Source organism: Vipera berus, assembly GCF_964194415.1.
Source record: "Vipera berus genome assembly, chromosome: 4".
NCBI classification, from domain to species: domain Eukaryota; kingdom Metazoa; phylum Chordata; class Lepidosauria; order Squamata; family Viperidae; genus Vipera; species Vipera berus.
In genome coordinates this window covers 97,065,393-97,187,288 of record NC_138206.1, presented here as the reverse complement: position 1 = coordinate 97,187,288, position 121,896 = coordinate 97,065,393, and the positions used below count along the sequence as shown (strand labels likewise).

General features: G+C 39.4%; 3 protein-coding genes across 6 annotated transcripts; 2 read left to right on the top strand and 1 right to left on the bottom strand.

Moving 5' to 3' along the window:
• Positions 1–669: 669 nt before the first annotated feature.
• Positions 670–35,482, bottom strand: IPO5 (importin 5). 2 transcript variants are annotated; one of them, XM_081327640.1, is made up of 26 exons: positions 35,296–35,482; positions 29,972–30,052; positions 27,867–28,059; positions 26,814–26,916; positions 26,057–26,153; positions 25,543–25,647; positions 23,680–23,802; positions 23,464–23,584; positions 19,550–19,637; positions 18,119–18,225; positions 17,292–17,416; positions 17,105–17,194; positions 16,852–17,025; positions 16,522–16,740; positions 16,213–16,296; positions 14,943–15,075; positions 14,705–14,826; positions 14,223–14,319; positions 13,388–13,560; positions 10,927–11,038; positions 9,296–9,351; positions 8,231–8,353; positions 6,418–6,637; positions 3,787–4,015; positions 2,438–2,579; positions 670–1,515 (listed from the first exon to the last, which is right to left on the bottom strand). In XM_081327640.1, the coding sequence occupies exons 1-26, from the start codon at positions 35,386–35,388 to the stop codon at positions 1,429–1,431; spliced, it is 3,297 nt and encodes a 1,098-aa protein (XP_081183766.1). In that variant the 5' UTR covers positions 35,389–35,482; the 3' UTR covers positions 670–1,428. The 2 variants fall into 2 exon arrangements, with proteins under 2 accessions (XP_081183766.1, XP_081183767.1); XM_081327641.1 differs by lacking the exons at positions 27,867–28,059; positions 29,972–30,052; positions 35,296–35,482 and adding an exon at positions 27,399–27,453.
• Positions 35,483–39,534: 4,052 nt separating this feature from the next.
• Positions 39,535–62,799, top strand: ERCC5 (ERCC excision repair 5, endonuclease). Its single transcript, XM_081327519.1, has 16 exons — positions 39,535–39,621; positions 40,650–40,768; positions 41,222–41,397; positions 42,289–42,404; positions 42,502–42,594; positions 42,725–42,785; positions 45,144–45,287; positions 47,480–47,687; positions 47,826–48,704; positions 49,237–49,484; positions 49,864–49,983; positions 56,230–56,443; positions 57,595–57,739; positions 57,837–58,039; positions 58,539–58,621; positions 60,081–62,799. Exons 2-16 carry the CDS (start codon positions 40,681–40,683, stop codon positions 60,621–60,623), a joined length of 3,321 nt encoding a protein of 1,106 aa, XP_081183645.1. The 5' UTR covers positions 39,535–39,621; positions 40,650–40,680; the 3' UTR covers positions 60,624–62,799.
• LOC308667919 (protein-lysine methyltransferase METTL21E-like) lies at positions 60,318–95,896 on the top strand. 3 transcript variants are annotated; one of them, XM_081327520.1, is made up of 5 exons: positions 60,318–60,455; positions 69,691–69,798; positions 77,490–77,647; positions 89,652–89,769; positions 93,705–95,896. In XM_081327520.1, exons 2-5 carry the CDS (start codon positions 69,726–69,728, stop codon positions 94,106–94,108), a joined length of 753 nt encoding a protein of 250 aa, XP_081183646.1. In that variant the 5' UTR covers positions 60,318–60,455; positions 69,691–69,725; the 3' UTR covers positions 94,109–95,896. The 3 variants fall into 3 exon arrangements, with proteins under 3 accessions (XP_081183646.1, XP_081183647.1, XP_081183648.1); XM_081327521.1 differs by lacking the exon at positions 60,318–60,455 and adding an exon at positions 75,629–75,724 and having other exon boundaries at positions 69,695–69,798; XM_081327522.1 differs by lacking the exon at positions 60,318–60,455 and adding an exon at positions 75,629–75,757 and having other exon boundaries at positions 69,695–69,798.
• Positions 95,897–121,896: the final 26,000 nt, after the last annotated feature.

The window sequence follows — 121,896 nt, the reverse complement described above, 5'->3', positions numbered from 1 at the left end:
ATGAACCGATTGGTAGGCAACATTGTTCTGGGCCACATCTCCTTTCCACAATAAGTTATTAACTCCTAGAGATGAAGTACTGCATGCTCGTCAGTTTTAAATACTGACAAACCATATATACTAAATCTGAACCATTTGTTTGGTGAACTATATTACTTTTGAAGTCAAATATATGTGTCCCAGGATAATGATGCAAATCGTACCACCAGGACCAGAGATTTACTCTACCGAGCTTTAGTACTCATGCTGGAGCCCATCTTCAGGGAACTCTATTGGAATACATGCTTTGGGCTATTTTGTGTGTCGTGTTTATGTGATGCCTTCCATGGCTGATTGGTGTGTGGATGGCTGGCTGTTGGCTGTTTCCTTGTGCTGTCAAGTCTTCTGCTCCTAAGTACTTGATAAGCTGGTGGTAAATCAGCGCTCCTGTTAACCGACAAGGAACTCATTGTAGGAAGGCACCACATAAACACGACTCACAGAATAGCCCAAAGCACGTATTCCAGTAGACAGAAGTTTCCCTAAGATGCGCTCCAGCACGAGTCAAAGCGCAGAAGATCTTTGGTCCTGGTAACCAAAGATCTGATCTTATATCACTTTTAGAAGGCATATGAAATTAAGGCAACACAAAAAGTTAAGTACAAAAACAAATACAATCATAAATGGACTTTTGAGTGTATTAGGAAGGGTAAAAACACAAATGATTGAAGAGTAACCATCTGGGATATGGATAATACATGTATTTGGAAACAATCTGTTTTTTACGGAAAGCAAACAAAAAACCACACAGCACTGGGCTTTTACACAAGCTCTGATTGTAGTCATTGTCATTTATTGAGGGAGTGGATGAGATATTGTCAGACATGCCAAACACTTTTCATTCAAGGCTGGGAACTCAATGGTTTTCTTGAGCCACTATACAAGCCTGCTTCAGGAAACTGAATGCAATATCGATGAAGTCTTCGTGCTTGATGATGCCTTCAATTTATAGATCCTTAATCTATTGGATTGGTGGGCAGAAGATTTTCTACCCTACAAAAATACTCACACTCCAACACTAGAGGCTAAAAATGCATGTAATCTGTTTTATAATGGGTGCCTACGAAATACCTGCTTTAAAGCTGTCTTAAATCAGTTTATGCTTAAAGAAATTTCAACTTGTTTCCCTTTCATTTCCATATAGTTGGTTCATACCATTAGAAAAATACTCTTCAGTGATATTGTAGGATTTATAGGGAACTGCGTCTGTGCTGATGGGGTAGAAATTCTTAGCAACACCATTTGTAACTGTTTCTTCTTGCTGCTACTGCATGTAGGTTGCAGAATGACTTACATGCACTGCAGTTTTCTCTTAGAAACAAAACAAAGAAACCTAAACCGAAGGGTAAATGTTTATTTGGAGTTTTTGTGGATGATAATTAAGGCCCTTTATGGAGAGTTCAGGAGCTCCTGTATGGCTGCCTGCTGGTCTGCATTTAGCTGAGATATGCATTCTGTCCACAAGCCTCCAGAAGTCTAGAGAAGAAAAGAGAGATACCGTAACAGATAAATTAAGTATGAACATGTACACACTTTGCACACGGGCTAAACCTTCTGACCAACTCCAAATCAACTGTGGGTGGCTCATCAGGTAAAAAGAATTAAATAACAATATATAAGATAGAAACTAAAGAACAGAATGGAAAATTCATTCACACAACACCAAGAATATATCCAAAACGTATTTCAAACGGAGTAACATGGAAATGGCAGTCCAACACCAAGAATATATCCAAAACGTATTTCAATCGGAGTAACATGGAAATGGCAGTCTTTAAATTTTTTCCAGTATATCAAGTATTAACTCCAAAAATATATCCAAAATGTATTTCAAACAGGATAAATGGAATGACATTTTCTTTTAAAATTTTTCAGTGTTTAAGATATCCATCTTATTTTTATATATGATCCAAAACAGATTTATATAATTTTATATGACTGATGAAAGAAATAATAAAATCAAATATAATCAACAGTGCTATTATTCCTTTTCAAAATGCAGTATGACACTAAGTGAGATGATCAAAACTGGTTTTCACATCACATTCTCTTCCTTATTCCTAATTTAGCAAAGCTTTTCTTTTTTGCCTTTAGCCAAATCTGAAAATAGCAAGATCTGGAATCTCTGTTGTGTTGCCTATAATCCCTCAGCCAGGCTGCTTATCGTTGATGAAATCCAATCTCATCCCATTCAGTCTTTTCTTTCTACTATCCGCTACTTCTAAAATGCAATTATATGCTGATTTGAGCACAAAAGCACTGGATCTGCTATTTGAAATGAAATTTGAAAACACTGTATCTATAGACCCCATCCACTGATTGAGGAGTGTGAAAATGAAGGTACAATTGTACCAAACAATACAACAAACACTCTATCAATATATTAATTTGCATTTACCTGTACTTGTCGAACTACATTTGCCAGTCGCTTGGTACATGGATCTCCTTGCTTGATTGCTTCATTAATTTTACCGTCCGCAATTATACCAAATATTTTGGGCAGATTAGTGTTGTTAGGACCCAGGACAATGGGGTTATTACTGTTGAGAATACAAGAAATGTTTACTGTTAATGCAAACAGAATAACCATCAGCAGTAACAATAATTTTAAGTCCACCTAACCTTCTGACCCATGTACCCGGGAGAAAAGCCAGTTCTCAAGGAAAATGTACATCTGATTATTATCAGCATATTGATAATAATTCACCCTGTGCTGTTGAATGGCCTTGCCCAGTGCTTTGTCTACATTTTAATAAAGAGTGTAGAGAGCCCTGAGCCTTGACTCATCCTGCAAAGAAATGGGTATGGGGTCAACCTCTGCCTTCTATCAACACTAAGTGGAACTGACCATGAGGAAAGGAGGAGAATGAGCACAAGATTGTGCCCCCAACTTCCAACCTCTGGAGCTGTGGCAGAAGAATCGGCTGTAATGAACGCTGATAGGTCAAGAGCAAGGATGGACACACTATTCTCTTGCTTCACCCATCAGAAGTCATCTGAAACCTGATCAATACTATTCTTTTTTTCTTGTTGTCATTAGATTGATAAAAAGTAGATAATGGTGTACAAGAAGAAGATAAGCCAATATAAACCAGATTTTACTAGGTCTGTCAAAACAACAGTACTAAATGCTCAATAAACATTGGACACAATTTCCATCTCTTGATCTAATAGGCATACATTTCTTATGTTACAAGTATTTTATCATTGACTGAGACCCTGAAAATATCCATCAAACAGCTTTACCGAAACAAATGTAGCAATAAGAATTCAAAATCAGTTCATTAGATTCTTCGGTTTCTAAAACATATAAGGACAATTTAGCATAACATTGTATTTGCTAAACAATATTTGATTCATTAAAATGAAATCAGTAATCCTGCCTAGGAGATATGGATATATTATTTTGTTCAGTAATTAATGGTGTGAATCAGTGGTTCTCAACTTGTGGCCCAAAGAACCCTGGGAGGATGCAAAGTCATCACAGGAGGTCCGTGAAGGCTTGAAGAAATTTTATGATTTAAATCTTGAGTTAAGTCTTGGTGGTCCTGGCCACAAAAGGTATTTAAAGGGGGACTAGAGTGAAGAAAAGCTTGAGAACCACTAGTGTAAATTATCCCTAATTATTTTTTCAAAAAGGAAAAAAAGCTTTAAAATTCCCAACATTCAAATATGCCATCAAATTAGATGAGACAATAAACAAATTGTTATGTCTACTTTATGTCTACCTATGTATTTTCTTCTTACCTCTCTATTAAGTCACACAAGTAATTGAATGTATGGACAGCTTCCTCTTTGTCTTCATGAAGAGGAAGCCATGATAACCAGTGAGGCAGAACTTCTTCAACATTTATACAGTCAGGTTTGAACTTCATGATTTTCCCTACTGCTGAAATGCAGTTTTCTGTTGCGTTGATATTTTCTTTGGTTTTGGCATCTGCTGATTGAATTACTTGCACCAATAATGGAAGCGCCTCTGATAAGGTAAAATTTGAAAATATATATTGAGTAATAATATAGCATTGTAAAGCACTCTTGATTATTTGGGCTTGTAAGAGAATACTAGAGAATAAAAAGTGCACTTTTCCAGCCAGAATATGGCTTCCAATCATGGTACTGCACAACATAATTAAAAGATAGCCACATACATTCTTCTCAATAATCTTTTATAAAAAGTGAAAAAGGAGCAGTCAAGGGTGCCATCAATAAATGAAGATAATATTAAGTGAGGACCTCATGACTGCAACTTTGACCTCCTGCTTGATTCCCCATAGAATTTGCTTGGGGAAATCAGCAAGGGATTTTGAAAATTGTGATTATATGACCACGGCTCACTGCGATAGGCAGAACTCCAAGAACCTGTCATAGGTTCCCCTCATTTGACATCCCTGCAAGTTTGAACAGTTGAATAAGTGGTTGTAACCTGTACACAAATTTAAGCACATTTAGCTGTGTTTATCACTGACTGAATTACAGACATTCTAGCACAGGGCTTTTCAACCGGTGGTACATTGGCACCTGGCAGGTGGTACGCGGCCATGCCCAGCCCAGCCCAGCATAGCAGGGGAGGGAACAAGCCAAAGCGGCGCAGCGCAGGACTTGCCATGAGGGAATCTTCAGGAGCTACAGGGTGGCTGGGGTGAGGCGAAGGCCCCAGGATTGGCACTTCCAGCTCACCCGGAAGAGAAAGGTGGAGGAGGGGGCGGAGACAGGAGAGGCTATAAAAGGAGTCAGTTTGGGAAGGAGGAGAAAAAAAAAAGACACAGCCTTGGGAAGAGGGGTCAGCTGGAGCTGCACTGAAAGGAAAAGGAGTGGGGAGGAGACAGAGGAGAGGAGATCTAGCAGGCTGGCTAGGAGCTGATCTACAACTTCTGTGGCAGGCATCTGTGCTGGGCGTGCACACAGGTGGCAGCAACAAACAGGCAAGAAAGGCAGCTGGGGAGGGGTCGCCCTCCATGAGGAGTGAAGAAAAGCAGTATTGGCTGGAGGTGAGGCACGGAGAGAGGAAGGAAGGAAATAGCAATGAGAAAGGGAGGTAGAGAGCAGGAGGGAGGGAAACGGAAAGGAAGAAGTAAGTGTTGGAAGAAAAAGCTGGGGGCTTGCTTTCTAGCTGGGAGGCTATACCTTTAAGAGAAAATAAAAAAAATAAAAAGCTTCTGTTTGAAATAGACGAGAGGAAGCCGGTTGCTCCAGCTGCTCGAGATGTTTATGGGCAGAAGCGAACTTCTGTTTGAGCAGTTCGGTTCTGGGTCAGCTGAATCCTTCAGTGGAAGGATTCTTATGTGATTTTGGAACTTTGAAGTTCTGGGATTTGTGCAATGTGGGCTTTGTGTTCTTAAGGAGTGTTTGGCAATTTATATTGTGGCTGATGTCCCATGTTGGATTTTGGGTTCGAATTCTATTGCTCTGCTATTGTTAGCTGTAAGTTTTGCTGCAAGGGATTTTAAAGTATTTTTGTCCTGAAGGGATTTTGCCTGCAGCATTCCTTTACTTATGAATGAAGACATTTGGGGAGGTTGCCTTAACTTTCCTTTCTAGCCAGTAGCTAATTCTTAAAGGGGAATGTGCTTTTTAAGCTAGTTCCCTCAGCTGCTTGTCTTTTCTGTCTCTGGAGGCTTTTCCTTGTTTGATAAAATATATGGAAGAGGGAAAATATGGGTTTTTTTCTCCAAATTCTTCCTTCAGAAGGAAGGAGACGGGAATGAGAAAGACGGAGGGAAACAGGAGGAAGGAAGAGAGGAGGGAGATTGGAATGAAAGGGAGGGAGTCTGAAGGAAGTCCCGCCTTAGCATTGGCCACCAGCAGTCCTGCCAGACTTTGCTTGTCAAAAGGTTGCAAAAGGGGATTACACGACCCTGGGACACTGTGAGCATTATAAATATGAATCAGTTGCCAAGCATCCAAACTCACATGACCCTGAGCATGCTGCAACGACTATAAGTGTGAAAAGCGGCCATTGTAACTTTGAATGGTCACTAAGCAAATTGTTGTAAGTTGAGGATTACCTGTAGTTTAACACTTTCCTTTTTTTTGGGTCATCAAGTTTTTGACACCTTGCTAGGTGGTACTCGAATATTGCCATATCCTAAAAGTGGTACAATCGGTGAAACGTTGAAAAGCCCTGTTCTAGCAAGCATGTTTAAGATTAGAAATATCCCCCATGCCTGTTACATGGTGCCAGGGATGGCACACAAACTTTAAAGTTAGAGACAGATTCTATATTCAGGTACCTATGCCTGGATATAGACAATGAATCTTAAGCCTGAAGCAATGCATCATTCTACGTGCTAAAGATGATAAAGTGCCACTTTTTAAAGAAATACATTGGTCAATAATGGTTATATTTAGATCATGCTGAGAAATATCTTGAGTGCATACCTGTGCAGAAAGGCCGATAGTTGTCCCCACCAAACTGTGCCATAACTCCAATACCATATGCAGCTGCTTGCCTAACTTCTGGACTGTTATCGCACACAGATTGTAGCATAGGTCTCAAGAAGTATTCTGCGTATTTGAATGAGGTTGGACTGCAATGTTCTATGACATCATCAAAAATGCACAAACCCCACTGTCTGTCAGGCCATGGCCTATGTGGACACTATGAAGAAAAATGTCCAAGCAAAAAAATAAAATAAATATCCAGCATTTTTGTTTATCCAAAGTGTAACTCTTACCACCCTACCTCACCCTATATGAACAGTAGGCTGCCTGCTATTTGAAATGCCTTTCATAGCTTTGAATATTTTTGTGATAAGTCAGAGCATAGCCATTTTAACAGCTTTATTGCTTATTCAGCTGTACATATTCTGAATGCAGCACACACACAAACTTTTCCTGAGTGGTTTTGCGAACATATGACAAAAAACCACATTGCAATAAACGCGTTAAAAACATGTTTACAAACAAAACAAAACTTGACTTCTTTGCCTTTTTCAATATCATTCTATAGGTTTCTAAATCCTTATGGATGAACATATTATTTTGAAGTCAATATGGGAAATCATTCCAGACCAAAGGAAATGCTAGGGATGGATAAAACCCACTGATCCAGTAAAGAACAGTTCACAATATTTCAGAATGTTCCATTTTTCCATGTTGATCTAAGTTTGGGTGTGTATCAGTTGTTTCCCCCAAGTTAGTCCTGGACCAGAAATTCATAGGGTTCTGGGAATATGCTGTCTAAAACAGCATGAAATGCTTCCATTTCAAAAGAGTACATACATTCTGCTGTACTTTTTCTTTCAGATTAAGTACTGTTATGTAAAGTACAGAAAAATAGTGAAAAGTATTGGACAAAACAAATTAATGGCACAAAATAAGAAAAAGAAATCTAAATCTAGTTCATCAGTAGCACTCACAAATCCTTTCCACCCATTTTTGTTTGTACAAACCATTTCTTACTTTCACCATGTTTTCTGCATGAAGCTCCATTTGTGCGAGTGGTGAGTGTGCATCACTCACACAGAACCATCTCCTCCTCCCCCCCCCCGGCTGATCCCCCAAGCCTGAAAGGTTGGGACTACTGTCTTAGTATATTTGACAACTAACCTTCAACTACAATTACAATTTGTGCAACATACTCCATAATTCAAGCATTCATTTTCTCATAAACTTTTTCTACTCAAAACATCCAGTAAAAACTCTTTGTTACTTTTATACCTTTCTCGATGACCTGACAAAATGGTTTGCATATCCTGATAGCATAAAGACATACTGGAATTTTGAAATTTTAATCACTCTTATGTTTCATACTTTCAATCAGAATTCTGAGAAACATTTTAAGTAATACCTCAGTCTATTTATTATTATTTCGCTTGTAGAAGAAGAAAACAACAGTACTCTCCTAACAATGAAGAATGGATGCAGTTTTTATATATACATATTAAAACAAGTCACACAGCCATGCCATAAATAATTTCTGACCCAACAAAAGCTGTACCTGTATCATTTTTTAACATTCTCACAGCATTTATTATTTTCTTTTTATCGTTCTTTCTTGGACATTTATAGCAATCAATCTTACTGGCATGGTAGATATTGCACATGTCTAAACTTTGCATAGATGGTATCAGTACCAGATAAAAATAAATGGGCAAGCCAACATAAACAAACAAATATCATCCCCATGCACTCTCTCTCTTTTGTTATTGGTCTTAAAGTGATACGTTACTGCTCAATTCAGGCTACTTACAATTAAGTTGACAATTTGTGGCAACAGCTGTTCAAACCATGGTAGCACGTTTGCTTTGTAGCTACTGAATATTGAGTGCAAAATATCTGAAACTTTAGTCAAAATGTAGACATCACTGTCATGCTAATAGAGAAAAAAAGTAGAATTTGATTAGTACTAAATAATTGTGTCCTAGAGTTGTATAACTCTCTTAAACTTCACAAACTGTGTTTAAAGCAATTTCTGTGTCTCTTAAGAGGAAGAACTGACAAATGGGCTAGTTTTCACTGAGTAAGCACTTAGGTGAGCTCAAAATACAGAATGTATAACACAGCTGTCAGCAAGGATTTAGCGACTTATGGAAAATCTCAAAAATATATTAGCTTCGCAGAAAATAGAGGACTAAATTGTACTCCAGTTTCCAGTTGTGGTTATGTTAATTGGTCCATGGGATAAAAAAAAAGGCAAGTATGGTTCTGAAGTACTCATTTCTATTGATTATCCCAACATTTGGGGATGAGATTCCTCATTGCCTGCACTATATTCAACGTTCTAATATAAATTTATTTCATGACTTGCTTGGAAAGAAAGATTTTTACAGCAAGTAAAGTGCTACTAGGATTATCTAGTTTTATTGGATGTTAAGGCAGTATGGTGGCGATAATGAAGAATGCCTTAAATTTTTTCTGCCAACATTTTTTTATTGATTTGCCCAAGTAGCCCCTGTAGGCTATATATTTTATGTTCTGCTGTTTCTGCATGCAAATGATTTTTTAGATATAAATAAAATTGTGTGCAGGTCAAAGCAAGGGTGAATAAACTGACATTCCAGATATTGTTAGTGACCTCTGTCACCATACTGAACCTAATGACATGAGAAGAAAAGTTTTAATTACTGTATATGTGAGAAAACCTGGACAATCTTTTCCTTTTTTTGGATAAACAGCTGATTTTGACCACATGAAGAAATTTTCGTAGATGCAATACATGAGCGAAACTTTCCAAAGTCGTATTTCCTTTTCAAATTCTCAAGTTTGTAACATGTAATTATACATTTCAACAATGAACAAATAATAAGAGCCTTACTTCATCTTGCAAGGACTCCTCAACTTGTTCATCATAGTCTTCGTCTTGCCTTTTCACTAATTCAAAAATAAATTGATAATGTATCAGCATGGCCTATTTTCATAAACATTCCAGCTTGCTTATAAGAAAGGTATACAAAAGGAACACAAGGTGAATTATCTGATATTATCATCCTGCCTAACATGGATAAATTGTGACCAAGCTATCATGGTAGGCTCAGATTTGTAGGACCTCCTCAACTTTTGAAACTACAGTAGTGGCCAAAATTGTGGAAACCTTTTGGGAAAAGTATACAGTAGAAATGCCACCTTTGGTTAAGTTTCCACCAATTTTCCTTCTAATTTCTTTATAACTGTAGCCTTGTTCACTTAATAATACTATTTTACATTGCTTTCTGGGCAACCAGTCAACTCTTTGCACCATTACTTTAATTTTATTATGTTTTACAAGCTCACTAAAAGAAAGAACACAAAAAAACCCAACCAACTTGATAGCGATCATGTAATGCACTGACAAATGTCCTCCTCTCAGCTTCAATACATGACATCAATAACTGAATCCTACTGTGATCTCATTGGCTCATTGCCAAAACAAGATGACACCTGATTGGCTCTCTAAACACTCATGCTCATTGGCTACAATCAGATGAAGGAAAGCTACCTGATAACCTAAGCAAGTTGTGCTTCCTTTTTCTGGTTATTTGGCTATCTTTTCAGAGAATACAGTACAGATAATTGAACAAACTTTGTTGCATTACATTCTTGATTAAAGTATCTTTCCACTGATATATAATTTTATGGTACTACTCAAAAAAAAAGGTGGTGTTATTAGCCATCAAACCTCAAAAATACACTTTTCCCAAAAGGCTTCCACAATTTTGGCCACTACTGTAATTTGGTTCAAAATATATTTATTTTTATTATTTTTTATTTTAATCCCATTTATAGCCCGCCCTTCTCCGAAGACTCAGGGCGGCTTACAATCTAAGCACAAATCAAATGTGCTTAGCAATAGCCTTCATTCTATGTATATGCCTGCTTATTAGGGCTTTCACACACACACCCCAGCGGCATTATTACGAAGTCAGCTTATTGCCCCCAACAATATAGCCAAGGAAGATAATACCTACATATAAAATCAGGAAATAAAAATATCCAAAAAGTTATTTTAAGTACTAAAATTGAAATGGGTTCCCCCACTCCTGATAACCTACTCATAATTTTCCTTTATAACAGTAACACAATAGGAGAGTGCTATGGAAAGAGATTTTTAAAAGCGTATGATACCTTGTTGTTCTACTGAAAAATCACAAAGTTATCAGTTAATTAATAATCACTTTCTGCCTAGCAATAGTGTAAATAAGGAGGAACTTTTATCTTGCAATTTACTCCTAATTTCTTTGTAGTTTTGTGGTACATTCAGACTAAGAACGTCAAAGTATATTTGGAAGAACTTCTGAATTGCCCACAGATTGCTATTTTAACGTTAGGCATGATCATCATTTTTAAGTATTTACATTTTAATTTCCATAAAACACTGGAATTTGGTAGGATAAATACTTGCTTACATTTTGGAACTCTTGCCCTGACATTCATATTTATTTAATATCAACCAATGTTTAATTGATTTACCTTGTCTTAATTCTTGATTCTTAAAGTGCTCTTCTAATTTTCCTTTCAATATTCCTCCAAGTTCTTCAAAATGTTCATTGTTTAGGCAGCCATCTCCCATTACTTCAATACACTAAAGAAATAACAATTTGAAAACATGTTTAACAATAACTATTGCTATCTCAGTAATTTCTTGCATCTCATATAACAGTACTATAAAAAGGCAGCTTGATCTTGCAAGACTGAACTTTTTTTTGTACAACACATAGAACTCCTGATACTGGGTGGGAAATAATTAAATAATCAAAAGGAAAATAGCTCCCTTCTTACATGTTGCAGTGAAACATGTTTTGGGTAATAAAAGTACACGGGTTTTGATTAAGTAAGGAAATATTTGCCCCTTTTTCAATGAATACACATACTGTAGAACTACTGATCACATTTGTCTGGAGTAGAATTACAAGCACAGATCTAGTTCTTTGCATTGACAAACACTGTCCTGTCTGCATGTAGAAATTCCAAGATAAAAACTATATTAAAGATATAGAAGATATAGAAACAGCAGTTATTTCATGTTTCCTTCTCCCTTTCTTTACATTGTAAGGGGAGAAGATTAGAAATTGGTAAAAGGCATTCAGATTCAAAAGCAAAGAGAAGTTTTAATGGAGTGAAGCACGGGAGAGGAAACGTTTGGATAAGTTGCTTATTTATAAAGATAGTTCTTCAAGAATCAATTTATGCATTCATGTATATTTTTGAAATGTTCCAAATCTGAAATTTTTGGTAGGAACCTGCCTCTATCTTTACACCTATGTGTGCATATATGTCTCATGTGCATCCTGCTCAAAATTGTACACACTATCCTAACAGCATTACAAAACACCTTTAACAATCAAATGTGAATTAATAGAACTATAGATAATAATTTCATGTATAAAGGTAAAGGTTCCCCCGCACATGCGTGCTAGTCGTTTCCAACTCTAGGGGCCGGTGCTCATCTCCGTTTCAAAGCCAAAGAGCCAGCGCTTGTCCGAGGACGACTCCGTGGTCATGTGGCTGGCATGACTAGACACAAAAGGCGCACGGAACGCTGTTACCTTCCCACCATAGTGGTCCCTATTTTTCTACTTGCATTTTTACATGCTTTCGAACTGCTAGGTTGGCAGAAGCTGGGACGAGTAACAGGAGCTCACTCTGTTACACGGCACTCGGGATTCGACCCACCAAACTGCCGACCATCTGATCGACAAGCTCAGTGTCCTAACCCACTGAGCCACCGTGTCCCTTAATTTCATGTATAGGTGGTCCTTAACTTGTGACTGGTTGATTAGTGACTGTTCAAAGTTATGATGGACTTTCCCAGGGCTACTTACGACCTGCATTCAAAATTCCACCAGCCCCCCCCCACCAAAAAAAAAAGAGTTGTGAGGAGGTAGATGTCAACGCTGCTAACATCAAATGTTATTGCTTGACAAGAGATGAAGAAGTAGCTGTTTCATATATTAAACTTGTGTATTGCTTTAAGACTTCTGTATGGTTTTAAGGTTAGGAGGGGAGATGAGTAGGATTGCACTTTTCAAGGCCATTTCTCTCACTAAAGAAGGCTTTGGCTGGTCTTCTAACGGAAGGGAAACTGATTCTTTAAATTAATTGGGGAATATGATTAATGACAAAATTAGAAAGGTGGAGAATTGTGTTTTAATATATTGTGCAAGGGGCGGAGATTTCAGATTCCAGCTTCCTTCGAGCAAGCATTTGCCGGTGTATTAGGCTAATAAAGGACTTTTAAGGTAAACAATGCCTCAGAGTCACTTGAAAAGCCCATACGTCAGAAACCTGACAGTAACTTCAGCAACTTGTATGAGACAATAATTAAGGTAGTCATCCTTTCAGAAAAAAATATTGGGTGGAAAAAGAAAAGCACCTTCATAAAATGGAAACATTTAACAATAGCTATTCTGAATGTAAGCCAATGTTCAACAACTACTTAAAAAATAAGAATGCTATTTTTAACTTATTTGATGGATGAAAAATCAAAAGAACGATATCCTGCTGATGATGAAAGGGGAATTAAGTTATTTTGAGTCACAGCATAAATAGGTGTTACGCCATACCACATTAAGTTGGATAGAGTCAGAGTTCATTAAAAGAGTTCTATAAGGAAGCTTTCCCCCACCCAAAAAAGTTAGAAAATGAAATGGCAAAAAAAGTTTTATGTCAAATTCAATGAAACAGTGGACTGAACTACTGTGATACTACAAAAGTAAATGGCAGAACAATTCTGCAAACTGGAAAATTAAAATTATCCAGGTATTTAATGAATATTTGAATAATAGGATAGAAAAAGTCAGCCAATAAACATAAGTTAAATTATTCTGAGTAATTATCTATATGCTACTTTATTTTGTATTTAATAAAGACCTTAGGAGATCAGCTATTATTTACAGAAGCAAAATGCTACCCATATAAAATTAAAATTTACCTTGGCAAAAGAATGCATTATTTCTGATAGAACATCTGAGTCAGGTTCTGTTCCTATGGCCTTGATAAGAGCATCACACATAAAATGCCACATCTGGGTGAGATACTCTGGGCCACGAACTCTTGCGCACTCCAGAAGTAAAGGCATTGATTCTGCAGCTGCCACACGAACACGTTAAATTCATTAAGGGAAACTGTTACACTTTTCTAGCAATATAAAGATTAGTTCAGAAAATGTGATCAATGTACCACCCCACTTTTCTAGTTTAAAACTCAAGGCATGTCACACCATATTCCTTCCTCTTCCTATTTTCCCCAACAACCTTGAGAGGTGGGTTGGGCTGTGTGTGTGAGATGGGTCCAAAGTCACCCAGCTGGTTTTCATGCCTGAGGCAGGACTAGAACTCATAGCCTCCTGGCTTTTTAGTCTGATACTTCAATCACTAGACCAAACTAGTAGTCATCAATATTAAATAACTATTAAGGATTAAACAGCATAACTGTTACAATTTAATTTTGCTTAACCAACCCAGATTTAAATCCAGTGAAACTTAGAATGCTTTTCTTTAAAAAAAGCTATATTAACTCTATTTTAGGTCTCATATTACATTTTAAAAATATTTGCACCATAATAAAATGGTGGGAATTGTATAATTGATCTGGGTTGGCAACAAAATGATTTACTTGGATTAATATAAAGGATGGAATATTGCCCTCTTCCTCAACAAGCTATATATAGAATGGCAGCAAAGAATTTGATAACAAAACCTAAAAACGGTCACATTAACAGTCCATAGGACTCTCAGGGAAAATGGAACAGACATAAAAAAAGATATCATCATGGAAGTAGAACTTCAGCAAAGGAACCATTAGTTTCACAACTTGTTCGGTGTACTCCACAAATCCTTCTTTCAATTCTTTGGCATAACAAACCTAAAATCCAAACATAAATTTCTTCAGCAAAGGAAGCTGGATCATGAATAAACAAATTACTAGTGGTAGACTTAAAACCGGTAAAATGTATAAAAGACAAGTAAATGCATTTCCCCAAATTTTTAAATTCTATTTCAACGTGAATAGACTATACATTTAAAAGTAAATGAATAGTGGAAGAATGTATTTCTTTTATACAAAAATATGTTTTCTTGCAAATAGTGGTTTAACAGATATTTTTAAGACTAGTGGGTGTTTTAATAACTTCCCTTCAAAGAGTTCCATCTTGATTTCAATTCCTCAAGTTTAAGGAGTCTCATTCCCAAACATTTTGGGCATCAGGAGCCAAATTTTTATTTAAAAATGTAATTAAAATAGTACCTACCAACATCTGACATGCAGTTGCTTTTTCTTCAAGACCTGCCGTCTTAATACCAAAACTCTGCTGATCCCCTAAATTGACAAATTCCCAGCCATCGTCATCACTCATATTTTCCATATCTTGAGCTAGTGACAAAAAAGGTTAATTTTAGTAGAGTTGTATTATTCCTTACTGGTCAATTTTAGTAGAGTTGTATTATTCTTTACTAACTAAAAATATAAATTAAAATATCAGAACCTACTGTCAAGAAGGGCCACTTCAGGTTTAATTGATGCAGTTTTCATTAAAGGACCCATAACAACAGGAAGATATTGTTGGAATTCCTTTCCAAGAATTTTGCACATTCTAGCCCATGCAGAAATCATATATGATATCTGTAAATTAATAAAATGAGGTTTCATTTTCTTCAAGAATAATGACTATACAGCTATATTATGGCTGGGATTGTATAAAAATCAATCCCTAACAAACCTGCTTTAAAAGTTAATTATACAGATTTGTGTAGTACTAAGTGCCTTTCAAAAATACTATGTTTACAAGGCCATTAGAAAATATTAGTGTCCTCCCAAAATTAATTGGGCTAGAATTAACAAATTCATGGCATAAATGAGAAGAGAAAAAGAAACTTTCATAGGTCAGTTTTAATCACTGTGGAATATGAAGTCTCCATTACAGAGGCTTTGCGTAAGCATTGCAACAGCACTTTGCTAAAAGATATCCAATTAAATTTTATCACATCAAAACTGTAAAGCGCATTTACAGTGAACGTTTCCTAGGTATCTATGGCAACTGGGACTGGAATTGCCATTGCTAAGGGATGCAGTAATAAGGTGTGACGTTGTGAGAACACCTTGCTTAGTGACAGTAGTTCCACCAATTGCTGCCACTAAGGAAAATCACAAGGTAGTTAAGTGAGAACCCTACATGACTGTAACTTATGACTTCTTCCTGACTTTCCACAAACAAGGTGGATGGGGAAGCCATTTGAAGTTTCAAGTCCTGGGTGGCTTGCCAGCAATTTGGAGGGTAGGTGAGCACTATGGAAGGAGCTAGGGAAGTGCTGTGAGAGATGGAACTTTGAGGACTGGTTTTAAGTACCATTTGTTCAGTGCCACTGCAACTTTCAATGCTTGCTGAACGAGTAGTAGTTACCTAAGGACAACCTGCATGAGTAAAAAGGGCAAACTAAAAATATTTTGAAATTGCAGAAGTTGCAAAAGCCTGGAAGATGTTGAGCGTGCATTTGGAGAAAAGCCTCAAAATTTCAAGCGTATCCTGATTATGCTTAGTAAGCTTTTACGTGGTTTGGTAGCTAAAATTCTTCCTTATCCCTACTGTGGCATGTCAATGAAAAATGTAGATTTCTATCATGTATTTCTAACACGTATTGCAAAATCTTGAATTAACTGAAATGTGATAAGCAGATTATTATAACCTCATTTAGGAATTCTGTTCCAAATATATGCAGTTATAGAAATGTGGACCAAAGCAAGATCTGCTCGCTAACATACCTGAGGATCATCGTCTTCCAAGTCGTTAAAATCAGTCTGTGTTTTTAGCAAGAGTTGCATCACATCAGATGCATCCTGCATAAACTAGAAACGAATAAGAGAACCCAAATCAAGCTGTGGCAGTTTTTAAACAGGCACATAAAACCCTTACAATAATGTATTGAAGAGCGCAAGTTAAAAATACATATTGAAATTACTTCAGCTTTAAAGCTGAAGCTAAAAATCAAGAATGGTTTCAATTTAAGAATACAGAAGCAATTCAATGTACCTACAAAGCTGAAGACAGTACAGAATTAAATTGATACCTACCTTCTCTTTGCCTACTGCAAGGCCTATTAAGCTGATACATTCTATAGTTTTGCCTCTTAAGAGTCTGAGTTCCTTTTGCACAGCATTTTCAACTATGTGTTTCAGGGAAGGCATAAACAAATCGTAGTATGGAACAAACTTTTCTTCTGCTGTATCAGCAACTGAGGCAATGGATGTAACAACTTGTTCCAAAACAAGCTTGGTGCCTTTTTCTATCAACTATGAAAAAAGCAGCAAATAAATAAAAATAAAATTGCACTCTTGCTGAAATAATGTATATTTAATAACTTAAATATAACTATATTCAATTTTATCTTACAACGTCCTTACCTCCTGTAGTTTTAATACCATAGTGGAATGAAGGTGCTTCACTAAGTTATCTAAATATGGAATAAGCAGTGATTTTGGACAGTCTTCAGTAAAGTTGATCAGAGCAGCAGCTGCATGAGCCTGAACACGTTGGTTGCCTTGGTCTTCCATTGTCTGCAGAAGAGCTGCAATTACCTATAACAAAGATGGCAACCATGAGTGACAGATCCCTAAATAAGCTTTGTTAATGAGCAACACAAAGCTTTATACTTGCCTTCTCATGGAATTTTTTCTGGAAGCTTGGTGCAAAGTCTGTAGCCATTTGACCAATCGCATTGCAAGCTGCATATCTTACCCGTGGATGCTGAAATATTCACACGTAATTAGCAATATCATAAAATAAAGCACAGAAATCAACATTTGGAGGAAGAAAAGTGCATAATAATAATAATTCAACTTACAGGATCCTGAAGGAAAAGCAATACCAAGTTAACTATTTCATTCAAAATTGCCTCCATTTGTTGGTGGCAGCCTTCGCCAATAGCTGATAGAGCCATCAAGCCAGCATGCCTGCACTTCCAGTCGGCTGTAATTAAATAAAAGAATTCAAAGCCAGGGAAAAAAGGCATACAGAAGATATGTTTTTATTGACAACATGAATCTGTTCAAATTAATTTCTTTTCCATTCCAGACTCCAGGATGGCTATTCTCTCCTCTCTTGCACCCCAGTTGGCAATTTGGTAAAATTGGCTCAGAGGAACGCAGTGTGTGTTCATGGGTACCTATTTCAATGAATTGGAAGAAACCTTCATGATACAGGCAGTTCTCAATTGCAACTATTTGCTTAGTGGCTATTTCAAATTATGATGGTGCAGAAAAAAATGATTTATGATTGGTCCATGCACTGCCCCCATGCTTGTGATTTGGACACTCTGCAACCATTATACGTGTCTTCAAGTCAGTAATTGACTCCTGAGGACTATTTGGAGTAATCTCTGCAGTTTTCTTGGCACAATTTTTGGTAGGGGTTTGTTCTTGCTTTCTTTCTAAGTCTGAGAGTGAATGATTGGCCAAATGATTGACCCAGTCACTTTGGCTGGCTTTGTGCTTAAGGCAGGACTAGAACTCTAGTCTTCTCCCAGTTTCTAGCCTGGTGCCCTAACCACAATACCAAACTAGTTTTCATGTAAGGGTTACTTGGCTATAAATTCATTTAAACTCCCTTTTTAACTGCTCAGTTCCTACATCCTTTAATCAGCAGCTCAAAATCCAAAATAAAATTACTTACGATTCTGAAGCATTTGCATAATATGCTCTTTAATCATAGGCAAGACAAGTTTTCCACCGAGGCCACATGCCATTCTATCCAGTGCACTCTCACCAGCAACAGCATTGCTAAAATAAGAACAATATTTAGGACATCAACTGATGTTCCTATTCTTTAGACTTTTGTTTCAAAGAAAATTCTGCTTAATATAGTTTCAAATACAAACTTTTAATATCAAAATACTGCAAATATTTTGTTTGCTTATCCTTCACATTTTCCTAAGTGAAAACTGAACCTGTAGAAGGTCTTACACTGCATAGTATATACAGCTTATCTACTACTGCTTTCCTGGTGCTAATATAGAGTTGCTTCAACTGCATTCCTGTTATGACAGAGAGCTTTCAAACCACATGGGGTCAGCTCCATACCAATTTATTATACATATTATCTGTTCCTGGGGCTTCATCTGATTTAGTTTTGACTCTGCTTTGGAATGCTATGAACTCCAGCAAACTTTGCATTTTCCTTTTAAATCATTGCAGTACAGAGCCATCTGATGTTCACTTTCTATCTCTCATCTCAACTTCAGCATTCAGTCCCTGGACTTTGTTTCCTACTGTATATATTGTGCAGATTTCAATTCACTCTCCCCAATTCAGTGAGTACTGTGGCATAAAATCATGGTCACAATTATTCTGAAAAACCCTCCATTATAAAATTGTCAACCTACTGCTATACTACTTCACAAATAACAAAGAGTTTTTAAATGCAATGAATTAATTGTGACCAAGAATTTTGGGAGTGAACTAGAAGGAAACTTTAAGAAGAACTTCATACAATAGTAATAGCACTTATATACCACTTCACAGTGCTTTACAGCCCACTAAGCAGTTTTTACAGAGTCAGCATATTGCCCCCAACATTCTGGATCCTCATTTTACCGACCTCAGAAGGATGGAAGGCTGAATCAACCTTGAACTGCTTAGGATCAAACTTTTGGAGAGCAGTGTTAGCCTGCAGTACTGCATTCTAACCACTGTGCCACCACGGATAAAGAATAGGTCATGTGATGTTTAATTTCTAGAGTAGATTTGTTCTTTGTATGGATTCTTTTTTGTACCACATTGGAAATTATTATTTTTTCTTTCTGTGAGCATGTTTTCTCACTTTTGATTCACTTTATACTTTATTAAACAAATGTATTAAATTTTTACTTTTCTGTACAAACAATGGCTCCTCTCAATATAATTTCTTAAATACTGTACATCTTTTTAATGAGAAAGAAAATGTGTACCAATACTATTGATCCTTAACCAGTTAAAATGGATGGTACAGCCATATGTCTAGGGCTGGGACTTGACATGAATTAAATGTCAAAACAGATTAAAGTACAAAATAATCCTGGGAAAAATCAAGCAGCCTAAATTGAATTTCGAAAATAAGCATCTTTACCTGTCAAAGTCATCATCTTCTAATTCATCAGAATTTGCCCAATCTTCATCTTCTTCTAGATCAACCATCATTGCTAACATCTGAGGGACTAAAACAAATTTAACAGTGCTTATTAACAAATTTCTAACAATGCATTGGATGCTAACAATCCCAAAAGGAATGTGGGATTTTCACTCACTGCATTATATACTGACACAATTTGTGAAAAATTGCTGATCAATTTGGTATTTGGAATAATTATAGCTAAGTAAGGTAAAATAAGGGTATGCAATATGTTCTGAGTGCTTTGTAGTTGGAACAAAACATACACGTTCTCAACATTTGTCAAGACTCAAAAGAAGACATATTGACTTTATCCCATCCTCAGCACAAAATACATTTGTTCTGAACCTGAAACAAAATATTGATATTTTAAATGGCTTGGTCCAAGCTCTTGAGAATCTCATTGTTCTGTTAATTTATAAAGACTCTCTTTATACATAGTGTACAGTATATATTTGCAGATGCTGGTCAGCCATACTCATTTAATTAATTGGTAACTAAAAGATTATGCTAAAAAGTGTTAATGAGCAACCATTGTTTGAAGTTGGTTAAAGCAAAATGGTTTGCAAATGTCAGAATTTTATAAAGTATAGGTAGTCCTTGACTTACAACCACAACTGAGCCCAGGATTCATGTTGCTACGTGAGAAATTTGTTAAGTGAATTTTGCTCCATTTTATGACTTTTCTTGCCACATTTGTTAAGTGAATCACTGTAGTTGATACAATAGTAACATAGTTGTTAAGTGGATCTGGGTTCCCTATTGACTTTGCTTATCAGAAAGTTGCAAAAGGGGATCACAGGACCCTGGGACAGGGCAGCCATCATAAATATGAACCATTTGTCAAGCATCCGAATGTAAATCAGGTGACCGTGGAGATGCTGCAATGGTGTTAAGTGTGAAAATGGTCATAAGTCACTTTTTTCAGTGCCGCTGTAACTCTGAATAGTCACTAAATGAACTGTTTTAAGTTGAGGACTACCTATAATTACTTCTTTCTGTTCTTAATTACAACCATTAATCTATGCCTTACTCATGAAGATGTTTGGTATATAGGATTTGTCTAAGTCTATACATACTGATTGCTATTAATCTAAAATGTTTTTTCATCCATTTCCCTTTGCTTTTTGTAGCTTATATTTTGAGAAGAAAAGTTGGGAGGCTAGGCTAGAATATAATTTGACCTCATTTAAAATTACAGAGCTGAAAAGAGCCACATATTGAATAAATAAAAGGAGATTGAAAATTCTTTATGAAAGTAGCAACAAACAGTAGCAAAAGCATTAATATGCGACAAAAGCCCTACTGAAACAAACACTAGGTTTCTGGATATGCACTAATTCCTTGAACTGTACAATGAATGAAGGCTACTGCTAAGCTTGTAAGCCGCCCTGAGTCTTCAGAGAAGGGCGGGATATAAATGGAATTAAAATAAATAAATAAATAAATAAAATAAATAAATAAATTTCCAGGAAGCTAAATGAAGGAAACATTGAGAACAGGTCATAACCCTGATTAAAAAGCAGGACGATCCTGTCTGGACAACATATGATCACTATAATCTAAACAAAGATACTACTTTCAGAATACTCTAGAACAGACATGTCAAACCTGCGACATCACGTGACATCGCACAACGTATCGGAGCCTTTTTGCCATTGCCGGCAATGGGGTGGGCGCGGCTTCCAGATGACGTATCCGGCCCGCGGGCCGGCAGTTTGACACCCCTGCTCTAGAAAGAAGGAAGTGGGAAATTCTTAAAATAACCTGCAGGAAGCAAGAAATTAGGCTGCAGTGTCTCTAACCCAAGTATGCTAACAGTTGTAAACTCAGATTTAGGATTTAATTCAATAGTCTGAGTGACATTTGAATAATAAGGATCAAATAGGGAATTGCTAATATTATATTTCATACTTAATCATTTTTCCTTTATTAATTTGCAGGCAATGAAACAAGGTCTCCAAGAATTTTCTACATAGAACCTACATATTTTAATAATCCTTAGACATTGTCCTAACCAGTATTTTTTTTAAAAAAAAATTAAAATCAGCAATAACATAGCCAAGCCCAACTAGACTTAATAGTATCATGAGTGTATGATGGCACAGTGGTTAAAAAAAGCTGACAGCCCAGGTTTGATACCTGAGAGCTGCGCAATGGGGTGAGTTTCCGTTACTATGCAAATACAAGTAGATAAATAAGGTACCATTTCAGTGGGAAGGTAGCAGCGTTCTGCGAGCCTTGGCATAGAGTCATGCTGGCCACATGACCACAGAAATGTCTTTGGACAACACTGGCTCCCTCGGCTAAGAAATGGAGATCAGCACCATCTCCTAAAGTCAGACTTGACTGGACAGAGGAAACCTTTTATCTTTACCTCTATAGGCTTACATATTTCTATACACTACACATTTTATGCTTTCTCTGCTTCAGTACTGCAATCCGGTGTATGCCTGATTCTGGATAGCTTTAAATAGCAAGCTTAGCTTTAACATTAAACTATGAACTTAATTAGCCTCTGTGTAAATAAAATAGTGGTAACAATCAGAATTATGCAGTAAGAAACTCTTAAAAGCCTTGACTTTGGGTATACCCTTGAGGACCACGCGGAGGCTTCAACTGGTGCAGAATGCAGCCGCGCAAGTTGTTATGGGAGTTTCCCGATACTCCTGTGTAACACCTCTTCTCCGTGAGCTGCATTGGCTTCCGGTTGCCCTCCGGGTGAGATTCAAGGTGCTGGTAATGACCTATAAAGCTCTGAATGGCTTGGGTCCGGATTATCTAAGGGAACACCTGCTGCCGGCATCAACTTCCCATCGTCCTGTGCGCTCCCACAGGGAGGGCCTTCTCAGGGTGCCGACGGTTAAGGAGTGCCGGCAGGTGATCCCCAGGGGGAGGGCATTCTCTGTGGGTGCCCCTGCCCTTTGGAATGATTTACCGGTGGAACTTCGGACCGCCCCCGATCTGCGTACATTTCGCCGGGATCTGAAAACTTGGTTTTTTGATCTATCAGGCCTGGACTGAAGGGGTTTTAGCTTTTAATATTGTTTTAATTGTTGGGCTTATGTAATTTAATCTATTTTAATTTATACTATTTTTATATCATATTTTATGTTGCCCTGTAAACCGCCCTGAGTCCTTCAGGAATAGGGCGGTATAAAAATTTAATTAAATAAATAAAAATAAATAAATATATGTCTCCACAGGAGACACTCCAGACAATTTCTGGAGTGCTGGTGGTCATGGGGGGGGGGCAATTAAGATATGATTATAATTTGTACATTACTATTACATGAATGAAGGCAAATATATGTGTCTCAGGATAATGTTGCAGGATGTAATCTGGGTCGGTCACCGGAACCAGAGGTTTACTCTTCCAAGCCTTCTGACTTGTGCTGAAACCCATCCTCAGGGAACTTCTCTTTACCGGTGACCGAGCCAGATCGGATTGCCATGATCCTTCTCATTTTTCTCCTACTGGTATCTTATGATATTACTTTATTGTTATATGTATTCTGAGAGTTTATGCACCGGAGACAAATTCCTTGTGTGTCCAATCACACTTTGCCAATAAAGTATTCTATTCTATACCTCAGGGGTCCCCAACCCCCGGTCTGTGGACCAGTACTGGTCTACAGCCCATTAGGAACTGGGCTGTGCAAGTGGTGGGAAAGTGAGTGAAGCTTCATTTGTGCATGTGCGACAGCTAGGTTGTGCACGTGGAACCATTCCCTCTCATGCTGCTGCTGGTCTGTCGAGCCAAAAAGGTTGGGAACCACTGCTATACCTGACCATCAAGATTTTGGCTTTTAAAATCCAAAGTAAGACTTTCTTTAAAAAAACCCCTCATTTTATATATTTTAAATACTTACTAGCTTGTGCAACAATGTTGATATGCCTTCTCAGCATAGCAGCAGCAGTCTCTGATAATGTAACTATTACTTCAAGGGCCAGTTGACGTTGCATATTATTGAGATTTGTGTCTGCACATAGCTGAAATTGAAAAATATTTCAGGAAAACTCTAAAATCAAGGCCAGCATTCTAACGACTAAAATTTTTAAATTGAACTGCTAGAATAAAAACTTACTTTCAAACTCAGTTGTAATGTAGGTTCTAAGTGCGGACGTAAATATTTTGGAACTGTATCTGCAATCTCTACAAGAGACTTTAGGACCGAATCATCATTTTGATAACACGAGTCATTGACTGCCTGAAGAAAAACAGTAATTAATATATTTTCCTTGTAATTTGCATTCAAAAGCATTAAAGGAAACCACTCAACATTTTGCAAGTTTCTACAACAGAGACATTTCACCTTAGCATCAAAAGTTCACCTTACTATGGGCAATGTAATTTTAGCACAGTGCTTCCCAAACTTTTTCTTTCAATACCCAAAACTGTTTTATCAGAAAGTCCTTTTTATTCAGTGCAGGTAAAATGCTTTAACTGTCCCTTTTGTGGTTTGGCAATGAGTTCACATGTTGCTACCCCCAAAAAACCCCAAAACATTTTTACCAAATTTTGGGTAATTTTAGCTAGGTTTGGGAAGCACTATTAAAGCACATGCTAACCAAGTGAGACTTATTAATGTTCACCTCTTCTATAATTCATCTGATGCAATAATTGTTCGATGATTTTTTTCTTGTTGCATATCATTACTTTTCTGGAGAAACCATCATCTATTTTAATTATGCCCTAGTTTTTCAGAATTATGTAGTTACAACTACAGGCAACAAACAGCATCTGTGTAAATTAAAAACAAATATATTCTTCAAAAAACAAGAGGTTTTAGTTTTGCTTAGAATTTCAGAATTTTTTCTACCTGTTAAGTTGCTGTTTGTATATGATAATAAACTGCAATAATTTCACTTGAGTATCTGACAGAATAAACTAGCTATATGCAAACTTGGAAACTGTCACCAAGAATAGGATAAATCAGGGCTCCCCAACCCATAGGCCATGGCCTGTTCGGAACTGGGCCGCGCAAATGACAGGTGAGCATGAGCGTGAAACTCCACTTGCATTGAGTGGCGAGCACTTGCGCATGAAGTTCCATTTGTGCAAGCAGTGAGTGCATGCCAGTCACAGACAATCATCCCCTTCTCATCCCCGCCACCTCCACCGGTTTGCTAAGCTGGAAAGGTTGGGGACTGCTGGGATAAATGATACATCTGTGCTGGATATATCATGTTATTTATCAATATAGCTCATGCTTTTAATTTTCTCAACAGACACTTTAAGTTTGTTTACAAGTTTCAAAAGGATTTACTGTAATTAAACATTATAAAAACAATAAATGCATTTATGTGTGTACTTCAGGTCTTTCTGACCACAATTTTTGCACTGCATATTGTGCTATGCAGTTAGGAACTAAAGGGTTAGATTTTTAGATCAACAAAAATAATATCTTGATTTCTAAAACTTTATTTCTTGCAGCATTTGTATATAGTAGTTGCTCTTGTATAAGTCCCATTTATTGTTTAATCAAGCTGCATGAGTTATATATTTAAAAACAACTATGCTGTTATGTTGAGTGACATCCACTATACCAGGGGTCAGCAACCTGAAACAGTGAAAGAGCCACTCGGAACCAATTCCCTCACAAAAGGAAAAACTGGGAGCCGCAAAAAATATGTGTGCATGCGCGTACATGCGCGCATGTGCAGAACAGGGTTTGACTGAAGAGTGGAGCCAAGGCGATATATGCACCTACCCTGTATATTTGAATTGATTGGTTGAACTTTTTTAGTCCCACTTTTTTTTTTGGACTGCACGTGGCAGAGGACCAGGAGCCACAAGAGATGGCTGAAAGAGCCGCATGCGGCTCCGGAGCCACGGGTTGCAGACCTGTGCACTATACTAACAGATACACTGGAAATACATGTATTATCAACAAAAATAACAGCAACAGACTTAGCATTTCAGTCACCATAATTTTCTGACATTTTACCTGCAAAATTCCAGGAAGTAAGTCTGCAAAATGTTTAAGAAGGGGCACATTTTGCTCATTAGCAAGAACAAATGCAGCTGCAGCCCTGGCAGACAGCGTCTTGATCTGGAAAGAAAATCAACTGTCAGTACAGGTTGGGGCTTAATTCTATTCAATCTCTATCAGCATTAGGATGAGCACAAACTCAAGCAGGGAGGGGGGTATATATAGCTGTCCAAATCCAATGAAAGTCAACAAGGGACTTAAGTGAAGCATACTGCCATCACCCAGATTTCCATTAATTTGGCAAAGAAAATACTGCTCTCTATGGGATTCAAAGGTCAGTCTTCTGAACTGACAATCTCTTAAACATCAGCTCCATGAAGAACAGATCACAATAATTCCCCAAAAGCATTTATCTAAAATAATCCCAATAGTTATTTCATGTAAATTCCTAAATCTGTCTTGAACAAGACTGATTTTTTTTTGCAACAGCATTAAAATAAAAGACAAAATTAAATAAATGTAGAATTACTGTTGGATTCTCCTGATCTTGCATACACTGCACCAACATTCGTTTGATGACCTCCAAATAATGTTGCTGTTGATTTCCAAAAATACCAGGAAAGTTCCTAAACAGAAAATTAAATAAACATACTTACTAATTTATTAAAGTATACTAAAAATTCACTAGTGGCCATTTCTTTGTCATTACTTATTTCACTGAGGAAGACCCAATAATAGCACAAGCAATCTACATGAATTTCAGTGCCCATCTAAACAAAATTGCAACTATTCTACACGGAAAATGCAAGAAAATAAGTCTATCACCACTATTTTGTCATGGGACATGTAGTACATTTAGTGCTTTTTTTAAAAAAAATGGACTAAAATATATTAATAAAAAATTCTAAACTACAACATCCTGCAGTTCCATGACCTGAAGTGCATCCCTGCTGGGAGGCAATGTACATAAAAGACTAATCAAGATGAAGATATAAATTTTGCACTAATTATTCAACAATAGCAGAGAGGCATTTCCCAACTAGGCAAGCAATGTGGCACAGATGACTCCTGACAGCCCCCTCCCATTTTACTCATTAATTTTTCATTCTGAACATTCTGTGAAATAATGGTCAGGAATGATGGTCTTGAAACAGAAGAAACTTTGTCCAGATGTATAATGTGTGTGAGCCAGATACAACAAGCTCCTTAAACAGATAACCTCCTGTTTCACAATTTATATCAGAATATATAAAAGTGTCATGAAGTATTTAAGAGTGATCGTATACCAAAAGATATGTAGAGCAGCTTCACGCAGTCCCACATTTTGAGAGCTGACTGAGTCAAACAAAAATTTCAGACCTTCTGGCCACTGGTTGTTGCCATCTTCATCTATGTGAGAGAGAAAATTAACATTTAAGGTGTACAATTTTAAAAATTAAATAAAAATAAAATGGAAATCATAGCAGTTAACCAAATTAGATCAATGAAGTCTGATGCATATTCTTCTGTTTCAATGTCTTGTTAGCTCTGAATTCTGATGAACACAGTGAATTTTCCTTCCTAAGACTTTTATCACATCCTACCTAGCCTGGTTGACTAAAGTAATTTCACAATGCTTAGAAAATCTGCAGCTTTTGCTTTTTAACCTCCACCATTATACTCAGGATTCCAACTGAACTTATACTGACTGTTGAAAAAGCAAATGGAAAAGAGTAAGTAAAGCACCCATGAAGCATAATAGTGAAAGTACAGTGGCTGCATACTATTTCGCTAAATCAAAATGCTAAATTAAAAAGTAATCTGTGAATGCCCGATTATTTCAGATCATTACACCAATGCAGAAAAGTCACGTGCAGAGATGCCATACTCACTAATGTCAAACAGAAAAGGCTGCACAGAGATCACATAAGGTTGTGGATTGCTATATTCCTCAAGGCTTGCGCAGCATATCTAAAGATAATATTTCTAAATATAAAAATGCATATTTAAAGTGGTAGATGTTTAATCATTTTTTAAAGTTTTATCTTCATTTCAAAGCCAATTAACGGAGCCAAAGCATGAGAGTACAAGGAAAATATACATCCCAGATTCAGACAGATACTATGTCATGGCTTAACCATGCTTATATTATGTCATGGGCTAACTTTAAAGAGTAAACCACAACTGACTTGGTTTACACAACATGCTAAAGACAAATGAACCCTATTATGACTTAGCACAATCTATGAACACAGCTGCAGACATAGAAAAGAACTGTTTTTTACATAATGTTTTTTGAACTATCATGTCAGCCAAAATACTCTTCCTTTATGCATCTGTACTAAAATAAGATTTTATACCTATTAGATTCCTGGCCAGTTCAGCTACAATATCACAGATTTTTCTCCTCATACTGGATTGTGTTTCCAATTGAATAATCACAAGCAGTTCACTTTTGATGGCAGTTTGGACTTCAGAGGGTAATGTTGGATAAACTTCCTCAAAAGAAGCTGACAAAAGTCTCCGTAGAAGGACAGCAGCCATTTGTCTAGCCTGTTAAGACAAATACATGGTAAACTATTTCCTTTTTTATTTTTTTAAAAACCCAATACTGATTTTGTAAAGACATTTTTCTTGCATGTATAAAAATCTAGAAGCTGAGCCAAAATGCGGACTTAGCTGATCTATTTTTGGTATCTTTAGTTATTCCATCCCCCTCAAGTATTTCACTCCATAGCTAATATAAGAACTAAATAAGACATCTGACTCTATAGCAAAAGCACTATGAACTAAGAAGCATGTAGTAATAAATTAAAGAATGAAAAATGTAAACATGACTTCTAGACAATCTAAAAACTATTAATATAGAGGAATAAGGTGTGTTATTTTAAAATAGCTGAATGACTTAGTATGTGAAGAAATGCAAAGGAAGTAAAATTCAAACTCCAGGACTAAAATCTAACTTTTTTTTATTATATATAGTGTTGTCCAGTACAAATGATAGAAGAAATTGTCACTTTGGATAGCGAGATGAGCATCATATAAATTTAATAATAAAATAAAAATTTGAGCAAGGATCAATCCCGTTGTCTATACCAACTGCAGCTGTAACAATATAAATATCAGCTATTTTAATTCAATGTTAAGTCTTCACTTGTTATAATCACTAAATAATAAATAAATCTCTGTACAAGGTGCACAATTAGATAACAGTATCTCAATTAATCTTAAAACATTGCAGTAAGTTATAGGGACAGGGAAAGAAGTCAGTTAATTAAATGTAAACATAACGATTATTGCATTAAAAATCACATACATGGAAACTTTGGAGAACTGATTTAACAATCTCCACTTGTAGTATATATAAATTATCGTAATATCATGTATTCTTGTGTTCTTCCAAAGACAAGATTAGACAACCTATTCACTATACTATTGACTATATATCAACATATGCTTCATTTCATTTACATGCACCTCACTTAAAACACTATTATTTTCTTGTTTCTCTTTAGTATTAGTTGCTTAATAAGGAAAAACCACAATACAATCCATGACAAACAATGAAAAAGGTATGGTAGGAAACTCCTTTATTATATCTGGTCCATTTCCATATTACATTTATTAACTTATTTTTCTGATCAAATTTTCTAAGATTCTTATGTGTGTTAATGGACAACACTTTCTTATAATAAATTTATATGTGTAATTTGTAGTAATGCACTTTTTAAATGAACCCTCACCAAATGGATTTCTTGTATTTCCTAAATGAACAGTTTAGCATCAAATGATGAGACTAAAAAAATTCACCCCTTGCTGCCACTCACACCAGAAGATCATGTTCTCTGAACGAAATCTATAAATTTTATACCCCAAATTTCATTCCAGCCTTCAAAGATGCTCATGAATTTTAAATTGCTTTCTATCTGCATCTCAAATGCTACTTCCCCTCCTCTCTGCATGTTTAATCTTTGCTAATCGGGATTATCAAAATAAATACTTAAGATTGAAATTTAGTTTAATCATAGAATTATAGCTCAAGGTACTTCTCCATTCAAGTAAAGAATGTAGCATATATTGCCTCCTTTATCTCAAAGCGCTTGAATCTAGCTGAAATGGGTTTTGTGGAAGTAGAAAGGGCCATAGAGAGAAAAAAGAAAAGCCATGTTCTGTTCATGAAAAGAAAATTGAAATCAAGAGTATTTATCAACTTTGTAATTATAAACTCAAAATATTAAACATTGGTTTGTCACAAAACCACTGTAGGAATGAAAGCTTCCATATATATGATGAGTTAAGGTTTAGCAATACAGGAGGAGCAAATACTAATGATGTAATTTCCTGACCATTTGTTCTTTAACAAAATTGTAGGGTTAATAATATATTCCATCATAGATGGTATGACCATATGAGTCACAATCACAAAATCATATTTTACAACATAAAACCTGAGGGTGAAAAATACCTCTTCGGCAACCGTAGTATTTCTGACAGCTTGTAGAAGGAAGGTAATCTTAGACTGGCCTGGTATGTTCTCGTATGTTTCCTAAAAAGAAAAGACCAGAAACAGGTTAGCATTAAAAAATACGAGGCATGAAAACTTAACAGCCACTTAATACGCTTTAAGTAGACAATTAATGTTTACAAAAAAATCTATTACAGAAGTAATTTTACTCAAAACAGGAATATGAAGTTCTATACTGTGCAAGATACAGTACCTCAAATATCAAACAGCAGAGAAATTATAATATGAAAGTAAACTTTAATTCACAAAAAATAATATTTCAGCCTTTTTCCCCCCTCTCAAATATTATCCTGCTAATGAAGGACATGAAAATATATAGCAGCTAATTAAAAGAAATTATAACTTTGTTTTCTTTTCTTTAATCCTATTTTTTTCTTTCTAGGACAGGTTAAAACAAAATTTACCTTTTTAAATACATGAATACCACATTATCAACATTATTAGCTATGTCACAATGGTGACAACCTGGTGATCTTCAGATGACTTCAATAAAAAATCTGTATGCTATATTCATCAGGGTGAATTGTTACAAATTTTGGAAAATAGTCCTAGTTATCTGGAAAGCGTCAGGTTGCCAAATGTTCTAGCACTTAGAATAACAGAGTTGGGACTTTGTAGGTCAACTAGTCAACCCCCTGCTCAGGCAGGAGACCATTTCTGACAAGTGGCTGTCCAGTCTCTTCTTGAAAGCCTCCAGTGATGAAGCACCCATAACTTCTGAAGGAAAACTGTTCCATTGGTTGATTGTTCTGTCAGAAAATTTCTGACAAGAAACAAGGGGCTTATTACTATTTCTCACAATTGCAACCATTGCAGCATCCTCATGGTCACATGATCAAAATTTCTCTTTAGTTCTAGGTTGCTTCTCTCCTCAGTTAATTTCAATCCATTTTTTCTTGTCTTGCCTTTTGGAACTTTGGAAAATAGCTTGAACCCCCCTTTTCTTTGTAGGGGCCCCTCAAATATTGGAACACTGCTATCATGTCTCCCCTACTCCTCCTTTTCAGTAACTATATGTACACAGTTCCTTTAACCTTTCTTTATATGTTTTAGCCTCCAGCCTCCTAATCATTCTTGTTGCTCCTAGTCTCAACATCTTTATAATGTGGTGACCAAAACTGGATGCAGTATTCCAAGTGCGACCTTACTAAGCTTTATAGAGTGGTACTATTACCTCTGTACTTGTACTTCTGGTTTTTCTTGCCTGAAACTTTACTTTTCTCTATGTTGAATTTCATTTTGTTAGATAGGGCCCAATGTTCACGTCTGTCAATATCCATCTGGATCTAGTATGTTGGCTATTCCTACCAGCTTAGTGTCATCTGCAAAGTTGATTAGTTCCCCCTTCTATTCCCTCATCTAAGTTATTTATGAAGATATTGAAGAGTACTGGGCCTAAGACAGAACCTTGTGGTACCCCACTGCTTACTTCCCTCCACGTAGATGTAGTACCATTAAGGACTACTCACTGAGTATGGTTTGTCAGCCAGTTACAAATCCATCTGATGATAATGCTATGTATCCCAGTTTTTTCTAGCTTAGCAAGAAGTAGGTTGTGGTCTACTTTGTTGAATGCCTTACTGAAGTCTAAGTATACTATGTTCATAGCATTTTGCTTGTCTTCTAATTTAGTTTGTCAAAAAATGAAATGAAATTGGCTTGGCATGATGATCTGTTTTTAACAAACTTGTGCTGGCTTCTAGTTATAACTTTGTTTCTAGATTTTCACAGATCTGTTTTTTCATTATCTTTTCCAGTATCTGCCCAGGTATTGATGTTAGGCTGATTGGTCTGTAGTTTCCTGGGTCTGATTTCCCCCCCCCCCCACTTCTTTGAAGGAATACTCTTCCAGCTACTTGAAGCATGAGTGGGCAACATTTGCCATCCAAGGGCTGCAGTTTATATTTTTCAGCCACTGAAAGCCACATTCAATACATCAGTAATAGAACATTTATGGGATGTATAGGTCACCTCAATCTGTTACAACTCTGGATAACTTACAAGTTGCAACATTTATTTTTAAAAATGAAAATATATAATGAAAACCAGAAAATTCAGAAAATAAGCAACAAACATTAAAAAAAAAATCAAAACATCACATCAGGTTCATCATCTACTCTTACTCAGGTCTTATGGATTATATTTTTAAGGGCTGATTTAAGGAGGATCAGGGTGAATAAGGTCCAATTAAACTGATCTATTGCTAAACAACCTTTGCACAGGAATCTTTCCAATTAATGGTTAACACCTGCTTGTAGTTAGATAAGGATCTACATAATTGGGGGGCCGGTGGGTGGACTTAGTTTATTTATGGCTATGTAGGGATTCTAGGGTGATACCTCTTTTAACTACAATTGTCATTCCTCCCATAATATCAGGAGGAATGGTATTCCAGAGGGTAGATGCCATGAGAGAAAAGACTAGTACTAGAGTCCTGCTGGGTGACACTGTTTAAAAGTGAGATTTCAAGCATGGTGAAAGATCACATGGGTCAAGCAGAAAACTATGGGGCACAGGTGGCTCCTCAAAAACCAGGTCTTTTGCCTTGAAGGGATAGACAGAACTCTGAGCATCATCAGACTGTAGCAGAGTCTTTATTTGATTACAGTTCAACACAGCTATTTCTTTCTGCCCAAGAGCTAATTAAAAAAATCATACTGCTTTTATTAGGGAGGTAGGATCTTGTGGATTTTTTTGGCAACCACAGCTTAAAACAGTGGTCCCTAACCTATCTGGCTTTGGGGACCTGTGTGTGTGGGGGGGAACGAGCAAGCGACAGGTGCACACATGTTGGCCTGCTGCTTCTACAGCCCAGTTCTAAATGGGCCGTGGCCCATGAGCTGAGGATCCCTGGCTTAAAAGTCATCATTAAATTACCCAAGAAATTATTATAATGGTTAAAAATGGTTAGAAATGAGATTAAAGATTCCAGACATGCCAGATTAGTTCTTCTCAACTGGTTTCTTTATCAAATTTTAAAGCTCCTGAGACTTATAAATACAGTAGCTTTTACTTTTAGTTGTTATATAAATGCAATCAAAATCTCGTTTCTTATACATGTGCTTTAAACAAAGTCTGTGAATATCTGTCATTCAGCTACATGAAATAAAATGCAAATCCTGGTGGATTGTATGTCTCATACAAGCATCATTGTTGTGTGGAATCTATGATGTCAGTAACCTGCACAAACAGTCATAACCTTGCACTGATGGTATTAATGAAGCAGCTGTCACTACTAAAAAAACAAAACTCTCCCTTCTCTTAACATGCACATGGATGGTCATCATAGTAGCTCATAAACCTCTTCAGATGATACTGCTATTCATATAACCTGAATGTTTTTATCGATCTGGGCTTTTAGGATTTCACTACAGCGATGTCCTCCACTGTGGTTCAGAATTATATGGTAATGAATAGGATTTACATAGCCAATGATTCTGGAAACTCCCAAGACCTTTCAGGCAACAATCCCCTACTTTTGTATCTAACATTTAAATATTCAGATATGGAAGTTTTGTATAGGTTGCCACAGTAAAATTGGGGTATTATCACAATTAGGCAATATTTATCTATCAAATGTCATCTTATTCAAATATAAGTAATATGCCTTTTTCTGCACCTTATTTCACAGAACTCTTTAGAATCTGGCCACACTAACTGTAACACAAAGAATGTTTTTCCCCATTTGCCTCTTCTAATTTTCAGCAGATTTGATACCCATAGTACTTAAACGCTGGCACTGATATACAGAATTTTAACCCTGAATGATGAATGCCTATTTCAGATCCAAAAAGAAAATCAGACCATATTGTTTTACATTTGGGTACTGAGAATAGGTTTTTGTACAACTATTCACAACGAAAGAATGTGCTGAACTCTGCTGATCACTGAAGTGATGTAAATGATAAAAGCCCAGCCAAAGCCACACAATGAGAAAACTCTAACCCAGACACTGGCATTCATTTCAACAGACAAAGATTCTGCACTATTTTTTTTAATAGCAAAGAATGAAGAGCAGTCCTACAGAAGGGAAAAAGTATTATCCCTTTATACTAATGATAGAGAAATCCTGTAGTTTGGAATTTTAACTTATAATAAAAAAGTCTATTCAGAGCAAGAGTAATAAAGCAATTAGGTATAGCATGTTCCTGCACTATGAAAAGAAAGCCTGGTTTCAAATCCAATTCGTGGGAAACAGCAACCCTTTTACCCTTCTATATAATTTCCAGTTCAGGTAGTTTCTGGATGAAATCCATCTCCATAAATCCTTTATTCAAGGCCAGCATCCTGAGCTCAGAATATTCTGGGAAGCTGAAATACTTCTCTGCTTTTTCTACTGGAAACTTCTACAGCAAACGAACCTTAGTCACAATGCTCACTCTACTGTGAGTATGGTACCAGAAAACCGAGCCAACAGATCAGTTCTCACTCCTCGCTTCCTTGTTTCCAAGCCCAGCATACAAATAATACAGTATGAAACACGGTTAGAAACAGAGATCAATTGTGAGGCCTACCAGCCGAGGAGTTTCCCTTTTGTAAGCATTACTTAACTTACTGTCCCTATTTAATTAGTCACCAACTGCAACCCTAGCTCTTCCACGTACAGTATCATTCTCATTCATCCCAAACCAGGAAGGGGTGGCGGGAACAGAGACACTTTAAGAAGAAGCGAGACTCTTTAAGGGTCCCCTCCTGCATTTGTGAAAGAGTTGGTGAAGGTTGTCGTTGTCCGAATCAGAAGGGCCAGGTCTGAGAGCGAAGCAGCAGACGGGGGAAGAGAAAAGGGGCCGCGACGCTAACAATAGGTGGGGAAAAGCAGAGAAAATGGGGACCGAACAGGAGAGAAGCCGGCTCCGGGGCAAGAGAGAGAGAGGCGAGCGGACCAACGGAGACCCCATCGCCTAGGGAGAGAAAGCCTCCACGTGATGGGACGGTGGGAGAAGGGAGCGTTTGAACCCGGGATCGGAGCCGAGGATGGGCGAAAGAGAACAGCAGGGGCGCCGCCGACGGCGCAGGAGACTCGGCCGGAGTTTCGCGAAGAGGAGGGAAGAGCAATTGGCCTCTCTCCCCCGAGCGGTGTTCTAGTTCCCGGCCAACGGCTGTTAACGGCCGCCGGCTTGGCCGGAGCACGTGGGCCCGGCGGAGGGCCTGCGCAACGCGGAGGGCGGCCACTGCTGACAGGCAAAGGCCAGGAGCGAAACCTCGTGCGCGGCGGGGCTGGAGGAGAGGACGGGACAGAGAGCCCGCGCGAGGACGCCAGTCACCTCGGCTTGTTTGCGGACGACGTTATCCGGACTGAGCAGGTTGCCGAGAAGGAGGTAGAACTGCTGCTGTTCCTGCTCCGCTGCCACCGCCATGGCTGCCGAAGAGAGAGGGGCCAGCCGGGCGGGGAGGAGGAGGAGGAAGGAGGGGACGCGCACCGACCACAGGAAGGCGGAGCCGCCGCCGCTGCCGAGCTCTTGGGAACCTCTCCCCCTCCCTCTTGGCCGGACAAACCCCTCCTGCCGGCGCCGGAATGCCGCGCGCTCATTGGCTGCGGTCTGGCGGGCATGTGCGTGGATTGGGCGGCGAAAGCAAGGGCTTTATGATTGGGCGGGAAAGACCCATTGTGAGGTCACTTCCCTTTCTCTTCTGGTTACTCCGGCGCTTTTTTTCCAGGGGTAACCTCGGCCGGGGTTGATGTTGGTATGGGGGGGGGGGCTGGAATAGCCGCGCTCTTGGTGGCGGGAAAAACGCCGGCTGGGAAGGGAGACTGTTCGGCGAAAGGAGGGAGCGCCGGGGCAGACGGGACCCGTGCCCGCTCCCCAAGGGGAGCCAGAAGGCTCCTTGGCGTAATTCTGGTACTATTTTGGTACTTTTCTCCCGGGACCGTGATAAAGGGGGAGCTCGACCCGTTTGCTGAAATGGTGACCCGGGTTGCCGCTTCCCATGTTGCATGTTGTTGTGTGTGTGTGTGGGAGTGCGAGTCCTTTGAAAGGATGAAGTGCTGGGCGCCTCTTTGCAATGGGGATTCTGTGCCAAGGTTGATCTCTCCCAGCCAGCCCTGCCCCAGATGAGTTGAGCGACCGTATCGGGCAGGACCCGCGTGGCCTCGTCATTGCTTCTCATATCTCCACGCATCCGGACGATTCCAAGTCTAGACTGAAATTCCCTGGAACGTTTTCATGGATTTAAACGGATGCTGTACTTTCGAGTAGAAATGTGTGCAGTAAAATATTTAAGTCTGTTTACCTGTCTCGTGACTTGAGTCTCAAGAGTGTGTAGGTATGCAAAAGAGGTTTTCCTTTCCCATAATTATCTCTCCGGATAGTTTCTGCCTTGGCACAATAAACAGTGAAACGAAAAGTAATACATAGCAATGATAGCCAGCTGCATTATGGGCATAGCTGAGGTTGTAACCATGTTTAAAATAAGGTTCCTAATTTTAAGGAATTTTTACCGTCAATGAAAGTTGTTTCCAATACTGTATGAACAGTTGAATGATTACAAAACAGGTGCAGAGTGTGAGAAAGGAAAAATAAAGGTTTCAGTAAGGATCTTTGAAGATTAACAAACATATCGGGCACAAATTCAGAAAACCTGCTATGGAAGCCTTACGTTTATAAGCTTTGAAGAAAACAGCTTATTAAAAGAATAAAATATGTCAGAGCTATCATTGCTTTCTATTGTTTGTTATTTGCTCATGAGATTTATGGGTGTTAACACATTTTTGGAATTCTGGAAGCAGGGAATTACTTTGCTATTTGTATATGTTATTGAATGAAAAATTAAACTTCAGTTAACAGTTGGTGAAAATGTGGTTGTAATCTTTTCCCATGGACAAAAATTCAGGTACCCCTCCCCAAGGGATCTGTGGACACCAGGTTAATAATACCTGTTGAATAAAGTGACAGCTGTTAAAGCCCAAGACAAGAGCATTTGGGAAACATATAATAGCAACACCTTGTCTCTGGAAAAAGCTTAACCTTAGCTGTTCTAAACTTTATATTACAGTCATAGCAATGACAAAGTTGTTAGTTACAAAAATCTTAATAGTCTAACAACTTGTAATATAAACAATTATTAAGGGGAATGAGCAATTCTTGGCCCATCTTTGCCCTTGTATAGTATTTGCTTTAAAACAATGATTATGATTCCAAGGCTACAGAAAAATAGCAAAAGATGGAAGCGTATCTGGCAAATAAGAGATTAAGGGAATTTTGCAGGAATAGCTTTTGTAGGTATTAGGCTACTTAACAGATCTCGCTGCAATAGTTAGCTATTCATTGATAATCAGATGTTATTTTATGGCTACTTGTGATGCCTAAACTTTAGTGATTAAGCCCCCTTCTGTTTAAGATCACTAACTGTTTGAATTAATAAGTAACCTTTTAAATCAGGGGTGTCAAACTGCCAGGGAGGGCTGGTTGCATCATGTGGAGACTGCACCCACTCCAGCTCCAGCAAAGTGAAAAAGGTCGCAATACATCACGACACATCACATGACACAGTGAGTTTGACACCTGTGTTCTAAATGGTACCCACAACTTTGTTTTTAAACAAAGTCTTTAAACTGTAAGTTTGATTGTTACAAAGTCTAAGTTTATAACCTATTTTGACATGTAATGATATAGAAATGAAATTGCATTTAAAAGTAGGGTTTATTTGCAAAAGATTAAATGTAATATCTGATAGTTTCTAAAGTTTTTCAATGCAAACTTTCTAGCTCAACTATTATTAACTATGGAAAATTGTTAGTAAATCTTTTAAAGAACAAAATGTGAACATTGTATACCAGAATAGGTTTACAGATGTGGATGATTCAAAATATTGGGAATAAGTAATGGGTTGATACTAGTTGCTCACATTCCAAAAGAGTTTAAACTCTTATTTTCAGTAATTATATAGATGAATGATAATAACTTCATCTAATGATAATGATAATAAGTCCATATAAACCTAAACAATTTCTTCAAGATTCTTGACATATTTTTCTCTACAACTAATGCAATGACTGGTATATACACTTATCCAAGATCTTTCAAAATATAATGAAGAAAAACTACAAATTCATATTTTAATACATGTATTTGATTTTAGTAGTTTCCCCCAAGCATTTATAGAATTGCGGCTACATTTAATTCAGTAGTTGCCTCAATAAAGTTTTTCCAACTCCCTACTGCCATCTGTTGGTAAAGGTCAACATTGCTTAGGAACATGATTGATTTCAAGTAGTCCTTAATTTAAATATATTTGTTTAGCAACTGTTTCAAGTTACAGCAGCACTGAAAAATGTAACTTATGACCTGTTTTCACACTTACGACTGGTTCTTACATTTTAAGGATCATTGCAGCACCCCCATGGCCATGTGATCAGAATTCAGGCACTTGGCAACCAGTATGTATTTACATTGGTTGCAATGTCCTGGGCACATACTATTTTACCATTTGCAACCTTCTCAGCTAGCTCTGACAAGCAAAGTCAGCGGTGGAAGTCAGATTTGCTTAATCACCATGTGATTCACTTAACAACATTGATTCATTTAAAAGTAAAAAAAGTAGAATTGGGCAAACCAAACTTAATAACTATTGGTTAGGAACAGAAATTCTGGTCCCTATTGTGGTTATAAGTTTATTTTAATAAAACCTTGTGAGCCACCCTGAGTCCTACGGGAGAAGGGCGGTATATAAGTCTAATAAAGATAAAGATAAGTTGAGGACTACCTATATCAAGGTTAGGCAACCTTGGCTCTTTTATGACTTGTGGACTTCAACTCCCAGAATTCCTGAGTCAGCATGGCTGTTTGAGGTATTCTGGGTGTTGACGTCCACAATTCATAAAAGAGCCAAGGTTGCCTACCCCTGACCTATATGGAAGATTGTTGACATTTCAATTCTAAATAAGGCAATAAAATGAAAGACTTGGAAAAAAAAACCCCTACTCTGAGCTGATTTTAGTTTTTGTTTAGCCTTAGCATCCCACTCTCCCACGGTAAAGGAAGGGGATGCACCTTTACTGGAAATAAATCAGGTGTTCGTAACAGCTTGCTAGCCTGATCTTAACTAAGCAGAGCAAAGCTGGTAACATTTGAATGGGAAAGTCAGAAAACGCTATGGTCGGAATAGAAACGGGGGGGGGGGAGCTGGAAAAGGAAGCAACAAATTATATTACTTAGTGTTTCTGCTTAAAAAAACCCTGCCTGGACCTTTACCCTTATTTCTAGGTAACTGCAAGTGTCTGTGTACATGTGTAGACAGGCACACGAATTTATGCCAGCTGCTTTTTGATCCTAGTTTGTCATAGCAAAATTCTTCCTTCGATGTTAAGGAACAGCAGAAGAAAGGACAATTCTGTTGAGGTTGCAAAACTGATATAAATATTACTTGAATGTTTCCCGTCCTGATACACTCACAGTCTCTGTGTAAGAACTACATTTCCCAGCGGGAAGCCGTTTCTATTTGTGACGTAATAACATGGCGCCGGCTGGCTGAGCGGCGCTTTGTTTTCCAATGCTTTTCCCTGTATTTTCTAGTTTCCTGGGTGGATTCGTCCTCCGTTTTCCACATATTTTACTCAGGAATCCCATCATCTTCGCTTTGCACAAACTAAGGTTCGTTGGTCTTTTCGCCCTCCGTTGCAGCAATTCTCTTTATTGTAAGTTTCGCCCATGTGAATCTGGTTTCGGTGTCGGAAGTCGATGTTGAGGAAGGCAGCAGGAGCGATTACACAACGACCATAATGCTAATTTAGGTCAGGAATTATAGGAAAAAGTAAAAAGAAAATCCCTGTGTCCCGAAGAAGATTGCAGTGGGAATTTGTCTTAGGAGGCCTAATACAGAGGAGAAATGCAAAATACGCAAGCCGGTTTAGTTAGGGGTCGGTATCTTCTCTGTTAAGGCAAAGCACTTAAAAAAATTGGAGTTGGGATTGACGAAGGTTGGATTTCCTCTTCAAAACGAAGACATTTGACAGCGTTTCCAAGACTACTGATAACATTACCTTACCAGCGCGTTAATGGCACGAAATGTCTTATCTGCCCGTAGGAAAAAAAATCATCCTCTTAATAATTCAGACCACTGCTAATTCAGGATTAATTAAAAAATACACTTCAAACCCTTACACAATCTTGTAATTTGATTAGAACTCTTTCTGCTTGTCAGGTGCCATCTTGTTGAGGAAATGGAGCTAGAGTGAATTATTACATTAAAACTGCAGGATAATTTTATTTTACACAGTTGTTTATAATAATTTTACACGGTGTTACCTGTGAATACTAATGCTGATTAGCTAATGAGGCTGTAACTGCCATCCTGAGGTGGAAACATATTTTAGAGATTATTTCTATTTTTTTAAAAAAACTATGCTCATTTAAAACTATTCATAATTGGTTTGATTAAATCAAAATATATATGAAGAAAGTAATACTTCATACGTATTCTTTTTCTGGTAAGGTTTAACAATTAGTTAATGGTTATAGGTAATGATGTGAGGTGTGTGTGATTCTTCATCAGAGTTAAATATTTGTAAATTGTCTAGCAAGATTGCAATTCTACAGTAAGCTAATAGATACAGTAAGATGTTATGATTGTCATATTTAACATATAAGCAATTGACCAATATTTTTATTGCTTTCAACAGATTTAACTTTCATTATATCACCTAACGAACAATGGGAGTTCATGGGCTTTGGAAGTTACTGGAATGCTCAGGAAGACCAATAAACCCAGAAACATTGGAAGGAAAAATTCTTGCTGTTGGTATCCTTAAAAAATGAGCTTTCTTAAGACAATTGCTGATTTTGTCCAGTCAATAAAAATTGAAAAGCAATATTTAATTTTCAGTCTTCTTGTTAATTTTATTTGGTGTGCTGGTTTTACAGTCTTAGGAAAATTAGTACATCAGCTAAAATTAACAGCAATGCAGTATTTTTTTCCTAGCTGCTTGGACACAACATGATTCATAGCAGTTGTGTTAATCTCATTGTGTCAGATAACTACCGGCTTTTCTGAGAGATGCAGCCTCACATATGCAGAAGTGGCAAAATAAGGAAAAACATCTCATTATTATACTATTATAGTATTAGCTTTTTGTAATAAAGTGTGCTTTGTAAAATGCTGGTTATGTAAGCATGAATGACTAATATGCTTAAACAGATCAATGCTTTGTATATGTCATTTTTTCTGTTGTCTTCCTTTAAATGGTTTCTTAAGATATTAGTATTTGGTTAAATCAAGCTATTAAAGGAGCAAGAGACCGCCATGGGAATACCATCCATAACGCGCATCTTTTGACATTATTTCGACGACTTTGCAAACTGCTCTTCTTTCGGATCCACCCCATTTTTGTTTTTGATGGAGAAGCTCCTCTATTGAAGAGGCAAACTTTGGTATGTAAGCCATACCTATCCCGTACATAATTCCATTGAAGTATGATTACTAAGTTCAGTGCATGTTGCTTTCAGTTAAGCAAATTTAGGGAAACCAAGGATTAGAGAATTTACCAACTTTGGAATTAAAATCTCCTTGCCAATGACTGAGAATGGCAAGCCACTTATTTATTTATTAAATTTATATGCTGCTCATCTAGAAAGAACATTCTTAAATTAGGCTACATCAGAAGATGTAGGGTGGGGCAGAGGGAGAATGAAGTTCTCAAAGGCTTTCTTTTAGAAATCTAAGGCCTTACTTGGCCAGGTTGTGTAAGAGGATACAGAAGAAAAGCCATTTGATGCAGGGACCCATAGAAAGATCAGTAATTTCAATCTCCAGACCAGCACAATTGTCTTTCCCAGTCAGCAGTCAAAGAAATAGTTTAAAAAGAAAGGCTTTTGTCAATCTACTGTCTTCACTGAAATACGAATTATATTTAGGAAAATAACCACAGCGAAGTTAGCTTCATTGGGCTTTGCTGCTTCTTCCAACAGCGATTATATTAGCATTCCAGTATGGAATAGGGTCATGCCCTCATTCAGATGAGCCACCACTAATTGGGGCTTTTCCTCTGAGCAATTTCCACTCCAGTGGGGTATGCACTAATCCCAGTAATTACAAGATTTGTTTATCATTAAAAATTGGTAGCTGAATATCCTTTTTTCCTTAGACTCTTCCCAATCCTTTTCCTTTTTGTGTGTTTTTAAAGTGTTAATTCCAAGGACAAGAATTACCTTTTCTTGATTTCCAAGTTGCTGGGGCAGCCTTGCTAGCAACAAGATGAGAGACAAAAGCTTTAATAAAATTAATGACTACGAAGCATTTTACTCAATCGTACTTTATTGCAGGCTAAACGAAAGCAGCAAAAAGAAACTGCAGCCACAGATTCAAAGAAAACTAAGGAGAAGCTTTTGAAAACTTTCCTGAAACGACAAGTGATCAAGACTGCTTTAGCAGGCAAGAGGCAAGAACAACCTTAGTCTGTTTATAAATGTCCATGGGAACTTTCAGTTTTTTAAGTATTTTGGTTTCCATAACATGAAATATCCTTATATTCCCAGCAATGCTGAATTTCCTAGTCTTGCAGAAGTAAGAAGAGAAGAGGTGGATGACATTTACGTTCTCCCTGCCTTACAAGAAGATAAAAAAAATAGGTGAGTGAAACAAGTTAAAAAAAATAATTATTATGTAAACATTAAGAACAATAGAATCCAAAATACTCTTTCATTTTCTATGGACAAATTTTGACATTTAGCAATTTAATTCTGTCTTTTTATGACCTAGCTCGGAAGAGGAAGAGGAAAAAGAGTGGGAAGAAAGGATGACTCAAAAGAAAATATTGCAAGTAAGGCTCAGTATTTTATATTACATTGCGATCCTTTCAAAACAAATTGCAATCCTTTCAGAACAAAACCAGTGATTATTGGCATACTGGGTGCCGTACCAAAAAATCTTGAATAGCACTTAGAAAATCTGTATATTGGCAAAATTTCCATCTGTCATTTATAAATGGCCACACTGTTTGGAACTGCAGATATACTATGTTGATACGTTATGGCATACTAGGTTCTTGGAGGAACTCACTGTAAATGAAGGCCAACACCAGCTAAAGAACTGGCAGCTGTGACTTCACATTGTTGTGTATATAATGATAATCAAACCTATACTAAATTGTTTTTCCCCCTGAATTTCATTAACTGATTGAAACGCCAAATCCAGTCTAAGCAATTGATTGACTGTGTGAACAAACGTAATAATATTAAGAGTTATTGCATTTATTTGCTGCCCAACTCCCTGTGATTCATAAGGATCATAAGGTCCATATACTGCACTGAAAAACACTAGACCACTTTACATGGCACAGTAAGCTAGAAATTTGAATAACTTCTTCCCATGGTTTGTTCAATTTTGGATTAGAACTAGGAACCCCGGCCCCTCTGATATGCCAGAATTTGAAGCCAGAGTTTGTCTTAATTGTGGTTGTTTGCCTTGCACATACTCCTAGATCTGTGGGCCTTGAATGACTTCAGTGTGAATCTCTCAGATGGCTCCAAAAGTTGGTTCCTAATTGTTGTTTTTAATGACAGAATAAGTGTTAAATGTGGGGAGGAACTAATGTTAGCTGTGCTTGGTTTACTATAGTTATAGTAAAAATGAATATGCAGGTAGTCCTCAACTTACAACTATAACTGAGCCCAAAGTTTATGTTGCTAAGCAGGACGGTTGTTAAGTGACTTTGGCCCCATTTTATAATCCACAATGCCACAATTGTTAAGCAATTCACTACAATGTAAAGTTAGTAACACAGTTGTTAAGTGAATCTGATTTCCCCATTGATTTGCTTGTCAGAAGGTCACAAAAGGTGATCACATCACCTCAGGATGCTGCAAACATAAATACATGCCAGTTGCTCAGCATCTGAATTTTGATCACATGATCAAGGATGCTGCAATGGTCATGTGTGCAAAGTGGTCATAAGTCACTATTTTCGGTGCCATTGTAACTTTGAATGGTCAAATGAACTGTTGTAAGTTGAGTACTACCTATAGTTTTGTCCCTAACATACTCATTTTTGAAGTGGCTTGCTGTGTGAAGTTAGAAGAAGATTACATATTTTAAAAGCAGTGGAACTGTTAAAAGACTTTAGCATGAGAACATTGGAAGCTCATTCTAGACAGAGCAGACAACACTAGTCTTGTTGAATGAGAGGCTTAGCTCTCTAAAAGGCAACTTCATAGGCTTGGTCCTGTCTGAAATTTAATAAAAGTACTTTATTTCTGTTTTGGAAAGTGCCCAAAGTTCAGTTTATTGTGCTGCAGGATTCGGGCAATAGTATAAATGGAGAAGAATTTTGAGGAAAGGGGAAGTGCTTGCAATCTGTAAGTAAGGAACTTCTGCATAAACTTTTGGAGCTATAAAATACTGGATTTTTTTTAAAAAATAACTTTCATAATGTAATTAATAAAGATAGGATAGTGTAACAAAAAGGGATTAAGCTGCAAATTAGGAGGAAAAACGTTTTGATGCTGACTTAATGACTTCGTTAATAGTTTTTGCTATAATTATACTATACACTCCAATCTACTCTAGAATCCTGTTTTCCTATGATGGCCAACCAAGTGTTCCTGGGAAGCTCATAGGGGGAAGATTTGTGAGGACAATATGTACCTTTCTGCATTATTTCTAAAAATTGATATTTCAAAGCATATTAATAGATCCTGATGATAACAACCCAGGTCTCTTGACTCTTCCTCCTTAAATATGCAGGAGGATCCTGTATCTCATATCTCATACATACTTTCATCTTGTGGCCTCTGGCATGGCATCAGAGATGCCCTTTGGTTTGTCTGATTTTTCTCTTATAATTAAAAAAAATGTTCTTAGGGCAAATTTTGTCTCAGACTTTCATGAAAACCTAAGGAGGAGATATGTTTTTTAATCTGAAAACACTACTGCCCCACCTCGTACTTTGGACTTTATTGACAAAGACTGATACCGGGTGGACTCATTTCTAATGCTTCTCCACTCAATTCCTAATGCGTGTTTACAACATTCTGCTACTTGTTTCAGAAAACCATTTTCAGTCGCTGTAAATGAGGTTTGGTTAGTCCTTTTTATGCTTCTATACTTCTAATCTGTGTGCATACCTTATGCCACTCCTTTTATAAACTGCTTTTGTGCTCCTTCTTTCTCCTTTGCAAAGGAAGAATTGCTTGAAAACCCTCGTTCTGTAGATGTTGAATCAGACGATTTCTTGAGCTTGCCTCCTGAAGTAAAACATGAGATCCTCACTGACATGAAGGAATTCACTAAACGAAGAAGAACATTATTTGAAGCAATGCCTGAGGTAATGGACAAACTTTCCTTTGCCTTTTCAAGCAGAAGGGTGCTTTGTCTGGAGCTGATGAATCTGTTAGGCAATCCTGTATCTTTGTTAAGTAATAATGTCAAAAATACTTAGGTAACAATTCTCAATGTACAGGCCTCAGCAGTATTTCCATAGTAAAACATTCATACTATGACTGTTTAAATGAGGATGCTTGGGAAATAGGGTATTGGTTATCATTTATCATCTCTGGATAGTTTCAGTGACAATTTACAGTAAGTGAAGTTTTCTTGTAGACAAATTTCATTATTTGGGCACTTAACTTCTGGATTTGTGCTTATCTGTAGATTCTTATTACATTTTTATCTTGCTGTTCTGTAAAACAATAAAAACAGTTGACCTGTTAGGAAGTAAAAATCAAAAATCAAACATCCCTAGCATAAACAGTTAAAATACCAATTGTGAAACTAATAGAAAAAGGAGATTTTTGGTGTCTCCCTGGTGAGTTTTTCATATACATACTTATGTATGTGTGCATATACACACACACAATAATAATAACAACAACAACAACAATAAGTTGGAAGGGACCTTGGAGGTCATCTAGTCCAACCCCTGCTCAGGCAGGAAACCCTATACCATTTCAGACAAAAGGATGTCCAGTCTCTTCTTAAAAACTTCCAGTGTTGGAGCATTCACCACTTCTGGAGGCAGGTTGTTCCACTGATTAATTGTTCTAACTGTCAGGAAATTTCTCCTTAGTTCTAGGTTGCTTCTCTCCTTGACTAGTTTCCATCCGTTGCTTCTTGTCCTGCTTTCAGGTGCTTTGGAGAACAGCTTGGCTCCCTCTTCTTTGTGGCAGCCCCTGAGATATTGGAACACTGCTATCATGTCACCCCTCACCCTTCTCTTCGTTAAACCAATTCCAGCAACTGTTCCCTATATGTTTTAGCCTCCAGTCCCCCAATCATCACATGTGTGTTTTAGCCTCCAGTCCCCCAATCATCACATATACACACATATATATGGGGTGTGACACACACACCCCATATATATGTGTGTATATATATCTATACATACATTCACACACACACATATATATACTGTGTGTGTGTGTGTGTGTGTGTGTGTGTTTGTTTGAGTAGAAGAGAATATCTAGCTCAGGGTTCAACTGTGGAGTTCTTGGTGTTTGCTGGCAGACATTTCATTACCCAACTAGGTAACATCATCATGCCCAACTTACAGATAATGACAGCCCTGATGATGTCACCGATTCCTGGATAATCACACTCACTCTTACATATACAAACCTACACAAGAATGATTTATGTATCTGTACATTTCATTTAACCATCTAAACTATGACCCCTGAGGTCAAACCAATGAACCCACCTCATAAAAGCAGGAAAACCTGCCCAATCTGTTACGGTTGGGGGAACAGACAGCTCTTCAGTGCCTTACAAAAGGCTAACAGGCCACCTGGATTTCCAAAGGGATGCTGTTCTGTGGGCATGTGCTGCTACAGAGAAGGCAACCTTCCTTGCTCTCTAGTTGCAGTATCTCCAGCCAGGAACTTAGTACAGGTAGTCCTCAACTTACAACAATTCATTTGACCATTCAAAGTTACAATAGCTCTGAAAAAAGTGACTTATGACCGTTTTTCACAGTTACGACCACTGCAGCATCCGTATGGTCATGTGATCAAAATCGAGATGCTTGGCAGCTGGTTCGTATTTATGATGGCTGCAGTGTCCTGGGGTTATGTGATCAGCTTTGGAGACCTTATGACAAGCAAAGTCAATGGGGAATCCAGATTCACTTATTAACAACTATGTTGCTAACTTAACGAATGCAATAATTCAGTTAACAACTGTGGCAAGAAAAGTCATAAAATGGGGCAAACTCACTTAACAAATGTTTCATTTAGCAACATAAATTTTGGGCTCAATTGTGGTTGTAACTCAAGGACTACCTGTATGCCACTATGGTAAGGACTTGTCATATATGGGGAAGAACTATTCCTACTCATGTTCCAAGTATTTCAAAGTCAGTAGATATTCTTTCATGTTAAATGTGTTCATCCCACCAACGCACAGAATGTTGGTACTATTAAAAAATTAATTAAAATCCTTAGAGAAAAATGATGTTGCTTTTGCCTCCAGAAATCCTTTCTTTCTTTCTGTCTGTCATTTAATTCCAGTATTTCTTTTAAGGAATCCAGTGACTTCTCCCAGTATCAGCTCAAGGGTTTGCTTAAGAAAAGCAGTTTAAATCGACACATAGAAAAAGTGCAGAAGGAGATGAATGAACAACACTCTGGCCAAATCCAGCACCAGTATGAAAAAGATGGGGGTTTCTTGAAAGAATTGGAAACCAGGAGGGTTGTATCAGAAGATACATCTCATTACATCCTATTAAAAGGTATCATGGGAATGCTCCAGATTCAGAGTCATATTGAGATCCACAATAACTGATTACTGTAACTTAGTTGTGTGAATTTTACTAAGTCTCTTTTAACTTACAAATAAAATTCCTTTCTTTATGCCTTTTCTCTTTCAGGTACCCAGTCCAAAGGAGATACTTCTAGTTATGTCACATCTGCAGTCCATTCTTCTACAATGCCGAAAGATCTAAAACCTAGCAAAAATATTAACAACTTGCAAGTTAAGCCAGTCTCATGTGATCTTTCAATGGAATCAACCAGTAGTACTTATTCAACACCCCCTTCTCCCAGAACAATGCTTGCTATCCAGGCTGCTATGTTGGGAAGCAGTTCAGAAGATGAGTTGGAAGATGGAAACAAGAACAGCCCTAATTTAGAAAAGTGTGAGTCCATGTCCAGTGTAGGCAGAGGCAGCATGTCTCCACGAACAATCAAGGCTATTCAGCAGGCATTATGTGAGGAGGAGGAGGAGATTATCACAGCACCATTTATCAATAGGACTACTATTACTCAAGGAGAAAGAATGTCCATGAAGGACCATCTTGCCAGCAGTTCAGATGAAGGAGGACAAGATCCTGAAGATCAAAATGAAAAACAACTTTTACCGGTACACAAATTGGAAAGTAGAAATATTAAAAAAAGCCCATGCATTCCTGTTGTGCAAAAAAGACTTTTGTCTGGGGCAGAAAATGAAGAAAAAAGTGTGGAAACTAGGATTTCTCAAACAGATGTAAGTCCTGGACAATGTCAGAGTCCAAACAGCAGCATAAAGCAGCCAGAAATTTCTTTGTCTCCAATTCCTTCGGTTGGCTCAAGTCATTCAGGATTTGCACAGTTAGCCCAAACTGGAAAATTTCAGAGTTTAAAGGACTTGGCTAGCCATTCAGAAAAAAACGTATCCAGTACACAGAATGAATTTTTGTTTGCTTTAGATACCCCTAAACCTGACGAGTGTTTGGAACATCAATCACAGTCTGAAGAAAGTGATTCTGATGGTATGTCAGTTTTAGCTTAACATTAGATTACTGGAATGATTTTAAAAGTATATAAAAGTAAAGAAATTCTACGAACTATCCTGGCAAGTTGGCTTGTGAATATGCATGTTCAGCTAATTCAGAGATTGATTTTAAACTGATTGTTCAGTTTAGGAAGGCATGCATTTTTCATTTTTTAAGTTGGCTTTTTATCTTACGCTATTTTTTATTATTGGAAAATGTTTTAGTAAGTAAAGCTGATTTAAAATACAGATAGAAAGATGTGTACATTATAACTGCAGCCAAAGTTTATTTAGTAGTGGTAAAATGCAAAGAATATTGTGGCAAGCGATGGCTAGAAGGCATCTAATGTAATGCAACAAAACTGGTTATACACTATATGTTATTTTTATATATATATATATATATGTATGTGTATATATATATATATGTATGTGTGTGTGTGTATATATATATATATATATGTATGTATGTATATGTATATGTATATGTATATGTATATATGTATGTATATAATGCAATATATTTGTAGGAAGTTTCATTGAAGTAGAGACTGAACCAAGTGGTGAACAAGATGGGACATCTGAGACTTCGCTTGCCTCCACTGAAGAGGAGGTTGGAATGGTGGCTGAAGCTTCATTGGAAATGAGAGAGGAGAGTGAGGGTGCTACAGAGAATAAATCAGAAAATGGTGAAGATGCAGAGCTTGCTATGCAACAAAATTCTGGAATGGAAAGCACAGAGAAAGCTGAAATTAATGAATGGCAAAATATTAGTATGGTAATTATTTTGCAACTATCTGTACTTGAGGAATAACAAGGCGGAACTGAGCTGTGAACCATTTTTATTTTGGAAATAATGAAGAATGAAATAACTTAGAAATATATAGGGATAAATATATAGGGATAAATGTTCATGTTGATGAACATTGGAAAAGTGTGTGTGTTTATGGGTTTAACGATGAAAATTTTGGATTCTGGTGGGGGCACACATAATCTATGGCATATCTCTTCTAGATTTAAGATAGACATTTTATGAGGTCCTTTGGCAGGAATTGAGAGATTTGGTTTGTAATTATATGTATAAGAGGCTTAAATGAAGACAGTTAACAGACCTAAGTACTTTAGATTTAACAGTGTTTTGATTTGTATCTTTGTAGGAGGATTTGGAAGTCTTGGAAACAAACTTGTCTGTTGAACAAACAGCACTTCAAGCTCAGAAACAGCAGCAGGAACGTACCGCTGCCACTGTGACAGGGCAGATGTTCTTAGAGAGTCAGGTTTGTGTTTATGATCTATTTCATTTGTTCTCGGTGATGGAGACAGCCTCTTGAAGAGGAAAATGGGAATATTGATTGGGCAAGATTGTCTAGAGAAATCTGTATTTTAGATGGGACGTGAAGTGCCTGAACAGTGTGGTTTGAGAAAATATTCATAGTAGCAGTAGTGTCTATGAAGATTCTCAATCATCCAGGTCATGGTTTTCCCATGGGTGTTTTTTTCAGTTCAGAATTAAACTGAAAGGTCCACTTTGGTGGGAAAATGACAGAGACGTGAAGGGAGCCCTCTCGGGTATGCCCTGGGCATGGGTGATGTCACTGGTTAATCCTTTCAACCTGAAAGCACCTTGGTAGGTGTTTCCGACACTAATGTAGTACGGTAGTAGTGGTTCAGAATTGAAGAAGCTTCTTGGATGAGAAGCGAAAGGTTTTCAAATTAAAAAACAGTCCTGTTCCTTTTGGAAAAAACACCTTTGGGACATAGTAGCATTAGGTTTTTCCCATGTCCAGTCTTCCCTTTTAACATACTTGGACCTTTGAAATGCAAAAGGATCAAAAAATTCCATTGAATTCCGTTAAGCTTATAAAACAATGTATCATGTATAATATGTTAATGTTAAGTTGTATATAATACTGAAAATATTCCTTTAATTCTAAACTCAGTAGGTTGTACTATATTTAAACATTGTTTATTTCTTTAATTGATAATATCTAGATCCTTTATGAAGCAATGATTAATCTTAATTTCCTTCAAGTAGTTGGAATTTGTTTCCAATTCATTTTGCAAATTGTATTCAGTGGTAATAGGATCAAAGACTCAAGAATTAGATCTCTAATTCTATAGATTATGTATAGTTTTCAGTCTAGAGATCAGTCCCATTCCTCATAATGAACAAACTAATCTTCCTGTTCAAGCAACAAATAGGAAGAGAGAAAACTCAAGAAGTGGAAATCTAGCCATCTTTCTCACATTTCCAGATTTCCCAAATAAACATTAAGGATCAATCTGAAATAGTTAATGCTATTTTTTTAAATACTGGGGAAGAATAGTATATCCTTATTTGATAGAAAATCCAGTGTCGACACAGTTAAGACCAGAATTGAGAAATATTTGAATTCCTAATAATATGAGTTATCTTAAATGAAATCCATCAAAACAATATTTCAAATTTGAATGTATTTTGCTTATCATTTTTTGTGTTAAAGAAAATAAAACATGATAATGGAATTGAGAATTTTGGAAATGAAAATAGGCATATATCACAATTCTATCAAGCAGTACTAATAAAAAATGCTGACTTTAATATAATTTGAATCTTTAACTATAGAGAATCATAGTTCTTTATTTTTTTGGGGGGGGGTGTATCTTAGAGTCAGTGTTGACTCCTGACAATTGCATGGACAAGTCTACATTTCTCTGCAAAGATTTCAGAAGTACAGTAGTGGCCAAAATTGTGGAAACCTTTTGGGAAAAGTGTACAGTAGAAATGCCACCTTTGGTTAAGTTTCCACCAATTTTTCTTCTAATTTCTTTATAACTGTAGCCTTGTTCACTTAATAATACTATTTTACATTGCTTTCTGGGCAACCAGTCAACTCTTTGCATCATTAGTTTAATTTTATTATGTTTTACAAGCTCACCCAAATGAAAGAACACAAAAAACCCCAACCAACTTGATAGCGATCACATAACATACTGACAGATGTTCTCCTCTCAGCTTCAATGTTGTTGTTAGCTGCGAAGTTGTGTCCGACCCATCGCGAACCTATGGACAACGTTCCTCCAGGCCTTCCTGTCCTCTACCATCTTCTGGAGTCCATTTAAGCTCACGCCTAGTGCTTCAGTGACTCCATCCAGCCACCTCATTCTCTGTCATCCCCTTCTTCTCTTGCCCTCAATCTTTCCCAGCATTAGGCTCTTCTCCAGTGAATCCTTCCTTCTCATTAGGTGGCCAAAGTATTTGAGTTTTAGCTTCAGGATCTGGCCTTCTAAAGAGCAGTCAGGGTTGATCTCCTCTAGGACTGACCGGTTTGATCGCCTTGCAGTCCAAGGAACTCGCAGGAGTCTTCTCCAGCACCATAGTTCAAAGGCCTCAATTCTTTGGCGCTCAGCCTTTTTTATGGTCCAACATTCACTACCATACATTGCAACTGGGAAGACCATAGCCTTAACTATACACACTTTTGTTGACAGGGTGATGTCTCTGCTTTTTAGGGTGCTGTTTAGATTTGCCATGGCTTTCCTCCCAAGGAGCAAGCGTCTTTTAATTTCTTGGCTACAGTCCCCATCTGCAGTGATCTTGGAGCCCAGGAAAATAAAATCTGTCACTACCTCCATTTCTTCCCCATCTATTTGCCAGGAATTGAGAGGGCCGGATGCCATGATCTTGGTTTTCTTAATGTTAAGTTTCAACCCAACTTTTGCACTCTCCTTCACCCGCAACAAGAGGCTCTTTAGTTCTTCTTCACTTTCTGCCATTAGAGTGGCATAATCTGCATATCTTAGGTTGTTGATATTTCTTCCGGCAATCTTAATTCCAACTTTTGATTCATCTAGCCCTGCCTTTCTCATGATGTGCTCTGCATATAAGTTAAATAGGCAGGGCGACAGTATACAGCCTTGCCGGACTCCTTTCCCAATTTTGAACCAATCAGTGGTTCCGTGTCCAGTTCTCACTTGCTTCTTGGCCCACATATAGGTTTCTCAAGAGACAAATAAGATGGTCTGGTATGCCCATCTCTTTAAGAACTTGCCACAGTTTATTGTGATCCACACAATCAAAAGCTTTAGCATAGTCAATGAAGCAGAAATAGATGTTTTTCTGGAACTCCCTACCTTTCTCCATGATCCAGTGTATGTTGGCAATTTGATCTCTAGTTCCTCTGCCTCTCCGAAATCCTGCCTGTACTTCTGGTAGTTCTCGATCCACATACTGCTGGAGTGTAGCGTGTAGGATTTTAAGCATAACTTTACTAGCATGAGAAATGAGTGCAATGGTGCGATAGTTTGAACATTCTTTGGCACTGCCTTTCTTTGGAATTGGAATGTAAACTGATCTTTTCCAATCCTGTGGCCACTGTTGAGTTTTCCAAATTTGCTGGCAAATTGAGTGTAGCACTTTTACTGCATCGTCTTTTAAGATTTTGAATAGCTCAGCTGGAATACTGTCACCTCCACTAGCTTTGTTGTTGCTCAGCTTTTCTAAGGCCCACTTCACTTCACATTCTAGGATGTCTGGCTCGAGGTCAGTGACCACCTCGTTGTGATTATCAGGGACGTTAAGCTCGTTCTTGTATAGTTCTGTGTAATTTTGCCACCTCTTCTTAATCTCTTCTGCCTCTGTTAGGTCCCTGCCATTTTGGTCCTTTATCATGCCCATTTTTGCATGAAACGTTCCCTTCATCTCTCCAATTTTCTTGAAAAGATCTCTGGTCCTCCCTATTCTATTGTTTTCTTCTATTTCTTTGCACTGTTCATTTAAGAAGGCATTCTTATCTCTTCTAGTTATTCTCTGGAATTCTGCATTTAATTGGGCGTATCTTTCTTTTTCTCCCTTGCCTTTCACTTCCCTCCTTTCCTCAGCTATTTGCAAAGCTTCCTCAGACAGCCATTTTGCTTTCTTGCATTTCTTTTTCTTTGGGATGGTTTTGGTTGCTACCTGTTGTACAATGTTGCAAACCTCTGTCCACAGTTCTTCAGGCACTCTGTCTATCAGATCTAATTCTTTAAATCTATTTGTCACCTCTACTGTATATTCAACAGGGATATGATTTAATTCATACCTGAGTGGCCTAGCGCTTTTCCCTAATTTCTTCAGTTTAAGCCTAAACTGCAATGAGAAGCTCATGGTCTGAGCCACAGTCAGCTCCTGGTCTTGTTTTTACTGACTGTATAGAGTTTCTCCATCTTTGGCTGCGGAGCATATAGTCAATCTGATTTCTGTGTTGACCGTCTGGTGATGTCCATGTGTAGAGCCGTCTCTTGGGTTGTTGGAAAAGAGTGTTTGCTATGACCATCGTATTCTCTTCACAAAATCTTATCAGCTTGTGCCCTGCTTCATTTTGTACTCCAAGGCCAAACTTGCCTGTTATTCCAGTTATCTTTTGGCTTCCTACTTTAGCATTCCAATCCCTCATGATGATAAGGACATCATTTTTTGGTGTTAGTTCTATAAGGTGCTGTAGGGCTTCATAGAACCGGTCAATTTCATCGTCTTCAGCACTGGTGGTTGGGGCATAGACTTGGACTACTGTGATATTGAATGGTTTGCCTTGGATTCGAACTGAGATCATTCTGTCAGTTTGAGGATTATATCCCAGTATTGCTTTTCCTACTCTTTTATTGACTATGAAGGCTACTCCATTTCTTTTGAGGGATTCTTGCCCGCAGTAGTATAACTGATGGTCATCTGAATTAAATTCACCCATTCCTGTCCATTTTAGTTCGCTGATACCTAAAATGTCGATGTTCAGTCTTGTCATCTCTTGTTTGACCACATCCAGCTTACCTTGATTCATGGATCTTACATTCCAGGTTCCTATGGAGAAAAAATCTTTACAGCATCGGACTTTCCTTTCACCACCAGACACATCCACAGCTGAGCGTCCTTTTGGCTTTGGCCCAGTCGCTTCATTCTTTCTGGTGCTACTAGTACTAGCCCTCTGCTCTTCCCCAGTAGCATATTGGACGCTTTCCGACCTGAGGGGCTCATCTTCCAGCGTCATATCGTTTTGCCTTTTGGTACTGTCCATGGGATTTTCATGGCAAAAATACTGGAGTGGGTTGCCATTTCCTTCTCCAGTGGATCACGTTTTTTCAGAACTCTCTCCTATGACCTTTCCTTCTTCGGTGGCCCTGCCCGGCATAGCTCATAGCTTCATTGAATTACGCAAGCCCCTTCGCCACGACAAGGCAGTAATCCATGAAGGGGCTCAGCTTCAATACATGACATCAATAACTGAATCCTACTGTGATCCGATTGGCTCATTGCCAAAACAAGATGACACCTGCTTGGCTTTCTAAACACTCATGCTCATTGGCTACAATCAGATGAAGGAAAGCTACCTCATATCAATCTAAGCAAGTTGTTCTTCCTTTTTCTGGTTATTTGGCTTTAACTTTTCATAGAATACAGTACAGATAATTGAACAAACTTTGTTGCATTACATTCTTGATTAAATTATCTTTCCATTGATATATAATTTTATGGTACTACTCTAAAAAAAGTGGTGTTAGTAGCCATCAAACCTCAAAAATACACTTTTCCCAAAAGATTTTCACAATTTTGGCCACTACTGTAGCTTGCCATTATTTCTTTCTTAGGGCTGAAAAACAGTGACTGGCCCACGATCACCCAGCTGGCTGTATGCTTAAGGCAGAACTAGAACTCACAGTCTCCTGATTTCTAATCTAATGCCTTAACCACTACATGAAATTGTTTTTTTTTTAACTTGGTGCCAATTTTAGTAATAATTACTCCTAGGTGTATAAAATCATCAGGAATGCTGCCTCTAATAGTTTTTGAAATTGTTCCTGTAACTAATTATCAGTATTAACATAGCAATTTCAAATTGTAGCTGACTCATGCTTCTTTTAGGTTTTTAACAAAATTTATCTGCCAATTATATTCTATTGTTAGACCCTAACTTTTATGCTAGAAGATTTAGAATAAGATGAAGCAAAATAAAAGAGAATGGGAGTCTTTATTTATTGCTCTTAGTCATCTGGAAAAAAAACCTGTATCAGATCCATATATATATATATATTTAATTCCATTTATATCCCGCCCTTCTCCGAAGACTCAGGGCGGCTTACAAGCTTAGCAGTAGCCTTCATTCTATGTATATGCCTGCTTATTAGGGCTTTCATAAACCCCCCAAGCGGCATTATTACAAAGTCAGCTTAATTGCCCCCAACAATCTGGGTCCTCATTTTACCTACCTTGGAAGGATGGAAGGCTGAGTCAACCTTGAGCCTGATGGGATGCGAACCTGCACTAATTGCAGGCAGCTGGTGTTACTTAAGGAGGCATTTGCTAATTATTGCTTGTACTGGTGAATGTAGCTGACTAATTATAGAAATAATGTCCAAATGTCACTTCTAAGAGCAGTTTTAAAGATGTATCTTCTACAAGTCCATATATTGGTCTCCAGGAAATTAATTAGCACATGTGATGGATTAACCAACCCTTAGCAGATATCACCACCACCTAATTTTGGAATTGTTTTTCCTGTCCTTGTTCACAGGAGCTTCTGCGCCTCTTTGGCATTCCATACATCGAGGCTCCAATGGAAGCAGAAGCTCAGTGTGCTGTTTTGGATCTCACTGATCAAACGTCCGGGACAATCACTGATGACAGTGATATTTGGTTGTTTGGAGGGCGTCATGTGTACAAAAACTTCTTCAGCCATAGCAAGTACGTCGAGTATTATCAGTATGTGGACTTCCAAAATCAGCTAGGTAAATGATTATATGAAACATTGAATCTTGGCTTCTTTTATCTATTTCCAAATATATAACTTAATTTCAGTTGTAAACTTATGTACCTGTTACACTATTCTCTTTTGAGGTAAACAGTAAAACAAACAAACAAAACAAAGGGCAAAAAATGAAGAAGAAATAGAAAATCAAACAAATTGAATCGTGAGAAAAGGAAAAAGAAGAGGCTAGATCTAGTTTATACCAAACGGATAACTATTCCTCTCCATACCATTCTGTGCCGCAAAAAGTTCTTGCTTCCATTTTTATCTGTCACTGTGTCATACATTCCCTTTTGTTCTTTAGATTCTTATTTCTCTCTCTGATGATTTTGTCAGTTCAACACAACTTTTTTAGTTTGCCCCTCCCTCTTGACTTATTGATCCTTCCTCCATATACTCCTTTGTGATTTGGCCTTTATTCACTCTGTATGATTAAACAGCTTCAACATACTGTTTCAAGTGATCTCTCACTTTTATATATTCAGTCTTCAGGATCAGAACCCATTTATTTGTAAAGAATAACAGAGTAACATCTCTTCTTGGTTTACCCTAAATATTTCTAATGTATGCTATTCCTGCTTGTTTAACCTACTTTGAAGTTTTTGCTGATGTTCCCAGTGCTAATTTCAATGTAACAAAATGGATATAAGCATGTTTCCCCTCCCTCAATAATTTCTCATTGGGTGGGTGTGCTCCAGCTTTCCCCTTTTAAACATTATGGCTTATGGAACGTGTTTAAACCTTGTCCTGTAATTATGGTACTTAGGACATGTGTATAGGATTTGGAGTTGCCCCTGGAACAATCTCTTTCCCCAATATATACCAGGCCCCAATTCTGCTTGCTGTAAGTGGCTATAACTCCCCACCCCACCCCCCGGTACTTTGGTCCAGTTGAGCACAGTCCTGTTTTAGTTGACTGGTTATCCCCTTTGGTCATCATTTTATATTTTCTATATTGTGCTGTTTTTTTAACATTGTATAATTAGTTTCCTTTGTTTATTGTTTGTTTTTGTTGTACTCTGCCTCCAGTTACTTTGTTTGAATCCCTGAAAGAACGAAATAAACAAATCCTTTTTTCCCCTGCTACATGATAAGAAACTTGCAGATGATCACTTCCTTTTTTTCTTTCAGGCTTGGATCGAAACAAGTTGATTAATCTGGCCTATCTCCTGGGCAGCGACTACACTGAGGGCATCCCTAATGTTGGCTGTGTAACTGCAATGGAGATTTTGAATGAGTTCCCGGGTCGAGGACTAGAGCCTCTCTTGAAACTCATGTAGGCAGTTTTCACTTAGGGGGCTTTCATTTTTCCTTTCCAAAGCCTAAGTCAAGATCATTTTCTAAATATGCCTCTTTCTCTCTCTCTCTTTCAGAGAATGGTGGGCTGAGGCTCAAAAGAATAAGAAAATACGTCCCAATCCATATGATACTAAAGTGAAGAAAAAACTGCGGCACATAGAAATTGCTACTGGTTTCCCAAATCCTTCTGTGGCGGAAGCTTATTTGCACCCTGTGGTGGATGAGTCAAAGGGATCCTTTACTTGGGGAAGACCTGACGTGGAACAGATTAGAGAATATCCTTTCCCCCATTTGTTCCCTTAACAAACGGTTAAAAAGAAAGATATTCTATCTAGCGCAAACATTTCCATAGGTGAACTGTGCTTCAGTATGGTGGTTTCTTGTTTCCTTCTTTGCATGGAAAAATTTAGATTCTATAGTTAGTAAATTACTTACCTGGTGAGAACAAATTTAATTTTTCTGAATACTAACTAGTAGCACTTCCTTATATATTAGTTGTTGTTTTTTTGCTTGATGCAGAGTCTCTACCCTATATAAATAAAATTAAGAAGCTCAGTGTAGTAAATCCCGTGTTTGGTTTTTATTGGTTTAAAAAAAGTGTTCATTGTTTACTTGCCTGATGCAGTTGCCAGTATAAAATAATTTGGGAGTACAGTTTTTGCATGTGAAAAGTAATGTAAGATTAAAATTAGCAAAAGGGCTTCCAAATGTCTAATTCAGACACATCTTTAGAAATCTTGGGAGTGCTTGCTTGTGGTCCTTAACTGTTTGCATATTTTGCCAAAGTCATTTTGGATGGACTAAGTTAAAAACTGACGAAGTTCTCTTTCCTGTTCTCAAACAACTGAATATTCAACAGGTATTACTGAAAATGAAACCTTTTCTTTGACAGTGGTTTTGATGGACTTGAAGTGTCCAAGTAAGGTTTGTCGTAAACTTACAAAACTATCTATGTATGTGCAATAATGAATAAAGCATATATATTTCTCCCTTCCATAAAATATATAATCAATATTTAAGTTATTGGATATCAGTTGTGCGAATGTAGCATCTCTGAAAATAAAATTTTAGAAAGCAGATGATTAATTAGAATTTGATATAAAATTTGGTTGGATAAATAAAAATATAGTAAAGAAGTAAGCTATGTGTTTCACAATTTCAGAACTGTTATTTTATATACAGTCTGAAAAGAGCAGTACTGGATCTTAATACTGAGTAGACAAAAGTTATATCTAGGCCACTTGCTTTCATGGGTCAGTGTCCTGGAATAAAGCAGATTACTTTCCCCAGAATATTCCCTTTCGTTCAGAGATTAAAAGCAACCACAGGAAATGGCAGTCATGTTTTGAATGCACAATGTTTGTAATCCCAACATTTAGAATTGATTAGATGTAGGGTTCAAAATTGTCAAAATACCAGACTTCAGTCATGTAGTAGCTGATTAGAAATTACAAAAAAGGTTATGGATGAAGGGAGTCTGATTTTTTATATTCAAAAATTGGTTAGAGTCAAATTTAGGCAAATATATCTGTAGAAAAAGCATAAAAATATAGCAGTCTTAGCAATTGTATAAGTTGTTGGTTGTTGCTGCATGGTTTTTTTTTACTAATAATTTATAATTCATAAGTTTTCCAAGTAAATTCTGACAGGAAGCCTAAAGTAAACCATCAAGAGTTAATATTTTAGTGACATAGCAGTACAAACAACAACAGATTTTACTAAATGGTTGGTTATTAAAAGTTATCTAAATAGGTTGCTATCCACCTATGAAAGCAGTCTGGTATCAAGCTCTGGGAAAGTTGTGTAGGTACCTCTAAGAGCAGCTGCCCGTTGCAGCCTGTAGTGGAGCCAAAACATTTACAGGACATGAATTTGTAATTCATTTCAGTAGAATTCCCTCTGTACCAACAAAATGAAACCTAAATAGGGCTACTAAAAGCCTAGTGGGATATTAGAAAACTGGGGCAACCCTAATGGAAGCCAAATGTAGACTTGGAGTGAATTGGCCTGCTTGACCTCCATAAAGCACTTTGAGATGGTAGAGAATGTCTGGCAATCCAAGTGTTGTGGAAATTCATTTCCTAATATTTCTCACCGTTGTCATTGCTAGATGAGGCACTGAGAATTCTAGTTCAGCATAAGCTGGAGGGCCAGATATTCTCCCTACTCTGTATTGGGACTAGGCACAACCAGCTGGAGCTCTGAACAAATATTCTCTTGTCAAGGATGTGAATTTTGTTGCATGTTTTCTTTGCTGCAGGTAGTATTCTTGGTAATCCTTACTGAATCTCACAGGGGTACTTTTCTTTCTTTTGTAGACTCAGCTGCGTATTGACTCATTCTTCAGACTGGCACAACATGAAAAACAAGCCATCAAGAGTCAGAGGCTTCGCCGAGCTGTGACTTGCATGAGGAGAAAAGAGAAGGAAGAAGAAGACAGTGAAGTCCAGGAGGCAACTTCTGTCCTAGAAGAAGAATTGAAACAGAGGAAAGGGCAAACATTCAATAAAGGAAGAGCTGGATGCCAGAGACGAGGAAGCAAACGGAAAAAATGTCCGCCATCTGAGCAACAGAGCTCTCTGTGTGGTGGCTTCATAGGAGAGGTTCTGCTCTCGGAGGCATCCAGCGAGTCATCAGCTGGTGATTTGGAGAAGGAAGCTTCCAGAAAGCACAGAAGAGGGGAGGATGCAAAGGTGCTCAAAACAAAAGTGGCAAGTCACAAAACTACTCTAGAAGTTGTATCTGCACAAAGTGAAGCAGAGAGTAGCAGCTCCAGTGCAGAGGAGGAAATGCAGATGGTGACAGCCAGGCCAGTGTTTGAGGGCAAAAAAGCCCGAGGCAAGAGATGGAGGAAGAAATAATGCTAGCTAGAAATATATATGAGGCTTTAAAAATCATCTGTTTCTCAACCTTGGCAACTTGAAGACGTGTGGACGTCAAGGCTGACTGGGGAGTTCTGGGATTTGAAGCCCATGCATCTTCAAGCTGCTAAGATTAAGAAACACTGCATTATCTTATAAATTACATAATATTCTTTTCATTAGAAAGATATTTTCCACTTTATCAATTTTGTATATATTAATACTGTTCACATACTTAATAACAGCATGATATGAATTGTTTTAAAAAACACTAAAAAGGGAAACATCTGTTTTCTCCTCAAGAAAGTGTATGCTAAAGTTTGTCAGCTTTGAGAATTATCTGAGGTGATTTGTGACATGAATTCATTTTCAGAAGGAAAATGAATTCAATTTTTGGTGCTGCTAATTGATATTAAGCTTCACACCACAAAAAAACAACAACCAAAAATGCACACCTGGCCTACTGTTCAGAGCTTTTGTAATTCATTCGTAGGAAATATGTGGGACAACCGAATTTCCTTCGTATCTTGTCATGCCACTTATATTAAACATCAGTTTGTGCATTTTGTGGTGCAAAGAAACTTTGATGGAAAGAGGAGAGTTAATCATTTTGATCTTGCTACAAGTGGATATTAAATGAAATGGAAGTGAGATATCAAACAAGACATAAATAAATTGAAGAAAAGCAAAGAATAGACTCAAAGTTTAGATCAGATTTAAATTTAATTTTCTGTGCAGTTAAATTATGAAGCTTGCTGTATCAATCTGGTTCATCAGTTGCCCAATATAAAGGAAATTCCACACAGTTTTTGTAGACAAAAAATGTGCAAAATATATAAACTACCTTCCTGTTTTCATTTCTTGTTTTATAAAATGAGTGTTTGTATATTTGTTGAATTAACTGAATTCATCACATTAACTGAATTTCAGTTTTCTGTCCAAGATACTTACACTGATCTAAGAACACAAAGAAGCAGATGAAATACAAAACTAAACTTAAACCACCAAGAAGATGGTTGTTATAGGATGCAATAGAATAATAGACATTTTGGAATCAAATTGTCAAACCAAACACATAAAAAAATTATATACAGGTTATGTTGAATTTACAATTATTTATCCAAGGGATTCTTAATAAAGCTTAGTAGAATATATACAGCAGTATGATTCATTATCAGACTATTGAATTAACAAAAACAAGACCCAAATAAGGGTATGAAACTTAAATTTCAAGAAGAAAATCTATTTATAATGAACAATGAGCTTTAAGATCATTTCTAAAAAGATAATTTATCTGGGAATTTATTTAACAAGAAATTATAAAGATTTATTTATGAACTATTAATCAGACTGAGAAATATAATGCTAAACATTTCAAGATAGGAAAGGCAAAAACTGTTCTGGATAGGAAGAATTGCAGGGCTAAAAATGCAAATCTTAACTTTTTGATCTAAAAGATCCCAATAAAAATGGATGAAAATACACTAAATGGCTGGGAGCAAAAAAAAAAAAGTATATACGGCCTAATGAGATTTCCAGGATAAAATTTAGAGATCTGAGTTTCAAAATGTGTTACATATAATTAAGACCATTTATTAGAGTTTTTAAATTGCAGGGAGGTTTGGTTCCCAAAGTGAACAAGTTAAAGAGTGATTAAATGAATGCAGAATTCAAAGAGAATGATTGATATGCAACAATAAGAATATCAATAAAATAAAAATATTTGGTCAGTATTATTCTCAGAGAAAATTGGTATCAGATTTCCCCCCCCCTTTCCATTCAGTCATGTCTGGTTCTCAGAGACTGCTTTATAAATTCCTTCTTGGTTAGGTTTTTCAGAAGTGGTTTGCCAGCGCCTTCTTCCTAGGGTTGAGAGAAAGTGACCTTGCCCAAGATCATCCAGTTAGCTTCATTGCAAGGTAGGGCTAGAATTCACAGTCTTCCAGTTTCTGGCCTGATGCCTTAGCCACTACACCAAATTGGTTGTCATCAGATGTTTTAATGGTGGTATAGTACTCTAGTGTTGATTATCAGAATAGACAATTCATTCTCAACATATTCCTGGAAATGCTATAGTAATACTGGATCATTTTTCTTATGTGATGTCATCTCATGTCATGTAAAGTGGAAAATGATTTACAATCGAATGAAATAAATGTTCCGTTCTAGCTTGTCAGATTTTTGTTAATATTGCTAAACTTTATATTCCCGTAAGGTATACTGAATTGGGTTTGTAGATGTAATAGCTACAAAAATTCTGTATCCTTGTGCATGCCACCAACTGAAAATACAATTTCTTCCATAGAAGAATGAGAAAGCAAATTGTAGGAGTATGTTCTTAGTATGTCTCTCCCAAGTGGGCCCTGTCCTGCAGTGCCACGCTGGAGTACTGAATCCCCCTGGATTTCACAAATTGCATCGCCAGAGAGGAAAGCAGGGCAGTGGCACGCCAGAGAGCTTGGCGTGCCACTGCCCTGCTTCTCTCGCTAAAAACACCCCTTAAAAATGGCAAACAAACCTGCTTTCCAGCTCCGTAGCATTTCTCCCCGCAGCTCAAGACGCTTTTCTTTTGCTAGAGAAATGGAAAAGCTGGGTTCCAAATGGCAGATATGTGCAGGGAAACTAAAAGAAAAGTACAATCAGCCTTTCCAACTTTGTGAGATCTTACTTTTTTCTCTCACCAAAAAAGCAGATTTGTTGTCAATTTTTTAAGCGAGGGGTGTTGGCACGCCAAGCTCTCCAGCTCCGCAGCGGTGCAATTTGTGAAATCCGGGCGGGTTCAGCACTAGCAAGTGGTGGGGCAGTGCTGTGCCTGCTTGTGAGAGAGGCTGGGGCTCAGGAGGGAAGGGGAGAGACCAGCCTGGCACTTCTCTGCCTGGCTGGATAAGGGCTTTGGCACCCAAGGCCGCTCAGGAGGCAATTGTGGGCAGCGCAGAGCTCTGAAGTATGCCAAAAGTAGGTGGGGAGGAAAGGCCCAAGCAGCTTGCAACCTCAAGGGGTGGGAAGAACATGGGTTCTCTCAGTGGGCTGGGGGAGGACTTGCCCTCATGGCCTTCCCTATCCTGAGATATCTTGTGCACTTAATAACCTGCGCATAAGATTAGCGAATGTGTGGGCGAAAGCAGGGAGTTTTTACGTTCCTTTTGATTCACTCCAACAAATTCTCGGGTTACGAATGTAATTGGCAGGCTCCATTACATTCGTAACTCAAGGACTACCTGTACTTGCAAAATTATTAAATGAGAAGAAAAGATACAGTAGTAGCTATGAAGCGATATTCCTCCTTTTTTATTCTACTGAGTGACATAGAAAAGTGCTTTTAGTTATTGAATAGGCTGTGTTGTATACCACAAGCGAATAATGGGATCAAGAATTGTCAACCTGGCTTTGCTTAACTTTGGTGAACAAACAGCTGGGAGTAAATGGGACATGAGTTTGAAATACTGTACAGCTTGACTTCCTGCTTCATGACTACAGTGAAGTGTTAAAGATGCAATGGACAGAAACACTGATTATCTCACCGGATATAAGAGATGTTAACTTTTTGTTGTTTTCATCCCTATGATCACAAAATGTGATATTTTGATCTGGAGCTTTATAAAATGTTTGCATGACATTTGATATGACAAAACCAGAATTGCCTCTAAGGAGAAAGATGAAAGGGCTAGTGAATTTCTCTGTTCATGTTTCTGTAACATTCTTTGTTCAGTTTGGTTTTGTTGTGATTCCTCACCAGCCTGTAGATCTGACAGCTGAGTCTGAGGACTCAAATGAGGAGGAGGGGCCTGAAGTGACATTAGAGTCAGAGGAAGGCTCTGAGGAGCTCCAAGACTTACAGTCTGACGACGAGCCTGGCCCCTCTACTTGCGCTCAGGCTGAGACACAGCTGTGCTGGAAGTCTGAGTTGGACAGTGATGAAGCGCAGCTGGGAAATATCCAGGATGTGCAACGGCGCCAGCAAGAAAAGAGAGCAGGACAGAGGAATGCAATGGGGCGGCTCCAAAGGCAAAGGAGCAGGCATTAGGAAAGCCATGCCTTGGCTGCATAATAAAAGGAAAGGTGTGGAAGGTGCTAGTTGCCAAAGGCAACCGTTTGTGTTGATCGAGTTTCTGTGAAGTATGTTTGCCTTGGACATTGACTCAGGTCTGAATAATAAAAGGGGTTTGGGTTTTTCCTGCGGTTCCTGCCTGCTTGATTGGAAGAGGGGTTTCTCCTTGTGAGCATAACAAGGACTCAACAAGGGCTGGGACAGAACAGGTTTATGTTGAAGCCAAAAGAAATGGAGGGATGTTATAGTTCATTTTTACCAGCTTTTATAACTTCTAGCCAACATGAATCTTGAGTGATGGAATTAATACAGGTGGTGTACAACAGGTAGGGAAAATTAGAAGTATCTCATTTTATCCCAGTTCTATGATTGCCTTATTCTCTCAGATATTTCTTAATACAACCATACCATACCATCCATTTTCTTGATTCTAACTTTTTTTTTCATTTACTCCTACCTTCTCCAACTTGATGCCATGTAGATGACAGTTCCCAGAAACTCCAACTATTGTACCAAAGCCATATTGTTTTGATAGTTCTGAAAGATGACACAAAGCAGAGAAAGGCTGATGTAGGCATTCATTTTTTCCAAACAGTTTAAAACTTGGCAGTTTAAATTGTTCTTGTATGTTGGTGTCATCTCAACTCTTCTTGAGAAAAATGATATCTGGACTGTGAGGATGCTTTAATTTCAGTTTCACTCAGCACCTGCCCTGTAAGTTCTAAAATAAGAGAAGAATCGTATTTCTGCAAAGACCTTTACCTTGTATGGTGTATCTGGCTGTGGGATACGAGGCATTAAAATACCATTCTCTAAAACTAGGTGTCAACTCAAAATTAAGTCGTACTGAGTTGGTCTTCATCAACGGGATACACAGTAAGACTCCAGTCTGATTTTGCTAATTTGAGGCCAGCGTCTGACTGGCTTGTTTGTCATCACTGTCCCTTCTGTTTTACGTAAGTGTACTTTGTGTTTTGGTTTTCTTCTCCCAATGAAGTTCAAGGGCACTGTTGGTTTTATTACTCTCTTATCGGAGTTATTGATAGATTGCACTTCAGACTGATTTGTTGTTTCTTTCTAGTGCTTCATTGGGTAGTTAATGCTGGGGGGAGAGAATTAACAGATTATTTAAATATCCTGCCTCATTTTGCCTCTACTTTTTCTGAATATAAATAACAACAAAAGGTATGTTGCTTAAATAGATTGCATGTATACATTTTCAGATTCTGGAAACAGTTTTTAAAGTTACTCTGAACTATATTTAGTAATGCAATTGTTGCTAGAATACTGTAGTCAAAACAGCTAACAGACAACTGGCTCATATTTTAGGCTTTGCAGGCTATTCTAGATTACAGATCATAAGATCATATGGAAAAGAAAAACATTTTGTGAAATATCAATGGAGGGGAATTTATAACTGAGGAATGAGCAGCGCAGAAAGTTCCTTTGATAATTTTTTTTCTGCCACTGCAACTATTAACAATGATCTAGATCTAAATATGTTTATTTCTTCTGTGTAAACATGCTTATCGCAAATTTTATTACAAAATCTGTTTATGTTCTATATAGATACAGCTATGATACTTGGTTGTTGGTTTTATAGCTTCAGCCTTGCTCTGCTAACTTGAATCAATGAATGCGTACATCGCTTATGCAAATCTAGAAGTTACTATATAAGAATAAGCCTTTGTAAATGGCTCAATCCACTTCCAATGATATGGCAGAAAATACTCTCTAAATGTGTTAAACCTGAGTATAAAGGTTCCCTGTAATTGTTTAAACCTACTGTTGGCATGCATGTGTTTTTAATAAGCAATTGGCAAACATATTGTACTCCCTGCTATTTGCTCTGCTGTGTTAGTAGGGCAATCACTAATGGGATAAGTGGAAATAGGACCATTAAGACGGTCCCCCCAGAGGTTTATAGAATGCAACAAATACTTGAATGGTTTGGGGAAAATTTTCAGAAGGCAAAGCTGATAAGTCTGTCAAAGTCTTAGCTGAAGTTTAGAAGGGTAAGACAAAATGAATGGTGTTGCCTCCAAATGCCCTTTTTGGCTTTTCACAGCCTAAACTCCCTGCTTTTCTCGGGAACTCCAAGCAATGAAATAGATCAAGGGACACCATTTGGAGTGCAAATGGTATAATTAATACCCATTCTGAGGCCTGCTGGACAAACAGAACAATGTATAAGTATGCCTATTGCATAAGAATGGAAAAACATTTGCTTTAGATCCTGCAAATACACAGCAAGCAGAACTTTTTGGAATGGGTAATGGCATATTGTCATTTGCTGTAGATCAGGGGTGTCAAACTTGCAACGTCACATGCCGTTTCGTGACGTATCGCAACTTTTTTTTCATTGCCGGCAATGGGGCGGGCGTGGTTTCGGAATGACGCATCCAGCCCATGGGCTGGCAGTTTGACACCCCTGCTGTAGATGATCTTATGTTGGAACTTCTATCTTACCGATTTATCATTCTCTTTCCCTTCTCCCTCCCTCTCTCCCTCCCTCCAACCATCCATCCATCCTTAAGATTTATCAGCTGTCCAACTCCAATGGACTTGTATCTTTCTCTTGATATAATATCTAGAGATGGGGTCAGTGCATTGTCTGGTCCAATTATGTAGGATCCCTTTAAATTTTTGAGGCTAGAGAACATAGTCAAGATACTGGTAGCTAGATAGCCTACAGTGAGTTTAACTGAGCCTTACCCATCTTGGCTTATTCAATGCAGCTAGTGTCTGTGTGACTAGTGAATCCAAGGAGTATAAATGTTTTATGTAATAAGTGGTACTGCTAGTCATACAAAAGATAGTGATGCATCCACATCTTAAATTTTTTTTACAAGATTCAGAAATTAACAATTACTGCCCAATTACTGCATCCCCCCATTTTGGACACTTGGAGAAGACAGCCAACATTTTTCAAACAAATTATCTTAATTCACTTCTGTCTGGATTGAGAGCTGGGTATATGAATGAATCACTCTTCATTATCCTGATCAATGATCTCAAGTTGGAAAGAATAGACATTTTATGCTTTTGCAGAATCTTTCAATAATTTTTATTACTAATGATCTAATACTAATTTGTGGCCTGTCATCTGGGCAGTTAGACTATCAATATTATAAGGCATTATCTTGTTCTCTATGGGAGCAGCTATTAGCAGTTGCCATCAATGTGCTGGTGATATTTATGACTTCTGATTCAGCAGGATATATGTATGCTCCAAAGTGGTATCTAGAATTGGTTGGATGAGAACAAAGAAATCAATATTGAATCTTGTCAGTGGGTGGATGTGAATGAATGGATCCTTGGCATGGGAATTTGGGAGTTTTCTTAATGGGGAGGCATGCTCTCAGCACAGGAAATATGACTTAGGTGTTCCTAGAACAGTCACTGTTACTAAAGGCTCAAGTGATCTCTAGGTTGAGAATGCCTATTTCTAGTTTCAGTTATTTTTTCAGCCAACTGTTGTCTGTGCACCTGTAATTCCACATTTATATTACTAGAGTGTCCTCACTGTGGGGCTACTATTGTGTTGAGTGCAGAAGATGCAGTTGATTTAGATTGTGCTGGCCAGGTTGTTGAGGGTCACTATCTACATATTTCATCTAGGCCAGACATGTCAAACTCGCGACGTCATGTGACGTTGTGCAACGTATCGGGATGAATTTGCCATTGCCGGCAATGGGGTGGGCGCGGCTTCCGGATGACGCGTCCGGCCTGCGGGCCAGCAGTTTGACACCCCTTGATCTAGGCTGAAGCAACTTCAGTTCATATGAACTAAAACAATTGATTACCAATTAGATATTGGGTCAAGTTTGATATTTTAATATTAAATACTTTATAAGGCATATAAAGCCTTAATCAACTTGAGACAAGAATACAAAGGTCACCTGCCCTGGTGTAAGTTTGCATGATCATTAAGATAATCTTGGGAGATCTTATTGCGGTGTTATTAAATGTGGATTATGTGTTACAGATTTCTCAGGCACAGTGCCTACTAATTAAAATATTTCAGGGGCATCTACTATTACACTGCTCCTGCTATTGAAGAATCATCTTTTCATTCATTTCATTTCTAATTGAATACATTTTCTGTTGTTATTATTTTATATTTTATTTTTTCCTGCATTTCCTCCCATCCAATTTTGGATGTTTGATAATTTTGTAAACACTTTTTATTACAGGGATATTTTTTGTGTAAAACAATTTGAAGTTTTCATAATGTCAACAGTGTAGCAAATAGATATATTTCTGGACAATTCTTGTGAAGTATTTGCCAATCTATAACAAAACATTCGTACAATCTGAAGATGTCAGTATTCATATTAGCTATTTAAATAGAACAAATATATTAGCCAAGACATTTTAATTAAGAATTTGAAGATCAATCTAGATTTATAAATAACTTGTGTCATTTATAATTTTCTAAAACCTCAACAATTTGTATGCATTTTATTATTAAACACATGGATTCATTTTTCTAAATATAACACTTTCCCAAATGATACATCTTTTTATGGTGTGCAGGTTTGAAAATATGCATACGTAGTATATGTCTATGACTGTCATAGCTACCTTTTGATAGGTCTTGCAATTTTGGTTGAATAGGAACTTATCTCAGGTGTTGGGGGGTTGTTGTTGGGTTGTTGTTTTTTTACATCTCTTGGGTAAAGTTCTGTTGGGGAGATGCTGAAATCTGTGAAAATGTGAGATGTGACATAGTGCCAATACAAAAGCATGTCATTCATTCACAAAGTTGGCTTTCCTTAACATGAATTTAGACTTGTTCTTTGCTATTGGAGCTACTCCTATTAATAGCCAATAATAATCTAACCACTAAATTATCACTGTATGTTGACCGTTACAGTAAAATTCTTATTTATCCAACCAACCAAGAAAACATTATTGAAGATAATGTGATGGCTCTACTTTTTCATAGAATCAGATTTTATTGTCTTAATTATTACTTCTTATATTATTACCTAGTGTTTTTGGCTTCATTTCTAGGATTGTTAACTTATCTATCCAGGATTTTGAATGACATGGATTCAGAATCCTCACAACAAAAATATGTTATCACAAATGAACTACTTAGAAAACAAGACCATAACAAAGGTAAATATTACCCACTCTTCTACCAGGTTTTGTGGCTAGCTTTCTATGTTTCACATTTGTTAACTGGTGATAGAATAGACCTTACAACAAAACCACCAACAGTGGTAGAAAAATTGTGTTTTTTTAGTTGATAACCACATGTTGACATTCTAAGATGAATATATTATTTTTAATATTCTGGTACATAGTAGTCTCTCAGTACAGGTAATCCTCAAATTATAACCATAGTTAGGACTGAAAATCTGGTTGTAAGTCATTGTGGTTGTAAATCGAGGCACCCATGTAAACGGAATCATTTTTTTGACGTTTTTTGCATTGAGTGTTAAGGAAATCACTGCAGTTGTTAACTAAGTGGTATGGTTGTTAAGTGAACCCTTACTTCCAACTGAGTTTTTTGTTTTTTTGACACCATATAGTTGAGTCAGGGCTTACTTTTGTCCAGAAAGAGGTAGTTGGATTAGGGGCTTTTCACTTACTCCCCCAGCTCCTACAATGCCTATAAGCTCTAATGTAGGCCCCAGAGACATTTATGTAAATAATGAAAATGCTATATTAACACATTATTTAGTGCTTCTCACAAATACATAGTTTTTCATTATTTTCAATTAAAAAGGAAGTGGTGGGTGTCCATGAAGGAAGCTACATGGGTCCCCACAGATATCATGCTAGGAATTATAGTCTCAACACTTCTGGAATGTGCCATGAGGTGCGCTTTCATTTATTTAATGGGTGAGTAGCATTTCAGTACAGGTAGTCCTCGACTTACAACAATTAGTTTAGTGATGATTCAGAGTTTTTAATGGCACTGAAATATGTGACCATTTTTCACAATTACGACCTTTGTAGCATCCCCATGATCATGTGATCAAAATTCAGATCCTTGGCAACTGGTTCATATTTATGACTGTTGCTGTGTCCCAAGGTCACATGATCACCTTTTGCGACCTTCTGACAAGCAGAGTTAATGGGGAAACCAGATCCACTTAACAACCAGGTTATTAACTTATCAACTGCAGTGATTCACTTAACAACTGTGGCAAGAAAGGTCATAAAATGGGACAAAACTCACTTAACTGTCTCACAACAGAAATTTTGAGCTAAATTGTGGTTGTAAGTCAAGGACTATCTGTATTGAATTTATGTCCCATGATCACTGCTGCCCACTGTTTAGTTGGGAGGAAGGAATTAGGAGAACAGAGACAAAATGAATCAAATGGCAGAGCAGCACAGAGTAAACCCTAAGCAGGACTGTGGAAATAGCTTTATAATAGAAACGAACAACCAATATGTTGCAAAAATGTTGCCCTTCCTCCGATGTGTTATACCAGGGGTGTAAAACTCGCCACGTGATGTGTCGCGACGTATTGTGACTCCCCCCACGCCCCCCCTAGCCGGAGCTGGCGTGATGCATCCGGCCCGCAGGCCAGCAGTTTGACACCCCCATATTACACTATTACCTTTCTATGCCCAACAATATGATCTCCCTTAAGAACATGCTGGATCAGGCTCTTTGATAATCATTAGGTCATGGAAAACAAATAGAATTATAGACTACATTCAAGGTTTGGTTGAAAAATATGTTTACCAGGGAAAGACTCTTTGAAAAGAGCAATTAAGGTCCCCAAGGTCATCAAGGACTTAGCAAGAGTATCATTTCCCTTGGCAATATTTAAAAAGAGGTTGACCTGGTAACCCTTGTATCCTATTTCAGAGTTTGCAAAGAATGTGTTGCTTTCACTTTCATAGAGATGTTCTCACATGCTGAAATCTCTTATCATTTAACTACATTAAGATGTTGGCCCAGAGAGATGCAGCTTTTAGAATGTACTTGAAGTGATTAAAAAAACATTATTACATTAGAAAGGAATGAGACTTACTAAAGGATGATAGAGGGGACTCTGTGGGGACTCAGCATGTAATGGGTTTCAGTTTTCTTAAAATAGAAACAAGGAAAAAAACCAAGACAGATTTATACAAGAAAAATGCTTGGATGAGCAATCTAATAAGATAGAAAATTAGTTTATAGGGTTTTAATAGGACCTGATAAAATGGAATAGAATATGCATTAACATTAACATTAACACCCTAAGCTCTTAATTGATGGTTTAAATATTCATGTGCAAAAAAACTATCTGTGATTTATTCTGATACTCAGTTTCGTCTTATAAAGCAATCAACTTCAATTTGCTTGATTTTACCTTATTGTACAAAACATAGAGCCATGTGTTATTGAGTTCAGAGGGATTTACTCCCTGCTCTCTTTCTGTGTAATATGAACTAGATAACTGCAGTGTTAACCCTTGCGAAGCCACACACAGGTCAACTATTTTACATTTACATTGCTGTGAGTGCTGTTTTTGATTGGCTATCAAAACTATATTTTAAAGGGCAATCAGAGTGATAGGGTTGAGGTCTAAAATAGTTTTAACTGGAACTCTTCGAAGCCAAACTATACAAATATGTCACAAGACTAAGGTAAAAAATCTAGATGATCACTAAATGTCAGTAAAAAAAGTAGAAGTTTCTGTATCTCATGACTGCCTTTTAGTGACATCTTGGATATTTTTCAAGTCATATCTGGTATTGGAATTTTTAGGGTTTCCCCCCCCTGTATATTTTCCCAACCTAGTGAAATTACTATCTGAGAGAAAATTAAAAGTTACAGGTATGATTTTAACTAGGAAACAATGCAGAAAAGGGCTAATTTCACTTTCACTTGACTTCCCTTGAAATGGGACTTTTTTTAACCCATTGAAAACATTTTTAAATTCATAATATTTGGAAAATAATTTGTCCAATTCCTGTATAGGCCATTTGTCATTTCCATGTGAGAAAAAGAAAGTGGCCAAGGAGCGAACTTTATCACATCAACACCTTGCCACAATATAGAGTTGCTCTAATTAATTTTAACTGGGGTTTTATTTGTTCAGGGACGGATATAATTTTTTAAATCTGTTTTTAACTTTTGTATTTTTTGTTTTAACCACCCTGTAAACCGCCCTGAATCCTTCGGGAAAGGGTGGTATATAAATATAATATAATATAATAAATAAATAAATAATTCACAGGTCTGCAACCCGCGGCTCCGGAGCCTCAGGCGGCTCTTTCAGCCATCTCCTACGGCTCCTAGTCCTCTGCCATGTGCAGTCCAAAAAAAAAAGTGGGACTAAAAAAGTTCAACCAATCAATTCAAATATGCAGGGTAGGTGCATATCTCGCCTTGGCTCCACTCTTCAGTCAAACCTTGTTCTGCGCATGCGTGCATGTACGTGCATGTGCACACATTTTTTGTGGCTCCCAGTTTTTCCTTTTGTGAGGGAACCGGTTCCGAGTGGCTCTTTCACTGTTTCAGGTTGCTGACCCCTGCTCTAATTGAACCAGCTAAGAATGTTTCAGGAGGAGACTTGATGACATGACTTTGAGGGCAATAGGTCCCCTTGATGTTCATTGTCTTTTTCCAACTGGGTACCAAAGCTAATTTGGGATGACAAGTACAGTTCATTCAAGGCTAATTCTTAACATCTAATAAAAGCTGAAATTTACCCTAAGATCAGTTTCTTGTATAACAAGAGTTACACCAGATATGTCCAAAGGCTAATGTGTTCCCTCAGTTCAGTAGCCCATCAAACAGTTGTTGGAAATTTATAAGCATATTATGAACTACATAATCCTATGTACATTGTTTTACCCAGCAATTGGTACAGAGACTGACTGTCTTTAGATGCTGGAGATAATATATATCTAATAATTACTAACCATTGATAGCCTTCAAGAGCAGGAGTCTTATTTTAAAATATTCTATCTTGGTAGTCAATTCTCTTGTCTGCACTAGTAAAGCTCCTTGGTGGAGCAGTGGGCTAATGCCTCCTTAAGTAACACCAGCTGCCTGCAATTAGGCAGGTTTGCATCCCACCAGGCTCAAGGTTGACTCAGCCTTCCATCCTTCCGAGGTAGGTAAAATGAGGACCCAGATTGTTGGGGGCAATTAAGCTGACTTTGTAATAATGCCGCTGGGGTGTGTGTGAAAGCCCTAATAAGCAGGCATATACATAGAATGAAGGCTACTGCTAAGCTTGTAAGCCGCCCTGAGTCTTCGGAGAAGGGCGGGATATAAATGGAATTAAAATAAAAAAATAAATAAATAAATTTCACAGTCCTTTAGAACAGAAATACTTTCCTGCAATCATAATTTGATTTCTGCAGAATTAAAAGAAATTATGACTACTTCTTATAAAAACACTCCAAGGCACTTTATTTGAAATTTAATTCATGCCATACCATATAACATGTTACTATTTTTAAAAATTGGTTTTAATTTCTTGGGTTTGTAAATAGGAACTACGGAGAGCCAGATTCTGACTGACAATTAATACTTCTGAATTAATTGAACAAATATTTCTGCCTTTTCACCTTTACCTTTTGCTTATGAGAAGTCTTTCTGACAGTAAAAGGAGTGCAGGTCACTGTTGGTTCCCAGTGCTTTTCTTCCCCCACCCCTCTCTTTTCTGTTCTCATGCTCACATTTGGGATTTTTTTTTACATATTGCAGCTGCTTCTTTCCCAAATTCTATCCCCCAACTCACTACTTGAGTTATTTAATGTTGGTTAAATGATCACCTAGATTCAGCTGGTCTAGCAGGAAGGGCAATCCAGCTCGTAGTTGGGTCAGCCTTCTTTCCATATCGACTTGCACTGCTTCCCCTCCCCTCATGGCCCTCAGGAGAGCTCCAGTGAGGCGTCGTCTCCTCCTCAGCTGACTCAAATTGCCTGTCACTTTGCTAGGGAGAGGGCGCACCAAGAGAGCCATGTACTGTGAAGAAAACCACACCCTTGATCCTCGTTCTGATGTGTCCCCAAGGGCCCGCTTTCTCCAGGGAAGAAGAGGGCTCACCCAGTGATGCCAGTGCTCTCAAGCCAGCCCTTGCTGCCATCCAATTGGGTACAGGGGCCAAAGGGAAGAGGGAAGGAGGGTGCAGATAAGCCTCTCCCATTTTCTTTTGTGCCGCACAACCTACAGGTTTCAGGGAAGTGTAGTTGGAAGGGGTCACAGTGCTGAAGTGGCCACAGCTTTGCCAAATTTTAATCCTATGGAGTGATGGATTTTGGATGTATTCTGCAAGTTAGCCCACTTGGGGTACCTTGGATAAAAAAGTTGTTGCCCTATGATGTACCCTTTGCCCAGTTAAAAATTAGACACTGTCTGGAGAGAATTGCATGCAGATAAAAGATACAACAGAATAAAATTACATATAAAAAGCTAAAAGGTATGACAAAACTTTAAAAAATCTTGAAGGAGGGGTAGGAGCAGGAGAAGAGCATAAGGTGAACATGGCAAATTAAATTTATAATACAGAGCACTCTGTAATGAATCAGTTATATACATTAGAGCTCAAAATGAGATGGATCATGTAGAACTTGCAAAGGACTCAAAGTGAAAATATTTACATATAAAATGTAACATTTTTGGACACTGTTTTCGGCTTTAACACGTTCCTGTATTCTGGCTGAATGTCAGTTCATCACAATAGCTCAACAGAAGTGTCCTCAACAAGTAAAATCAATGGGGAATTCGGCAGTTGGCCACCATGTGATGTGATTAACAGCGTGGGATTCATTTAATGATGGTAACCAGACGCATCAGAACTGCTGTCACAAGTGGCAAAGTCACATGATGTACTTTATGACTGTGTTAATAGCATTATAAATCCCATTTCCAATTAATCCTGTTAAGCAAGGATTATCTGTATTATTTATCACATTCTGCTCAATGGAGAAAAAAATGCATTTTATTCAGTGCAAATGTCTTTCTTTTGGTTTGTCAATGCTGCAGTTATTGCTTGTTTTCTTCAAGGCTTTGACATCACAGTCTTTGTCAAGCAGAAGCCAGAATATCAGATATAGCTATTTTGAGAAGGATCTATGATTGGTGAGCTTTGTTGAAAATACCAATTTCTGAAAGGTCTGTTCCTTGCAATGTGAAAGCAAAGTGATAATTCTGTCAGTCTAATACAGAATTAAGATTGCCAGGCACTCTGGTTTTTGCATTAAAAGGATTTGTGGACTTATATAACTGTTAAACTTTCCAGAAACAGTAACCTTTTAAGAAAAAAAGGACACTTGCTGCAATAATCAATTATTTAATAAAGATCTTGATGGGTTGCTTATAATCAAGGGGCATTAGTTACTTACCTCTAGTTTATAAGGTAGTTCAGCTTAACAGCTACTAACTTTGTAGACAAACACTAATAGAAAGTACGTACAAAGCAAGGAACACTTATTTGTGCTAGAATAGGGATATACAAAAGTGTCCTTAGAGGACAAGAAGTTGGAGAGAGGGCTTTCTTTGTAAGCCCCTGACTGCTTTTAAATAAACTTATCAGTCTGGAACGGGACAATTGGCCGCAGCCACACAGTTGGGCCACTTCACCCTCCCCCTCTGCAACTGATCCACCACTGGCGTTCATCTTAACTGCCCCTCTGTTGGCATTTCTCCCCTGCCACTGGTCCCTCCCCTGCCCCCTCATCCCAGGCAATTTGATGAGGGACACTTGTGCCGGCCAATTCGCAGTATGGGACAATTAGCTGCATGTCCTGGCAGCCAATCCGCATGCCAGGGAGTGGGCCTCTGCCTTCCCATTGGATGCAGTCCTTCCAGCTTGACTTCCTGAAGTACTCAAATTCCTTCTCAGACATTTGGGGTGGGCTACAGATGGGAGGAGGAAGGGAGAGACTTTCTTCGCCTTGCTGGGAAACTTTTCAGGGGCCTCGCCCAGCACAGGGGTGGTGTGGAGTGTAGGGAGGGAGAGACCAGAATTCCAAAGGTGAAAGAGCTTCAAAGGGGACAATTAAAGCAATCTCCATGTTTTTTTTCTTGCTCCTGTCCTACCCAGGCCTGCCCGCTATTGATGCTAGAAGTTCCCTGCCTGAAACTTTCTTGGTGAAGAGCTTGGAGCCCTCTCACCCCAACTGCCCACAGTGTTTTCTCTCCCCCCCTCATGCCCTAAACCACCACCATGAGAGGTTTTCCAGCAAGGCAAAGAACGATTCTCTCTCCTTCCCTGTTCATAGCCTGCCCCAAATGTTGGAGAAGGAATTTGAGCACTTCAGGAAGCCGAGGTGGTGGGTCTACATCCAATGGGAAGGCCGAGGCCCACCCCTCGGCATGCGGATTGGATGCCTGGATGCCTTGGCTAATTGTTCCACACTGCAAATTGGCTAGAGACAAGTGTCTTTGGACCAATTGCCCAGGATGAGGGGGAGGGAGAGGAGCGTGGGGCAACAATGGTGGGAGGAGTGCTGGTGGACGGCCAGCTGAGGATGAACGTCCACAGTGGGTCAGCTGAGGCTGAGGGGCGGGGTGAAGTGGGCGTGGCCATGTGGCTGCAGCCAATTATCCTAGACCCATATCTGTTTCCTAATTATGAAGATTCAGTTGGTTACAAGACTACTGCAGTAGGGTTTTTATTTCATTGTTACTGAATTACAAAGGGAAAAAATTATTACAGTTTTATGAATATGTACATAATGTCTACAAATGTATTAAAACTTTCATTGTGGGGATCCTTTACCAGTATTGATATAAATATTTTGATATTTAAAAGGGATATCTGCCTCTTGCTATTTTTAACATATCTGTTATTGTTATATATTGTCACTGTCATTGTTATATGTTTGTTGTTATTTTAAATTAGGACAAAATGGAGATGAGGGCGTAGTTGCAGAGATCATGGGACGATGTTTCTGTCCATCTTTGATAACCACCCATACTTGGGAAGAATTCAGTTTTGCTGGCCACAGGATCAAGATTACGGAAGCTACAGACAGTTATGGAGCTGTGGTTTGGCCTTCGGTATTGTTGTCATGCAATATTATTGGCTTTGATATCTGAAATAAAGTACAGCAGTGTATTCCACAGGCCTGTATCTGCTTTGGAAATAAGCCCATAGAAGTAATTAGTTTGCTTGCTTGCTTGTTGTTATTCCACTGAATTTCTGATTTATTTTGGGGCTAAGAACCTACCCTCTGCAGTTAGCACAGGAAGCAAGCAAGTTGGGTGACCAGGATGGAGTTTTGTCCTTCCTGCATTACTTAACTCACATGGCATGGGATTCCTAATCACCTATGGCCACAAGTCAAATGATTAAATATATGAAATACAGATAGATTTTACTTATCAAATGCCTCATGCAATGGCCATTTGCAACTATATGGGTTCAAAAAAAAAACAACCTCCTTTGCAACCAAGGTGCATATTTATGACCTTTGCACTCTCTCTCTCTCAGTCATGTATTTGCCATTAAAATCCTTTAGTGCATGTCTTGTGCCTGACCTGCTTTTTCTTCTTTTACCTTTCTTGCAGTGTGGAGAAATTGCCTAAACAAGCAATCTCTCCTGGGCCTCACTGTTTTTTTTCCTCCTCCCCTCCTCAAAGAGCAGAGAAATTGGAGAGGAAGGAATTAAAAAAGAGTAAGCAGGCACACAATGGGGAATACACATCAAAAGGAATGAGTTATAGAACACAGGTCTGCAACCCGCGGCTCCGGAGCCGCATGCGGCTCTTTCAGCCGTCTCCTGCGGCTCCCAGTCCTCTGATGTGCAGTCCAAAAAAAAAGTGGGACTAAAAAAGTTCAATCAATTCAAATATGCAGGGTAGGTGCATATCTCGCCTTGGCGCCACTCTTCAGTCAAACCATGTTCTGCGCATGTGTGCATGTATGCACATGTGCACACATTTTTTTTGCGGCTCCCAGTTTTTCCTTTTGTGAGGGAACCGGTTCCGAGTGGCTCTTTCACTGTTTCAGGTTGCTGATCCCTGGCCTAGAACAGGGTTTTTCAACCAGTGGTACGCGTACCACTACTGGTACGCGAGCACCTGGCTGGTGATATGCATAGGACTGGTTGAACAGCACTGTAAAAAAAAAAGTAAGAAGCGTTTTTTACTAACCTGCTTTCAGCTGCATTCCGTTTCTCCATTTGCTTCTCAGCCACGTGTTTGTGGGACAAAAAAAGTTCAATGAGACTTTCTAATTTTGCGAGAAGTTAGAAGGTCTCATGGAACTTTTTTTTCTTTTTTACCGATAGTCCCACAAACACGTGGCGAAGGCAGAGAAGCTGAGAAATGGAATGCAGCTGAAAGCAGGTTAGTAAAAAAAATACTTGGGGTTGGTGAGGGCATCTGGGTGGGGGTGGGGGCTGGCAGAACCTGGCTAGGCTTGTTCCATCCAGACGTCTTTTGCACTCGCCAAAAGAAGGGAGGGAGCCCCGCCTTTCCTCCCAAATGCTCGAGTGGGGTTTCTGCAGGGTTTCTGCATGGTCTCCACTGCAGGGAGGTCCATGCCTGCAGCCATGAGGACGCCACTGGAATTCCCCTTCCCACAGTGTGATGCCAGATTGTCCCATGCCCTCTGCAGAGAGCTCCCAGTGGTCTGCTGGCTCACTGGCAGCCACCCCAGCCGATGAGGAGAATGGGGGAAAGGCGGAGAGCCTGGAACCAGCCCTGACTGCTCTGGAGGGCTTCTGGCATTCTGCTCGCTGCCCCACTCCTGCTCTCTTCGCTGGCTGGAGCCACCACCGGGAGCCCTCCGGAGCAGTCAGGGCTGGTTCCAGGCTCACTGCCTTTCTCCCGTTCTCACTGGCGACCCCCTGCAGAGCTCCGTCAGCAACAGCTGAAGGAGGAGGTAAGTCTGTGGGCAGCTCCGGAGCCAGAGCAGTGGCCAGGGGAGGGGGAGCACAGGCGGCACAGTACCGATGGCCGGTGTGCCCCACAGAGAAGCGCCTGCGACCTTTGCCTGGCCTCAGCCCAACTTTTCTACCTGGCAGCTGGTGAAGGGCGGAGGGGCTAGGAGAGACTGGCTGGTCCAGAAGCAGGCTCGGAAGAACGCTGCTCCTGGAGGCCGGGGGTGGCTGCACCAGAACACCACAGCTGAGCGGCAGAAAGCCACAAGGAGGTTGGGGAGGGGGAGGGCAGTCAGATGCAGAAGGGAGAAATGACAACAGCCAACACCTCTGTTCCTTCCTTAGTCCCCAACCCACAAACGTGCAGGGGTGGGGAGGAATCGAGAGGAGGAGCTGAATGCTGTGGGATTTCCACAGGAAATATTGAAGCTGGCTCTCCCTTGGCCACTGCTGCAGTGGCAGCAGCAGGTGCTGCCTGAAGGAGGAAGCCGAACGGAGCGTTTCGCCACCGAGCAAGTTGCGGAGGTGCGCAGCAAGTTTGGTGACACACGTGCCCGCCTCTAGAATGTCTCTCACCCGCTCACTGCCCCTCATCATGGCTGCCTTGAGGTTGGGGTCGTAGGCCTCTGAAAAGCCTTGGAGAGCCTGAAGACAGGAGGGGAGGGAGGACGGGAAGGAGGTGGTGTTGCAACATCTGGCAGAACCTCAACTCGCTGGTTTATCCCCCCCCCGTCGCTTTGAGTGTCATTGACTTCTATCTAGGGAAAGCCCCGCTGGTCCCACACAGGGGAGCAAGGGTGCTGAGTGGGACACTTGGTCCCTCAGGCAGTTGAGGGTTTTTTGGGGGGAGCTTCTGCTAGCTGGAGATGCTGGGAACTGAAATGCGAAGGGCAGCGGGTGGGTGGGAAGGGAGGGAGCAGCCGCTGCCTGGTGAGGCAGGCAGGTGGGCGGGCAGGGAAGGCACCGCTCCCTCGTGGCCAGGTAGGGGAGGTGCCGGGCCCAGTGGGGGTAGGTGGCCGCCCAGCTCTGCTTCCCTGCACTCACCTGGTTGGCGCAGTTGGGAGTGCTGGGCGGCCTGCAGGCACCGCTCACCGTCTGCCAGCTGAGCCCGGAAGCCAGAGCACACCGCCCCTGATGGGGCCTTGTGGTGGTGTGGCCTGGCCAGATGCTCTCGGGGGAGCCCTCTGGCTCTTTGCCCCCGGAGTGCTCCCAGGCGCCCTTTCCTTGAACCCCCCCCAACCAAAGCTGCGCTTTCTCTCCTGGCCCTCTTGGCTTCCGCGAATTGTTGTAAGTCGAGGACTACCTGTACTTTATCATTTTTTTCCTTTTTTTGGGTCATTTTTTTTACACCTTGCTGGGTGACTGGTGGTATTTGGATAGTGCCTTATCCTAAAAGTGGTACAATGGGTGAAAACGTTGAAAAGCCCTGGCCTAGAACAGTTGCGGTTCCCAACCCCAAGCATACTAGGCAAGCAAATGATGTTAACCCATTTTTTGATGTGTATTTCCCATTGTGTGGCTGAATAGCCTCTTATTGTCCCTTCCTCCCCAATGAATGTAAATACAACTATTAAATCTCTTACTGGTAATTATGTCAGTGCTGGGGTGAGCATCCCAAAGGGAGGGACAGTGGAGAAAAAAAAGGAAAGCAAAGTTGTGTAATGTGATTTTTTTTTTTTTATTGAAAAGTTTTAAAAATACAGTTTTCCTTTAAAAAACCCCCTTCCCCCTCCCTACCTCCCCTCCCTACCTCCCCCCTTCCCCCCCCTCCCCCCCTCCCTCCTCCCCCCCCACCTCCCCCTAACCCCCCTCCCCCCCCCGGACTTCCCAGAGCTAAATACAAGGTATATATATATAAAAAGGCAATCATAAACAACCATATACTAACAACTATAAATTCTAAAATCCATCACTCTCTAACTTATATAGGATCAAACAAAACTTAGCATTATTAAATATATATAGAAGACAAAATAAAAAAAGAAAAAAGAAAACGAAAGAAGACTTATTCAAATGCTAGATAAAACTTCTTGACCCTATACTTATTCTGGATAAACTCAATCCATTTTCTCCATTCCATAATATAATGTTCTTGCGAGTAATCTTTCAAATAGGCCGAAATCTTCGCCATCTCTGCCAAGTCGGAAACCTTTAAAATCCACTCTTGTATAGTCGGCAGTTCCTCTTTCTTCCAATATTGACCTATCAAAAGTCTTGCTGCCGTAACTAAATTCAGCATCAACTTAGAGTCCACAACTGTAGCGTCAACAATTATTCCCAACAAAAAAAATTGCGGACAAAACTTTATCCTCCGTTTAAAAATCTTCTGCATATTCCACCAGACTTTTATCCAAAAAGCCTTGACCTTTTTACATGTCCACCATATGTGAAAATATGTTGCCTCTTCATCACCACACCTCCAACATTTAGGCTGATAATTCGGATACATACTTGCAAGCTTTTTAGGATCTAGATGCCATCTATAAAACATTTTGTAAAAGTTCTCTCTTAAACTTTGAGCTTGAGTGAATTTTACATTCCTCACCCAGATCTTTTCCCACGTGTCCATTGTAATAACTTCCTGAATGTTTTGGGCCCATTTTATCATACAATCCTTAACAAGCTCTGTTTCTGAATCGATCTCTATCAATGCAAGATATATCCGTTTAATATGTGCTGGTCCTTGATTTCTAATTTGCTTTATCAAATTTTCATCAGTCGTTGCAAATCCATTTTTTTGGTCTTCTTTCCACCTGGCCTGTAACTGAATATATTGAAACCAAGTCTGAACAACCTTCTCTTCTCGCAAGAAACTATATGATTTCAAGCACCAAATATTCCCTTCCAAACTTAAAATTTCCTTGTAAGTAGTCTCATCATGTTTGAAACCAGCATGTATATTTTCTATTGCGTGTTTTGGGATTGCCCACAATGGTATCTTGCTGCTTAACTTATGTCTATACTTCTTCCAAACTCTCAGCAATGCCTGTCTTAAAATATGCATCCTAAACACAGTATCTACCTTCTTATCATACAACAAATATGCATGCCAGCCAAACAACAGATCATGGCCCTCAAGATTTAATAACCTCGATTGTGTCAAATTAATCCAATCACTTATTCCTACTAGTGCAGCAGCTTCATAATATAATTTAAAATTAGGCATTTTAAGGCCACCTCTCTCACGAGTATCCTGCATAATCTTAAGTTTAACTCGTGGCTTTTTCCCTGCCCACACAAATTTATTGATACCACGCTGCCATTCCTCCAAGTTAGAATCTTTCTTAAGAATCGGTATCATTTGAAATAAGAATAAAAATTTGGGCAGGACATTCATTTTCACTGCTGCGATCCGTCCCAACAAAGACAATTGCAATTTTTCCCAACTCTCCAGTTCTTTTTGAATTTTCCCCCATAACTTTTCATAATTATTTTTATATAGCTTTGTATTAGAGGGCGACAAAATCACCCCCAAATATTTAACCCTTTTAACAATCTCAAATCCAGTTAATCCTTCTAAGAGAGCCTTCTGCGAAACTGTCATATTTCTAGCCAAAATTTTAGTTTTCTGTATATTTACTTTAAATCCAGAAACCTTCCCATATTGTGTTATTATCTCCATCAGGTCCACAACAGAGTTCTCTGGCTGGGTCACTGTAACAACCAGATCATCTGCAAATGCTCTCAATCTGTAATCCTGATCTCCAACTTGTATCCCCTTAATTTTTTCCGAATTCCGAATCTTAACCAATAGTATCTCTAATGTTAATATAAATAACAAGGGCGATAGCGGACAGCCTTGCCTTGTGCCCTTCTCAATATTACATACTGTTGTCAAACTATTGTTAACTATAATTCGGGCAGTTTGTTTTTGGTATAATGCCCTAATCGGTTGTAAAAATTTTTCCCCAAAATCCATTTTGTCTAAAACTTTCAACAAAAATTGCCAGTTCAATTGATCAAAAGCCTTTTCAGCATCTAAAAAGATTAGCGCAGCAGAGATCTGGTTGTGCCTTTCCAAAAACTCTAACACATCAACTATATGTCTCACATTGGTTTTCATTTGTCTTCCACTAATAAACCCCGTTTGGTCCCCATGAATCACCTGTTGCAGAACCCTCATCAGTCTATTAGCCAAAACCTTAGCAAATATCTTATAATCTGTATTTAAAAGCGATATCGGTCTGTAATTTTTAACTAAAGTAGCATCCTGGTCTTCCTTCGGAATCAAAGAGATAAAAGCTGTTCTCCAAGACGGGGGCACCTTTCCCCCCCTCTGGATTGTCTGGAACAGTTCCTTTAACGGTTTTATCATCTCTAATTGTAAATTTTTATAATAGGCCGCAGTCAAGCCATCAGTGCCTGGTGCTTTATCCACCTTCAGTTCCTTAATAGCTGTAAAAATTTCTTCTTCTGTAATCAGTTGGTTAATCCCCTCTTTTTGTACTTGCGTAAGAACCGGGATGCTAGCCTTCTCCAAATACGTATCAATATCTTTTGCATTAATGTCCTCTTTAGTATATAATTTCGAATAAAAATCCACAAAGGCATCCTTAATAAGATTCTGTTGATACACAACCCTTCCTTTATGCTCAATCTTATCTATATTAGATGCCCTTTGTTTTTTCCTCAGTCTATAAGCCAACCATCTGCCTGGCTTATTAGCATTGCAAAAAGTATTATGCCTAGCAAACCGCAGATTGGTCGCCACTTGATCAGCCATTAATTTATCAAATTGTCCTCGTAACAGTCTAATAGCCTCCTTGATCTTCACCTCCTCTGGGTTCAAAATCAAAGCCTTTTCTTTTTCCTTTATTTCATTCTCCAGTTCTTTCCTTCTAGTTTCCACTGCACGTCTATGTCTATTATTCATATATATCAACACCCCTCTCATATAGGCCTTGCTAGCATCCCAAACCATATCCATAGAGGTACCCTTATTCATATTCATCTCAAAAAAATCCTTCATCCGCTGTTTGCATTCTTCCACATTTCTCTGATTTCTAAACAAATTCTCATTTACGCGCCATGAGCGTCTATCTCCTCTTTCCTTATCAATCTCCAACCACACTGGACTGTGATCAGAGATAATTCTTGCGCAGATTTTCACCTTTTTAGTTCTCAAAAGAAGATCATTAGTCAACAAAATAAAATCAATCCTCGAAAAAGATTGGTGTCTATCAGAATAAAATGTATAATCCTTCTCCCGCAAATGTCTCTCACGCCAAATATCTCGCAATTCCAGGTCATCCTTCATTTCAAAAAAAGATTTAGGCAGTCTAGCGTGACTTGGAATGCGTTTAAAGGCTCCAGCCTTATCCAACTGTACATCCATAACTCCATTCCAGTCCCCCATAAAAATAAAGGATTTATAATCCAACTGGGTAAGCTTTGTATGAAGTAAACTAAAAAAGTCAGCTTGTTGTTGATTTGGAGCATATAATCCAACTAAAAGCGTCTTTTTACCTTCAAACAACAGCTCGATCATAACATATCTTCCATGCTTATCTGCTTCAATTAGGTCCGCTGTTAAGGCACTTTTAACATAAACAACCACTCCATTTTTCTTATTCTCTGCAGAAGCAACAAATTGCGTACCCAGCCTCGAGTTCAATAAATACTTTTGATCCAAAACTCTAATATGCGTTTCTTGCAGGCATATAACATCTATCTTAAATTGTTTTAAATATTGAAAAACTTTCTTCCTCTTCTGCGGTGAGTTTAGTCCATTAACATTCCAGGTTAAAAATTTAGTTGCCATGTATATCCTCGAAAAGCTCTTGGACCACAGCTTTGATAGGACTGGTTACTTTAGGCCGTGCTCCTCCCACAGCTTGGCTATGAATGCGATGTGAAGAATCTGAAGACTTTTGCTGATCTTGTTCTTTTATTTTCTTTGCTCGTTTTAAAGCAGCACGCGTCACTCTTTGCTCTCTAGGATCATCCAAAGAGATTGTAGCTTGATCTCCTCCAGCACCATTTTCCTCTGTTTCCTCCTCTTGTTGTTCTTCTTCTCCAGATCCCTTTCCAGCTTCCAAGAGCGTTAATGAGGTTGCTTTTAAGACATTATTGTAGAAATCACGTGCTTGTTTCACAGTAGTCAGCCTATACCTTTTACCTTCATACATCACCATCAGCCCCTCTGGAATCTCCCATCTGAACCTTATATCTCTTTGCTTGAGCTCTTGCACAAGAAATGTATAGTCCTTTCTTCCCCTTAAAATCCTTGGAGGAATTTCTTTTAAAACCAAGACTTCTTGTTCAGCAATCACAACCTTAACATCATAGGCAGCTTGTATAACTTGATCTCTAATTTCTCTTTTTGCAAAATAAACCACCACATCTCTAGGCAACTTTCTCTGTCTGGCAATCCATGAATTCACCCGAAACACTTTATCCATAGCTGCTCTTATTTCAGATGCTGGCTGGTTCAATACCCCTTCGAGAGCCTCAGAGATCAGCTGCTTTAAATCTTCTTTAACATTCTCTTTTAAGCCTCTAATTCTGACAGCAAACTGCATCTGGTAATGTTGGGCATGGCTTAACTCCCTTTCCAACTTGCCTCTTTCAATTTCATTCTCCCGTGCTTTTACTTCTAGTATAGCATTCCTTTGAGCCAAATCATCCACTTTTTCATCTAAATCTTCCACACATTCCGCCACTTTATGCACTGAAGTCAAAATGTCTACCTTCATCACGCTGTACTTCTGTTCCATCCTCTCTTCCATTCTTTCCTCAAATTTCTCCAATTTCTCCTCCATCTGTGCAAATTTATCAGCAATTGATTGATTAATTGATTCCAAAAGTACCTGGGCATGTTTATCCAAGGCATCTCGCAAATCCTTCGATGTCAGCACTTCAGGAGGGTGCAATGCCTGTAGTGATGATTGTTGCACCGGCGAGGATCCTCCACTCCGAAGAGTTTTAGAGGGAGGTTTAGCCGCCATCTTTTAATCCTCAATTATGACGCACTTTCAATTAAAGTTTAAAAAGTCCAACAAGTTAGAGAGTACAGTAAAATAGTCCTCTTCACCTTTTCCTCTTGTACCGCTCTGCCTGCTCCTTTAAATCATAGTCCTTTCATCAGGCAGGGCTGGTTCGCAGACGCCTGGCTCTGCTCCAGGAAGTTCGGAGCAGAGACGACGGCCAGCTGGGAGCAACCCAGGCTTCGGGGGAGTTCGATCCTTCAGCCGCCCAAGCTCAAAGCTCAGGCGGCCTCGGAGAACTCTACCCCTACCTGGGGCCTCACCCCCTCCTCTTCTCCCGAGGAGGGGGCTTCAATTTCGCCCGAACAGCTGATCGGCGCTGTTTCAGGCAAAAAAACAAACAGCTGAGCCGCGGGCAGCCAGGGGAGGCTGTCTTCAGCGCCGCGCCGCCAGCGGAAGTCCGTGTAATGTGATTTTTGTCACAGAATTACTGATCTCAATTCTGATTGCTAAACAAGCACTACATGTATTTGGATTTTTTGTGTAAAATTTGGAAAACATAATGCTCAAAAATATAAATGAGGAAAATCCACACACAGTGGAATATTAAGGTTAGGGACTTCCACATCTCTATTCCTGGGTAGATTTAATATTCACAGATCAAAAGGCAATCATTTGACAATGTAATTTACCAAATATCAGAAATATGAAATTATTTTAGATTTATTAAAAGCATGCCCTATCTCTCTTTTATCAGTAATGTTCCTAGGCAGTTTCAGTTAAGATGCTGAACAGATTTTATTTGCTCTACATTGCTCTTATGACCATTGCCTATATTTCAAATCAAAAAGTATGTCATTCACATGTTCCATTTTCTAAAGCATTTAGCCATGAATCATTCATTAGATGATTCTTAATTCTGTTGTAACATCTAAATCTCACTGTCTGAATGCTCTTTTGGGGCTGGACCTCCCCCCTCCTGCTGTTTGACTTTGTCCACTGCTCCTTTTGGGTCTTGAAGTCTCAATATTTCCCCACTGAACTTTTTCCTTGTTGGTGAAAATCCATCAGCCTTTCTCTCTCTTTCACCGAGAATTGCCGATGATAATTTGTACTTCCAAACACACTTGCAAGGATGGAGACCCAGTTGAGCAGAATGCTACAGGGAGAGAAGCCTTGTGCTCCACCCCCATCTCTTATCTCTTACTCTCAAGTAACCTTTCTTTCTTGTCTTATTCTCCTTAAACTACCCCTTTCTAGAGTAACCTTCTAGACCAGGGGTAGGCAACCTCGGCTCTTTTATGACTCATGGACTTCAACTCCCAGAATTCCTGAGTCAGCTGGGAGTTGAAGTCCATGAGTCATAAAAGAGCCGAGGCTGCCTACCCCTGTATCTAGAGCAGACATGTCAAACTCACGTGACGTCGTGTGACGCATCGGAGCTTTTTCCCCATTGCCGGCAATGGGGTGGGCGCGGTTTTGTTGCGACGCATCCAGCCTGCGGGCCGGTAGTTTGACACCCCTGATCTAGACTAAACTTCTTCAGCTCTTCTCCATTCTCAGTTCTATAGCTCATTGTTAGAGTTTTCTAATTTCTGAATACTTTTTATGCCAATTTACCCTTTGGGACAACTAGCTTCCTTGTCAAGAAGTCTCCAATTCTATATTCTTTCATTGGCTCCAAACTGTCCAACTTTTTGCCTGCAGCACAATTCATTTCCTCTTAATCTCATCTTTTATTTGCTCTTTCTGGAGGTTCTTATCCCCATTTGATTTCAACTTCCTCTAATTACAGCCCTTTGCAACTAGATCAGGGGTCTTCAAACTTGGCCCTTTTATGACTTATGGACTTCAACTCCCAGAATTCCTCAGCCAGCATGCCTGGCTGAGGAATTCTGGGAGTTGACGTTCACAAGTCATAAAAGGGCCAAGTGTGAAGACCCCTGAACTAGATAATATCATTCTTCCCTCCTGCCTCCACAGCAAACTGCTACCAGTTTGTTCCAAACATTAACTTCAGCACAATCATCCCGATTGTAAAAGCATGGGTCAAGAGCACATGGAAGCGTACAAACTCAGACTGTTCAGAAGTGTCTCATATTAAAATGGTAATTGTCTTTACAGTATATTTTACTAGGGCTTCCAATAGACATTTGGTTCATCACTCTGGAAATTCAATCTGATTTACATAGGCCTTTGTTCCGATCCTGCAGAAACAACTTGTGTAATGGGTTTGTATGATCCTAAACATTTTATTAAAGAAGATATCAGAATCTGAAAATAATGTACAGTGTGACATTTATATTGTAATTTAAAAACATTAGATATCAAGCATAAAAGGTGTTATTTCGAAGCAAATGTTCATCTGCCAATTAGTAAAGTTCACAGTTGAAACAAAGGAATGAAAAAAGAATGAAAGAATGAAACAAAAATAGTAGCACTTAGCTTATGAGCGGTTGGCTTAAGGTGAAATGACATTTGATTCATGTGTGCTGTGCTACCCATGATTCAGTTAGATGGAATGATAATAGATGGAGAAGTTCCACTGTTTTGTAGAAATTAGTGGCTCACATTGCATTTTATTTCAAGAAAAAGGAGAAAAATAAATCTTAGGAAGTCCAGTTTTAAATCCCTCACATGGTATGCATGTTTTGCCCCTTTTAATTCTGAGCACTATATTGTTTCTAGTTTCCATTTTTGACAGTACTATGCTAGCTATCCAGAAGGGCACCTATAACAATGTTGGCAGGAGTTAGAATAGACATAGTCAGGAAATAATAGCATGGTGCTAGAAGACCCTTTGCTAAATAGGCCAGATAAGTTCCCCTTGTGATTAATTGTGGAAGACAACATAGGAGTTTCACAGTTTACAGCAGAAGAAGATAATCTATTGCTCTCCATATGTTTTGGGCTGCAAATCTCACTGTCCCCTGGCATGTTGATTAACAGTTATGGAGCGTTATAATCCAAATAATCTGAAAAATTCTAGATTTGCCAATTGTCTAAAACTAGTTCATATAAAACAAACTTGAACTTCTGATTATTTCTCTAACTTCCTAAGATTCATGCTTTTCACACATATTTTTTGTGTCAAGAGATTCTTTTGTTCATATACACTGACTAAAGTTTCTTTCTCCTCTTTGTTACTTTATAGTAATTAAAGGGTGGCCTTGTTGAGCTAAAGGCATTGTTTCATTATTCTTTTTCAGAATTGCCAATTGCCAATTTATTCTTGTTCTTTTTCATTCTCAGGCTCTTGTTCTATGCTATTTTTTGGAAACAAATGTGAAGCTTTGTAACATGGTTGACAAAAATGTTATTGAAATTGGAGCTGGAACAGGCCTTGTCTCTATAGTAGCCAGCTTGCTAGGTAAGTGGTAGTATCTCCTGCTGTACCCTCCGTTTTTAAAAATAGCACATGTGATACTAGTATCTGGAGGGACATAAAACAGGTGGAAAAAAACAGGTGCAAAATTGATTTATTCTCAGAGCAAATCCACTTTGAACAAGACACCAATCTTGGGAATAGTATTTTTGGGTTCATCAGTTTCTAAAGTAAATTGCTAATGTGTTTGTACTTGGGCTAATGTGGCTCAAATTCTAGTATGGGGAGCAATTGGCTTTATTCCCATGGACCTCTCTGTTCTGTACCAGCCTGCTACTGGCCCTGCAGAAAAGGCAGGGACAACCCCTTTTACAAGAAGGCAAGAGGCTGGAATTACGCCTGCCAAATTTATTGCTACAAAAACAAATAGAACAAGACACGAACCAAGAAACAGGAGCTTTTCAAGCGGTTGCCTTCAGCAAACCAGCCCTCCCACGCATTCCCCCTTAAATACAGTTCAGGGCGTGGCTTCTCTCTGCCTCCTTCCGAGGAGCCCCATTGCCTTCCTCTGTTTACTCCTGATTGACTGCCTCCTGCGTCGGGCGTCCTTGAACAGGGCCAGCTGTGGGTCATCTTCATCCACGCTGTCAGGCTCACACAGCTGGGTCTGCGTCGTGACCAGGTGAGAGGGGCCTGGCTGAGGGCTCTCATCAAGCTGTCCAATCCCCTCAGCAAGCTCTTCAACACCCCCCTCCTCCTCCTCCTCTGAGTCGTCCGACCCAACTGCCGAACCCACAGGCTGACGCTAAATCACAACACTCTCTTATGGATCTCACTGCAGCCCTGATTTAAATAGGACACCTTGGTCAGAGAGGGAAACAAAATAGACTAACTAAACCAGGATGGCAAAAACCCTGACCACCATTAGATGGAAGCAAGCAGCTCAGAGAACAACTTGATGTTGCCACTAGTGACTGTACAGATTTTACATTTACATGTAAATGGAAAAAAAATGGGAGCTGCAATTGAACTATGGATTCAAGAAATCCGTTCAGACTGGGAATTGTGATAGGGATAAAGAGATAATTCAGCTAGCTTTTAACAGGATTCCGATCCCCATTGTTCCCCTTCCCATAATTTACTTTAATCAGATGTAGGCAGGTGTAGTGGGGTGGAAAGGAGAAGCAGGGGAAACCTGCCTTTCTGGTGACTGTTCTCCTGGCACTAAGAAGACCCACTTCCCCAACAGAAGATGTGCTGCCTTCAGAGATGCTTCCTTTTTGCACCTTTTGATCCTGCTTTCTGTCACCTTCCCAGCATCTGAGGGCTAAAGTCTCAGTAGACCAAGTATATAAAAAGCTGCTTCTTCAACCTACCCTTGGCTGCCGGACAGTCCTGCTGGCCAAAATGATAATGCTGAAGGAAGTCAGGGCAACTTCATCATGGAGCTACATGTAGGAGGATAGCCGGAGAAGCTGTCCACTGTGGGTCTCTTCTGCATCCCTCCCCACTGCCAGGCAGCTTTATCTTGGGGGGTGTTGCTTCCATCCTATTTTTCCTTTCTGGGTATTAAAAGAAGTGGGGAAATTACGATACAGCTGCCTTTCTATGGGGAAGATGTAGGACTTTCCCTACCCCCTCTCCATGGTTTCTGCTACTCATGGGTGGCAGAAGAGAGAGGTAAAAGAAACAAGGACAGGTTATTCATTTTCTTCCAGTTCTTTATTGCCATTGAAAGATCCCTCTCTGGGATTGGAAAATTAACAGCAGTAACTTGAACTAACAGAGACATTCCTTCTCTCTGCTCCATCCCCAACCCTTGGCTTTCTTTTTCCCCAACATCTGGTCTAAGATAAAAACAAACTTTGATTGGCTTTCTTTACCTCTAACAGATTTGCAGGGTGGATGTGACATAATGTTAAGAGCAGCATTGTCTTGTCATGATGTGAGTCCTCTCCCTTTTGTATGAGTGGCATGAAATTGCACATACAGTCCAAAGTGATCAACATTGCAGCAAGGCAATATGGTGTTAATTGCTATTATTTTGATGAAAGCAAAAAGTTCCTGCAGACACATGCATCCTGTCCCGATGTGGACAGGAACCCTACTTTGCTTTGTGGCTAAGGCAGAGTCAGAGGTTGGGAATGCAACCAGAGTAGTCTTCTGCTGACTTCCAGCTTGGATAGTAACAGTATAGTCCTGTTGCATGGAAAAGCTTGTAGTAAATGGTTTAAAATTATCTAGTGAGTTTCATGACTAGTTTGGCAATGTGACCATAAGGCCATACTGCACGGAGACGGCATTGGTCGCGCTGGTGAATGATCTCTGGAGGGCTCGGGACAGGGGGCATTCCTCTGTTCTGGTCCTATTAGACCTCTCAGCGGCTTTCGATACCATCGACCATGGTATCTTGCTGCGGCGTCTCAGGGGATTGGGAGTGGGAGGCACGGTTTTACAGTGGTTCTCCTCCTATCTCCAGGGACGCTCGCAGTCGGTGTTGGCAGGAGGGCAGAGGTCGACCGTGAGGTCTCTCATTTGTGGAGTTCCTCAGGGGTCGGTCCTCTCGCCTCTCCTGTTCAACATCTATATGAAACCGCTGGGTGAGATCATTTGTGGTTTTGGAGTTGGGTATCATCAGTATGCTGATGATACTCAGCTTTTCTTTTCGACCCCAAACCACCCCAGTGATGCCCTCACCGTGATGTCCCGTTGCCTGGAGGCGGTTCGGGTCTGGATGGGGAGGAACAGACTTCAACTCAACCCCGACAAGACCGAGTGGCTTTGCATACCTTCATCCCAGGTTTATTCGGACATTCCATCTCTCGCTATGGGGGGCGAATTATTACCCCCCGTAGATAGGGCTCGCAACTTGGGAGTCCTCCTAGATTCACGGCTCACTCTGGAAGACCACATAGGAGCTGTGACTAGGGGGGCTTTCGCCCAGGTTTGCCTGGTGCGCCAGTTGCGGCCCTATCTAAGCCGGGATGATCTATGCACGGTCACTCACGCGCTCGTGACCTCTCGACTAGACTACTGCAACGCTCTCTACATGGGGCTGCCCTTGAGGACCACCCGGAAGCTCCAACTGGCACAGAATGCAGCCGCGAGAGTTGTGTTGGGAGTTTCCCGATACTCCCATGTCACACCTCTGCTCTGTGAGCTGCATTGGTTGCCAGTTGTCTTCCGGGTGAGATTCAAGGTACTAGTAATGGTGTTTAAAGCCCTACATGGCAGGGGTCCGGAGTACCTTAGGGAACACCTGCTGCCGGCGTCAACTTCCCTCCGCCCTGTGCGTTCCCACAGAGAGGGACTCCTCAGGGTGCCACCGGTCAGAGAATGTAGATTGGTGGCCCCCAGGGGGAGATCTTTCTCTGTGGGCGCCCCGGAGCTATGGAACCAGTTACCGGTTGAGCTCCGGACGGCGCCCGATCTTCGCTCCTTTCGCCGCGATCTGAAAACATACCTGTTCGAACAAGCCGGCCTGGCCTGAGGGGGGATTGGTGGGGTTTTTTACTATCATTTTATTGGGGTTTTTATTAATGTACCAACTGTTTTTATGGGCATGTATTTAATTATTTTTTAATTTTTGTAACTTTGTGTTTTATTCTTGCCCTGTACACCGCCCTGAGTCCTTCGGGAGAAGGGCGGTATAGAAATATTAATAAATTAAATTAAATTAAATTCATTGAGCCTACAAACTTAATGTATAGTTGTGGAGTGTCACATTATCAGAAAGCCTTTCTGCTCAAGTTTGCTCCACTCACAGTTGTAAGCTAAATAAATATTACAAAACTATAATCCAAAATTGGCCTGGAATTTTATCAGGTAAGGAATTGGAGACACATAAGAATATTGTATTACTTACAGTGGGCCACACTTCATCATTTTTACTTATGCTACAGAGAATTATAAAAATAATTTGTACTAGTTTCTTCAACGCTTCTCAATAAATAATGACATTGTGGTCCTTTTTGTCACAGGTGCTCGTGTGATTTCCACTGACTTGCCTGAAGTGCTAGGAAACCTTCAGTACAATCTTCTCAGAAACACAAAACTGAAATGCAAACATGAGCCTCAGGTGAAAGCATTGGTCTGGGGGGTGGACCTGCAGAAGAATTTTCCCAGGTCTTCATCTCAGTTTGACTACATATTGGCTGCTGATGTTGTATACCACCACCCTTACTTGGAAGAGCTGCTTCTAACCTTTGATCATTTGTGTATGGATAATACCACCATCATCTGGGCCATGCGGTTCAGATTGGAAAGTGAAAACTCGTTTGTGGACCAATTCAAAAAACTGTTCCATCTAGAAATGATTTCTGATTTTCCTAGTTTAAATATAACTTTGTTTAAAGCAAAGAGGAGGCCAAAACAACTCCAATAACTGCATCCTGGATTGTTAAATATCCAATAATTAGGTGGTTTAATAAAACAAGACAAGACAAGACAAGACTAGGAATAGAATAGAATAGAATAGAATTCTTTTATTGGCCAAGTGTGATTGGACACACAAGGAATTTGTTTCTGGTGTATAAGCTCTTAGTGTACATACGAGCAACAAGTGATAAATCGTGATCATAATCGTAAAATACATTCATTGTAAACCTTCAGTGATAGTCATAGGATACTAAATAAACAACATAAATCATAATATACTAATAAAAACAATCAACATAAATCATGAGATACAAATAACAAAGTTATAGTCATAAGAAACTAAGGAAATAGGTAATAGGATCAAAATAGGATCAAAATCAAGCAAGTTAATTTGCTTGATTTTCCAGTTCTGAATGCGCAAGATTGCTGGAGTACTCAAATATTTTATTTCTTATCAACATTTCAGTTCAACTACAGATTCAGGCTACCGTGATGATTATTATAAAACTAAAATTCAGTTGCATGCTTTTATATGAATTAGTTATGAGCTGCCAGGTTAACCCTACATTCTCAATTGACATTTTGATTATTTCAGGTGTGGCAAGTTAACCTGCTGTGATAAAATAGAGAGAGGTGGTTGCTTCAGGCAACACATATTATGGGTGTAGGAACGGTGGTGAAATGATAGGATATAAATGCTATTCCGTTGATAATGCCTAAGGAAGACCCAACTGCCTGCCTTACCAAGTTTTATTTATTTATTAACTGTATATGCCAATATTTGTCATGTTTTGTGGAAAGGAGTAGAGGTTAATGGCTAATTCCCATTAAGTAATAACCAGGACTGAATATCACATATCCTTTTCTCAGCCTGCCTTGAAGAAGTATTTAGCAAACTAGACTGGGCAACAGATGAAATAAAAATCAATCACTTAAGATTTGCAGATGATGTTCTCTTCTCACAAGACTCAGAAGAGCTACAAAGAGTTGCACAAAGCAGGAGAATCATTTGGCTTAAAAATAAACCTGAAAAAGAGCTAGGTTATGTTTAATAACTACCAAAGATAGAAAAAAAATTATATCTGGAAAAGAACTAGATGTAGTAGACCACTACATATGCCTTGGCCATCAGATCTCAGTGAAAGGTGATATAATAAAGGAAATTGAACAGCATGTTAAATGTGGTTGGCAGGCATTCGGCAAGCTAAGCATAATTTTCAAGAGCAACCTCCCCCTATGCTTGAAGAGAAAGGTTGTCTATTGGTGTGCGTTACCTGCTCTAACATATGCCAGTGAAACATGGATACTAACCTCATAATTGATACAAAACCTATGAGTGGCGCAAAGAGCCCTGGAAAGATACATGCTTGGCATTACAAAACAAGATAGAAAGATCTGTACATGGGTTAGAGAACAAACAAAAGCATACAATATCATCAAGAGAATAAAAGAACTGAAATGGAAATGGGCTGCTCACATAGCAAGAAGAACTGATGGCAGGTGGACCAAGGCAGTCCTAGAATGGATCCCGCTTGATAAAAAGCGTCCACAAAAGAGACCTAAAACAAGATGGATCAATGACGTCAGCAAGTATTGTGGGGCCAACTGGCAAAAGAAAGCTCAGGAGTGTATTGGTTGGAAATACGCGGAATTCATCCTGCAGTGGACAGACAATGGTTAAAATGATGATGATGATGAATAGTTATAGTGGCTGTCAGGAACTGGAATGTATTAAAAAGTGAACGCACTTCTAAAGCTTCATGTTTGCTTTAATAAAGGGATGCTTTTTAATTATCATATGGGGTCACATTCTTCTCTTCAACATTTCCATCTTCTTTAGACTCCTTATTAAAATTAAGACACTGGTGGGCTCAGAACAGTGAACAAGCCACAATATTAGAACACAGAACATAGAATAATAGAGCTAGCAGGGACCTTGGAGGTCTTCTAGTCCAACTCCCTGCTTGAGCAGGAAACCCTATATCATTTCAGATAAATGGTTGTCCGGCCTCTTTTTGAAAGCCTGCAATGATGGAGCACCACAACTTCTAACCAATTCCGATGGTTAATTGCTCTCATCATTAGGAAATTTCTACTTAGTTCTAGGTTGCTTGTCTCCTTGCTTAGTTTCCATCCAATGTTTCTTGTCTTGCCTATTGGTGCTTTTATAAATAGTTTGACCCCCCCCCTCATCTTTGTAGGAGCCACTCAAATATTGAATTATCATGTCTTCCCTAGTCTTTCTTTTCATTAGACCAGACATACCCAATTCATGTAACCGTTTGTATGTTTTAGCCACCAGCCCCTAATCATTTTTGTTGCTCTTCTTTGCACTCTTTTCAGGGTCTCAACATCTTTTTTTTTATTGTGACCAGAACTGGATGCAGTATTCCAAGTGTGGTCTTACTAAGGCTCTCTAAAGCAGTACTAGAATGTCATGTGATCTTGATTCTATCCCTCTCTTAATGCAGCCCAGGGTTGCCTTGGCTTCTTTTGCTGCTGCCGCACACTGTTGACTCATATTTAAGTGATTGTCCACTAGAGCCCCAAGATCCCTCTCCAGTTACTGGCAGTTATTGTAACTAATCACTAATCCTCACACCAAGGACCCATACTTTAAACCTGGGAGCTAATATACATAATACTCATATAAAGGGCAAGATGATTTCTACTGCTCCACAGTTTCTTTTTTAGAAACATCTACAAAATGCAACTGTGGAAAAGAATGGCAAATTTTTGGCCTTACTAGGGATACAAATTAACATGGAGTAAACATCACTATCTTTAAATAAAAAATATGCATTTTTTACAGAACTTGAAAGTTAAAATGAGACATATTTTTCTGTTCTGGTTGATATGTTTTGTTGGATACAGGTAGTCCTCAACTTAAACCACAACCGGGACTGGAACTTCTGTCACTAAGCAGTGCAGTTGTGATGTGAGCCATACCTGGTTTTATGATCTTTCTGCCACACTTGTTAAGTGAATCTGACTTCCCCCATTGATTTTGTTTGTGAGACGCCCCCTAAGAAGGCTGCAAATGGTGATCATGTGACTACAGGATGCTGCAACCATTGTAAGCACATGCTGGTTGCCAAGCATCCAAATCATGATCACAGGATCACAGGGAAAGTGCAACAGTCATAAGTGCAAGAATCTATTGTACAGTAGGTCACTTTTTTTCCAGAGCCATTGAAACTTCAAATAGTTTCCACGGACCAGAGGGTGTGTGGTTTTGTGTGCTGCCTGCATCTCGCAGATGGGGCTTTGCTTGTTTGTGTGGACTGGTTGCTGGCATGCCGCAGCCCAGTACTGGTCCATGGACCGGGAGTTGGGGACCCCTGTTCTAAGACACTGACAAGACTCACAAGCATTATAAACAAACATAACAATTCTCCACAGAGAGGGCACAAGTAAAATGTGTTTAGATAAGCATCTGATGGATATCCCAGACTCTGGCTTTGTTTTTGACAACTACCATGTTTTCCCGAAAGTTAGACCCAGCCCGATAGTAAGCCCTACCTTGGTTTTTGGGGGTGGGCCTAATATAAGCCCTACTCCAAAACTAAGCCCTAGTTTTGGGGTGAGGGGCACCCCTAAAAATCAAGCTAGGGTGGGGGGGGTAGGGGGGTAAAGCTGCCCCACATGCCCCACACCTGCTTACCTTACCTGCAGGACCACCACAGCCAGCCCTCCCACACCCCGACACCTGTCGTGCCACTACTTGACTTCTGCGGCCGCCACTTATAGCCAGATGCCATGTGGCGCATTGCACCATTGCCGCTCCTTCCAGCAGGATGCTGCATGGTGCTTTGGGCCACTTCTGCTGCTTGCGCAGCACTTTGGGATGCTTCCATTGCTCATGCGCTTCGGGTTGCTTCTGTTGCATCCGCAGTGGCCTGAAGCGTGCAAGAAATGGAAGCGTCCCAAAGCGCTGTGCAAGCAGCAGAAGCGGCCTGAAGCATCATGCAGCATCCTGCCAGGAGGAGCGGCAATGGCACAATGTGCCAACATGGCGTCCAGCTGCTAGTGCTGGCAAGCGGCTGCAGAAGAAGTCAAGCAGCGGCATGACAGGTGTCGGGGCATGGGAGGCCTGGCTGCGCTGGTCCTAAGGTAAGACATTTTCCAAAATTAAGACCTAGTACCTCTTTTGGAGGCAAAAAAATAAAAAAATAAGATCGGGTTTTAATTTTGGGGAAACATGGTAATTCAGCTTTGAAGTTATTTCAGTGCATTGCTTCATCTTGTTTTGATCCCACATTTCCACCAGGTGGCAGCACAGACATACATTTCTTGCACAAAAACTAATGTGTATACATAATAAAATCTATTTCTTCAGAATGAAAGTTTAAGACAACTAGGAAATGTTTCTTGATAATATAACTTAAGTTATTTTAATATGGATTTGTCAAGATAGACCTTCTTTCACCTTCTGGATCTTTACAGCTCTATCTGTCAAGACTTTTTGACCTTGTGCCATATCTTCTAGCCAATCCTGGTCAGACAGGACACACTGTACTATTTTGTTTGGAATGAATTTTGGGAGTGTCTGCTTCATGCTTTGATAGCATGGCCATAGCTATCATTTTGCATTTTTGATACCCTGGAGGGTGGGCTTATAATGTAACCAAGAGCAGCCTATCATGCTAATTCTGACTAGGACCCCACACATCTCCTGATTTTACATGTCTTAACTCAGCTATTGTGTGGCAGAAGCCTCAGAAGCAGGTCTTGTCTTTATTAGAACCTTTAGCTCAGACAAGAGTGATGCCAAATGAAACAGAGGATTGCCCACATCCAATGTGAACGTGCCTCTTCTATTCAGAGTGATTCAGACCAGAAGTTTTTAATTTTCCCTCTAACCTTTCCATAAATGAATGTACACTTTACACAGTATGACCCAAACCTGACATCGAGCAGCTGTCAAAGGTTAAATACAGCTACTAGCACTGGCTTGACAATTGTTGGTTCTTAGCTTACATCTTAGCTATCATATTCTCCATCCCTTGCTAGGACCCCACACATCCCTTTGTTCATAAAGCCTAATTGCTGTCTCCAGAACAGGACAGCAACCATTTTTTGAAGGCAGGAACTGATGAAATGTGTTTCTCACATTTACGTATCTCCCTCCCATCACAAATTCAACCCTGGGGTATGCTTTCCCTCTGCTGATTGAAAGTTTTATTTTTCTTTCACATTACCTTGAACACCTTTGTTTTTGATGGGATCCTTTATGGAATAGTAGCCAGCAGCTCCTTAGCTGCTTTGCAGATGAAAGCAAATGTATCTTAATCTTTGGTCTTGGATGGGTTGCATTGCCCCAGATGAAACCAGTGTGTAACCTAGGGAGTCCTCCTGGACTCATGAAGCCTGCTTGAGGTGCAAGTGGCACTTGCGCCTAGGAAGGCCTTTGTTCAACTTCAGGTTGTGTGGTAGGTGTGCCCCTTTGTTATCTGAGAAGCCATCCTTTCAGTCACTCATGCCCATCTCCTGGAGGGATTACTGCAATGCACTCTACATGAGGCTATCCTTGAAGAATATCCAGGAGCTGCAACTGGTGCAGAATGTAGTGGCATGAGCAGTTCTGTGCACCCCTGGGGCTGCTCATGTAGCATCTTTGCTATGCAAGTTTCATTGGGTGCCAGTTTGCTTCCACATCCAATTCAAGGTGTTGCTTATCACTTTTAAAGCCCCTCTTAGCATGGAATCAGGTTACCCAAGGAACCACCTCATCCCAATTACATCAACCAATCCCGTTCTGTCAGGCAGGGAGGATACACTGTGGATTCCATTGGTTAAAGAATTACATACTTACACACTAGTGAAGTTCTTAGTCATTTAGGTAAGAGTGCTAGTAAGTGAAAGATCTCCTTCCTTATCCTTGCCTATTCTTCCTAGTTTTCTCCCTCTTGCCTCCCATGATCAACGAGAGAGTACATAGGCCTGAAGCTAAACTGATCACTTTGGATTATGCTTTAGTGAGCTGATGTTGTCTTAATCAGCAACTGTGAGAAGAAATCTTCAAAGAGACATTCAATACATTAAACAAAGGGAGGTCAATTGGCAATGGCTCTTCACTGGGCAATGGAACAAATCACCAGTCTGAAATCAGAGCAAGTTTTCAAGCTTGGGAGCATTCTGCTGGGAGATTATCTAAGAAGACCAAAGCTGATGGTCAAGGATCTCGGGATTGGAATGGCATGGGATCACTTTATACAAAATGCAAAAGAAAGAGTCAATCTCTTATGGAGATTGGGATGACCCCCATTAGCTGAGGGAGATCTGTTGAGTGCAACACAGTGGGCAGAATTATGTTTCCACCATGTGTCTTTTCTTCCAAGTTACAAAAAAAGACAAGAGCACTTACCAGAAAAGTGGTCTAATTCCTTCGGAAGGAAGGATTTGAAATTAGTCCCAAGGCTATATGGAACTAGTTAAGAAGCTCAGGTTTTCTACCCTTGTCTTGAAACCCTGGATAATGACCTTTCGTAGCCGTCTTGCAATCGTAAGTGCAAGTTGGCAGTCTTGTAATCATAAGAACCTATTTGGTCTAGTGGTTAAGGCAACAGGCTAGAAGCCACAAGATGTGAGTTCTAGTCCCACCTTAGGCATGAGAGTTGACTGGGTGGTTTAGGGCCAGCCACTCTCTCTCTCAGCCTAACTGACCTCACACGGTTGTTGTGGTGGGGAAAAGAGGGGGCAGGAGTATTGTGTGTGTTCACCACCTTGAATTTGGTTTTGTGCACTTCTGTTTGTGATGGCTGTGGGGGCAGTATGGTTGCATCTGGTCATTGCCAGCCATTTAGCACAACCCAGGGAGCACATGCAGGCGACTATTACTGCCCTTGGCCTTGGTTTATTCCACAACTGAATATTATTTTATTTATTTATTATATTTTTTATACCATTATATATTGTGCCAGCATGTGGCTTAACAGCTCCCACATCCAAATGGTCAATGTCCAACTTCACCAGACAATGCATATCATCTCTGGCACATGGCATCCCACTCCTGTGCACTGGTTACCAGTACTTAGCAATACCATACCACCCCACATCAGAAGACAACCAGCTCTCATTTGGCTATGGTGAAGGATGCTGAACAACAAAGCCCTTGCTATTCACCAAGACAATCCACAGCCCAGCACAATATTCAAATCCCATAGGCCAGCTTGGAAAGCAGCTATTCACTTAACCTCTACCCAGTTTAACCCTGAGAATGCCTGGAGAGAGGAATGGTCCAAAGTATGCCATACCTCATAGAGGTTTTACGTATAATTACATAGACCATGTACATATGTTTACTTCTCTTCTGTCATGTTCTCTTCATATGCTAAATAAATAAATAACCACCGTGAATTATTTATAAAAATAACAAAGATGGGATATAAATAAATTTCCACTTTCCTATTGGATGGAGCTCTGTCAGTTTGTATGACCCATATACATGCTTATATAGTGAGTGTTTGCATTTACGATAGTCAGAGGAATTGTCGAAAAATTATTTCCATTCATTTGGATTGGTTCAGGCCAGTGGTGGGATTCAGCCTGTTTGCACCAGTTTGGCAAAACTGGTAGCTAATTTCTTGTTGCCCAGGCCCAGAATGGACTTCTGGAAGTGGCATCCACACAGAGAACTGGTTGTTCACATATCTGAATCCCACCACTGGTTCAAACTATTTGCTTTTTTTTAACTCACTGCTAACTCACATGGAGGAACGTTGTCCATGGGGTCGTGATGGGTCGGACACGACTTCGCAGCTAACAACAACAGCTCACTTTGCTGACAAAAGAACAAGAACTCAGTCTCTGAAGTAGCAGTGAAACTTTAGGCAGGTGGCAGAATGCAAGGTCAGAAGACCTTTTGCGTTTTGCCCTTTCACGAGGCTGCTCTGTCTCAGCTCAAGCTTTCTGAACCGACCCTGAACAGGCTTCTATGAATTACAGGTGTTTTGAGCAGTTGGTTTGGGGTGCTTTACATTTCTTCATGCCATTTATAAATTGCTTCAATCTCAGAGACTCAGCAGATTGACTAACTCCCTTTCTACCTACTTGTGATATCCTATTGTATACAGTATTGCAGTGTGATTTAACTTGATGTTATTCAAAGATGATTCAATCAAATCATTTCTTTTAATCTTTGAGTTAGATTGCTGAGTTGGTTTGCTTTGTTAATTAAACCAGGAATCCCTGAATCTATTTGGAGATTTAATGGACTTTTCTGAATGGGCAAACACTTTCATCAAAGTGTTGTAATAATTGATTGACATTTTGAACCCAGGGTTTGACTGGACTTGAATTGTTGGACTGAATCATACATTCCAATGGGAACTTGGTTTATACAATCCTAATAAATAGTCAAGCAAGGAATACCCCTGAAATAATTCAAAAGTGAATTCAGTAGTAACCTTCCCGTCTTCTGTAAATCTTTGACTTGATTTTATTATATACTAAATTTTCATTGGTGAGCAATTTATATGTGCTCTCTACTAGGAATTGCTTCCGCTTTGTGATGTATGATTGCATGATATGTTCTCTACTATAAATAGTGTGACATCTAGGGCAGTTGGGTTTTGTCACATTGTCACTTTGCACCTGATTATGCACTGGTGGATTTGGGTGTCATGCCACTTTGGACTATAAATTTAAGACGCCTTCTTTTCGACACGAAAGATAAGAAATGTAGCAATACTGGCTAATGAAAACATACAAACAGCACAAATTGTGATTCCACCCTGAATGCCACCTGAATGTGCATGATTTTGAGTATTGCAGAATTGCTCATCAGGCTCAGTCTAGGATCTAGGATCTATGAACTTATTCAGTCCTGGTCACTTGTAGAATTTGCTCAATGGCTCTGGTATCAAAATATAAAAAAAGAAGAAATTTCATGAGATTTTATAATCATGTTAATCTTCTGGCAATGCTTAAACGTATTTATATTTGATTTAGTTTGGCATGGTGGTACATCTTTGGTTCTGTCAGGCATCGGCGAGTGTTCCATTTGTTGATTTCTGGATTACAAGGTATGAAAAGTAGGACAAATTTTCTCATTACAACATTTTGCTCAAATGCTTAAAGTTGAACTATGCCCACAATAATTTTTGAAACTCATTGTGTCCATACTGATACGGAGTGGGCTCTTTTTGTTGTCATTCTTTCTGGCAATGATAATAACAATTATGCACATTCTGTTCAATTGTTTCCACTTGAGGGGCTCTTCCCCATGGCTGCATTCATATTCATGCCTCTTGTCCTTGAGTTGGCAGAAAAGTATGAGCTCCATTCTGCACGAGGGATGAGGCTAGTGACTGGGAACAGCAAATGGGCGGACTCTTCTGGCTGCTTTTTCCTCCTGACATCACCTGACAGCAGTAAAAACAGTGAACAATCACTGTTATGCATCTGTGATGGATGTGCTTGGGTGACTATGGGTGGGTGCCTAAGAGGAGGGATTTAGCTGCTTTTCAAGTTTCTGAGTGTTAAATTGCTTCTGATGGGTGAAACTAAATAGAATTCTTCTGTTACGTGTCCTGCTTTGCCCTGCATCTTTTCTTTACTTCACCAATCTGTGACACGCTACTTTTGAACACAGTTAAAAGGTATTCCAGAAGACTGTTACACTCGTGTCCAGACATAGCACAAGTGACAGCTTATCAATACTGGAAGGGTTGTGAGGTGCTTTGGATTCTCCTTTTTTATTTCCTCCCACACCCTTCTTCTGTGCCAGTGATCTGCCACTCAAGCTAAAGGTGTATGTGGGGGGAACTCTTGCCACTCCAATTTCCATGTACCCCAAACTGATCAAATTCTCAAGGGAATGGTAGGATTGGCAATGAGTGGCTTCAGCTGAGGGTTGGACTAGAAGACCTCCATGGTCCCTTCTAATGCTTGTATTTTGTATTCTTCATGTTGGATGATATAAATTGCATCAGGTCAAGGGGAAGAACACTACTTTGAAAACTAGAACAGCAATTTAGGGTGCCTCCAGGGAGATGGCACTGGGGATGAAATGAAGGCAAGGTCATGAGGATATATCCTCTAAAAATGTTTATCAAGGCATGTTTGTGCTCTTGTTAGTAGCATGAATCTATTTTTCCTCCCAGCCCACAATTTATATCAATGCCATGCCCTGGCATTTCCACTCTGTTTGCTTTCATTGTTATCATGAAAATTTTAACAACCCCGCTTTCTGTCTTCCTGTCTAAGTTCAAACTGTTAGAGTTAGTATCTAGGTATATGCAGTCAGATGGAGTAATTTTTCTCTTTATTACAAGTCTCTTGCCTGTCTCTATATGTGTTAAAAATAAACCTACAAAGTTTTTGAACTTGGATGGATGTTTGAGCTAATTATTCCTCATTTGTTTTTGAACTTGGATGATTGTTGCTAATTATTTCCCGTTTTAGAAGTAATTATTCTTCAAGGAGTAAAACACAAGGCATAAAGATGCCATGTGCATGACACATTTCTCTAAAATGTAGCTCAGTCTGACACATATGTGAGCACAACAGCAATAAACAGTAAAACCTTTCTTGTATTGTCATCTTCTGTCCATAGAGTCTTTTCCAAAATGCTTGGAAAGAGTGTTTGTGTGTATAATTTCTGAATTAATATTCAGCGTTCAGATTAGCATGTTGTGTGTATGAGAGTGGTAATGAACGAATGAACGAGGGAATGAAGAAAAAAGGGTAGTTTATGTTTTTTATTGCTTTCAATCTCATATTATTTTTATTTTTATTATTTGCATTCTGTCTTTCTCTGCCCATGTAAAGTTCATATATGCAATCTGGGTAATGTCCTGCTTTATCAAGTTTTGCAGACATCCTTATATTAAGCATAGTTAGAGATGGTTTGGCTTCCACACAAGCCAGGATGCTGCATTTTCATTTGGAAGCTAGCACACATCCAATGAGACCCATATCGGTCTTTCAAGAACAGCTTTCTGGGAAGGATACCATCTTGCTGCAGAAATAGGACTGAAATTTTTTCTGGAGCACCACTCATTCACAGCACTCTAGACTGCTTTTAGTAATAGCAACAGCACTTAGACTTAAACACCGCTCCATAGTGCCTCTATAGCATTCTCTGAGTGAATGTCTGTGGAGATTCTCAATCACCCAGGTCATATTTGTCTCAAATGTGCTTTTTCAAAAGGCAACTGGACTATTTTTCCCTTGAGGAAGAAGTCACTTTGCTTCTCATCCAAGAAGCTTCATCAGCTTCTTCCAAGAAGATTCCACAACCATTTGCACTCTGATTTAGGTGACCCTGAGCACACATACAAACCCCCAAGTAGTCTCAGCAGCTCTCAACGACCAGTCAATGACCAGATGGCTGTAAAATCCTTCCATCCACCCCCATCCTCTCAGAACCTATCCTTCCATCCCCCCACTATCCACTCACAACTGACTAAGCTTCTTGGATGAGAAGCCAAACATCTATTTTTTCCTCATAGAAAACCAGTCCAGTTGCCTTTTGAAAAAGCACTTTTGAAACATTCTTTGGGTGGCTTACGATGTCAGCATATTGCCCCAACTACTGTATCTGGGTTCTCATTTTACTGACCTTGGAAAGATGAAAGGCTGAGTCAACTTTGAGCCCCATCAGGATTAAACTCCAGATGGTGGGCAGAGCTATCCTGCAATACTGCATTCTAACCAATGTGCCACCAGGGCTTCTCCAAGGCCTTAGTATTAATACAGCACATGGATGTTCTTAACTGAAATGGATGCAGGTAATATCACCTCAGCTTCCTACTGTATGTCAGACAGCAGGAGATACACTCTGGCACAGCTATATATCTTATACAGCTTAACATCCCAAATCGGAGAAGGGCTTTTAATCTTAGCCCCATGCAATGCTCTCAGTACGTCTAGCTGGAAGATACAAAAAGATCCCTTACTCATTAAGAGTATGTCTTCACAACTCAGGACAGGTAGAAACGATTGAACATATTCTTCTATATTGCCAGCTTTAAAAACAGGATGCAAATCATATCAACAACTATATATGCAATTTTCACTTTATATTACAAAGATTGTTAATTTTAATTTCTTCTTGTTGCATGAGTATAGCCTCAGTAAGTGCTTTAGCATATTTTGGTTTAACATGATCTTTTAGTTACCTTTTTTTTGTTGGTATGTACTTTTCCTAACTATCCTGACATTGTCAGTTTACTTTTGGATATCTTGGATATTTGAACGCCAATTTTCTTATGCTGGTTAATGCCACAATAAAGTAGATAAGTTTTAATAGTATAATTGAGTTTCTTGTTGTTTTGTAGTAGGTATTGTCACTAGGTTTAATAGCATAAATTCACTTACAGATTGCCCAGTATTAAGACTTTCAAAAGTTAGATATACCAAGTAGAAGACCAAGATAAGGTAAATGAAGTAAAACAATGTCTCATTACTATGGAAGAGATACGAGGACCATTGTAGTTGGCCATCTAACTTGATGAGAATTTAGAATGCAGTGGACTTAATTTTTTAATTTTTTTTATTAAGACCGCTAATTATAATAGTAAATTTAGAGAAAGAAAAGACAATGGAAAGAAAGAATAAAAAATGAATGAAGAAAAATAAAAAATATAAAAAAGTTCTAGCCTTCATCATAACAAGTATAAACAAATTTAATAACTTTTCACCTCATGAGGTTAAATAAATATCTCTTCATCCCCTCTCCCATACCTTATGTATAAACAAATTGATAAAACATCAACTTTCAATCCTGGTGTCAGCAAAAAGGTGCCAGAACTTTACAAAAGGTTGTATTTTAACCTTGATCAAACAAACCAACTTTATATTCCTCCTTTACTTCTGATAGTTTTAATCTTTAATTGAATTAAGTATTCCCATAGGATTTGATTTTTTTTCAATTCTAATTTATCCTATTGCACAGATTTCTTCAAGGCTTTAATAAGCTTTTTTTGCAGATCAAATAAGAAAACACTTTCCATTCTGGTTTATCATTTGTATTTCTCTTTTAATTTTTTAAATTTTAGCCAGTTTCCTTTGTACATCCAGTAAAGTGTTCTTTTTAAATCCATTCTCTTGGCCTATCATTTCTAGTTCCATTTTTGATGTTTTCTCTGTCTTGTCAAATAAAACTTGTTCTGCATTTATCATTCCTTCATTAATATCTTTTAGACATGGTCTATCCATAGAACTAGATATCATTACTGACAGCATTGATATTATAGTTACTAGTTTCTGCTCCATTCTTGAAAGATCTCCTTTAATATTTCCAATGCTTAATGTCATTTTGTACATTTCAGTAATTGATATCAAGAGCTGTCTATACTTCAACGTACCTTTCCCAAAGGTTCAGCAATGTATTTAATATTTTAACCAACTGAATTAAAGTAAAAGAAGCAAATTAAATTAGAAGCAAATAATTTAATAGGTCTTTTTATAGGAGGAAAGAAGAAAGAGAACAGACCCTGTTTCCTGGACATTATTCTATAGTCATCCCTCCCTATGAATCCCAGTTAATTCCTATAAGTATTATATTAGTAACTGGCACTTAGGAAATTGTGGTCTGTGATATCTTTATTAGGACAGGCTTATTTTAAGACAGGGAGAGATAGGGTTAGGGTCAAGAGGAAAGGTGAAATATCTTAGGAAACATTTACTGAATTTTGATGTCAGCAATGCTGGATCAGCTTCTAGAGAGGTTATTAAATGTTTTAAAGTAATTCAAAACATGTTTGTGGTCCTTTGGTGGCCAATTGTGAAGCAAAATCTGGAAACATCTCTTTGACATTGAAACCACTGATGAAAAGCCAAGAAGACGCTATAAAACCCATCAAACATCAGATTGGAAAATAGATGGTATCTTTGTTGTCATTAAAGAAGATAATGCTTGATACAACTGTTCATGACAAAACAGTGACAAGGGAAAATGAATTATCAGAAACATATATTTTCTGTGTAGATTAGTCTTGTGGCATGAAATACTGTACTGTTTGAAATGAATGTGAGCAGGAAACTGCAAGGTGTTGACCTTGATATATCTGAAATAAAAGAACAATTGGAGAAAGCAAAGTCATAACTATGCACCTTATTCTTACAGCCTTCCTCTCATGGTTCTTGTCCCACCTCTGGATTTTGTCTCTTAAAACAATGCTAGATAAAAATAATCACAAAATAATGCACTCAACTGTTATATTTTGCCCCTTTATTTTTCTGAGCAGTGAAGTAAGACTTGACATTTAGTCATTGTTTTATATTCAGAGGGACCACAAAATGTGAGAGTTATAATTCCTTATCTTATAAGGAAGCTGGCATTTAATATATGTGCACAAGTAAGATCCTTTTGTGATTTCATGCATACATTTAATGATTCCTATAAGAGGTACCAGTGGGGAATGCAGGTTTTTCAAGCTGAAGTTAATAACACAACTATATTCCAGAGTGACACAGAGGGCATAGTCAGTTCTTGTTAGAATCTAGGCTGGTCCAGACCTTGGACCTTCATGAAGCATTTCAGGTTTTTGCAGGCAAGATGGCAGGAAAAGCATTGCTTTGATTATTCATATAAAGATGCCAGTATCAACTGTGCATGCAAGAAAGCTTACATCAGACATGTCAAACACATGGCCCGGGGGCCGGATCCGGCCCGCAAAGTGGTTTCATGTGGCCCGCGAAGCCATCCTGGAAACAGTGAGGGAACGGCCCCCACTGCCTTGGCCCTGGCCCAGAGACCCTCCTTCTGCCAGAGACCCTCAGATCTGTCCCACTCCTGCCCAGGCCCCCATAGGCACCCTTGATGCGAACGATGTAGAGCTGGCCACGCCCACCCAGTAGGCCATACACACTCTAGCCATGCCCACCCAGTAGGCCACGCCCACCCTGGCCATACCCACCCGGCCCCCTGAGGGCAACCGCAATGCTGATGCGGCTCTCAATGAAATTGAGTTTGACACCCCTGGCTTACATCTTCCATTTAGTTGTTTGCAAGTTATTTAGAGTTTTTGAACAAGGCATGTTAAATGGTTCTTGCTGCACTGTTGATTTTATAGTCATGGTGGAATGGGTGAAACTGGGAAAAATAGAAATACAGGCAATAAGAACCCAAATACAAAATAAGTGATGTTGAGTTGCTGGCGAGCATAAAAATGAACAAATACAGATAAATCTAAATCTCACCAGTGGTGCTGTAGTGTATGGGATGTGGATTTTGCCTTCAGATGAACTTATGTCATGAAATAAGCTGGATTCTTCTTGATGCTTCCATGTCCTTGGAATGCTAAAAGAAAATGGAGTCTGGCTTCCCAGGATGCACTTGTTTTTGGAATGAGGGGGTGACAGGAATGGAGATCTTAAAGGGCTGTGTCAGTTTCCAAACAATAGATTGGCATTTGGCCTCAGCCACTAAATGGGGCTAGAGAACAACAACAGTATATACACAAATTATATGCTGGGGGGGGCATAACACCTAAGCTTGTCAAGGGAGGGCTAGAGACAGATTGGACTGTGTGCAAGTCCCATATTAGTGCTGAATAGAGCATGAAGATATATTCCTAAATGCAAATGGAGCTTCTGCTAAAAAGTTTAAGGAATAACCTATTACGTTTCTTTTCTTCTTTTTTTTTACATGTAATTTGTTTGCCAGATTCCAGGTAATCTGAACAGTGGCAGATACTGGCCCATGCTTCCAAAATTCTGCGATATGTGTGTAAGTAATACTGTAAAGGAAGTTTAACTAAGTTTTGGGTTGCTTAATGTAGGGTTGTTGTTTTTTTAAAAAAAAGAAAATAGCATTTGTTGTTGATTTATTAAATATTAGCCTTTGAAGAAGGCTGAAAAGGCTTGATCTCAATTTTATACAAGTATAGTTTGGGGCATCTTGAGGCTATTTTTTTAATTCTTGTTGTGTGCTGTTTGTTGACAATTTTGGTTTTTTTTTAATATCCAATCAGGAAGGAAGTGTTTGGGAAGACACTTAAGTAGAATGTAGAGGGAGAATAAATAAGGACTTAACAAAGGAATATGACATACCAAGCTTAGAAGAGAGTTACAATGTAAACAGATTTTCTCCCAGGAGGATCAGCATCCTGTAGGCATGGAAGAGTTAGCAGCTGGAATTTTGACCTCACCTGTCCACCCTCCCCTTCTTAAATTACTTAAAGGTGTCCATCCTTCTTAAGTAAACTTTCTCAGACTCCTAATGTTCAATGATTTCATGAATTATTCAAACTGTACTGAAAAACAATTAATAATAATAACATATTTTTATTTTAGGTAGAAGAGAGGGAAGCGACTTACTTTTACCCACCTTCTTCAAATGAATGGGTTTTATTAAGAAGATTTATAGACAGGTGCACATTCAGCTGTATTTTAATTAAGATATGACTGCTAACCGAGCAATTCAATAATGAGTGCTTTAAAGTCAAGTCTCCCTGGTGAAGAGATAATACAGCTAACATTTCAGCTTTGATGTAAATCCAAGATGTGGTGGATGAATCTTCTGTCTCTGGTTCCTATTCAGTATGTCACATTTTGATAATGATCAGGGCTCAGTTACTTAACACTTTAATTTGAATTTTTCTGAGCAGTCAAGGGGTTGATTTAACAAGAGCACCCACCAGGGGTCACTATGGCACTTAAGATTTTGTTAAAACATTTTGAAGGCGGTCCTTAGAAAGAGGCAGTAATAGTTATGAACAGGGTAAAAATGGGAACACATTCAATAAGAAATAAGAACGCAGTGTTTGTCATAAACAATTATTTTGCTTATGTTACTGTGAACACGCAGGGTTTAAGGAGCTAAATATAAGCATGCACATATTTGCATGTGCCAGCTTCACTACATCTCAATAATAAGCCAAAGAAGTAGTGACCAGATATAATGATTTGGATTGACATAAATTATAGATTTTCTCTTTTTCTCCTCCTGCCTTTCCTACAATTCCTTGCTGGCTTTCAAATATTAGCAACAAGAACAACAACAACAACAACAAAAGCCTTACCTATTATTTTCAGAAAACAAAAACTTGTGTTTTTAGTTTGCTGATTTCTCTTTTCAGACAGAAGAAGCTATCTGTTGAATTTATAAGTGATACACATAAAAAAGCTCCCTTTTTATGAACCTGTAATCCCTTAGTCGGGGGAAAGTCGGGCAACACCTAGAAAAGACCTTGTGACAGAGTTCCTTGTTTTTGGGAACCAATGGTAGTTCTTATATGGGTTTTGGGTTCCAAAATCTTAGCATTTACACCCTTGTGTTTTCTGGTGATAATGGTATTTTGTCTCTTCTGACTTAAAGTTGGCTGCTGCAACTAGTTTGCCTCTGTTGGTGGACAGAAAAGACTGGCAAGAATAAAAACCTATAGTTCTTGATGTAACATAGAATATTCTTCTTCACAAAATTTACTTGTAATTGTACAGCAACCTGTCAACATTTCAGGAAAATATCCATCCCCTTGTCTTCATGAGCCTAGTCCTGACAATAAAATAAAATTGTAGTACAGTTGTTCTTTTTGTGTCTTAAGTTTTGCCAAAGAGCTAAAGTCTATCAAAGACCCAATGCTCCATCATGATACAAAAACATTATTTTTCCTGAATAAGTGTGTGTGTGTGTGTGTGTGTGTACGTATGTTTGCCCGCTCTGTGTGTACACTTTAAAAATTTACTTAAAATTTCAGGGATTTACTCTGAATTTCATCTAGAATACTTCTGAATCCCACTTTTGGTATGAGTACCATTGGTTAAAAATCACAGTTATAAATAATACATCTTCCTATATTTGTTAAGGAGGATTCCAATTTTCAGAGTTCATATCCTGAATAAACAGCAAGGTTTACTTTGTCCTCTTGCAGTATTTAATTTTTATTACCAAATCCCTTTTTTGAAATTGCTAGAAATTAAATCTCAGGATGATATGGGTCTTATGTACATGTGCATCTTACAGGCTCAGGTCCATGAACGATAAGGCATTCTAGGATGCACAGTCTTCTGTTGTATGGGAGCTGTAATGGCTGTTCTTTATGAATAATTGTGTAACATGATACAAAAAGATTCTTATTTTGCTTTAGGTTACAGAAAATAATATCTAAAATTAGACCTGTAAAATAAACAAATGCAACTAAGAGTGGGTCAACAATAGCTGTCAGCAATAAAGAATACTAGGCAGAGGACAAAGGGTTTTGAACTTGGCTTGATGTAAACAAGAATTATCTCTAGTGTGGTCTGTGAAATATTACAAGCATCATTTATCAGTCAGAGTCAAATGACACACTGAGTCCTGATATCAGCCATTATTTAAACTTACCAGTGGCATGGCAGACTGTGGCAAATTCTCAGTTTCCACTATGATACACCAAGATAATGGTTTCTAGGAAGTAAAAGCCAAAATTAATTGAGTGATTGCCTTCCTGAGACACTGAACAGCCTTCAGCCCAGAAAGGAATTATCCAAGCTACATTGTTCAGGGAATACAAACTCTTTTTTTGATCCATACATTGGTTGCCGATAATTTTCTGGAAAGTTTGCCCTCAAGTTGAGACTAGGATATTTTGTAACTTTTCCATTGCTTAATGTTATATTCTGGCAAATCCAGGTCGGGTTGCTTTCCGTAGCCTGTTCTGTCTTTCCCCCTCCCCATTATTTGGAAAGGAACTATGAGTGATGTTTAAGTGTCTTATCTTGGCAAGGCATATTGAATGTATCTGTATTGCAAAACACATATTTTATGTTCATATGTATAATAACAACAGGAAAGTGTTTTTCTGACTGCAATTGAATTTGAGATTGATTGTAACAGTTTTAGCAAAGCATGAAATCAGTAGAGCAGGGGTCCCGAACTCTAAATCCACAGACTGGAACCAACCCATAGCCCATCAGAAACTGGTCCGTGCGAGTAGTGGATGAGTGCACAAAGCTCCATTTGCACATGTGCGGGATTAGGTTGCATCCATGAACCATCCCCTCCTTTCTGCCGCTGCTGCTGCCACCCACCACCACTGTCGGTCCACAGAGCTATAAAGGTTGGGGACCACTAAGGTAGAGCAGTGGTTCCCAAACTTTCTGGCTTTGTGGGCTGGTGGAGGGGAGAAGAAATGATTCTGTGTGAGTGGCAGATGTGCGCATGTGCCTGCCACTTCTGCAAATGGAGCTGCATGCAATTGCCTGCCACTTGCACAGCCCAGTTCTGAGGCCTGAGGTTTGGGGACCAATGAGGTAGAGGGTTCCAGGTTTAAGGAAAAAGAGAGTGTGGTTTTCATTTAGACAAGGCATTTTTTATATTTCAGGGAGGGAGATTAAACATGATAAGTGTTAAATCCTCTTTGGGGAATCAACAGGTTTTGAAGGTGTTGATTGTGCTCCTTGTGATTTTTATCAATATTAAATAGAAGCCCCCCACCCCATCACCTCTGAATGTAAGGTTTAAATCAGTGCATGTTTAAATGTATCTATAAAACCCTAATTGGTTAGAGAGCATAATCTCTGTTGTTTCTTCTTCTTTTACTATATTCAAATTTATACCACCAGCATTTACCTGTTTAACTAATAGTACCAGAGATACTCAGAGATATTTAATGTGGAAAATAGCTAAATGCAGAAAATGATGTATTTAAGTGGAGGAATGCTGTGGCAATGAAATGACATAAATAATCAAAAAACTGCTATTTAAGAAGACCATTGCTAGAAATTCTACAAGCTGTTAACTGACAAGAGTAAACCTCTTTCTTAAAAGCATAAATTCCACTGAAACATGGCTTGAAGCCCATGTGTAATCTGAGTTTGATTTTCACCTCTAAGTACAAGTGGTTATTGTTTTCCCTTCATCCACTTTCCTTCTGCACAAGGATTACAATGGACAGAGAAATGAAAGACTTTGGCGATGAGTTGTCCTCCAAGTTCTTCATGATTAGCCTAAGGCACATCACTATGTTCATCTATTTTTCTGTTGGGCTCTCTACCCACAGCTTGTAACATAGGAACGTAGACACAATTCAGAATTCACACACTGATTTATTTTCTTTTAGAAAATAAGAAAAGCACATAAGAAAAGCCACTCTGAAAGCTTGGGAGACATGCTTCAGACTTAAGAAGGGATGATTTCAAGTAAGATGGTCTTTTAACTAATAATTTCATATAACATTGTCACTAATCTTGAAATTTAGACACAACTTTGCCATTAGAAAGTGCTACTTCACTGACATCTCCCATTTTCATTCCTACACTTCTAAAACAGCACAGATGCTCTGAATGTCTGTATGTATCTATTTAGTTAAAGTGTAAGGTTTTACACATAGCCTCACAATTGCCCCAGCTTACTCAGGAATTTAAAAGAGCCAAAAGAAACTCCTGAGGCAAGGTTTCAGCAAGCAAACAACTTTTATTTTGATCAAAATAGAGTTGGGTGGCCACATCTCTCTTTGTGGCTGGTAGAGAGATGAAGGCAACAACTAGGAAAGATGTCTTTCACCTTTTATACCCCTTCAGAACAAAGAGATCTGGTCTTGGTACTAAGAACTAAAAGGTACAGAAAAATAATTCCTAGATGATGACTCATACACAACAACCCAGGTTCCACCATAACTCCTTTTCCCCCTCCCCTTACCATGCTCTTTTCATGTAAGCAATCACCTGTACCTAAAGCATGAAACATTTGCTTTTATATAACTAATTTCCCAATATAAAGCGCCTACAAAGCTGCTTGCACATAAACAAAGATGATTACAAAGCATCACTACTAATATCAATATTATTAATATCAACCTTAAGCATAATAAAATTCCTTCAAAGTAGACCAGTGTTTCTCAACCTTGGCCATTTTAAGATGTGTGAACTTCCAGAGTTCCCCAGCTAGCCTGCTGGCTGGGGAACTCTGGGAGTTGAAGTCAACATATCTTAATATGGCCAAGATTGAGAAACGGTGAAATAGACAACAAAGGGCCTTGACATCCTTCTACAACATGACCACATCAGCTGAAAATTCTAAAAGTTGTAGTCTAACACATTTTGAGGCTCTACTTCAGAGAAAACTGTCTTAGGCCATGGATTTCTCATAAATCTTGAGAAGAAGCTGGAGATGATATGATTGGAGTGAGTATGGCAATAGCCAGCACATATCTTGTTGGTGATTTAGGAATCTCTCAAATAGGTAACCTCCGGTGTGAATTCTAGATGCAGGGAACTTGTGATTTTTCTCTTTTTGAAAAACAGCAAACAAACTGTTGTGTAGTGGGTTCTGGAGAGCAGGAAGGACACCGAGACGATGAGTACAGCATAGCAGATCTTTATTAGGTGGAAGTGACTGTACTGGGGAATAGGGGTTACCTGCACTCTTATATATACCTGGCCAGTACCTGGCCAAAACAGTTACAGTTCAACGTCTCCTGGTGGTGACTCTCAAACACAGCTTTAGGTTTCCAATAAAGCTTAATACATAATACCCCTTCCCCCTTAAGGATGAAACTATATACACATATAATGAACTTACATTTATGACAACCACTTCCCAATGGACCTAGCCACCGGCTTCCCTTATTTGCGCACATAGTCAGCGAGGTAAGCGGGTGGCCTGTGGGGCCGAGATGAACGTCTCAGGGGTTCTTCCCCCTTGTGGGCTGGCGCCCTACTCGGTGAGTCCTGGCAGTCCAAGTTCTCCAGAACTGGAGGGTCAGCAGGTAAGCTCTGGCTGACCGTTGCTGGTGGACCCACCCCATAGTCAGACCCTGTGGCAGGGTTAGGCCTGCGGTCCTGGGAGGGTTGCTGTCCAGGTTGATCTGGGTTCTCCAGGTCCTCCTCGGGCTCAGGCGCGGTTGTTTGTTGGTGGTGCTGGTAGGGGGAATGTGATCTAGCTTGTGTGCCAGCTTGGAAAGTCAATGAGGGGTAATTTTCCCTGTGGTCGCTTGTTGACCATTCTGGAACTCTTTTCCTTACTTGGTCTATGTGCCGTCTGACCTGACAACCCCCCTCCACCCTTACTACGTAAGATAAGGGCCCAGTTTTGTCAACCACCAACCTCGAAATCCACAAGAGTCCCAGACCATAGTTTCTGGCCCAAACCAAGTCACCCGAGTATAGTTCTCTTGGGGTTTTGGGTTGTGCGTCCTCAGAAGCCACTCTGTCAGGGTGGTGCCTGTCCAGTTTGGTGATGAGGTGTCTGCCCCAACAGAGTTCCACAGGACTCTTCCCCGTGGCTGTGCATGGTGTGGTGTGTTGCAACAATAGGAATTCCGCCAACCTGTGGTGCCAATCACCGACGATAATGAGCCTGAGTGCATCTTTGGTTGTTCTCACCATCCTCTCTGCTTGTCCATTAGTCGACGGGTGGAAGGGTGCGGATGTGGTGTGTCTAATCAAGTTTGCTCTCATGAAGGCCTGAAACTCAGCAGCACTAAATTGAGCCCCATTATCAGATACCACAACGTCAGGCAGACCATGTGTGGCAAAAAGTCTCCTGAGCACTTGGATTGTTCTGGCCGTGGTCATATTTGGGACTGGCACTACCTCCAGCCATTTTGAGTGGCTGTCTACCACTATTAAGAAAAGCTGTCCTTGAAATGGACCAGCGTAGTCTATATGGACCCTGGACCAGGGTGTATGTGTTGCCTACCATTTGTGAACAGGCACTTGGGGCATCTCAGGTCTGGACCTTTGACAAGTGTAACATCCATGAACCTGTTCTTCCACTGCCTTGTCTAGCCCTGGCCACCACAGGTAGCTCCTAGCTAGCGCCTTCATGTGAACTATGCTTGGGTGCCCTTCATGTAGGGACTGTAGAACCCTATCTCTTAAAGTTGATAGTATGATGACCCTGCTACCCCACAACAGGCATCCCTTATGGGCGGAAAATTTGTGTCTCCTTATGAAGTATGCTTGGAATTCTGGGCCTGGGCTTTTATCCTGCCACCCTGTGAATACCCAAGACTGAACTCTGCTCAGGATCTTGTCTGAGGCTGTCTCAGCTGCTATGTCCCCTGCATGGAGGGGGCATTCAGGTAGCTCCTGGATTGCTAGTATCTGGGCAGCCGGCGCTGGATCTGGCTCTATGTTTGCTAGGGGTAGCCTACTTAGGCCATCCGCATGACCCATCTCTTTCCCGGGCTTATGAACCAATTTGAAATTATAAGCCGATAAGAATATGGACCATCTGAGCATCCTTGGAGACAGTATTTGGGGGGTTTGTTTGTCAGTGGTGAATAAGCCTAATAGAGGCTTATGGTCCGTGAACACTGTGAATTCCCTACCATACAGGTAGTCATGGAATTTTTTGACCCCAGCCACTATTGCCAGGGCTTCCTTGTCTATTTGTGCATAGTTCCTCTCTGCCCCTGACAAAGTTTTCGAGTAATATGCAATGGGGACCTGTTTGCCATTTTCCTCCAGATGGCTTAGCATTGCTCCCACTCCATATGGTGAAGCATCGCAAGCAATGCAGATGGGCTTTGTTTCTATGAAATGTGTGACTGTTGAATTGCTAGACAGTAAGCCTTTTAGGTCCTGGAAGCTTTTTTCATGGACATTGGTCCATTTCCATGCAGCTTTTTTATCCAGAAGCATATGCAGTGGTTCAGCTATTGCTGCTTTATGGGGTAGGAAAGAGTGATTAAAATTTAATAATCCCAAAAAGGCTTGCAGTTCAGCCTTGTTTTTGGGAGTTGGGGCCATCTTGATTGCCTTCACTTTGGATTCTGAGGGGTGAATCCCCCTGGCATCTATCCTGAACCCCAAAAATTCTGTGGATGCAACCCCTATGCTGCATTTGTCTCTTTTTAGCTTGAGACCTGCAGAACGAAGCCTATTTAAGACTGCCCTAAGTCTGTCTGCCAGCACTTCTTCAGTGTCCCCTGCAATGAGGACATCATCGAAATAAGGGCAAACACCTTGGATTCCTTTAAATGTTCGCTCCATTACCTCCTGAAAAATCCCAGGTGCCACACTTACGCCGAATTGCAGGCGGTTGACTCTGAAGGCTCCCCTGTGCGTAACAATTGTTTGAGCTTCAGCAGTTTCCATGGTGACCAGCAGCTGCTGATACGCCTGCATGAGATCTAGTTTAGCAAAGATGGCGCTGCCTTGGAGGGAAGCGAGAACGTGGCTGACCGTGGGGACCGGGTAAGCGTGCTGGTTAAGGGCCTTGTTTAATGTACATTTATAATCGGCACAGATATGGATCTCCCCATTACTTTTGAGGGGGGTGACAATTGGGGTCTCCCACTCCCCCCATCTACCAGCTGCAGGACCCCCTGTTCCACTAGCTTATCTAGCTCCTTTTCTATTTTGTGTTTGAGTGTGAAGGGGACTCTCCTGGGTTTGATTCTGATGGGTAAGACACTGGGGTTTAATTTAAATGAGATGAGGGGCCCTGTGTACCTTCCCAGCTTGTTATCGAATACATCTGCAAACTCTTTGCAGACAGATTCGATGTCGTATCCTTGTGTCCTATGGATGCTGGATATTACTATGCCTAATGCCTCAAACCAGTCCAACCTGACTAAGCTGGTTCTACGGCCTTCGACTACGATAACATCCAAGTGCCCCTGAAACCTCTTAAACTGCATGGAAAGGGTGCCCCCCCTTTTTTACTGGGGCATTTTGGAAGTCAGTCAACAGGATACTAGAGGGCCTCAATTTAAACCACTCCTTGCTCTGGCCACAAAGAATTTTAAATGTCTCGTAGGAAATAATCGAGACTGCAGAGCCAGAGTCTAGCTCCATTTTACAAGGGACGCCCTGTAGATGGACTTCCAGTGTTAGCTTGGGCCTAAGTGGGCGGTGGGCTCCGGTTTGGCAGATGGCCCTCCGGCTCTCACAAAACCCCACACAGGTCGGGCTCGGGGCCCTGGTACCTTTCCATGACGAGGCCTCGCTTGTGTCGACTACAGCAGACCGCTGCGATGTGGCCTGATTTTCCACAGGCCCGACACATGGCCGACTGGACCTTGCAATTCATCCATGCATGGTTGCTGCCACAGCCTCCGCATTTTGGAAAAAGAGCTCCCTTCGGCGGGCTCTCCCTTTGCTCGTGTCGCTGCTCCTGTTGCTCAGGCCTTCTCCAGACCAGATCGATCTCAGTCTCCTCTTCCTCCGTGTTGTCGCTGTTTACCGATAGTTTACCGATTCGTTGGCCTTGTGCAGGGGTGTCTGGATCGCTTGTACCATGCCTCCGGCTGCCTCATCGGCCAAGATCTCATCTTGGGCGTCTTGGAGGGTGATATCGGGCCTTGCAAAGAGCCTCTGTTGCAGTCGCTTGTCTCTTAGACTGCACACAAGCTGGTCTTGTAGTCTCTCATCCAGGTTGGAGAACTTGCAGAGGCGGGCAGCCTGTCACAAGGCCGCGATGAACTCAGACGCAGATTCGCCCGGCTATTGTACCTTCTGGTCAAAACGGAACCGCCAGGCCAACTTGGACATTCGGGGTTTGAAATGCCCATTCAGCTTTTGCACGAGGTCCTTGTATGGCACGGTATCAATAGGCGTCGGTGTGAACAGGCTTTCGGCCAAATTGAATACGGCAGGCCCGCTTATGCAAAGCAAGGTCACTGCTTTTAGGCCGTGCTCGGCGATTTGGTTCACCCGGAGGTAGTTCTCAACTTGCCCCAGGTGTGATGACCATCGTTCGGGATGGCGGATGTTGAAATCTCTGGGCTGGCTGACCTTCAGCATCTTCCTCTTGTTCTCGGATCCTGCTCCGCCGACTCAGATGGTTGGTTCTGAGTATGTGAGGCTGCTAGCATGGTGACTAGCCGGCCATAGAAGGGGGGGGGGGAAAGATGCGTCTTTCCTCCAGCACGCGAAGCCATCCTCTCGTGAATTCAGCTCTTTAATGGGAAGCAGGATCCCACCTTCGTTGCCACTGTTGTTTAGTGGGTTCTGGAGAGCAGGAAGGATGCCGAGACGATGAGTACAGCATAGCAGATCTTTATTAGGTGGAAGTGATTGTACTGGGGAATAGGGGTTACCTGCACTCTTATATATACCTGGCCAGTACCTGGCCAGGTACACAAGCAATCAATCGGATTGAACCTCTGTTTCCCGCCAAAATTGCTTCCTGCCAAAACAGTTACAGTTCAACGCCTCCTGGTGGTGACTCTTAAACACAGCTTTAGGTTTCCAATAAAGCTTAATACATAACACAAACAAAAACCGAAAACATTTTGGAATGGCCAGAAACAACAACCAACAAAAATAGGTAAAAAAGCCTCTCTCTTTTTAATTCTTAAAAAAAATAATTTTCTTGGAGTTTTCTGTGCAGCATTCCACTAAACCATGGCCAGAAACCATCACAGAGAAGTTGCTTAATCTGTTTGTTCGGTGTATTAAATTAGATATTTACACATGCCGCTTTCTGTGAATCAGCCAGGCAGGAAATCAACCTGACCTTTCAAAAATAACTGACAAGATTGTGTGAAACACAATTAATTAATGAGGGAGGTTTAACACTTCACCTTTTCTGCTGGAGCTTATATCACCGGTAACAGTCTGCCTGTTTGTGGAACTAGATCACTGCATATTGATCTTAGAACACCTGCTTTTGCAGAGCATGACCTAAAAACTATAAAATATTCAAAATGGGAACTATTTTCTCAATCACACATTTCTGTATGCTTGTTCTTATTCCCTAGATGATAATCTTTTTATCCATCTCACCCATTTTATAAATTTAATAAACTCTGGTTTAGTATCTGTTAAGGTTAAAATCAATATGTCTTAAAATATAGACATGATTTATTTGCCCAGATTAAAATATGGATAGTCTGATCTAATCCTTAACAGATGTATTCCAATTTATAAGGAATAAAATTTTGGCAACCTTAAAAGTTTCTTTTTTTAACCAATCCGCTTTCCAATTACAATGCTCAATATACCTGACCTATATCCCTCAGCTTTTCTCAATTCCTAGTTTGTACTTTAAATAAGTTGCTAGATTTATGCTGTCTCAGATATACTGGATATAGGTCTGGTGATATGGCAATGTCATGGGATGAATGTCTAGTAAGAAATCAATTTTTTGTAGATTAGACATTTTAGGTGGAGATAGATATGGTTTCCTCACTGAGAATTAATGTATTTTCTCCACTCTTTATTGTTGTATATGTGCCTTAGAGATACTGTAGTGTTTACGCCTGGACTGGTCTCAGCACTTTTCTGGGCAAGGTTTTTTTTCCTGTCTCCTTCCTATGGTTGAGAGTGACTGGCCCAAGATTACCTAGCTGGATTTGTGCCTAAGGCAGGACTAGAAGTCACAGTCTCCCAGTTTTTAGTCTGCTGTCTTAACCACTACATTAAACTTACTCCCATTTATAACTGTGCCCCTACTCTCCCCAGCCATTAAAGTAAAAATCAGTTATTTTGCTCCTGAAGTTCACTGATGTGAACTGGGGATGCTCCAAAATGTTAGCTGGAGGACCACATGTGAGTAAAGTTCCCATCAAAATCTTTGCTTCCACCAATGGAAGAAATTGCTTGATTAGAAAGGGCTTTTCTTGGCACCTCCTGCTCCCAAATGTATTTTGTATTGTCCTGTCTTTAGATTTAATGCTATTAACTTGGGGCCAGATTAAGGGCAACTGATATCCGAAGAATAGACTAGCGATGGTTCGCCCTGACCGAAGCAAACTTCTCACATTGTGAGATGGAGAAAAATTTAATATCTGACATCTTAAAATCAGATCTGAACTTTAGTTACTCATCATGCCATAGAAAATGCCTTTTTAAAACAAATATTAAAGTTGAACATGGCAGATAAGACAATGACAAAAAACTTAGACTAAAATTGAGCGTGGCAGTGAGAGTTAAGGGCATGATAGCTAGGAGAAAAATCTCTGTGGTGCCCCT

Coding starts and splice junctions, on each gene's coding strand:
- IPO5 (XM_081327640.1), bottom strand. CDS start 35,388: ATGGCGGTGGCAGCGGAGCAGGAACAGCAGCAGTTCTACCTCCTTCTC. Junction 18,226..19,549: donor GAAGATGATGACTTTGACAG/GTAAAGATGCTT, acceptor TTCTTATTTTAG/CAATGCTGTTGCTGGTGAGA. Junction 17,026..17,104: donor AGAAAAAATTCCATGAGAAG/GCAAGTATAAAG, acceptor TCTTTGTTATAG/GTAATTGCAGCTCTTCTGCA.
- ERCC5 (XM_081327519.1), top strand. CDS start 40,681: ATGGGAGTTCATGGGCTTTGGAAGTTACTGGAATGCTCAGGAAGACCA. Junction 42,595..42,724: donor CAAGAAGATAAAAAAAATAG/GTGAGTGAAACA, acceptor TTTATGACCTAG/CTCGGAAGAGGAAGAGGAAA. Junction 49,485..49,863: donor AATGGCAAAATATTAGTATG/GTAATTATTTTG, acceptor GTATCTTTGTAG/GAGGATTTGGAAGTCTTGGA.
- LOC308667919 (XM_081327520.1), top strand. CDS start 69,726: ATGGATTCAGAATCCTCACAACAAAAATATGTTATCACAAATGAACTA. Junction 69,799..77,489: donor AAAACAAGACCATAACAAAG/GTAAATATTACC, acceptor ATTTTAAATTAG/GACAAAATGGAGATGAGGGC. Junction 77,648..89,651: donor GAGCTGTGGTTTGGCCTTCG/GTATTGTTGTCA, acceptor TTTCATTCTCAG/GCTCTTGTTCTATGCTATTT.